General features: G+C 31.7%; 4 protein-coding genes and 2 long non-coding RNA genes across 20 annotated transcripts; 4 read left to right on the top strand and 2 right to left on the bottom strand.

The window, feature by feature from the left end:
* Nucleotides 1-3,802: 3,802 nt before the first annotated feature.
* Nucleotides 3,803-17,773, bottom strand: LOC134694002 (peroxisome proliferator-activated receptor gamma-like). The gene is made up of 8 exons (XM_063554985.1): nucleotides 17,548-17,773; nucleotides 10,593-10,813; nucleotides 8,811-8,921; nucleotides 8,205-8,349; nucleotides 7,751-7,938; nucleotides 6,480-6,686; nucleotides 5,721-5,919; nucleotides 3,803-5,337 (listed from the first exon to the last, which is right to left on the bottom strand). The coding sequence occupies exons 1-8, from the start codon at nucleotides 17,651-17,653 to the stop codon at nucleotides 5,090-5,092; spliced, it is 1,425 nt and encodes a 474-aa protein (XP_063411055.1). The 5' UTR covers nucleotides 17,654-17,773; the 3' UTR covers nucleotides 3,803-5,089.
* A 10,695-nt stretch (nucleotides 17,774-28,468) lies between these two features.
* LOC134695016 (uncharacterized) lies at nucleotides 28,469-32,464 on the top strand. Its single transcript, XR_010102672.1, has 3 exons — nucleotides 28,469-28,533; nucleotides 29,015-29,102; nucleotides 32,168-32,464. It is a non-coding gene; the product is annotated as an uncharacterized LOC134695016 (long non-coding RNA).
* A 10,608-nt stretch (nucleotides 32,465-43,072) lies between these two features.
* On the top strand, nucleotides 43,073-57,553 carry LOC134695457 (protein phosphatase 2C-like domain-containing protein 1). Of its 11 annotated transcripts, none has more exons than XM_063556712.1 (8): nucleotides 43,073-43,158; nucleotides 45,048-45,185; nucleotides 45,691-45,705; nucleotides 47,420-47,440; nucleotides 50,716-51,912; nucleotides 52,303-52,404; nucleotides 54,496-54,719; nucleotides 56,094-57,553. In XM_063556712.1, exons 1-8 carry the CDS (start codon nucleotides 43,122-43,124, stop codon nucleotides 56,592-56,594), a joined length of 2,235 nt encoding a protein of 744 aa, XP_063412782.1. In that variant the 5' UTR covers nucleotides 43,073-43,121; the 3' UTR covers nucleotides 56,595-57,553. The 11 variants fall into 11 exon arrangements, with proteins under 11 accessions (XP_063412782.1, XP_063412783.1, XP_063412784.1 ...); XM_063556713.1 differs by having other exon boundaries at nucleotides 43,078-43,158; nucleotides 45,051-45,185; XM_063556719.1 differs by lacking the exon at nucleotides 43,073-43,158 and adding an exon at nucleotides 43,239-43,322 and having other exon boundaries at nucleotides 45,051-45,185.
* A 2,328-nt stretch (nucleotides 57,554-59,881) lies between these two features.
* LOC134695456 (EF-hand domain-containing family member B-like) lies at nucleotides 59,882-69,978 on the bottom strand. The gene is made up of 9 exons (XM_063556711.1): nucleotides 69,705-69,978; nucleotides 68,825-68,887; nucleotides 68,234-68,564; nucleotides 67,330-67,654; nucleotides 66,042-66,264; nucleotides 64,982-65,177; nucleotides 64,215-64,394; nucleotides 63,223-63,404; nucleotides 59,882-62,637 (listed from the first exon to the last, which is right to left on the bottom strand). The coding sequence occupies exons 1-9, from the start codon at nucleotides 69,792-69,794 to the stop codon at nucleotides 62,458-62,460; spliced, it is 1,770 nt and encodes a 589-aa protein (XP_063412781.1). The 5' UTR covers nucleotides 69,795-69,978; the 3' UTR covers nucleotides 59,882-62,457.
* A 207-nt stretch (nucleotides 69,979-70,185) lies between these two features.
* Nucleotides 70,186-113,313, top strand: LOC134695455 (solute carrier family 15 member 1-like). Of its 5 annotated transcripts, none has more exons than XM_063556707.1 (25): nucleotides 70,224-70,359; nucleotides 72,413-72,427; nucleotides 74,218-74,275; nucleotides 75,263-75,315; nucleotides 75,984-76,068; nucleotides 76,479-76,620; nucleotides 79,921-79,998; nucleotides 81,913-82,012; nucleotides 82,544-82,634; nucleotides 83,381-83,458; nucleotides 86,453-86,535; nucleotides 87,310-87,384; nucleotides 88,263-88,352; nucleotides 88,863-88,907; nucleotides 89,990-90,025; nucleotides 90,303-90,391; nucleotides 91,580-91,661; nucleotides 92,278-92,394; nucleotides 93,033-93,191; nucleotides 94,068-94,114; nucleotides 95,984-96,115; nucleotides 97,716-97,836; nucleotides 98,327-98,458; nucleotides 109,268-109,375; nucleotides 113,132-113,313. In XM_063556707.1, exons 1-25 carry the CDS (start codon nucleotides 70,357-70,359, stop codon nucleotides 113,291-113,293), a joined length of 2,181 nt encoding a protein of 726 aa, XP_063412777.1. In that variant the 5' UTR covers nucleotides 70,224-70,356; the 3' UTR covers nucleotides 113,294-113,313. The 5 variants fall into 5 exon arrangements, with proteins under 5 accessions (XP_063412776.1, XP_063412779.1, XP_063412777.1 ...); XM_063556705.1 differs by lacking the exons at nucleotides 109,268-109,375; nucleotides 113,132-113,313 and adding exons at nucleotides 100,395-100,502; nucleotides 100,903-104,605; XM_063556709.1 differs by lacking the exons at nucleotides 72,413-72,427; nucleotides 109,268-109,375; nucleotides 113,132-113,313 and adding exons at nucleotides 100,395-100,502; nucleotides 100,903-104,605 and having other exon boundaries at nucleotides 70,206-70,359.
* Nucleotides 113,314-122,308: 8,995 nt separating this feature from the next.
* LOC134694976 (uncharacterized) lies at nucleotides 122,309-126,973 on the top strand. The gene is made up of 3 exons (XR_010102664.1): nucleotides 122,309-122,694; nucleotides 123,260-123,327; nucleotides 125,415-126,973. It is a non-coding gene; the product is annotated as an uncharacterized LOC134694976 (long non-coding RNA).
* Nucleotides 126,974-143,321: the final 16,348 nt, after the last annotated feature.

Genomic DNA, 143,321 nt, shown 5'->3' with positions numbered 1-143,321 from the left:
GGTCAATCACTTATGCATTGTAAAAATGTATGTATGTAGTATGCACTGTAGTTTGAACACCAAAAAGATCAATAAAAAATAAAAAAAAAAAAAACCAGCAGGGAAATGTTTGAAATCCATGTGCTGATAAAAAGTGCACATTTCAAGTAACTCAAAATAACAACTCATAAATGGTTAGCTGCAAGTCAAAATCTTTGTGACTAAATTGTCACCAAATGTTTTTTCATTCAATTGGCACATATATTTCCTACATTTTCTTAAGCTTTTTAAATATATGCACACATGTTGATTGCATGATTGTTGTTTGCTCTAAATAACACCCAGGACACTATATATATATATAATATTCATCATTATAAATGTATAATTTCCTATATTTGCTATAAATAGAGACTTAACAGCTTCAATCAAAATCTGTTATAAAGAAACATATTACTATTTATCTGTAGATGAACAAATGTTATCTTAGCCTGTTAATGAAAGGAAACACATGTTACAAATGTATCAAGGAACTTTTTTAAAAGGAGAGTTTAATTTTAATTATTCAATTACATGCATCAGGAGATATTTAAAAGTACTGTAAGGTCTATATAAACATTATACCAACTTCAAGGTACTAATGCCTCAAATAAAAATAACTAACCTTTAAATTTTTTTTATCAAATGCCTTTCTGCAGGTTTGGTCATTTTTTAGACAGTTTTGAAACAAGGAATAGCTAGATGTGTATGAACAAAATAAATGTCTGGCATGTTGTTAAATTCAATTGATGATGATTGAATGAAAACAGATTTGGGACCCACTATTTTTTTTTTTTATTTCAGTGTAATGGGTAAGAAAATAAAGTGATGTGTTTTGACTGCCAATGAGATAACTATCCATTAGAGTAATCATGCTGTGAGGTCTGAATCTTACATTTACAGTTCAATCATCCTTAGATGTGTCACATGAAGATTATCTTTAAGACTTTATAACTTAATCATATGTATCTTTTATGTCTGTCAAAAGAACCATTTTACAGTCTCACTGTGTGGTAAAATATGCCTTATTAATAAATACATACTAATAACTGTATTTTTCTTTCTTAACCTCTATATTTGAAAGCTATCTTATAATATAAAATATAACTACTGTATCACTAAATTCAAGTTTGTAATCACATAACCATTGAACATCATGCATATTAATCACATTATCACTGAAAATCTTGCCAAGGAATCACATACTTATTAAATATCAAGCCAATGATTCACATAATTACTGAATATCAAGCCAATGATTCACATAATTACTGAATATCAAGCCAATGATTCACATAATTACTGAATATCAAGCCAATGATTCACATAATTACTGAATATCAAGCCAATGATTCACATAATTACTGAATATCAAGCCAAGGAGAGTAGCATAATACCTCTGGATCATAAACACTAATTATATGATAACTTTAAAAGTAACAGCATCAGCCCAAACTAATTACAAAAACATTTTATCAGGAATCAACCCTAATTTTATATTTACAATAACAATTAAAATATGACTTTTCTAATATGGCACAAGTTATTTCCAAAAAATATAAAAATAAAGAAATCTACAATCAATTGCACCCCACTCTAAAATGCCCATTGTATACAAAACATGAGTTTTCTTCTAAATAAAATTGAGCAGACATAAATCATTATTGTGAAATCACTTGTATTCATGATGTGCCATTAAAAAGGATTTGTATTCATACACTGATGGACTTCCAATTAAAATCTCCCCTTTTTATTTACATGGCAATGTATTGACTTTCATTTACAAGAGTTTTCAAAATACTCTTGCTCCTAGATGTCCATGCATAAAAATTAGTTAACAATAATTTCACAAATTTATGAATACTGGTATCTACCTTATTTGTACCTCCCTTGAGGGGGGTAGGAGGGGTCCTGATCGCAAAATCCTGGACTTAAAAACACGGAATCCCGAAATCCCAGGCTTAAAAATATGAAATCCCGAGGTCCCGAAAATCAAAAAAAAGAATTCCCGGATCCCGAAAGGGTCAATCCCGAAATCATGAGCTTAAAAACACCCGATCCCCGGGTCCTGATAAAGGTCCTATCCCCCCTCTCCCTTGGTAAGTAGTGAAATATAAATTCAGTTTTATACAAACCAGTTCAAACCTGAGAGTATTTGGAAGTTATGAGTTTTCAATAGAATGATATGAATTAAAATTTGACTGTTGAAACCAGAGATGCTTTCCAGAGTGAAAATTCTACTGGTTTTTACCAAAATTATGGTTCTCATTTTCTTAACTCATAAATGACAAGACACCAGCAGTATACACTTTTTAGTAGTTCATACTGGATAATGGAGAACAACCCAGCAAAAATGAATGCCATCAATGAATAAATAACTGGTTATAACAGTACACAATGAATAACTAAACTTAAACCCTGCAAGTCTAATACTTAGACACTTTATATTTATTCTATATTTAGAATATTTTAAAGAAAAAGAAACTTATATCTGCCAAGGTCTACCAAGAGATAGTTACAGCTCATACAAGTCCTAAGGGCCAGCTGAGGTCTCATGTATGACTGTGATTTTAAAAAAATACAACAACAGTTACTTAAAACGCCTACCCATATATCAGTAAACTGCAAAAATTAATAACCAGCAACATGAAAAGCAGCACTTATATAATGATTCCCTGAATATTATAACATATATGGCACGTAATATGGCTACATTCAAATAATGTATGGTGTTCTGCTATTAAAATATTATTAGACATGGCACGTTATATGGCTACATTGCATTAATGTATGTTTTTTTCAGAGTTTTACCTGAGAATTCAAGGCAAGGATAGGAGCAATTCTATGAGTATTGTGACATTAAAACACATTTTGCAGATTAATCATACCTGTCAACGTCTGAAAAAGGAAAATGCAGGTCATAATTAAGTGGTTTAAAATAGTTTCTTTTTCAATCAAGGTTAAAAAGTTGATAAAACTGAATTTATATTTCACTACTTAATACCAAAATCTATGATGGGTTTTTAAAAAATCCTTGTCAAGATAGGAAATTCATTGGAGTGACCCACAAATTAAGGGTCAGTTGACAGGTATGAGTAATATGTTTATGCTTAGTTCTATGTATCTTACATTTGGTTGATTCAGAAAAATCATTCAAAGAGAATCGTTGAAACTAGTTCTCTGAAAAAACATACATTATGTATTTGTGGCCTACAATAACCTGTTTACAACTTGTCTGAAAAACATCAATAAAAAAGGGTCTGTTTGTATGCATTATACCTCATAACCTGTTTTGTTTTTACACCGGGTTTCTTTTGAGCTTGGATAATCTCCATTGTCAGAACTCTTAATAAATAATTTGTACAAATACATACATAAATATATCTATAATTATTTTGAGGACAACTTGATTTGGAATGATATACAAATTATGCAACTTTTACAAACATAAATAGTAATAATTAAGAAACATTCCATAAAATTAAACAAAATAACTTTCCAAACTTTTTAAAATGACATGAAGGTTTTTTTATGTCACAAAAACGAATAAAATTGAAATGAAAGACAAAATTTCAAACATGCAAATATTACTGAGGACTCGTGTCTATATGGAAAACAATTAACAATCAACTTGGTCAAGAGTTTTTTTTATGGTTGAAATTATTAATTAATGATTCATTGCCACTGGACGTTAAGCAACCATCAATCAATCAATTAATTAATGAAAATTCCTCATTACTATTCATCACATTGTATTATAAGCAGGCGCAGATCCAGAGGGGGGTTCCAACCCCCCTTCTATTTGGAAGATCAATGCATATGAATGGGGACATGCAGTTGAAACCCCCCTTTGTCCTGTGTTAGGAACCCCCCCTTTTTAAAATTGCTGTATCCGCCCCTGATAAGTATTTAAGTTGTATCTACAACTGTAACAAGGTATGTGTAAGTTTCTATGATTCACCTAAAAACAAACAAATGATATTTCATTGTTCTCTCAGTCAGACAAATTAGCTCTTATATAACAGTGATCTCGTCACCAAAAATATCTAGAACTAAAGACCAGTTCTATACTGATACGGATAAATATCTAGAGCTAATAGGCCAATTTTGATCTAATACAGAAAAAACCATCTAGAACTAAAGGCCAATTTTGATCTAATACAGAATAAATACTGTGGATTCACTATAATTCGTTGGAAACCAATTTGCATGGGTTTTGTGGATAACAAAATCAAAAGTCCTGAGGAATAACAGATTTTTATAAGCTTGGTATTCAGAGTTTAGCAAAACCATGAAAAACAATTATCATTGAACATGCAAGTTTTCCTCAATGGGCGAAAATCGACACCCCCAAAATAAAATGAGTCCACAGTATCTAAAAACAAAAGACCAACTTTAGTCTTATACAGAACAAATATCTAGAACTGCAGACCAATTTTGGTTTGATACAGAATAAATATTTAAAACTAAAGACCAATTTTGGTCCAATACAGAATAAATATTTAGATTAACTAAAGACCAATTTTGCACTAAAAATAAATTGCATTAGAGATACTGAGGTAGTCTTGTCAGTCGATCATATAGTAAAAAAACATGGTGCCATCTGCTTAATGTGAGATCAAGAGATAAGTTTTAGAAAAATAATTTGTTTCTGCTTAATATACATTGATATATATATTTGTGAATTTCTGTGTAAAATCTTATACAAGGTATAATGTGTGACTCAAAAAGAAAAGTATGATAGATAAAATTACATCATGAAAAAGAAAATAAATTGGAACAAAAAGTTAAAATGTCATTAATGATCAATTACATAAATTTCCAACAGATGAGCTATAAAAACAACATAAATGTACAACAATTCACCGGTTATAACATCATTGTGCTAGATAATGAACCCTTCCATCTCCCAATAGCACAACAACAAATTTACGCCATGTAAGTGTAAAAGGTAACATAATTTGTTGGGCTTCAGACCAATAAAATTTTAAATAAATATTTTCATTGTCACTTTGACCCTATACTTTTACAGGTCAACATTAAAAGATTGAATGCTTACTATATGATCCCTCTATATATTAAACATTTCTTTGATTAGTGGTGCAGTGTCAGACAGATCCTTTGATTTGTCGATGATGCCAATTCTGATGTTCTGTCCAAATGCCTCAACAGCTTGGCGAAGATCTGTGACCAGCATAACAAGATTGGGAAATAAGTGGCGTTGTTTTGGATGATTGTGTTTCAATTCGATTCTCAAAGCTTGAAGTAGATCTTGCTGTATTTTGTCTATTTCTATTGGACTTTGAAGAAAAGGATTTTCTGTGAAAAAAATAGTGATTCTTATTCTTAATAAAATACAAACATTATAATTATTATCAGTAGTTGAATATATCACACAGTAAATAATTATGATCTCATGAAGCCTGAAAACAAATTTCAGACTGCTCTAAATATCAGTCTTCAGTAAGTGACAGAACTGAAAAAACATCACACAGAATAGCATTGTCACTAAGATGTCTGAAAACAAACTTTAGGAAACTCTTATTAATTCGCTAGAAATTAATGCAACAAATTGTCATATATATGGCAATTATTTGTAGAGATATATTAAGTATTCGGTAAAACAAGAACTCAAAAATAGATGAACTGAAACTGTGTAACACAATATAGCATGTTCTCCTGATTTGTACATGGCTACTAACCTGAGAAACAAAGTGTGGCACAAAACAAGGAAATCTCTGACTGTAGCAGTTCAAATTTCTTTAACTTTTCATAAAACTTCCAAATCTGACCAAAAAGTTGTCTGACGATCCTACATTCTTCTAGCAGACTTTTGTTAAGGATTAAATTCATCTCCATTCCAGGAATTTTAAATTTTACATCTTCCACTAATGGACTCATCTAAAAAAAATAATGAAATTTGTATTTTTCACATAATTAATTGAGAAGGATTTAATATCATGCACAAAAAGTTATCAGTTACTATGGGTAAAGTTTCTGTACATTGTGACAAAAAAAATGTATTCTTTTTTTTAATTTGGGTAGATTGTGTTATTGACTGTGTACCTTAAATCTTTTCCGTACAATAGTATGTGATTTTCAAAATTTTGGTAAATTAGTTCAGTTAGAATGGGTCTTTAAACATTGATCATCTACTTAATCACCAAACGTAACAAATATAAGGTAGATAGAATATTCATTACAGTTATAAAAGTTTATAAAACATAACCTTTCATTTCAAATATAAGGCCAATATTTTTGGTTCAGAGTAAGGTTATAAGAGCTGTTTTTAGAGAAGTTTCTCATTATGACAAGTTTATCTGAGATTTTATTCAGTTTATCCTTTTGTTTTTAAGGCTATTCCAGAAAAAATATATTTGAGCTTCAAGGCATATTGGATCAATACAATTTTCCTAATAAAATATTTAAACCTATAATGCACCTGCATTCAGCAGACTTACCGCTACTATAGCAACAGACATGGACGCCTGCTTCATTAATGTTATCTGATCATAGGTTGATAGCTCCAAAAATCCAGGAAGTTGTTTAGCAAATCTTACAGCTCCCTCCATCAATGGCAGAACTACTTCCTGATATTTGACGTAAATCTTCCAATTCTCAAAATCTTCTTCTGATTCCAGTCGGTTTATCACAATATCTTTGCTTTCCTTCAAAAGATATTTAGTAATAAAATATTTTCTTAGGTTCTCGGTTTGATTGATTTCAATATTAGTTATTTTTTTTTTTTATTAAACATTGAAAAATTGCAATAATTTCGGAATTAAAAGTAAATAAATAGAAATAATTTCTTTCACCCTTTTGATATAAGATAAGATAAGCTAAGATAATGATTTGCATTCTATTGTACATTTGATAATAAATAAAACAATGTCTTTCTTGTTCTGCATTGCTTTTATGAACAGCACAACTGTCAACCAAACAACATACTGATTTTGATGTCTGTGTCATTTGGTCTCTTATGGAGAGTTGTCTCATTGGCAATCACATCACATCTTCTTTTTTATGATACCGGTAATACGAAATCAATTGAAAAGGGCTCAACTCATTAGATTGATGCAAAGAAACCACAACAAAAGGACCAATCTTTAAGCACTAGCACACTAGTTTCTGCCCATCGCTGTTGTAGAAATTATCTGCTATTCTGCTAGAAATTTTTGAAGATTATTTCGTATGCTATGGAGCTTACAGATTTTCTATAAACACCATTGCAGCATTTCAGAAGAACTTTAAGGTAATGCTGTTGTAACAGAAATTAATGATAGTTTGGGTAAACTAAATGTTTTATCAGATATTCACTTGTTTATCCTCATCCCCGCCATTGAATTTGAGTAGAATTTCCACGACATGTTGATGAAATGATTGTTTTATCAGATACTCACTTGTTTATCCTCATCCCCACCATTGAATTTGAGTAGAATTTCCACGACATGTTGATGAAATGATTGTTTTATCAGATACTCACTTGTTTATCCTCATCCCTGCCATTGAATTTGAGTAGAGTTTCCACGACATGTTGATGAAATGATTGTTTTATCAGATACTCACTTGTTTATCCTCATCCCCACCATTGAATTTGAGTAGAATTTCCACGACATGTTGATGAAATGATTGTTTTATCAGATACTCACTTGTTTATCCTCATCCCCGCCATTGAATTTGAGTAGAATTTCCACGACATGTTGATGAAATGATTGTTTTATCAGATACTCACTTGTTTATCCTCATCCCTGCCATTGAATTTGAGTAGAGTTTCCACGACATGTTGATGAAATGATTGTTTTATAATATCTGTTATAGATCGTAACTCTAGAATCCTCACACTGCTATTCTCTTCAAGTTCTTCTTTGTCAGCCATTAACTTTTCTCTTTCTACTTTTGGCATTCTTCCAAATCTTACAGCTGAAAAATAATATCTCAATGATATATTTTTAAAAGTCATAACTACATGAGCAAAAGGATAATTGTAATTGGCTTGAAAAATTGTAATCTGCTTAAGTAATCATAATTTGCTTGGATTATAGTAATTTGTATAGAATCTTTATATAACATTTAGCTTTTCTCTTGAAATATATAGTAAATGGCTTCTTGTCTTCTCATATTTTTACCAGATTTTCAAAGCATCAATATCAACGTGAAATACAACCATGGTTAAGATATAAACTTACCGTCCTGAGACATCCCTGCACGTAAACATCTCTGAAATCTGCAGTGCTGGCATTTATTTCTGGATCCTAATGACAGCTTACATTGTTTCAGTGCTCGACATGGCTTATACACTAAATTTTTCTTTATGGTCCTTCTAAAAAATCCCTGAAAATACATTCGATTATGTAAAAATACTTGCAATATATTTGAAAGATTTTAGCAGAGAAAACATCTTCCTCCCTAAAAAGCACTGAAATATTTGAAGAAAACCCTGTACTTATCATATATATTCTTTTGCAAAATGCAATCAAGAAGACATAAATAGAGAAACTTAGAAATCGAAATATTGAAATGGCTATCATACAAAAAGATGGTAAAACAGCCTGCTTGAAAAATGTACTTTTAATGAGAAGGGAAGTAACTCAGGTTCATAAAATTATCACATCCACATATACAATCGTGTACAAAGCTTAGATTAAAAAAATGATGGAAGCATACTTTTAAAAGCACTTTGTTACCTTTTTGCAACTATTACATATTCTGAGTTATCACAAACAGACTTTATACAAAGGACATAAAACTTCGTTCATAGAAACAAGAGGCCTACAGTCTGTTATTGTACTGACCTTACAACCTTCACATGAATGAACTCCATAATGGAACCCTGAGGCTTTATCACCACAAATTCTACACAATACAGCAAGCTCTGTTGTATATAGTTGTTTAGGAGGGGGTAACTGAAAAATAAATAAAATGAATTTGAATGTAGGTTATTCTATCTACAGTCATATATGACAATTTTTTTGGAGTGGTCTAAGAAGTTCAACTACTGTTTTACTCATGTGTCAACACTTCAACACTTATGTTGTGAGTTCAAACTCCACACATTACCTGTGCATTCAACTCTAGTCTTAATGAACTAGATGTCAGCAACTGTGTGTACTCTCAGATCTATACTTAGTGTCTTTTTGTTGTGGGGATGTATAAATACCTGACTATGTGGTATGGGTTTTACTTATTGTTGAGGGCTGTACGGTGACCTATAGTTAATTTTTGTTTCTTTTGGTCTCTTGTTGTCTCATTAGCAATCATACTTCATCTTTTTTTATAGGATTGTCAGTTTTCCTGCATAAAGTTTGATTCTTTTCTCTGGGGAGTAATTCTTGGGACTAATTCTTTTCTCTGGGGACTAATTCTTTTCTCTGGGGACAAATTCTTTTCATGGGGGATATCAAAAGTAAGCTTTCATTAGAAGTCCTCTGGGGACTAATTCTTTTCATGTGGGATATCAAAAGTAAGCTTTCATTAGAAGTCCTCTGGGGACTAATTCTTTTCATGGGGATATCAAAAGTAAGCTTTCATTAGAAGTCCTCTGGGGACTAATTCTTTTCATGAGGGATATCAAAAGTAAGCTTTCAATAGAAGTCCTCTGGGGACTAATTCTTTTCTCTGGGGACTAATTCTTTTCATGTGGGATATCAAAAGTAAGCTTTCAATAGAAGTCCTCTGGGGACTAATTCTTTTCTCTAGGGACTAAATCTTTTCATGGGGGATATCAAAAGTAAGCTTTCAATAGAAGTCCTCTAGGGACTAATTCTTTTCTCTGGGGACTAATTCTTTTCATGGGGGATATCAAAAGTAAGCTTTCAATAGAAGTCCTCTGGGGACTAATTTCTTTTCTCTGGGGACTAATTATTTTCATGGGGGATATCAAAAGTAAGCTTTCAATAGAAGTCCTCTGGGGACTAATTCTTTTCATGGGGGATATCAAAAGTAAGCTTTCAATAGAAGTCCTCTGAGGACTAATTCTTTTCATGGGGGATATCAAAAGTAAGCTTTCAAAAGAAGTCCTCTGGGGACTAATTCTTTTCATGGGCAGTGATATTGCTAACTTTTTTTAAAACTACCTCTACCCTTTTTTATTGGGAAAATATGCGTCATTTTCATCAAATTGGGAAATTTAAAATAAACCATGAATTTGACTGAAAAATAAATTTACAGACCCATTTTCAAGATACAAACCAGTGCTTTAAAATAAGACCCCATTTTGTCAGTGATGATACATAAATAGACCCTCAAATGTGCACATATAGTTATTTTAAGCAAGAAAATTGTTTAAATGAGTGTTTTTCAGTTTGAATTCATGCACAATTACTACTGAGATTGCGCTGTTTGGGGAAAAAATGTTGTCTCTTTGGGAATAATTTTAAGCCATTTTTTTTTCAAATTGGGATTCTTCTCCAGGGGGAAAAAGCCTTTATTCTCCACTAATTTAAGGCAAACAATATCACTGATGGGGGATATCAAAAGTAAGCTTTCAACAGAAGTCCTCTGGGGACTAATTCTCTTCCTGTAGGAAATCAAAATTAAGCTTTCAATATAAGTCCTCTGTAACATATTTTACTTACCCTTTTGTTGTATGGTTTTGATTTTTGCACTCGTTCATCAGAAGCTGACGACACCTGAACATCTTCTGTAGATGTTACTATGGCAACAGGTGAACCTGGTTGGTTTGGTGATGGATATGATGACAGGGAATCTCCACTTCCAGATAATGATTGTGGTTCCTGTGGTCGACCATTAAAATCCATCATTATATTCTCAAAATAATCTTGATCCATTGGAAAATCTGTAAGATACAAAGGGGCTATATTCAATACTCAAATTTAGGACAAGTTCCTATGAACTAGTGTCTCAGTCTTATTTCGTTCAGTGGTAATTTAATGGATCTTAGTGTCTTAGTCTATTTTCTTTTAGAAATTATTTCATGGCTCCTATTGTCTTTAGTCATTGATCATCTGATGAAGGAAAACACAAACAAAATTAAATATGTTTAACAACGGAGTCCTAAAATGTTCTATATCTGTAAATTAAAGATATAAATTTAGTTTCTAGAGGAACTGAACGTTTCTTCCTACAATTATAGTAGCCAAAATCATATTTCATTCTTAGCCAGTACTGTCTCTGAACTTATACTTTATGGTTTATAATTGAAAGCAAAACAATTTCTTAGATATAAGCTGAAAAACCTTCCTAAGGGAGAAGCTAAAACAATAATTCATTCTTGGAAAACACCGTAAAAATCTGCTCCATTCACAAAATTCTTCAGAAAAAGATCAATACCTTCGTCAGGTCCTCTTTTTACTACTTATACTGTGGCATGTGAATTATTTAATGAAATTTTTCCAAAAGACAGATGTAATTCCATTTCTCTGGAATCATAGGGTTTGGAATTTTTGAATCATGTGTTTTCATCATTTCAAATCAAACTATAGGCCTTTTATTAATTAATTAAATAAAATAAGAAGTGTATGAGGACACCAATGTCCTGGCTCAAGTTGTGCAATTTTCTAAGTTAAAAAAATTAGAATAACTCTAGAACAGGAAATGACTCTCAACCCTTATTAAGATTTTGTCCATGTGTATGAATTTCATCAAAATTTGGATGGGAGAAATACAAATTAGTGTGTGGAAATGAAAAAAAATATCTATTTTCAAAGTAATAATGGGACATAACTCTGGAAACGTAAGTGACTCAAGGCTGGATTTTTATGCAATCTGCAAGTTTTGGTTAATACCAGCATTGTGTATGATTATTGTAAAATTTGGATGCAACAATCTTAAATTACAGCGGAAAAACAAAAAATAGCAATTTTCCAAGTTAATAAGGGGCATAACTCTATCACAGTGGGAGACTCAGTACCCTCTGTCTCCTAGTTTTAATTATCAGCATTCTGATGAGTTTCATAAAATGAACATGATTCCAACTGAAATTAGAGTGTGAAAATGAGGTGATTATTGTTTTTACATTTAATTTAAAAGATTTCAGTTGTAAAATAAACAGGTGTTTTTTTAAATTTCTATTTGCAGTGGTAGATTTTAGTTCTTAAATTTAATTATTTAACAATTACTTTATTGTAACCTTTTTAAATTTTGACACATTTAAAAAAAAAATCTTAGATAAATTCATATTTCATAAATTTATACTTTCATAATATTGAAAATTCAAAAGTGAAGACTTTCTCCTAATAAAGTAATTAATAGCTAGGCTAGACAGAATGTCAGAGCAATTAAATCTATATCCTATATATAATGGTATACATTAGTGATTTGTTATGCAACGTTTATCAAATTTATGTGCAAGAAAGTGATGATCAAAAAGAGTTCAAAACACAGTAGGTGAGGGTAAAAATAATTGATGTTTGTGACGTGACATTGACTCAACATAAATTTATTACTATGCATGGTGCAAGAAGGTTGTACGATTATATGGGTTACATTTCCACTCCAGTGCTTCATTGTTAACTCTACCATCACCACCCTCTTTAACTCAATTCATTTCACTTATTGATTTTACATTATAATTTTTGTCTTAAATGAACTCTGTGGCGATCGATTGTACTATAATCTACTGTATATATATATCAATTCAGTTACATTTAACAAAGAAAAGATCAAAGAAAACAGTTATTTGGCTTTAATGCATTTATCATGAGAAAAGAATTGCATCAAAAAAGCCATTTTCATGGTAACATTCATTAAAGATTAACTATTTGTCTCAGCCAATGATATGATACAAATTCAAGGTCATTTCTGTCACTTCCTCCTTGTATATTGTCCCCCCTTTTCCTCCTACATTTCAATCTCTACAACGATCCCTTTATTTCTGACATATAAAGTGACTTTATTATCATTGAAGTTTTCTTTTAATCATTCCTCCCTAATACACCTATAAAGGTATTACAAGGACACATAAGCACTTATTTACTTCTTTGTCCCATTAATCAATAACTGACCTCATTTCTCATGTAAAAAAACATGTTTGAGATCTTCCCTCATGTCATCAAATATTATTTTTAGCCAGAAAGGTAAACTAGCGAACAGTTATGTTTTGTTTCATATAAGTAGAGATGTTAGGGTGACATGACACAACTAGTAGGTCATCCTGACCTAAGTGACACAGCTGATGAAAAGGAGGAATTTATTAAACCAAAAATACATATATATGTCTACGATTAAACTAATCATTAATATCTTTCAGATATTACAACAATTTCTTAACTGTAAATTTTTTATTATCTTATATATTACTGTGGACTCCTTGTAATTATTCGTTGGATACCAAGTTTTCTGGCTTTCGTGGGTACAGGTTAACCACGAAATTCAATGTTCAACAATAACAAATTTTTCCATCAGCTTATATCGGACTTTTGCAAAACCACAAAATTAAATACTCATGAACATGCAAGTTTTCCGTAATCCACAAAAATTAGTACCCACTGAAAAACAAATGAATTCACAGTACTTATAGATGTTGAGATGACCTCTTTGACCACGACAGGAATAAAGGTTATGAATAAAAGGAGATGTGGCACATATTAATATCAAACAACACATCACAACTTTATTAACTGGTTACTATGTATGGCCAGTATTTTCAAAATAAGGATATGTGGGTTGACAATTTAAAATTCTAAATTTGCACAATAACTGTTTTAGATAAAAAAAAAAAATCCTGTCATTCAACATGGTATCCTACAGTAGGCGTTAGCTCTTAAAAAACTACCATTGAACTAGGTACATTGCACTAAGCATTAACCATTTTCTTAAAGTGTGTCATTTAACATTGTGCATAGCACAAAGAAATGGCTTAATCCAAAACTGTGCCGTTCCTTATCACATGGAACACTGAACCACTAATTTGATTTTTACATAAAATACTATGAACTACATCAAATAAGTGGGTCTTTTAATTTTTTAAACACAATTAATTATTTAATTTGCTAAAGAAGAGAACAGAATTTGGAAAATAATTTGCTTCACTGCTCTATACCAGTTTTGGTTAGAATGTTCTTAAATCAGGTTTTTCTAATATTAGGTACATTGGCACTACAGGCATATCATTTAAAAAAGTCAAAGACTAAACTATTTGCCATTTTGCAAAGTCTTCTATCTAGCAGGTTAAAAATTACACCAATGATATATTCCAGTATTGTTAATATCCATCAGTACACTGAGTAAAATAAGCAAAAACAAATTGTCTTCTCCTTAATTTCATATAAAAATAACTGAACTTTTGAAATAAGTATACATATGATAGAAAGTAACACTTTCAATCAGTAGGGACCATATAATTATCTGTCTCATTGTGTTTTGTAGAGACAGCTGATTATCCAAAGTTTACATCTTGTTAAGCATGATTGTTTCTTGATCAATTGTGGCTTACCTTTGCTAGCTTCCCGTAGTAGAGAGACATCTTGATTGTGCTTTTCCAAAGCAAGTGCCATCTTTTTTTTTTTTGTACAAGTTCGTGATAATGTTGTTCTTAACACAAAAGAAGATTTGTATATAGTATTGTACTTTTAATAGGGGTCAAAAGTGGATAAGGAGGATGATATGATACGCAAATAAAAGTTCTAAGCCTACCTCATTTTGAGTCAGGTAATTTTAACCACGTGCACCCCCTAGTCTTAGTTTGTTTATTAGGGATCACCCCTGGTTTAATGAGGTTTGTGTCACCCAGTCTTCTATGTTGTGTTTTGTATTCTGTTGTTTGTCTTTTGGTTTTTTTTAACTTTTTTTGCCATGGCTTTGTTAGTTTATTTATTACTAGTGAGTCTGAATGTCCCTTTAGTTTTTTTTGCCTCCCCATTTTCTATTACAAGAGAAGTACCATTTTGGTGGGTTTTTTTTTAATTGTTGTCCTGTGTGCAGTCACATGTTAATAGAGGTTTTTGTGGATTGTTGTCCTGTGTGCAGTCACATGTTAAGAGGTTTTTGTGGATTGTTGTCATGTGTGCAGTCACATGTTAAGAGGTTTTTGTGGATTGTTGTCCTGTGTGCAGTCACATGTTAGAGGTTTTTGTGGATTGTTGTCCTGTGTGCAGTCACATGTTAGAGGTTTTTGTAGATTGTTGTTCTGTGTGCAATTACAATTTAGAGGTTTTAGTGGATTTTTGTCATGTGTGCAGTTACATGTTGGATTTTTTTGGTGGATTGTTGTCCTGTGTGACAACGTTGTTGACACTGGAATGTTTGAAACCGTGCAACAGGTTCTGTTGCTGAAACTGGCGAAGATGCCGAAACGAATGACAGTGACCGAAGACTGGTCCCCTGCCTATTGACCATAAATCCACTGGCGGAACTAACTCACAGACTGGTAAAGCGAATACAAACGAAGACTTTCAGTATGGATTTTATTTCCACTTTAATGAACGGATGATGTCAGTTCAAAAGGCTGACTCCGACTGAAGAATTAACTTCAGTCGAAACATTATAAAGATAGACAATGTTTACAGGTTGCCAAAGAATTAAGATTACATAATAATAAAGTTGACAAATTTTAGAAACATATATAAGATTAACACTTTAAAGTAACAATAGACCGTAATTGAAAAACGGATTAATGTCATTGTTATCATACATGTCCTGGACAAGAACTGATAAAATACATATTGAAAAGAATTATCTATGTACGACATTAACAGTTCAAAATAATTATGAAATGAAATAGTTGTGTAACATAAATTAACACAATCCCTTGCACGGTTTTTCTCACAGTTTTAGATTAAAATAATGGCATCATGAAATATCTTTAAGAATGCAAATCAATGAAGATTGTCTGTTGAATTAGAACGAAATTGTCTGAAAGATTAAACAGTAACTATAAATAATATAAGAAACAATTCCAAATGTCCGAAATAAGAAATACATAAAATAGTCCGACTTTTTCCACGTTCACACCTGTGTGTAGTCACAAGTTTAGAGGTTTTTGTGGATTGTTGTCATGTGTGCAGTCACATGTTAAGAGGTTTTTGTGGATTGTTGTCCTGTGTGCAGTCACATGTTAAGAGGTTTTTGTGGATTGTTGTCATGTGTGCAGTCACATGTTAAGAGGTTTTTGTGGATTGTTGTCCTGTGTGCAGTCACATGTTACAGGTTTTTGTGGATTGTTGTCCTGTGTGCAGTCACATGTTAAGAGGTTTTTGTGGATTGTTGTCCTGTGTGCAGTCACATGTTTAGAGTTTTTTGTGGATTGTTGTCATGTGTGCAGTCACATGTTAAGAGGTTTTTGTGGATTGTTGTCATGTGTGCAGTCACATGTTAAAAGGTTTTTGTGGATTGTTGTCCTGTGTGCAGTCACATGTTTAGAGGTTTTTGTGGATTGTTGTCCTGTGTGCAGTCACATGTTAAGAGTTTTTTGTGGATTGTTGTCATGTGTGCAGTCACATGTTAAGAGGTTTTTGTGGATTGTTGTCCTGTGTGCAGTCACATGTTTAGAGGTTTTTGTGGATTGTTGTCATGTGTGCAGTCACATGTTAAGAGGTTTTTGTGGATTGTTGTCCTGTGTGCAGTCACATGTTAAGAGGTTTTTGTGGATTGTTGTCATGTGTGCAGTCACATGTTTAGAGGTTTTTGTGGATTGTTGTCATGTGTGCAGTCACATGTTAAGAGGTTTTTGTGGATTGTTGTCCTGTGTGCAGTCACATGTTAAGAGGTTTTTGTGGATTGTTGTCATGTGTGCAGTCACATGTTAAGAGGTTTTTGTGGATTGTTGTCCTGTGTGCAGTCACATGTTAGAGGTTTTTGTGGATTGTTGTTTTGTGTGCAGTTACATGTTAAGAGGTTTTTGTGGATTGGTGTCAATCATGTGTGCAGTCACATGTTAAGAGGTTTTTGTGGATTGTTGTCCTGTGTGCAGTCACATGTTAGAGGTTTTTGTAGATTGTTGTTCTGTGTGCAATTACAATTTAGAGGTTTTAGTGGATTTTTGTCATGTGTGCAGTCACATGTTGGAGTTTTTTTGTAGATTTTTGTCCTGTGTGGAGTCAAATGTTGGAGGTTTTTGTTGATTGTTGTACTCTCCACTATATTTGGTACTTTCAATATACTTTGATGTCTTTAAAAAGTATATGCTGACAATAAAAACATGTCTTAATGTAATATCAATATTGAGTCATGTTTCCCATAAAGTTGTCAAAATGTATTGCAAGAAAAACCAGGTGCTATATGTTTTGCATGCTTGTCCATGTTGTCTGACCATTAAGAAGTTTTTAATGTTGTTTATTCATAAATGATAATCAAACATTTCATCATTTACAAATAAGGACTGTGTACTCTACTTATATTCCTAATAAAGTACTGATAAGAAAAGACAAGTTGTTAAAAAAACAACATGCACTGTACTGATACATCTAAACCTTTTCAGCTAGATCTATTAAACATTTCATTATAGCAAATCAACTTGCAAGTCATAGGAACAAAATATAAACAGAAAACAACATAAGTAGTAACTGAATTAATAATTCCCAAGAAATCATAAAGTTAATTCTAAAACAAATAACAGATAAATAAAAAGCTTACCTGGTGAATTTGAATTATATAAACTATTCTGACCAAAGTCCACTGGTAACATGTAGCTAACCATTATTGTAGAGTATTTCTGGTTATGGTCAAAATCATGTCGCATCCAGCTAGGTCTATGTCAGTGTGACTTAATAAAGGAACAGACTGACATTTGATATTTTTCTGAAATAGACTATAGTAAATATTTACCAAGCTCCACCTACATCTCTTTAGTTTGTTAACCTTAACAAACATTGGTGTTTACACTATTTACACTCATTATAATGTCTATACATAAGCAATGCTCATTTTAATTTCCAATCTTAGAAGATAATTATTTGTACTTTCATAAATAATTATGCTAATCTCTACCTCATTGATTTGTTATTATGTGAGTTAAATCCAAAAAAAGGGGGGTTACATATTTCCTTTTAGACAGTATCGGTAATTTATTTTCCACATGACTGCAGAAATACATAATACAATGATAAGTACTATAAATCTCAAATGAATTTGTACAATGGCAATAAGTCAATCATCTACCTTTTTTAAATTGACTTATCAGAAGTTCAGATTTCTCATTGATAGGTTATTTAGGTCAAGATAAAGAGGTCACATCAGGTGAATGTCCAGGTGATTTAAGGCCAGATCACTTTATGGGTCATTATCCTTGAGTGAATGTTCATGCCTCTAACAGCTGACTACACATTAGCTATTTATTGGACACTAAATGTTAAAACCACTGGAGTACTGTAGATAAAATATCTCAGTTTTAGAGAAAACTCTTGATTCACATTGTATTATCAATTAAAAATAACAATTAAGAAGCAAGCTAATAAATTGAGGGGTTAATTAAAATTCCAAGTATATAACCAGTACCTAGTCCTGGTGTTTTCAATTGTTACTTAACATGCTTTAGTACAAATATATTTCAAGATTATACATTATTAATTGTGGTTTTTATGCTGTTGTTTATGATAATTTGTATGTGTATAGGATTAAAGGCTCTTCCAGAGCTTATATTTTGTAGTTGATAATTATACCAAATCTAAATATAACTTTTGTGTCGTATTAAAGTGTACATTTGTGTCCCATTTTATGATTATTGTCATCTCTTTAAACAAACCTTTTACCAGATGAAACCAATTTTCAAAGAAAACAATTCAAAAATTAAATAATTTATTAATCAGATGATCAAGGCTCAATAAGCTTCATTAGTTCAGGTCTAGGGAAGTCATAAGTCATGTCTCTATAGTAGGATAAAATAAGGAAAGGTTAAAAATATGACATTACTTTTTTTAAAGAGAAATCATCAAGTTCCTGATTCTTCTTGTTCTGTGAACCTCATAACGGGTCCAAAAATCTGTTGTCCTTATTTAACATAATACAACCAACTTCCATTCTTATATGTTTTTGTCTAATTTAATCAGATAGTAGAATACACCAAGACTTACTTGCCCTATTGTACATATATTATGAGATCAATCAATATGATCATTTCTACGTTTTATTTAGTAAGTATTTATAGTTTAAATCTATTTAACTATTGATATTATCTTCATTTACCATGCTCCTGACATAATGATTCCATGACTTACAACACCTTCAGAAATTCTTCTTCTTATACTTCTCAAAATTCCAAACTTTCCCACGAAACTCAAATTCCAACAGGTTTTCCATTTTCTATTGAAGATAAAATCATAAAATGATTAAATTTTATTTTTTATGTTTATCAATGATATTTAAAGCAGAAACAGTTAGTTAATTTAGTACAACAAAGATATCTTAATATAAAAACTGCAGCATTAAAAAGAACAGAAATACCAAACAATAATAAAAAAAACCTGACCTTTTTTTCACCTCTCTTATTTCTCAAAAAAGCAGCCTCTTATCTATTATAGATAAGTATTGATAATTAAAAATAAGAATTTTTATAAAAAATAAATAAGAATAAAAATAACAAAACCTCTGCTGGACACAATTCACAAAATAACAACAATCCTCTGCTGGACACAGTTCATAAAATAACAACAATCCTCTGCTGGACACAATTCACAAAATAACAACAATCCTCTGCTGGACACAGTTCATAAAATAACAACAGACCTCTGCTGAACACAACTCCATAATAACAACAGACCTCTGCTGGACACAACTCCATAATAATAACAAACCTCTGCTGGACACAATTCACAAAATAACAACAATCCTCTGCTGGACACGGTTCATAAAATAACAACAATCCTCTGCTGAACACAACTCCATAATAACAACAGACCTCTGCTGGACACAACTCCATAATAACAACAAACATCTGCTGGACACAATTCACAAAATAACAACAATCCTCTGCTGGACACAATTCACAAAATAACAACAATCCTTTGCTGGACACAGTTCATAAAATAACAACAATCCTCTGCTGACCACAACTCCATAATAACAACAGACCTCTGCTGGACACAACTCCATAATAACAACCGACCTCTGCTGGACACAACTCCATAATAACAACAGACCTCTGCTGGACACAATTCACAAAATAACAACAAACCTCTGCTGGACACAATTCACAAAATAACAACAATCCTCTGCTGGACACAGTTCAAAAAATAACAACAAACCTCTGCTGAACACAACTCCATAATAACAACAGACCTCTGCTGGACACAATTCACAAAATAACAACAATCCTCTGCTGGACACAGTTCATAAAATAACAACAGACCTCTGCTGGACACAGTTCATAAAATAACAATAATCCTCTGCTGGACACAGTTCATAAAATAACAACAATCCTCTGCTGGACATAGTTCATAAAATAACAACAGACCTCTGCTGGACACAATTCACAAAATAACAACAAACCTCTGCTGGACACAGTTCATAAAATAACAACAATCCTCTGCTGGACACAGTTCACAAAATAACAACAATCCTCTGCTGGACACAGTTCATAAAATAACAACAATCCTCTGCTGGACACAGTTCATAAAATAACAACAATCCTCTGCTGGACACAGTTCATAAAATAACAACAATCCTCTGCTGGACACAATTCACAAAATAACAACAATCCTCTGCTGGACACAATTCACAAAATAACAACAGACCTCTGCTGAACACAACTCCATAATAACAACAGACCTCTGCTGGACACAACTCCATAATAATAACAAACCTCTGCTGGACACAATTCACAAAATAACAACAATCCTCTGCTGGACACGGTTCATAAAATAACAACAATCCTCTGCTGAACACAACTCCATAATAACAACAGACCTCTGCTGGACACAACTCCATAATAACAACAAACATCTGCTGGACACAATTCACAAAATAACAACAATCCTCTGCTGGACACAATTCACAAAATAACAACAATCCTCTGCTGGACACAGTTCATAAAATAAGAACAATCCTCTGCTGAACACAACTCCATAATAACAACAGACCTCTGCTGGACACAACTCCATAATAACAACCGACCTCTGCTGGACACAACTCCATAATAACAACAGACCTCTGCTGGACACAATTCACAAAATAACAACAAACCTCTGCTGGACACAATTCACAAAATAACAACAATCCTCTGCTGGACACAGTTCAAAAAATAACAACAAACCTCTGCTGAACACAACTCCATAATAACAACAGACCTCTGCTGGACACAATTCACAAAATAACAACAATCCTCTGCTGGACACAGTTCATAAAATAACAACAGACCTCTGCTGGACACAGTTCATAAAATAACAACAATCCTCTGCTGGACACAGTTCATAAAATAACAACAATCCTCTGCTGGACATAGTTCATAAAATAACAACAGACCTCTGCTGGACACAATTCACAAAATAACAACAAACCTCTGCTGGACACAGTTCATAAAATAACAACAATCCTCTGCTGGACACAGTTCACAAAATAACAACAATCCTCTGCTGGACACAGTTCATAAAATAACAACAGACCTCTGCTGGACACAACTCCATAAAACAACAAACTTTGCTGAACACAATTCACAAAATAACAACAAACCTCTGCTGAGCACAAAGCACACAATAACCACAGACCTCTGCTAGACACAATTCACAAAATAAAAACATACCTTTCCTGGAAACAATTCACAAATTAGCAACAGATCCCTGCTTGACATAATCAATAAAATAATAACAGACCTTTGCTTGACATAATCCATTAAATAATAACAGACCTATGCTGGACACAATTCACAAAATAATAACAGACCTGTGCTGGACACATTATAACAGTGCCTAGTAACAGTAGAACACTTATACCAATAATGTTAGGATCATATAAAAATCCAAGCTAAACTGGGTTTCAAAACCTAATGTGAGTGGAACATTAGTTTCCATGACCTACATTACAGTAGCATCCATTAAATAATTTTGGTTTCAATTTGCCCAATGCTTTCAAAAGAAACAACTAAGACAACTTAACAGATGACTCAAGTCCCCATGCCAAAAAAAAGTTAAATAGTAAAATAACAAAAATCCCAACTCTGAGGTTAATTAAAAGCATAAAGTCCCTTTTTTAAATGACAAAATCAAAAGCTCAAACACATCAAACGAATGGATAACAAATGTCATATATTCCTGGCTAGCTACAAAATGTAGAAAATAGTGGATTAAACCCAGGTTCATAGCTAGCTAAACCTCTCACTTGTTGTGATAAAATTTCTCACCTGCTTGCACTTAAAGCCAGGTATCAACAAATTTTATAATTAATAGTCCAGTCAATCTAGCATTAATTTGACCCTAACCTGAAAGTAATTGCAACAGAAGATTTTTAAGTTCTAATCTTTAGCATTATACCCCAAATATACACAGAAAAAAGTCCCACAGAATCTTACTTGAGGAAGACAAAAAAAATCACCATTTAAAATTCCTATGGAGATTTGCATTGAAAAGGGAGATAACTGTTGCAAAAAGGCAGAAATATCAATAAAAATTGATACAAAATTACAACTTTACCGCTTCTATTCATCAGAATGCATTGTTTCTTGATGTTTTAGCCTTCTTTAGGATATAACAAACAACTCTAAAGGTGTTTTCATATCTTTTATGAAGCTATAATCTAGATTTCCTAATTCATCAGTTGACCAATTATTGAATTTTTCAACATGTCAAGGTAAAGAATCTCAAATTTAATAAAAACATTTAAGCATGTATTTTTTTTTTTGTGGTTTAAAGTTTCTTTAGACAAGTAAGATGCTGAAAAAATATAATATACAGATATAAACAATACCAAATTTTCACATTATTTTTTCAAAATGGTCACAAAGCTTCAAATTTGCAATTTCTTGAACGAAAAATGCACAAAAGAAACAAAACTACCCATAAAACTACGGTTTTGTACATTTCATGAGCAGAAGATTATATAATTTAGTCAAAAACAAACTTATAACCCCATCAAAGTATCATACTTTACATAAATTTCAAGAAAATATACCTAAAAAACACCAAAAAAAGACTCAGTTAGTTTTCTCATTTGAATTGTTTTTCACTGTCTTATCGGGGCCATTTATTGCTGACTATGCAGCATGGGCTTTGCTCATTGTTGAAGGCGGTACAGTGACCTATACATGCTATAGTTGTTAATGTCTGTGTCATTTTGGTCTTTTGTGGATAAGTGTCTCATTGGCAATCCAGGCGCGGATCCAGGGGGGGTTTCGGGGGTTGGAACCCCCAACCCCACCTTTTTTTTGGACGATCAATGCATTTGAATGGGGACATGTAATTGGACCCCCCCCCCCCTTAGTCCTGGGTTAGGAACCCCCCTTTTTAAAATGGCTGGATCTGCCCCTGCAATCATACCACATCTATTTTTTATATCATTTCTGCGGAGTTATCTCCCCTTCCAATGTTAATTTCCATAGGAAATTAAAAATGTTGATTTTGAGTTTTCCTCAAGTTTGATTTTATGGGAATTTTTGTGTGTATATTTAGGGCATAATGCTATAGATAAGAATTAAAACATTTTCTGTTGCAATTAGTTTGAGGTTAAATCTTAGTTTGACTGGACTATAACTAATTTATGTATTGTTTGACAGTAATAGTTAACCTGATTTTTAATTATATAACTATTGTCTTCCTGTCTGCCTATATTGTCTGTATGATATCTATAAATAACTCACTTGAGTGATACATGTACATGATTATTCACACGTTTCTCAAAAATAAATTTGTATTTTGTTAATATCAAAATAAGATCATACATTCACTAATTGTTAGATAAACAAAACTGTCAAAAATATGTAACGAAAAAAATTAGATAAATTTGATGCATGAAAATCGTGATAAAACAGGACGATTTATTTTAAATATGATTCTCAATAATGACATAAAATCATAGATAGTTGTACATCTAATGCATAATCACTTATTTTCAACAACATAATAACACATACAAGTGGATGTTTATATCAATAAATATATTTTTTTTACATTATCTTTTGTCACGTAAAAGTAATTTTCCACCAAAGTAAATCCCTCTAAAGCTGTAAACATTGTAGTACTGGTTGACTTCCATGTTTTTATCTGACACAAAAAGAAAAGACTTCTAACCTCACTCGATCACCTACCAATAACTTTTCATGCCAACTCTTATGATGTATTCTGATTTTTTGTTCTCTACTGTTAAAAACAATAATATTTCCCTACAAATGTATAAAAATTCTTATTAAAGTGTTCCTCGGAACCCATGCAGTCTCTCGCCTACTTTTGCTGTTAATTAAGGGAGTTGGCTTCTCAGTTTCAAAGTAATTAACTTTTCAAAACACTAGTATATATTGATCCGGGATTAATAAAGGAATCCAAAGAGCAAAAAATATATAGGTCACCCTGCTTGTTTTCAAGATATTAGCCATTGAAATTTTGGCATGAAAATATTCTCTCTTGACTTTTCATAGCTTTATCATTGACAAGTTGATTAGTTCTCAAAAACTGTTAAAAAGTAATTAACATTTTATAAGACTTTTACAGATGGCTTATCATTATACATGTAAAAGATTCACAAAAGGAAACTAGAGGCTCTAAAGAGCCTGTGTCGCTCACCTTGGTCTATGTTAATATTAAACATTGTACACAGATGGATTCATGACAAAATTGTGTTTTGGTAATGGTGATGGGTTTGTAGATCTAACTTTCCTAAACATTTTTGCTGCTAACAATTATCTCTATCAATAACAGTAGTTCCTGTGGAAAATGTTAGTGAAAATCTACAAATTTTGTGAAAATTGTTAATAATTTACTATGAAGGGCAATAACTCCTTAGGGGGTCAATTGACTATTTTGGTCATGTTGACTTATTTTTAGTTCTTACTTTGCTGTACATTATTGCTGTTTACAGTTTATCTCTATCTATAATAATATTCAAGGTTAAAAAAAAACACGCAAAATTTCCTCAAAATTACCAATTCAGGGGCAGCAACCTAACAAGCCATGATCCAATTCATCTGAAAATTCCAGGGCAGATAGATCTTAACCTGATAAACAATTTTACTCCTTGTCAGATTTGCTCTAAATGCTTTGGTTTTTGAGTTATAAAGCCAAAAACTGCATTTTACCCCTATGTTCTATTTTTAGCTGTGGGGGCCATCTTGGTTGGTTGGCCGGGTCACTGGATACAAACTAGATACCCAAATGATGATTGTGGCCATGTTTGGTTAAATTTGGCATAGTAGTTTCAGAGGAGAATATTTTTGTAAAAGTTAACGCCGGACACAAGACGACGACGACGGACGACGACGACGGACGACAGACGACGGATGCAAAGTGATGAGAAAAGCTCACTTGGCCCTGTGGGCCAGGTGAGCTAAAAAAGGGGTCACCGGGCAAATATTTTCAACACATTCAAATGGATAAAACCAGAGGATTCTCAAAATCTGACAAAAAATCCAAAACATGACAAGCCAGCTTCCTCATGTTCCTCAGTCAGAAATTCAACAAAAATGAGGGAAAAAATCAATAAAACTATTCCTTTCAATACTATCTTTTGATTGTAAGAAGCTTCTGTCCAAGTTTGGTAGAAATCCAGGATAGTTAATGAATCTAATAAAGGTTTTAAAAACTTTAACTGCAGACTGTATGTAAAGTTAACTGGAAGAAAATCTAAGTCAATTTATAAGTAGATTAATACAGATAAAAAGGTACAAATTTAACAAAATTTTCTTCTAGATACTAGTTTTTGATCATAAAGAAGCTTTTGTCCAATTTTGGTAAAAAAATCTATCACTCATTGATTTATCTACCTGAGTAAAACAAATATCTGCTAAATAAGATAAAAATAACATGTTTACTATTTATAACCAGATGCTCCGCAGGCGCAGCTTTATACGACCGCCGAGGTTGAACCCTGAACGGTTGGGGCAAGTATGGACACAACATTCAAGCTGGACTTAGCTCTAAATTTGGATTGTGATTAAATAGTTGACACAGCATAGGTTTCTGACACAGAATGAATGTGGTCTAATGAACTTAAAATTTTTGAGCAATTCACTATGCATTTGAATATTAATCCTCTCAAAAAAATGTTTTAAGAAATTTTCTATCTTTTTATTTGACAATAGACAATAGACAATATTTTATTCGCACAAACACATTTACATTAAATGGTTATGGCATACAAAATTAAGACAATAAACTTACAATAGTTAAATTGATTACAATTATATTAGAGTGACAGTGGTATTCACAGCAAAGAATAAAAAATGCTATAAATATCAACAGTTAACACATTATTAATGTTCATGAACAATTGAAAAAAGAACACAAACAAAAATTAGGTTGGCAATGCATATTAAAAGAAATACAAGTTATACAGATGTTCATAATAAAAGACAATCATTAATATACTTTATGGTGATTTTTATAATGACTGGTAGACTGCTATTTAAAAGTACAGTCAAATGCTTAAGTGTTATAGTGGACTGCAATTTAATAAAATTGAAATTAAGATTTTTATTAATATTTTGTATATAGGTATCCCTTAATGATGTATAGCATGGACAGATTGAGAAGAAATGGTATTCATGCTCAATTTCTTGTCTATTAAAGGATAAGCAAATGCGTTTACTTCTTTCAATGTTGGTATAACGCCCTCTTTCTGAAATTTCAAATGAGAAAAATTGAGACCCCCCCCCCCTCAATTTCTTTTCATCCACCTTTCCTTTATTCCAAAACCGATCTCAATTCAAATTTCCAATTGAGTTTGCAACACTAATTACTCATTTAAATACATCATAAAATATTAAAATGTAAAAAAAAGTGCTTGTTAATATCACTGAATGGTAAAGATTGTTTTAATTTATCAGTTGGCAGTAAAGGTGAATATACATTATATTGTTTAAAACAATGATTTAAGTTGATTCAACTACTATTCTGGACAAAGAAAGATAACTCCAAATGATTTCTTGCTATTGCACAATATTGTGCAATCAGATATTTCTTGCTATTGCGCAATACTGTGCAATGGAAAATACTTGCTATTGCACAATTGAAGATTTCTTGCTATTGCACAATACTTAATATAATAATTTTGGATCCTGATTTGGACCAACTTGGAAAGTGGGCCCATAATCAAAAATCTAAGTGCATGTTTGGATTCAGCATATCAAAGAACCCCTAGAATTCAATTTTTGTAAAAATCAAACTGAGTTTAATTTAAGACCCTTTGCACTTTAATGTAGACCAATTTGAAAACAGGACCAAAAATTAAGAACCTACATACACAGTTTAAGATTTGGCATATCAAAGAACCCTATTTTTTCAATTTTTGATGAAATCAAACAAAGTTTAATTTTGGACCCCCATTTGGACCAACTTGAAAACTGGGCCAATAATCAAAAATCTAAGTACATTTTTCAATTCAACATATCAAAGAACCCCAAGGATTCAATTTTTGTCAAAATCAAACTAAGTTTAATTTTGGACCCTTTGGACCTTAATGTACACCAATTTGAAAACGAGACCAAAAATTAAGAATCTACAGACACAGTTAGATTCGCATATCAAAATACCCGTACATGGACAATGCATGGGTTATTCTATCTCTTTCTACAGTAATAAATTGGAGTTCACATTAATACAAATTTAATGAGGTCGAGTTATTCACTTGCAAGTTAATAATTCATTATCAATGTTTACGAGCTTAATTTGACAAAATTGAACCATTTTAGCTGATAATGGCAAATTATTATTTCACTATTTAACTCCCATTAATGATCGATTGAACAAAAATAATCATACTTTTGATTTTCTTGTAGCTAGTGCACCTTTAAATCATAAGCATTGAAACTTTAAACTTTAAAATTGGGGAACTATTTTATCGGCATTGGGATTTTTAACAAAATATGTCTGGGATATTGGGATTTTCTAATATTAAAACTGGGAAATCGGGATGATTTATTTATAAGCATCAGTGTTTTTAAGATACATGTACTAATAACCTATTTTAAAAACTATCATAATAACCATAATCTTTTGGTACTACATAACACGTGTATGCAATATTTCTGCAGATACAGATACAGATAGATTTTTTTTTAGATTCAGATTGCCCATATTACATGAAACTGGCAAAACATCCAGTGAATAAACTTATAAGCAGACTAGCTGAGGTAAAAAATTATTAATTCTTTAACAATATTCTAAATACTGTATATCTGATGAGTTAATATTCTTAATTCTAAGTAACTTAGTGAGTAGATTCAAGTCATGCACTAGTGATTATCTTCATGGACCAATGAGTTAGGTTTGTTATAACCTCTTAGGCTGAGCTCTTAGGTTTTACAAGTTTGGGGTATGACAACTCTTTCTTCTTTATAATGATTGGTTCATTAAGTCACATGTCTTTGTTTGGAGGGAAATTCTATTGTCTTGGTTAGAATTTACTTATATCTTGAACTGAGGTGCTGATATAGTTTGTACTCATATTTAATGGACATCTTTGATCTTATATATATAACAAAAAAAGGTAAGTTTTCTATTAATACATCTTATATTTCAACATATAACTGATATGATTTTATTGCATAAATGGTCAAAATGAAAGATTCTAGATATTTTACATGTCAGGAATAACTTTAATAGTTACTATAATTTTTTATGAATCAATTACATCAATGGTGGAGAAATGTGTGAAGTCATGTCAAGTTCCAATATTTCTGATATCAGGTCCATTCCCCCTGAGTTCGTTCGCCCATAGAGTCCATTCACCATGGTTTCGTTCAATATTTCTTTTCTTTTCTCTTTTTTTTTTGGGGGGGGGAGGGGTGGGGGGGTGGGGGGGGGGGGGGGTAAAAAACTGTTTTGTTATCAGTTAAAAAATATTAGCACAGTAAAAATAATCATTTTGTAAGAAAAATTACATAATTTATCTCAGTTAATATATGTCTCTGAGTGTATAAACAATTAAACTTTAAGCAGCAACAGTTATGATTATGTTTTTATTGCAGATATTGAACCAGACTAAGATTGTACATGATGTAGTTCCACAAGGGTTCCAGAGTTTTGTTTATACAGGACATTTGTACCTCATACAAGGTAGGTTTTGCATTCTGTTTATTGTCTGGACTTGAAAATTATATAAATCAATAGTACTGACACTTAATTATGTTACTATTAATTCATATATTGTCTTAATAAATATTTTTTGTTTTGTTTTTTTATAACATTGTGTCTTAATCATATTGAATCACTTGTAATCATTTGTATGTAATACTAGTTAATGTTGATTGTTCTGCTCCTTGTGGGTGCTTTGATTAGCAATAAAATATATCTGAATTTGAATTTATATTGATGGTCAATATGAAAATGTTATGATGCCACACATAACAATCACAAAATGCTTCAGTGGTTCCCTATATAATCAATCAAATTTTTCCCACAACAGGGAGCACCCCAAACTCCAGGCACTGTTTGTGGCAGCAGTCCTTTTGCGCCAATTACTGTTTTTCAGGGGTATCATTATTGCCAAATTTTATTTTCCAAATGTATCAATTGCGCAAGTATTCGGAACTCATTTGCGCCAATTTACCTGTACACATATCTAGCATAACTGTTATTGATAATATATATTTATTCTTATTTATGGCTTAAAAAGTAACATATGTTCGGAGATATTTTACCATGAAGATGAGCATCTGGAGAGAAATGACTTAAAATTCATTAGACAGTCAATGTACAGAGAGAGAATAAAACTTATTGCTTTGCTGAATATTTAATTAAGATATACCAATAGAGAAAAAAAAGGAAGCTTTATTTTGCTGATTTTGTATTATCCATATATGTTGATGACACAGTGCTTTGTTCCCTACATGCATATGGGATTTGTTATTATTAGGAATTATTATGAACTGTTATGCATTTCAACCTTCAATGTTTGTGTTTTTGGACAATAAAGTGAACTTACAAGCTACTACATACATCAAAATGGGAAGTACACATGCAGCAGCAGTCAGAAGAAAGTATGTTTCAGAAAAGGAAACATTTGCCGTGTAAACTCCCAATTTTAAATCCGAATAAAGGAGGAGGGAAGTCATTTTTCTTTTAATTGGCGCAATCCTATGTTTTATTTTTGGGCCAAATGATGTCATGTAATTTAAAAACATGTGGCGCATTAACGTAGCATTTGAGAAAAAAAGTTGTGGCGCAAAAGGACGCATTTTTGAAACCTCCCCTTTTTGATGAAGTTGAAGTCTAATCAACTTGAAACTAAGTACACATGTTCCCCATGATATGATCTTTCTAGTTTTATTACCAAATTAAAGTTTTTACCTTAATTTTACAGTCCACTGAACATAGAAAATGATAGTGCTAAGTTCAGGTTAAAGTTTTTGGTCTGTTTGTTTTTGACACACACATTCTTGTTATGTCATATCTTATTTCAATTTGATGTTAAAAAAATATCTTAAATACTTGATGATTTTTTAATTATCAACTATTTGAGATATCTTAAAGTATACAAATATTTACTTTAAAAATATGTTTTAAATGTATGATATATCTAATATGTTATTAATTTAGACCTAGTGTTCCTGCGTTGTGTCATCAGCTTCCTCCACAAATATTTACTCTGTGGTCAAAGCTAATGAAATTCTGACAACTTTTAAAAATTTTGTAAAAAAATAAAAATCTGTTTAACGGCAATTTACTTATAAATGGACTTAGTTTTTTCTGCCAGTTAACATTATGGACATTAACTCTGTGGTTTAATCTTTTAAAATTTAAATAACTTTCTTAAAATATCCTGGATGTCTACCAAACTTGGACAGAAGCTTGTTTATAATCAGACTAGTATCTAAGAAGGAAATTTTTCGTTTTTCCAAACATTATTTATAAATGGACTTAGTTTTTCTTCTAGTTAACATTACATACAGTCTGCAGTTCAGGCTTTTAACATGAATGATCTTGGATTTTTACCTAACTTAGAGAAAACAAGAATGTGTCCACAGCACATGGATGCCCCACTCGCACTATCATTTTCTATATTTACTGGACCGTGAAATTGGAATAAATTCTCTAATTTGGCATTAAAATAAGAATTATCTTATCAAAGGGAACATGTATACTAAGTTTCAAGTTGATTGGACTTCAACTTCATCAAAAACTACCTTGACAAAAAACATTAACCTGAAGTGTAACAGACGGACGAAAAAACAGACAGGTGAACCAACAGACGGAAGAACGAACAGAAGGGCGAACCAACAGACGGACGGACGAACGAACTGATGAACGAACGGAAAAACGGACACACAGACCAGAAAACATAATGCCCCTCTTCCATCGTAGGTGGGGCATAAAAATGCTTTGTTGAGCCTGGGACTAACAGCAAAAGTAGGCGAGACACTGGGTTTTCAAGAATCCTTACAAATTTTTTATTACTTTTTTGTTTTGTCTAGTTCCTATGTACGAGTGGCAGATCCAGAAATTTTCATGAATGGGGGCCTAAGAGGGGACTGCTCCTGTCAAGCTTCAGTGATTCCCTATATAATCAACAAAATTTTCCCCAGAAAAGGGGACCTCTCTAAATCTGCCTCTGTGTACACATATTTTTACCTTTTGGCCCCCCTTCCCCTCTCCCCTTATTCCCCTTTTGGATTTATCTGACATTGACACGACTTTCCCAGATTGGGGAGGGTTAGGGGCTGCACACTAACATGTTTAACCCCACCACAGTATTTATGAATGTGTCTGTCCCAAGTCAGGAGACTGTAATTCAGTGGTAGTTATTTGTAGCTGTCTCACATATTTGTTTTTTGTTCCTTATTTTGTACTTTTATTAGGGCATTAGTTTTCTCGTTTGAATTATTTTACAATGGACATTTTGGAGCCTTTTATAGCTGACCATGTGGTATGGGCTTTGCTTATTGTTGAAAGTTGTCTCATTGGCAATCACGCCACATCTTTTTTATAAAAAAATTACCTTTTTAAAATTTATCAAACTAACCTTGTCATATGAATGGCTGATTCAACTAAAACAAAAAGTATAGGAAGGTGTGGTATGAGTGCCAATGAGACAATTCTCCATCCAAATAAAAATTAAAAAAAGTAAACCATAATAAGTCAAGCATACTTTAGGGATAATAAATGTTATTTTTACTTTTCAGTATGTTGAGAGAAGTTCAGAACAAGCTATTTTGTTTGAAGAGGAGTTGTCAGCACGTCATCTTTGAATAAAGTCAATTGTATTAGAAGTGAAGCCTGAACAGAGACTTACAAGGCAAATAATTGGCTGTGGCAAACATGTGTATGCATTTAACATGTTTAAAGACTTGAAGAACTTGTACTGCCTTCTTCAGATTTCAGTAGAATTTGTTTAAGACAGTAAATTCTGAGTATGAATTGAAGAATTTTTGCTCATGAATTTTAATGAATTATGAAAATGTTTTACATCTTAAATATACAAAAACAACATACATTATTTTTTCTTTCTTGAAACTTATTACAAAATAAATTCTTATATATACTAATTCTTGAAATTTACAAGTTTATTTTTAGCCTGAACGTACAACTCAATGCAATGGTTATTCACACAGAAAACTACATTTATCTCTGTCATATTAAAAAAATGATATATGGTAGGATGCCAATGAGATAACTATCCTTAAAATAAATGCCAATGATCAAAGATAATGAATACCTTATAGTGTATCATGGATTCCATACGAAAGAGAGATTACTATTTAAACATATTCTATATAAGATATCTTATAAATTACATAATATATAATTAAAATATATATAGATATCTTATACAATTTATAATTTATAAGATATCTTATAATTAAAAGCATTTGAGATATCTCATTAACTTTATAAGATATCTCTTTAACTTTATAAGATATCTCTTTAACTTTATAAGATATCTCATTAACTTTTTAAGATATTCTATATCTATATATTAATTTATCTCAAACAGTTAAAAAGATATATTATACAGTTAGACATCTTATATAATTCATTAGATATCTTGTATAGTTCATGTGATATCATATATAGTTTATGAGATACCTCATATAGATAATGAGATATCATATTTAATTTATAAGATATCTTATATAAAATATATTTATAAGATATCTAAGAAACTAGGAGATAAAGTACATACTATATCATAAACTATATAAGATATATCTAATATCTTCTATATCATATAAGATATCTTAGAAAAACAGATTATATAAGATATCATATTTGCTATATGAGATATCTTATTTATTATATGAAAAATCATATATAATATATAAGATATCTTATTAATTATATGAGATATCTTGAAAAATAGTAAAACAGCTTACCATATAATAAAGCTGAAACAATTCATTGTTTAATAGATATAACAATATGTGGTAGGAGTGTCACCATCCAAGTCATTATTTGTAAACATAAAAGACTATTTTGAAATTTTCATATCTTTTTGGTTTTACTCTTTAGTTGAGTTGCTGTCACACTGTACTGTGTTTACTGGAATGAAACATCTTATTCAATCCTTACGAAAACAAGGATATCAAAACTAGATATCTTGTATAGAAAAGTTATTTCACTTCTTAACACAGGCAACTTGGATTCAAGGATTTTGTTATTCTTTTAAAAATTATTTTCAGTGAATGAAAATGAAAAACATGACAAACTTATGTATCAGTTAGCATTAGATACTTGTGTACACGTATGGGAAGTTAAGTCGCCTTCTGTGTTTAGGGTTCACAGATACTATACCTCTGCTCTAGGTATAGTAACGTCCCCTACCATACGTATCAAGTATCCATTCTTACTGATACAAACTGAGAGTGAGGAGGCTCAGTTCGACTGTTGTGCGGTGGCTCAGTCAAAACATCAAAACGGTACAATCTGAGAGCGAGGGGGCTCAGTCTGCATGTGAAGCTCTGTAACATGCTTTTAAGGGGAAATGGGTATTTTATTTGTTTTTATCAAATTTTATTGGGGAAATTTTACTGTTTTTATCCAAATTTTAATTGGGGGTATTTTACTGTTTTTACTGGAACAAACTGAGAGTGAGGGGGCTCAGTCTGCATGTGAAGCTCTGTAACATGCTTTTAAGGGGAAATGGGTATTTTAATTGTTTTTATCAAATTTTATTGGGGAAATTTTACTGTTTTTATCCAAATTTTAATTGGGGGTATTTTACTGTTTTTACTGGAACAAACTGAGAGTGAGGGGGCTCAGTCTGCATGTGAAGCTATGTAACATGCTTTTATGGGAAATGGGTATTTTATTTGTTTTTTATCAAATTTTATTGGGGAACTTTTACTGTTTTTATCCAAATTTTAATTGGGGGTATTTTACTGTTTTTACTGGAACAAACTGAGAGTGAGGGGGCTCAGTCTGCATGTGAAGCTCTGTAACATGCTTTTAAGGGGAAATGGGTATTTTAATTGTTTTTATCAAATTTTATTGGGGAAATTTTACTATTTTTATCCACATTTTAATTGTGGAAATTTTACTGTTTTTATCCACATTTTAATTGGGGGTATTTTGATGTTTTTACTGGAACAAACTGAGAGTGAGGGGACTCAGTCTGCATGTGAAGCTCTGTAACATGCTTTTAAGGGGAAATGGGTATTTTATTTGTTTTTATGAAATTTTATTGGGGAAATTTTACTGTTTTTATCCAAATTTTAATTGGGGGTATTTTACTGTTTTTACTGGAACAAACTGAGAGTGAGGGGGCTCAGTCTGCATGTGAAGCTATGTAACATGCTTTTAAGGGGAAATGGGTATTTTAATTGTTTTTATCAATTTTATTGGGGAAATTTTACTGTTTTTATCCAAGTTTTAATCGGGGGTATTTTACTGTTTTTACTGGAACAAACTGAGAGTGAGGGGGCTCAGTCTGCATGTGAAGCTCTGTAACATGCTTTTAAGGGGAAATGGGTATTTTATTTGTTTTTATGAAATTTTATTGGGGAAATTTTACTGTTTTTATCCAAATTTTAATTGGGGGTATTTTACTGTTTTTACTGGAACAAACTGAGAGTGAGGGGGCTCAGTCTGCATGTGAAGCTATGTAACATGCTTTTAAGGGGAAATGGGTATTTTAATTGTTTTTATCAATTTTATTGGGGAAATTTTACTGTTTTTATCCAAGTTTTAATCGGGGGTATTTTACTGTTTTTACTGGAACAAACTGAGAGTGAGGGGGCTCAGTCTGCATGTGAAGCTCTGTAACATGCTTTTAAGGGGAAATGGGTATTTTATTAGTTTTTATCAAATTTTATTGGGGAAATTTTACTGTTTTTATCCAAATTTTAAACGGGGGTATTTTACTGTTTTTACTAGAACAAACTGAGAGTGAGGGGGCTCAGTCTGCATGTGAAGCTCTGTAACATGCTTTTATGGGAAATGGGTATTTTATTTGTTTTTATGAAATTTTATTGGGGAAATTTTACTGTTTTTATCCAAATTTTAATTGGGGGTATTTTACTGTTTTTACTGGAACAAACTGAGAGTGAGGGGGCTCAGTCTGCATGTGAAGCTCTGTAACATGCTTTTAAGGGGAAATGGGTATTCTTATTGTTTTTATCAAATTTTATTGGGGAAATTTTACTGTTTTTATCCAAGTTTTAATTGGGGGTATTTTGATGTTTTTACTGGAACAAACTGAGAGTGAGGGGGCTCAGTCTGCATGTGAAGCTCTGTAACATGCTTTTAAGGGGAAATGGGTATTTTATTTGTTTTTATGAAATTTTATTGGGGAAATTTTACTGTTTTTATCCAAATTTTAATTGGGGGTATTTTACTGTTTTTACTGGAACAAACTGAGAGTGAGGGGGCTCAGTCTGCATGTGAAGCTCTGTAACATGCTTTTAAGGGGAAATGGGTATTTTAATTGTTTTTATCAAATTTTATTGGGGAAATTTTACTATTTTTATCCACATTTTAATTGTGGAAATTTTACTGTTTTTATCCACATTTTAATTGGGGGTATTTTGATGTTTTTACTGGAACAAACTGAGAGTGAGGGGGCTCAGTCTGCATGTGAAGCTCTGTAACATGCTTTTAAGGGGAAATGGGTATTTTATTTGTTTTTATGAAATTTTATTGGGGAAATTTTACTGTTTTTATCCAAATTTTAATTGGGGGTATTTTACTGTTTTTACTGGAACAAACTGAGAGTGAGGGGGCTCAGTCTGCATGTGAAGCTATGTAACATGCTTTTAAGGGGAAATGGGTATTTTAATTGTTTTTATCAATTTTATTGGGGAAATTTTACTGTTTTTATCCAAGTTTTAATCGGGGGTATTTTACTGTTTTTACTGGAACAAACTGAGAGTGAGGGGCTCAGTCTGCATGTGAAGCTCTGTAACATGCTTTTAAGGGGAAATGGGTATTTTATTTGTTTTTATGAAATTTTATTGGGGAAATTTTACTGTTTTTATCCAAATTTTAATTGGTGGTATTTTACTGTTTTTACTGGAACAAACTGAGAGTGAGGGGGCTCAGTCTGCATGTGAAGCTATGTAACATGCTTTTAAGGGGAAATGGGTATTTTAATTGTTTTTATCAATTTTATTGGGGAAATTTTACTGTTTTTATCCAAGTTTTAATCGGGGGTATTTTACTGTTTTTACTGGAACAAACTGAGAGTGAGGGGGCTCAGTCTGCATGTGAAGCTCTGTAACATGCTTTTATGGGAAATGGGTATTTTATTTGTTTTTATCAAATTTTATTGGGGAAATTTTACTGTTTTTATCCAAATTTTAATTGGGGGTATTTTACTGTTTTTACTGGAACAAACTGAGAGTGAGGGGGCTCAGTCTGCATGTGTGCTCTGTAACATGCTTTTAAGGGGAAATGGGTATTTTAATTGTTTTTATCAAATTTTATTGGGGAAATTTTACTGTTTTTATCCAAATTTTAATTGGGGGATTTTACTGTTTCTACTGGAACAAACTGAGAGTGAGGGGGCTCAGTCTGCATGTGAAGGTCTGTTATATGCTTTTAGGGGGGAATTGGTATTTTAATTGTTTTTATCAAATTTTATTGGGGAAATTTTACTGTTTTTATCCAAATTTTAATTGGGGGTATTTTACTGTTATTACTGGAACAAACTGAGAGTGAGGGGGCTCAGTCTGCATGTGAAGCTATGTAACATGCTTTTAAGGGGAAATGGGTATTTTAATTGTTTTTATCAAATTTTATTGGGGAAATTTTACTGTTTTTATCCAAGTTTTAAACGGGGGTATTTTACAGTTTTTACTAGAACAAACTGAGAGTGAGGGGGCTCAGTCTGCATGTGAAGCTCTGTAACATGCTTTTATGGGAAATGGGTATTTTATTTGTTTTTATGAAATTTTATTGGGGAAATTTTACTGTTTTTATCCAAATTTTAATTGGGGGTATTTTACTGTTTTTACTGGAACAAACTGAGAGTGAGGGGGCTCAGTCTGCATGTGAAGCTCTGTAACATGCTTTTAAGGGGAAATGGGTATTCTTATTGTTTTTATCAAATTTTATTGGGGAAATTTTACTGTTTTTATCCAAGTTTTAATTGGGTATTTTACTGTTTTTACTGGAACAAACTGAGAGTGAGGGGCTCAGTCTGCATGTGAAGCTCTGTAACATGCTTTTAAGGGGAAATGGGTATTTTAATTGTTTTTATCAAATTTTATGGGGGAAATTTTACTGTTTTCATCCAAATTTTAATTGGGGGTATTTTACTGTTTTTACTGGAACAAACTGAGAGTGAGGGGGCTCAGTCTGCATGTTAAGCTCTGTAACATGCTTTTAAGGAGAAATGGGTATTTTAATTGTTTTTATCAAATTTTATTGGGATGTTTTACTATTTTAATTGGGGATATTTTACTGTTCTTATCCAAATTTAAATTGGAGATGTTTTACTGTTTTTATCTAAATTTTAATTGGAAATATTCAGCATGTGAAAGCTCTGTAACATGCTTTTAAGGGGAAAAGGATATTTTATTTTATTTTATCAATCCATTTTGGGAATGGGGGACAAAGGGAATATTTAACTTTTAAGACTTAAAATTTAACTTGTACAAGAGACTTGTTTTATTTTTGTTTGGTTTTTTTTATTTAGTAAAAATGTTAAGCCCCCAAGTCAAATCAAAGACTTAAAAACTGGTACTCCAAAAGGAATAGATAAGTGATCTAACTGTGGGCATTTGTCTTGGTGTACTAGCACCTTAAAGTCCAGCTAACCCACAGGCCAGCTGGCTAGTACAAGCAGACAGGTTTTTTTAATACCATTTGGCATTTTTAAACTTTGGCATTTTTCATTTGGCTTTTTGCTTTATGTGTTTTGAACTATTTGGATTTTTATAACATTTGGCATTTTTCATGTACTTTTTTTTCAACACACCTAAAACACTTAAATTGAGAGTTAAATATACACTTTTGGCATTAATGATGTTTATCAATCAAGGTAGCATTCTATTTTTAAAATTTACATTACACAATTTGGCTTTCTGTAACTTTGGCTGTTAATCTTTTGTACGAATGCTATGATAACCATTTTGTGTAGAAAATAAGACTACATTTCTAAAAGTGGCTCAGGATCATATTTTTATGTTTGATATCGAGTTCTAAGTTTCCTTCTTATTTCTAAAATTTAAGTTCTTCCATATCTGATACATCATATAATATCGTATTCATCTACTAACCCAATTTTCTCATAGGGACTTAACACGAAGCAGAACTGAGGGGTATAGGTGGTAGGTGGTTAAGGGTGTTATGAATAGATGAAAAGGCGAGAAAGGGAGGGAGAAAAATAAAACGATTGAGAGGGTGAGGGTATATGATTGTGAGTGGAATTTAGAGAGGGAGGAAATCTGTGAGAGAATGTGATTTCAAGGTAAGGGTAGGATGTACTGGTCTGGAAGTTCACTTTTCTGTTTTGTCTCATGTAGTTTCTATTTTCTTCATCAATTCTATTAAGTTTAAATATTGAAATTGCTGCCGTCTAAAATTTAACAAACAATCAATCCAAAATCCAATATGATATAATCTGAAAGTGATTCATGTATGAAGGGTTGGGTTTTGATAAATCACAGAATAAAATGATTTATAAGAACAAGATTTTAGGGATTGCTGAAGTGATTTGATAAGATAGACATAGTTTGGTATCTATGGCACCTTCATCAGAATTAAAACTACAGAGGTATATTAAAGTCTGAAGAAAAAATTAGTATTTTACAATGTCACCATCAGGAGAAATTATAAATAGGTAGTGAAAGTAGATGTGAAAGATAACTTGATCAAGAATGTTAAATAATTTTTTTTTTTTTTATAAATTTGGACGACATTTTACTTGCAATTATGTATCATTTCCTACATTGGAAATAGTACAGACTTGTAGTCCCGTACCAATTCAACACTTGAAGAAGTATGTACGGTTGTCTGAGCGAAGCCAATTGGAAGCATGTACCTCTTAGTGAAGCTAATTGGGAGTGTACCCTCTGTCCTTGCGAAGCCAGTTGGAAGCAGTGCATATATATCTCTGTCTGCTAACACTAATTGGAAGTAATGTACCACTGGCAGAGCGGTCCCGATTAGAGGCATGTAACTCTGAGGGAAGCCAATTGGAAGCATGTACCTCTGCAAAATTAATTAAACACTTTTAAACAAATTTTGTTTAACATTCTTTTTAAAGTTTACTTTCATACCTACTTTCATTTTCTATTTATGATTATTCCCCCTGTTGACACTTTGAAGTGCGAATTATTACTTCACCATTTTGAACTCATCTGTAGTACTTATTCAGATGAAGGTGTCCTAGAAATTAAAACATGCAAACATCGTTAAATACTCCAACAATCGCTGACATTTATTAATTCATATGAATAAATTGTACAACGATATCAGTTAGTTTATGAACATTTGTAATAATAAATAATCATAATATCCTTGAAATAAAAGTAATTATAAGGCACCTAATAGAATTTACTAGAAACAAAGTACTTTTAAAATGTTGCACAAGTAGATTTGAACAAGCCTAAAATACTTAATATGACACCAGATAGATTTTACTATTTATAAGTTCTTGAAATAACACCATATATTTTTGGAAAAGATAAGTGACCTAACTGTGGGCATTTGTACTAGCACCTTAAAGTCCAACTAACCCACAGGCCAGCTGGCTAGTACAAGCAGACAGGTTTTTTCAATACCATTTGGCATTTTTAAGCTTTGGCATTTTTCATTTGGCTTTTTGCTTTATGTGTTTTGAACTATTTGGATTTTTATACCATTTGGCATTTTTCATGTACTTTTTTTCCATTAACACACCCAAAAACACTTAAAAGTTGAGAGTTAAATATACACTTTTGGCATTCATAATGTTTATCAATCAAGGTAGCATTCTATTTTTTAAATTTTCATTACACAATTTGGCTTTCTGTAACTTTGGCTGTTATAATCTTTTGTACAAATGCTATGATAACCATTATTATGTGTAGAAAATAAGACTACATTTCTAAAAGTGGCTCAGGATCATATTTTTATGTTTGATATCAAGTTCAAAGTTTCCTTCTCATTTCTAAAATTTAAGTTCTTCCATACCTGGTACATCATATAATATCGTATTTACCTACTAACCCAATTTTCTCATAGGGACTTAACTCAAAGCAGAACTGAGGGGTATAGGTGGTTAAGGTGGTATGGGTGTCTTCCGCCATCTTGGATTGTAAAAAACAGAGAATCTAAGGTCCAGATTTTCTATTAAGTAAGCAAAATTAAATCCAGGAATGTAGATATTTAATGTGAATTATCATTTAAAAGAACTTTTTTATAAGAATATAACTTATAAATATTAATATTTTTACAATTGTTGATAATTTTTGGTTGTTTTTAAATGTTTTCAAATTGGCATTTTAAGGGGAGGTAACTCTAAAACAGTGCATTTTCTGAAGGATTGTACATAGAATTTTTCTATTTTGTATTTTAGCCGGAAAAAACTCACGGTGACCCTATCTTTTCTTTTGATATTTTCAAAGCATTGTATGAAAGCTATCTTTTCCTCATTTATTTTACAATTCTATCATTTTGTTAAGTTTCTAATTACAAAATGGTGTACTTTCCTGTATAATCCATACAAAATGTGTCATTTTGTCACCACCTGTAGCTTGAGAAAATGCGCGGTGACCTACCATTCTTATTATATTTTTGAACATATATCAATAGATACTAAGTTTTGGCAAAGTATGAACAAATTCTATCATTTTCATTTTAGACTCCCATACCACCTTAAGGGTGTTACGAATAGATGAAAAGGCGAGACAGGGAGGGAGAAAAATAAAATGATTGAGAGGGTGAGGGTATATGATTGTGAGTGGAATTTAGAGAGGGAGGAAATCTGTGAGAGAATGTGATTTCATAGTAAGGGTAGGATGTACTGGTCTAGTGGAAGTGCATTTTTCTGTTTTGTCTCATCAATTCTATAAATATTGAAATTGCTGCCGTCTAAAATTTAACAGGTTAACAGCCTTTCTTGTTACTGTTTATGTGCTGCTAATTTATAACTACTGTAGCACTTCTCAGTTACTAGATAGAGTTGTAGCTTTTCATCAGTTTTAGCAGCAGCTAAGTGTATCCTGTCTATTTCGGAATGACACCAGAGTGACCAGGTTGTGAGACTACAGTGTTTTCTTTGATTATTGAGGAATGTTCTTTTCTTCCCATAAGCTGAAAAGTTTCTATTTTAATCATTTACAGGCTGATCAAGCATGATTATGCACAAGTTTGAGAACAGCTAGGATAGTAATATGCTCTCTAAATAAATGCATGTGGCATATTTATATATGTATGCTAAACTGTTGGTAGGTTGGGATTGATTTTTGGGGTTATGGTCCCAATAGTTTAGGAATTATATGGCCCAAAAAGCATTTTTATTGTAAATTCCAGACAATAACTTGTGGAACGTTGTATGGGTCTCTCTGAAATGCATACCCACGGGGGGTACGTTTCCTATTATTGGGTATACCAGGATGTGCCAAAAATATGGGTCATAATTTTGCAAGATTTTATATAAGGGAGCTACCATTTGATCTTTATGGGGGGGCTAGGATGAAATTTGAAAAAAATAGGCAGGACAGGAGTTTTTAGTAAAAAAAAAGTCAGGATGAGACACTTGCAAAAAAAAAAAGTCAGGACGACAATTTAGGTAAAAAAAAGTCAGGATAAACTATAAAAAAAAAAGGCAGGACCGAACAGAGTGAAAAATAAAAAGGCAGGACAGAGATTACAGCTAAAAAAAAAATGCAGGACAGCATTTTTCATCCTAGCCCCCCCATAAAAATCAAATGGTAGCTCCCTAAGAATGACCCTCATTTAATAACATCCTATATTAAAATGCATTTACGTTTGATAACTGTATATTGATTTTGGGTATGATCTACATATCATATATATATAAATATGCTAAATTGAGAATCTTACATTATAAAATATATGTGCACCAAACGATGTCAATTCACATGATTAAATAAGCTGGTATATTTATGAACTATGAGTGTATACCACAAGTTTCCATACCACAAAGGGATGGTTTGGATTGGCTTTAGAGGGTAAAGACTCAAACTAATATGATAAGTTAAGATAATGAAGTCTAGCGGGACACAAGAATTTACAAAAGAATGAGAATTGCTTACATACATAGTGTAAGCTGGATACAGGAATCTGACAAAACAGTAAGTGGGATAAGGGAATATGAAAACACAGTAAGCGGGGTCAGGGATCAGAACCCACCCCTCCCAATGAGATTCCCTTTTTATACCACCAGAGACATATAATACACATATTATATGTCTCTGATACCACAATTGGCGGGAAAAGTTATTTTGTCAATGGCTTTTCTGTGTTTGGCAATTTAAGAATAGTCAAAATTAGGCTTTCATTTCATGTGCAATGTATATGGTTTAACAAATCAATTTTCATTATATGATTCCTATCGATCTAAACCTACTAGATCATCGAAAAAAATAAAGCTGAACTCCGGAAAATAGACCGATATCGCACCGGGATGATTCAAACATTAGAAATACTTCCTTTGATTTGTTTACACTGACGACGAGAAGCTGAACACATATGACATTTTCATCACATCTTGCATCTAGATTTTTCAGTAAATAACGAAATAACTATCTTTATTAGATGAAGATTCAAACGTTTGTTGTCTTCATCTCATTTATGATAAACTTAATGACTTAATGTGAAACACAAATCTACATGCATGATTTTGTCAATCACCTGTGCCTGGGGCTGCAAATCAACTTAGACTGTCCGGAAGTGAGTTATCGGCTTCATATTAAAGTCGAAACCACATATTTCATAAATGAACATATTTTTCTGAATTTTGTTTGTAAAAATTTCTGGCAATTTGAGTCTTATAGATAGACCTTATCGCTAATTCCGCTGACCCAAGAAACTGTCCAGCTTGTACAATATTTTTCCATATACCTTATCGCTAATCCCGGCTGACCTGGCCGCTTGAACTTTTGATGCTTACAACAATCACTTTCTCATTGTGGCGTCAGATATTTTTTTTTATGATGTCAACATTTTACAGGAGCTTGTGTGATATTCAGTAATTTCAGTCAAATAGCGATAAGGTGTATGGCGCATCCAAACTAGTCTATAGTATAGGGCAGTTCTGGGATATGGCATCATATAGAAGTAGTAAACTGAGAATTAAAAATAAAATACTAGTACACTTTATTTTCTAGAAATGGATGTTCATAATAAACAGATAAGCGCTAAAATTATTCATGTGTAATTTGAATTGATAGAAATTTTAAAATGGGATACCTTTTCTGAAATTCTCCAGTCATTAAATCTTTTACAAAATTCATTGATTACTCAAAAAAGAAGGTGTATGATTGGCAATGAGACAACTCTCAACAAGATACCAAAATGACAGAAAAATGAACACTTAAAGGTCAACGGCCTTCAACTATGATCAAAGCCCATACTGCATAGGCAGCTAAAAAAGTCAGCGAAATTACAATGTAAAACAATTTAAACAAGAAAACTTACCGGCTATCTTTTTTAAGTACAAAAAATGAGCGAAAAACAAATATGTAACACATAAACAAATGACAACCACTGAAATACAGGCTCCTGACTTGAATGTTCATAAAAAAAACCACATTTTCCTTTCCTCAAGTACCAATGACTTTTGATACTTTTCTTGAAATTCTCAAGTCATTAAATCTTTAACAAAATTCTTCCTACAACACTTTACATACTTTCAACCACGATCTAAATGCCCGCCATTTGGCAGGGGGTGTTCTAGTGAGTTTGAAATAAAAACCTAGTTCGCAATGACAGAATAAAAAAAATAGCACAGAGACTAATTTCTTCTAAAAGATAAACCAACCATGTTTTTCCAGACAAAAAAAATATCAATCAGTTCATCTCCAACAGATTTATGAGCTGTAAGAGAAAATCACAACCTTGTGTAATGGATTAATATAATTATCCATTGGATGTATAGGATTGTAGACCCAATAGTGTTAACAATTGGATAGCAATAAATTTAAGCTGTGTATTAAACTATTTGTTTTGAAAATAAATTAAATGTTAACAAAATTGAGAATGGAAATGGGGAATGTGTCAAAGCGACAACAACCTGACCATAGAGCAGAGAACAGCCGAAGGCCACCAATGGGTCTTCAATGTAGCGAGAAACTCCAGCACCCGGAAGTCGTCCTTCAACTGGCCCCTAAACAAATATGTAAACTTATTCAGTGTTTATGGATGTCATACTAAACTCTGAATTTTACACAAGAAACTAAAATTAAAAAATACAGATGAAGACATATATTACTACTACACTGCTATGTTTACATTTATTATAAAGACAATTATCACAACTACACTGCTATGTTTCTATTTATTATAAAGACAATTATCACTACTACACTGCTATGTTTACATTTATTATAAAGACAATTATCACTACTATACTGCTATGTTTACATTTATTCATGTTTCCATAATTTTTTGTTTTAGTAGAAATGACATCTGAATCTGGGTCAGTAGAACATCATCAGGCCACACAAGTTGACGAGGAGGAAGAGGAAGAGGAGTCTATAGATATTTTAGATGGGCCAACACAGGGTCTACAGGGACATAATTTCAACAGATCAGGTAATCATTAAATGATGTAACTTTAAAAGGAGACAAGAGTTTTATGAAATGATATAAAAAGCAGTCATACAGATCAATTTAGGACTCACATGGTGTTATTTACATACCAAACACTAACTTCCTTGTTAGTAGGACTTTGGTTCTATCTATAAGAACTAGATGTGCTGTTTTAAGACACATATAGTCTGTTAATAAATGGAACATATGAAAACTAAATAAGGATATATTTTATTGTTAATCCTATATGACTAGTGTATTTGCTGTGTGCAATGTTCCATGCAAAATACCTTATATTTGTTAAATTGTTTGAAAATATATGGCATAGTTTTTCTTATGGTATCAATATTTTATAAACAAAAGTTTCCCAAGTTTATATTTTTATAAAAATATTATTTAAAATCGATAATTGTGATGAAAATAATGTTGATTTTTTATTTCAATAAATTATTTCATATGTTTTTAAAATTTTGTCTTAAAAATTCTTGAATTGGAACTCTTTTCTTAGCCTACAGACATCAAGGTATCATTTTAAAACTAACAACTGAATAAATTTAGGTGCTTATACTTACAAAGTATATTTATCTTACTCAGCAAATTTAATTAATGAGTATTGTGATTATTTTGTTTCTCCATGTTACTTTTTCCCTACTGTTCCAGATGGACAGCTTTTATTTTTCATTTTTCAAAAGTTATTTGCTATACTTTTAAGAAATTGGAACCAAAAATTGAAAATAAAAAGACTGCTCAACATGAAATGGCATGAACATGTATCTGAAAAAATAATATCTCTTATTTGTCAATTTGAAATAACAAAAAGTAATGTTCTGTAGTGGCTTTGAACAAAAAAACAGCATTAGTAAGGTTTAAAAATGAAATAATTTTATATTGTTAGCTATTTAGTAGAATTAACAAACAAAAGGTTTTTGTCTAGCCTGCGACTTATGTCGCAGAAAGCTCGACATAGGGATAGTGATCCGGAGGCATCGTTAGCTAACTTCTTAAAAGCTTTATATTTTAGAAGGTGAAAGACCTGAATGTTTCATAGTTTGTATATAGATGCCTCATGTTACGAAGTTTCAGTCAGACACATGTCCAATGTCCTTGACCTTATTTTTATTGTTCAGTGACTACTTAAAAAAAAGTTCAGATTTTTTGTAATGTTAAATTCTCTCTTATTATAAGTAATAAGATAACTATATTTGGTATGTGCATACCTTGCAAGGTCCTCATGCCCGTCAGACAATTTTCACTTGACCTAGACCTCATTTCATGGACCAGTGAACAAAGTTAAGTTTCAGTGGTTAAGTCCATATATATCTCAGATACTATAAGCAATAGGTCTAGTATATTCAGTGTATGGAAGGACTGTCAGGTTTACATGTCCAACTGGCAGGTGTCATCTGACCTTGACATCATTTTCATGGTGCAACTGCAATATGGTTTTAGTTAAGTTTTTGTGTTTTGGTCTGTTTTTCTTATGCTGTATGCAATAGGTCTACTTAATATGGGGTATGGAATGATTGTAAGGTGTGAATGTCTAGCTGACAGGTGTCATCTGACCTTGACCTCATATTTATGGTTCAGTGGTCAAAGATAAATTTTTGAGTTTTGGTCTTTTCTTCTTACACAATATGCAATGGGTCAACTTTTTTTGGTGTATGGAAATATTTTATGTTCTATATGTCAGTCGCACAGGTATTATTTGACATTGACCTCATTTTCACTGTTCATTGCTCAGTGTTAAGTTTTTGTGTTTTGGTCTGCTTTTCTTAAACTATAAGCAATAGGTCAACTGTTTTTGTTGTATGGAAGAATTGTTAGATGTACATGACTGCATGGCAGTAATATCAATGATTAGTAAAGAAGACGAAACATTTCAGAGTGTGCACTCTTGTTACTTTTTACCAGAACTTATTGATATTCAAAATAGAAAAAAAATGACAACAGAAATAGAATAGCAAATGATATCATAGTGGGTTTGGAGAGATCATTTGTTATATTAATCATTGAAATTTTGCTTGAAAACAATTCACTACATTTGTTTGTCCAAATATTTATTGAAGAATTTATTAGCTTCATAAATAAATTGATGTAGGGGAAATAACTCTAATAGTATCTAAGGTTGATCATGGTAGAGTTATTTCCCATGTGTAAAATTATAAAGGAATACATGTATTGATCAACACTATCTTATTATTAGTTAAACTAAACTTGTTTATCTTTACAACATGCAGCTTTGGCCATTGTATCAGGAGGTAACAATTTTGTTAATTTATAACTTAGTGGACAGAGAAAGAACATTCAAATTTTGGTAATGGTTAGAGCAATCATTTGTTTAAAGATTGTTAAATAATGCACATTTGTGATATGTACTTAGAAAAAGAACTTTATTTTATAGTGTTTATTCTTCAAATCGGTGATATATAAAGAAAAAAAATAACATTGAGATAAAAAGAATTTAACTCTTTCAAAGGACAACATCAAAGTGACCATATTTTTTCAAAGATGGAATATATGGTTTTTATCATTGTTCTTCAAAAGTGACAATGTAGTAAATGTACATGTGTTGTCATTATACAATTTTGTCTTTGATATATGATATATAAAAAGGAAAAATGCAAAATATTTTATGGTTTAAGATTTTATTTCACTTAATTTTATGGACAAACATCCAGCGGTTAAACAGCACAAGAGTAAGTTTTTTTAGATATCCATAGCAACCAATAGAAAAGGGGAGATAATTTGTTTACTGAAAAAGAATTATGTCAATGGATAGATATTTGTATTAATTGCTTTACACAAATTTTTTCTGTTTGAATTTTGTCTATGAGAAATGGCTGGAAAATATGAAATTTTAATTTGGTACTCAAAATGTATAAATGATAAAAAAAAAAAAAAAAAGAAGATTTTTTAAGAAAGAAAGAGTTGGAAGTGAAGTATTGGTACTGTTATAAAAATATTGGTTGCTGTAAAAATGGATTGACTAAAGAGGCTTACAGATGTCAAGGCTGAGCTGTTGTATAAAACAAGGTCATCTCCATTCAATATATACTGTTAATAAAAGCAGTCAGTAAATGTTTAACCATTATTGTTTAACATAGAGGTTCTGTCTTGGTATTGTAAAATAAGATGTCACAGCACAAATATATTATAAACCATTTATAATGAACTCTGAATCAGACCTTTGAAAATATAACAAATATTCTTAAATTTCTTTTATTTAAAAGAAAGGCAGCACAATGAAAGATATTTAGATATAGAGAAAACACATTGTGATAAAAGATACATTGCATCTATTGCTGAACTAAAATTAAATGAAACAACATTTGTTTGGGATTGATTTTGTCTATTACAACAGCTCAGTGTGAGAGGAATAGATGTTGTAAAGTTGAAGGTATATATATGTTTGACTAAAATGATCTATGTATTCATGAAATGCTTTTATCTAAAATTATAGTTGAAGGAAATATAATAACACACTAAGAGTAACCAAGCAACAGAATGTTAGACTCGCTTTTATAGTAGAAAGTATTTCAAATGTTTTATTCATGTTTGAAAAAAACAATTCCCTTATTCTATGTACATTTTAGTTTATTTGACCCATATCATCATAATATGAGAAGGATTTTTCACCATTTGGAGTTTTTTAAGTGGAAATTGTTTTAAAAAGCTGGAAACTATAACATTAATAAGCGATATTTTTTGAATTTGTCACATTTTTTAATAAAAATCATAAGAAGAATGTTATATGAATATCCCTGACAGAAGATGCCTAACAATGTCATACAGAACTATTACTTAACGAATCATTGTAAAATTAGTGGATTAATTAATTTAGCGTTTTAGCAAATTAAAAGTTTAAATTATTCAAAAGTATGACTGCAAGTTCTTTTCACTATGTTGCTAAATGTTTATTATGGAAAATATTGTGGTTTCACCAAAAAATAAGTTTTAAAGTGTCCATGATTTTTGTTGAATTCATTGATTAAAAAGGTGGGTCCCTCCACTCCAATGTGGTTAAAGGGAGATAACTACAGCAGATTTCTTGCTAATGTTGGTGTCAGTATCAAGTATGAACATTTACTAAATGACATTTGTTTTCATAAACATAAATAGACTGCATTAACATGAATAACTGCATGTGTTGCATGTTAGTATGTCATTGTAAACCTTTGTTGTACTTAGTCAGATCGATAAAACACACAAACAGCTATAAATATGCATGTTACATATGAGGGTGGTAAAGGGGGGTACTGAACACAGAAACACGTGAAACAAAAATCGCAAAAACGTAGCACGAAAAATAAAAATTGGGAAAAATGAAACACGAGAAATAAAATTGTAAATATAAAGAAAAAAAGTACCAGCAGTTATTACTCAGCCGATTTTGGAGATCATGTATATATATAGACATTGTTAATGGACATACAGACCATGTGGTTACCTTTTAGCGTCTGCTACTTGCATCTGATTTGAAAAAAATATTATTATGATGGACTTTATTACATGTATAGCATACATAAACAATAGAAAATCAAATGGTAACAATATACATGTACATCAATTTCTATTATATTGCACAAGTTTCAAAAGGTACTATAACTCACTGACTTTGAGTTAGTTCCAATTTACATTTTAATCAAATGCGGGAAAAGGCAAGAACGAGAAATTAGAAGCACCGACACGAAACACGGAAAATAAATAAGGGGAAATATGAAGCACGCACATCAAACCAAACACGAGAAAATGAGAAATATAACACCAAAACACGAAAACACGTGAAATAAAAAGACCGAAAACGTTGCACGAAAATAACCCTTTACCACCCTCACATATAGTTTTTATTATAAGTTTTTAAATGTTGAACTTATAATTTGCTGATTAAAATTTTATATGAGGTATATTTGTTCATTCTTTAATTTTGATTTTATACTTTTTCTGATTGAATAGTTAAATTATTGACTATGATGAAATTCAATTACATTGTTGTTGTTGATTTGATTAATTTCTGTAGGCAACAGTTAATTTGTTGATCATATTTTAATTTTATGTCTGATGCATTGTTATACAGTTGTTTTTTAAAATGCTTGACTTGAAGAGAAAAAGTCCACATTTGCTTTTCAAAAATGTTTTTTGGAAATGATGGATTATCTCCCATTATTTAATTTTAAGATTAAGAACTAAAAATATGCATCTAAAAGATTTTCAAATAAATAAATAGGTTATGCAAAATTCAAAAGCTATATCCTTCTGCATTTTACTGGGAGATGATCAATTAATTCTGCATTTCATCTATAAAGTGCTAAATGGCTCCATTTCTTTCATCTAACATTTATTAAATAGTTTTATTTTTCTTAAGACAAATAATGTGATTGTATTTACAATGAAAGTTTCATTTTTTAATTTGTCACATATGCCTTCTAATGATATGATTTATGTATTTTTCATATAAATGCAACACACATTTATTTTAAAAAGTATTAAGATAAAAATGTATATAACCTAAAATTGATATTATTTCTCCTGATAGATACACCACAGACAAATCTTCCAGATGGGGAGACAACTCCTGATATTACAATTCTATGTGAAAAATGTCAGGACTATGTCCACCTACTACATCTCCAAGAACACAGGAAGTACCATAAAGCCCTAGCAACCATGAAATATGGCAAAAAGTTGCCAAGGCCAGAAAATATAGAAATGTTGCTGAAAAGAAGAAATGTAATATTGAGAAAAATGAAGCAGTCTGCTGCTAGTTTAGGAAACCACATTGAACCTCGAGAAATTCAGAAAATAAATGAAGCTTATGAATATTTAAAAACTGACATGGATGGAACTTTAGCACAGTTACAGCAGATGAGAGAGGACCTGGATGTACATGTGAATGGTTCAGCCTTGAACTGTAGTCCAGATTGTGTTTATGCTGTTGGTTTTTGCTCCCATGGAAACAGTCGCTGGAAGAACCAGATGGAGGATACAAAAGTGTATCAAGATTCGTTTGGTGAAGATAATGATAAATGTTTCATGGCTGTCTACGACGGGTATCATGGAAGGTTTGCATCAGATGTTGCCGCGTCTGAACTCCATCACATGTTGTTAAATGAAATGAAGAAATTTGACCCCAAAACTACTTCAACCAAGGCAGAAAATATGGCTGACAATATGGAGGATATATCTAACTATAAATTTGATAGACCAACAACAAAAGAGAGTGAGAGGGAAGTACTTTATGAGGGAAGTATGAACATTGTTGATCAAATTATCAAACTTTGTGAATCAAAATATGACAATATGATGACACCAAGATCTGGGCGTTCATCTAAAGCTTTAGAATCTGAGAGGAGCAAAGAGCAGCTGATACCAATAGAAGAAGAAAAATCTGATTATGAAAAGTCACTCGGTGGGGAGAAAACTCCAATGAACAAAAAACAACCTAAACCACCAATGTCCATTAAAATGGAAGAAGCTTTTAAAAAATCCTACCAACTTTTAGATATTTTGCTGTCATATGGAAAGGATGAGTGTTCCAGGGTGAGATGGAGTGGATGTTCTGCTACCACCTTGATACTGCATGGTATGGACCCAAATAAAGTAGATAGAGATTGGGTTATCTCCCCTGTGAAAGAAGAAGATGGTGAAAATCTGGAAGAAGGTGACACATCACGTAAACCTTCAGGATATGAGGAACCAAGGACCCTTGGTCTCTTACATTTAGCTAATGCAGGTTTGTGGTTTTCTGTCACTTTTATCTGTAAGTAAAACAAAATTATGTAACAAATATGTGCATGCAGTTTGCAAATTAAATGTTGAAGTATTAATCCATATCCATTTAAATTCACTTATTTCAACCTTAATTAACTGCCAAATTTAACAACTGCAAAATTAACCCCCTAAATGGTTTAGTGTACATGATCTTTTAAAAGAATGACCTTCATTAGGTATCAGGAATTAAAAACAAAACTATTGGGAAGCTAAGTACCTAAAACATTTATGATCATCAAAACCAAACAGGCCTGAACAAAAATATTGTAAAGGTTTTGAAATATTGTTTTGTAGATTAATAAATGTAACTTTGAAATGTATAAATCATTTTGTATTTTCAACTTTATTTCAGGAAATGTCCATTGTGTTTTAGTGAGAGGGAATCAGCCTTACAGGATTACAAGAGAACATACACCAAATAATGAAAAGGAATTAAAAAGAGTCATCAAAGCAGGTTTGTACTGTAAAACAGTCTTACCTTCCTTGTGTCAACAACAGAGAAAGCATTTTTTATATTTTTTTTTAAATATATGTACATGTCTGAAAGATACTGTAAAAGCAGAAATTTTTGTGGAGGATTTAAAATTTCGTTTATTTTGTGGAAAGAATATATCCATGAAATTAAAACCCCCACAAAAATTTAACCTCCATGTGATACCATTTACATTTAAGGAAACCACGAAATTAAATCCCCATGAAATCTAAAAAAAGACAAAAACACGAAATTTTAACCCAAGGAAAATTAATGTTTCTACAGTATATAACTTGTATGAACACAAGATCATGGCAATGCTACAGTGATGAATTTGATTTCACTAACTTGCAATGATTAATGATATGTAATTAAAAATTAGGAAAGGATATGCCACAGAATTATTTTTTGGAGAAAAGATAGGATTGTATAATGAAATTAACAGTCATTTTGTCAGGGACACAAGAAAAGTATATAAAAAAGAGCAATGTACTGTAGTATCCTTCCAATTTAGTATATGAGATTGATAGCCAAAACTTCTGATGAGATTATTTACTTGTTGGTGAAAAAACATATAACACCTTACAATTACATTAGATAAAATTGAGAATGGAAATGGGGAATGTATCAAAAAGACAACAACGGGACCAAAGAAAAAACAACAGCAGAAGGTCACCAACAGGTCTTCAATGTAATGAGAAATTCCCTCACCTGGAGCCTTCTTCAGCTGGCCCCTAAACAAATATATACTAGTTCAGTGATAATGAAAACCGTACTAATTTCCAAATTGTACACAAGAAACTAAAATTAAAATAATACAAGACTAACAAAGACCAGAGGCTCCTGACTTTGGACAGGCACTAAAATGCGGCGGGGTTAAACATGTTTGTGAGATGATTCAACCCTCCCCCTATACCTCTAGCCAATGTAGAAAAGTAAATGCATAACAATACATACAATTAATAATCAATTCAAGAGAAGTCCGAGTCTGATGTCAGAAAATGTAACCAAAGAAAATAAACAAAATGACAATTATACATAAATAACAACAGACTACTAGTAGTTAACTGACATGCCACTCCAGACTTCAATTAAACTGATTGAAAGATTATGATTTCATCATATGAATATCAGGCACAATCCTCCCCGTTAGGGGTTTATTATCATACCATCATAACATATATGAAAAGTACATAACCCATGTCATGCCAACAACTGGATTTTGAATAAATGTGTTTAGTTCCGATGCAAAGACCCTATAAGTGAATCAATATTAACGCCAAAATATGATGTATATTTCATTATAATACGTTATTCTGATTAGCTACATTGCAATTTCGCGTTATTCCTTTGTCAATTTCATTACACAAAAAAAAATCATTCATGATGACACGATGTCCCACAAGAAAGTGCACAGGTGAATTAAATAAAAAACTTGATAAAAATCGTGTTTTCATGATCCTAGCTAAAAATTCTAATTATAAGATTTAGAATAGATCAGGCTATTGGTTTTCCAATTTTATTTGTTTCACATTTTGCCATACCAGGGCTTACAATAGTCATATATACAGTATCAGTTTTTCTCACTGTTGAAGGTCATAGACTGACTTATATCTGTTTACATCATTGACCTTGGACCACATGTCCATATTATTTAAATGATAAAATCTTGCAACCAAAATTCATCCAAAAAGTACAAAACTCAATAACATGACTGTTATAGTTAAAAGCTCTGTCAACCAGAAAAGGATGTTATATAAGGACACTTGCACCAGAAACAGTCTTTGATGTGGATATTTTTATTAAAGAAATACCTTCCTTTTACCCAGGTAAATCTAAACCATTCTCATGATATGATAAAAATAGATTAAAGAAATTGCCCTCTTAAGATTACGTATCAACAGCTCCAAAATAGACTAAAATTCCCCTATCGTAGGTGCATACATTCTTACAGAAGTAGGTTTTAACTTTTTCAGATCTTTGCTTTATTTTACCATTGACAGTATACAGCACTTTATCAGGGTGAAGATTGTTATATTTGTAGTTCATTGTACATGTTTATATAATTTACAGGTGGAGATATAAGTGAAAGTAAAAAAGAAAAGAGAGTAAATGGGGTTTTAAGTACCACAAGAGGACTTGGTAACCATGGTGATGTAAAACTAAAGAAATGTGTTCTAGTAGAGCCCTACACCACATCAATACCAATAGACCAGTATGCACAGTTTATTATTTTAGCTTCACATGGAGTCTGGGAAGTGTTCACTCCACAAGAGGCCACATCTCTATTGTTGAAGGTATAATGAAATCAAACTATAACCATAAAGTAATGTTTTTTGAAGAATGTTGAAGAATAGTCACTTAATTATAAATTGTCTACGTATAAATAATATTGATAAAGTGTGATGATAAGTATAAAGTCAACACTAAGTATTCAAGCTTCAACAATAAGCTGATAATAGATATAGGAAGATGTGGTGTGAGTGCCAATGAGACAACTCTCCATCCAAATAACAATTTAAAAAGTAAACCATTATAGGTTAAAGGGCCCCAAAATTACTAGTGTAAAACCATTCAAACAGGAAAACCAACGGTCTAATCTATATAAACAAAACGAGAAACGAGAAACACGTATATATTACATAAACAAACGACAACTACTGTACATCAGATTCCTAACTTAGGACAGGTGCAAACATTTGCAGCGGGATTAAACGTTTTAATGGATCCAAACCATCTCCCTTTTTCTGAAACAATAGCATAACATCACAACATAGAAAATCATACGATAAAATATCTATTGGCAGACTTAACTCAATCAAAAAACGTATGATTACACAATGAACACAAACATAATCAAAATGTTATCACTTTTGACAAGATGGTGAAAATATGTCAAGGAAAAAAAGGCATCTATAAATAATAAATTTTGAAGAAACTTAAGGACCACAATTTACTTATTTGTTCCTTGATGTTATGATTCAAATACAACTTTCTTAAATAATGTGAAAAAATGCATGTTCTTTTTGTTGAAAATAGATTTTGAAATATGAAAATGGTTTTTTTATTTAATAAAATTGAGAATGGAAATGGGGAATGTGTCAAAGAGACAACAACACGACCAAATAAAAAAAACAACAGCAGAAGGTCATCAACAGGTCTTCAATGTAGCGAGAAATTCCCGCACCTGGAGGCGTCCTTCAGCTGGCCCCTAAACAAATAAGTGATAATGAACGCCATACTAATTTCCAAATTGTAGACAAGAAACTAAAATTAAAATAATACAAGACTTACAAAGGCCAGAGGCTCCGGACTTGGGACAGGCGCAAAAATGTGGCGGGGTTAAACATGTTTGTGAGATCTCAACCCTCCCCCTATACCTATAACCAATGTAGAAAAGTAAACACATAACAATACGCACATTAAAATTCAGTTCAAGAGAAGTCCGAGTCTGATGTCAGAAGATGTAACCAAAGAAAATAAACAAAATGACAATAATACATAAATAACAACAGACTACTAGCAGTTAACTGACATGCCAACTCCAGACTTCAATTAACTGACTGAAAGATTATGATTTCATCATATGAATCTGCATTTGAATTGTTGGTAAATTAACACACAAAGGACACATAATTCTCATATCAGTATTCCTTTTTTCTCTTTTTTAGTTGTTGCCTAGCAACTTTGTTCCAGTACCGAGTAAAATTAGTACCACTCTTCAACCTTTAATGGAAGACATTAATAGTCAACATATTACAACACCACATTCAAATTTCTCACCATCTATTGCTAAGCAACATCACCATGACAACACAATAGCTGAAAAAGAGGAGGGAAGACAGTTATCACCACTCATTGATGAACGTCTTAGAAAAATTGAAACTAAGAGTCCAAACACTGAAGCAGACCTGAAAACTGAAATTGGTAGTCACATGGGTGACTCAGATGGAGAATCTGGAAATGAGGCGGATATAGAAACGTATGGTGATTACTTATCAATCCCAGCATTCTCTAGAATGTCAACTATAAATCCCAATCACACCAGGGACACATATCATCGTGAGTTTGCCAAAGTTATGGCCGAACATTTAGTACAGGCTGCCTTACAAGCAGGAGCTAGAGATAATATAACAGTTACTATTGCTTTGTTACCTGGATGTGGTTTATGATCTACAGATTTATGATGAACAGAGGTTAATCTTCTTGCTGATCATTGAACAAAGGTTCTTACTGCTGTGGAAAGGAAAATAATGTGAAACTTTATCAGTATACTCATCATAGATATCAGCCTTAAAATTGTGTATGCCAGTAGTACGTTTTGTCTACAAAAGACTTATCAGTTTTGCTCTAATCCAAAAAAATAAAAGGACAATTAGTTTTGAAAGTTGCCTTAGTGAAAGTTAAACTGGACTCTGGATGCCAAAAAAGTCAAAAGTTATCTGAGTATCTGGTATAAACTGTTAAAAAAAATTGACTTCTGTCCTGTAAGATATATGTTAGGAAAAATTTAATCAAAAACTAGGACTTAACTTTGACTGCACTTTTATATTTACCACTCTTATGGAGTTAAGTTTTTTGTCACATGATTTTCTCACATATGAGTGATGCCATCATGGAACAACTATATTTGTTTTACACATGAGTGAGAGCACAGTTGAAAGACTGTAATATTGTATTGATGCAAGAAAACTGAAAATTAGTGACTGTTCCCTGGCTTTTGGAACTGGAAGATATAAAAAATATTCCACGCTCTCAAAGACTTTTGTAATAAGTGCAAAGTTATGGATGATGAATCCCATTTCTTTTATTTTGTAAAATAAATGATGATTTAAGACATGTCCTTTTTAAGGATTAAATAACTTAATACAAAGATTTTTCTGCTAATAAACTGAAAATAATAAACTAAATCCAACCACTAGTTAGCAAGTGAAATCTTTAGGCTCCTTTATTAAACAGTCTAAGGATTGAGGACAGGGGGCGCTTAAGGTCATTTATTGTGTAATGTGTTTAATGTTTTGTTATGTTTTTATGTAAATGTAAATGTCATCATTATATTGTTGTTATTACATGTAAATGACCCTCTTATGGGTGTATGTAATTTGTGGTAATAAAGATTATGTTTATGTAATTGCAATATTTTTAATACAAGACTTTTACAAGTATCACATAAACTTAACATTTATAGCACTGTTCTTGGAAAATTAGTTCATGGTTTGATAAACCATGCAAGACTGACATGTACACCTTATAATCATTCTTAACACCAAATATAATGGTCCGTACCTGAGAAACTGGTCAAACCACAAAATCTACCATTGACCATGAACTATGAAAATGGTGTCAAGTTCATATGAACCCCTCCAGATAGACATTGGACCCTACTCTAAATATAATTAACATACTGCTTGAAATATCAGAGAAATGGAACAAACTATAAAAACTAAACATTGTCCAATGAACAATGAAAATGAGGTCAAGGTGATATGACATCTTCCAGTTGGACATGTACACCTTACAATTATAACTTGACAAGAGTGCATACGCTGAAATGTCTCGCCTTCTTTACTTATCATTGATATTATGTTGATAGTCCTAAGTATAAAGCTTTATTACAACTGTCACATAAATTTAACTTTAACCAAGACAACTAAACATTAACCAATGAACCATATAAAAATGAGGTCAATGTCAGATGGACAATGCCAGTCAGACATGTACAGCTAACAATTCTTCCATACAACAAATATAGTTGACCTATTGCTTATAGATTGAGAAAAACAGACCAAAACACAAAAACTTAACACTGAGCAATGAACCGTCAAAAGGAGGTCAAGGTGAAATACAACCTAAACGACTGACATAGATAAATATGTCCATACATCAAATATAGTTGACCTATTCCATATAGAATAAGAAAAAAAGAACCAAAACTCAAAAACTTAAATTTGACCACTGAACCATAAACATGAGGTCAAGGTCAGATGACACCTGTCAGCTAGACATTCACACCTTACAATCATTCCATACCCCAAATAAAGTAGACCTATTGGATACAGTATAAGAAAAACAGACCAAAACACAAAAACTTAACTATAACCACTGAACCATGAAAATGAGGTCAAGGTCAGATGACACCTGCTAGTTGGACATGTACACCTTACAGTCCTTCTATACACCCAATATACAAGACCTATTGCTAAATTTGACCACTGAACCATAAATATGAGGTCAAGGTCAGATGACACTTGTCAGCTTGATATTCACACCTTACAATCATTCCATACCCCAAATATAGTAGACATATTGGATACAGTATAAGAAAAACAGACCAAAACACAAAAACTTAACTATAACCACTGAACCATGAAAATGAGGTCAAGGTCAGATGACACCTGCTATTAGACATGTACAGCTTACAGTCCTTCTATACACCAAATATACAAGACCTATTGCTTATAGAATCTGTGTTATGGATTTGACCACCGAAACTTAACCTTGTTCACTGATTCATGAAATAAGGTCAAGTGAAAACTGTCTGACAGGGATGAGGACCTTGCAACGTATGCACATACCAAATATAGTTATCCTACTACTTATATAAGAGAGAATTTAATACTACAAAAATTTTTATCTTTTTTTTCAAGTAGTCACTGAACCATGAAAATTGGGTAAAGGACATTGGACATGTGACTGATGTAAAATTTGTAACATGAGGCATCTATATACAAAGTATGAAGCATCCAGGTATTCCACCTTCTAAAATATAAAGCTTTTAAGAAGCTGCTGCTGCTGCTGGATCACTATCCTTTTGTAGAGCTTTCTATAACTAAAGTTGCAGGCTCAACAAAAATAAGAAACACTTCTGAACCACATCAACAAATGACAACCACTTAACAGGCTATTATGTATATGCAACTCGTCTAAACATCAACTTAACAATGTTAGATCTGTAAATTTGGTAACAAGCTGCATTTTTTTGAACTAAATATTGCAAAAATAAGGGGGGTGATAATGTCACAAAAGTCCCAAAGGTCCTCAAGATTTGATCTAAAGTACAATTTCAATTCATTTAATTGATAACTTTACAATAGTACTTTCATATGCAAAAAAAGAGATGTGGTATGATTGCCAATGAGGCAACTCTCCACAAGAGACCAAAATGAAACAGAAATTACCAACGACAGGTCACCAGACGGCTTTCAACAATGAGCAAAGCCCATACCGCATCATCAGGCACATACATAGAGAATGTGGCAGGGTTAAAAATGTTAGCTGGATCCCAATCTTCCTCCTAACCTGGGACAGTTGAGTAACAGTACAACATAAGAAAAAACTATAAAAATCAGTTAAAAAAAGGCTTAACTCATCAGATGGCAGATGGATAAGAATACAAGTTTGGCATCCCATAAAATATGCTATCCTTAATGCAATACATTTTCTAGAGAACAAGAAGGTGTATTTTATAATTCTTTAATAGTAATCATACCATACATACATCAACAAACTTCACAATCAACAAAGAGAAATCACAGATAAACAATAACAAATGTTATCATCAGTAATGTACATGTAGAATCACAGATAAACAATAACAAATGTTATCATCAGTAATGTACATGTAGAATCACAGATAAACAATAACAAATGTTATCATCAGTAATGTACATGTAGAATTTATGTACATGAAGAATTTACAAAAATGCATGTAGAGTTGCATTTTTCATAATGCTTTATTTATAAATATTAATAAACTTAGTCAAAATATAGCTTTAAAAAAGCTGCAAATAGGATAATAAATTTATTTCCAAAATATCCAATTGTATATCATTTAGTACAGCCATAAACTTTACATCTGAATCTTTTTTTTAGAACAGAAATTCAGTACAAGATATTTAATCAGATTTTCAAACAGTGTGACTGAAAGGTTTAAAGGATGGACCTGTACTTGTACTTATAATTGATGAAATAAACTACAGTAAAAATGATATAAAAAAGTATGAACAAATATCTAAAAGTCTAACAATAAATATTAACAACAAAATTATCCTGAAAAGTACCCTACTCTCTCTATGTTTAGGATTACTACATAGAAGACACTTATAAAGGTCACTGGAGTAGACTACACTAACGTAAAACTGAAGCATATAGTCTATATATAACATCTCATTATATATATATATATATTGGAGTAAGAAATTCTAAAACAGAAATGTATAATGAAAAATACAAATCATACAATTAGAATATTTTAAATTCTACTCATATTTTAAAATCTGAAACTGTCTTATTAGTTTTAACAAGTTAATACTTATTGGTTTATATATAAAAATTTAAATACAACAGTAAACAAATTTGATAATACCTTCCATGTACTTATCTCACATATGTGAAGAAAATTCAAACCTCTTGCAATTCTGTCACCTAATAAAAATAATCTAACTGCACCTTAATATTCATAATTGTTGCTTCAATACATTTGTTAAGAATGCTGAAATTTTGTAAAGTTGGTATAAAAATATATATGTTAAAGATATATGAAAGTGCTTTTGATCTAAATCTACATTACTTTTAATCAAACATTTTCTGTATCATAAAATGCTGCGAAAATATTATAGGTCTCTGGGTAAAATTATTTTGGCACTAAATGTATAAACATTTTCCCAGTAATTTCTTTAAAATTTTCTGTCAATTTTCTGAGAAACTATTTTTAACCTCTGCCTAGAAAAACTCAAAGCCCTCAGGAGCTCATATTCAGTAAATTTGTATACAACAATAATTGGGTTAATACTATGCGGTGTCAATGCTGAGATTTAGCGCTGTGTTTGAGAGTTAATCTACTTTGAAAAAAGTGACCATACATTGTTTGATAATGCTCAAGTGTAAAGCTTAAAAATACTGTTTGTCCTACATATATTATACATAAATGGACATTATATATTAATGCTTACGCGTCTCATAAAATTGATAAAAAATACTAACAGGTGTAAGCTTCAAAATTATAAAAAAAAATCAGCTAAATCAGTGATTTTGATATTTCTATATATATATCACTATTGTGCTATGCTGTTAAAAATAGTATGAAAACATATGTGATAAAAAAAAGTTTATATTTGAGTTATTGGTCAACGATAAAATGCAATCTCTTTAAAGGAATGATGAATGGAATGTTAATAAAACTGTATACTTATCACATCTCAATAACAAATACATGTACGGCTTTGAAAATGAAAATGTGTAAAAATCATGAAAATCATACAAAAAATATTGACACCAGTTATTTTTACAAATTTTAAAATCAAAATGTGTGACCCTCAGAAGCATTAGGCTTGAGATTTATAAACAGGCATGCATTAGCCATTTTGATATTATGATTTACAATAGTAACAAGATATCATATACATGGGATATTTCTATAATACTCATTGGTGTAATGCTGTTTGAATATTGGATAATAATCAACAATTATTTGCATATTTATTTTAAAGCTTTGATTGTTATGAAATTTTTAAACTTCAAAATTCTGCATAGATTTAAAAAAAAAAATACATTTAAATTTAAGTTATTTCACAATGAAATAATACTGCACCTTGCAATCAGATTAATGCTAAGGATAAAATAGTTTTACCCTTCAACAATTCTTTAAGTTTATTTATATAATGTAAAATTATGAATGATATGTATAAATGAAAAGAAGAAAACATTTCATAACGCCACATTTAGGAACATATAAATGTATATCTATGACATCTACACATGTAGGGCAGTTTTTATACAGTAAAGATCTTATCTATAGTCATAGTGGAAAATGAAATGTTTGTACATCTAGCTGACCAATCTGAACAATGAGTTTATTTACTCCTATTGCCAAAACTCAATCGAAATCTCAAGATTATGGTATCGATCTGAAAAGTTTGCCTTTAAATTAACATATATTCCTTTTCAAATGGTAAAATTCTTCCTTATTAATCAAATACTTGCAATACATAAATAGTGTCTTTAATGCAAGTATACGTTTTAAGTCTTTGATTTAAATTAGACAGCCATTGGATGCTGTCCTGTCATAACTTGATGAGCTTGGATATCATCAATAACTCCTCTGATTGACTCCACACTCACATGACCTTTAGGATTCTGATTAGCAGCTGTGTTATAAACCTGCTCAAACATTTCACCAGTCATCTGTACACCAATATTGTGGAAAATTGATTTCAGCTGAAAAATATAAAAAACTGTTATCTATCTGTCTGCATGTTTTCTGCTATACAAAAACGAATACTTCCAGAAATATTTTTGATTGTGATTATTAAAGTAGAAAGAACATCTACAGATGAGTAAGTTTTAGTGAACAAAGTACTGTGGATTCATTTATTTTCGTGGGTACTAATATTCATGGTTTCAGGTATTTTGCATGTTCGTTAATATTTAATTTCACCGTTTTGCTGACAAGCCTTTAGGAAATTTGTGATTCATTGAACATATAACTTCATGGTTAATCTGTCCTCATGTAATCCATGATAAATTGTTAAAACATAGTATGCTGTCCTAGTATGTTTCTTGAAAAGATTTCAACATTTTTAAAATGTACTTTTTCAACAATCAGAAAAACATTATGATCTATATTAGTAACTGTCAGATCATAATTCTAGAAAAAGACATAAAAAATGAACATCATAATTCTGACCAATGGAGTAATGAGGACATGTGAAATAGTCATTATCAACACAGAAAAATATTGAACCATATCTCTCTTCCCCTTTAAAAAAAATTTTACATAATTTTTTTTCAAATACTAAATACCTCTTCTTTAGTTCTGGGTAGTAGGAAATCTTTTTCATAAACATGACGTCTGCTAAAGATAGATGGATTAACAAGGCCGTAAGCATCAGATTCATCTCCGTAGTTCTTATTATCATCCACACGTCGTATCCTAGGAGCATGTATATCTGTTCTAATGGTAGGTACACCATAGGTCCTGTAATCTGGAAAGTTAAAAATTTGCTCTCATTAATACATTAAATCTTCAACAAAAGCACTTAAAAAATTTAAAAAGCTATTTACAAATGGAAAATTTGGTGGCTTTAAGATGGTACATAACACTACAGGGAGATAACTCTGTAAAAATCAGCTGAACATTTTAATCATGTTCTATTGTTTAGGAAAAAACTAAGCTTCTCAATGATCAAATGGTTCTGTTTAACTTCTATACTTGCAATGAATTATTTCCATAAATTGTGTGGTTCAAGTTTTATTTTTTTTAATAATTTTGTTGAAGGGTCAAGGTTAACATTTTAACAAAATTATGAAAATTAAATGAGCCAAAATAATTGTATTCAAGGTGTATGGTACCAGCTTAATAATATACAATTATAAACTGGTTATGTCATTTTTTTACATAAATAAGGCCGTTAGTTTTCTCGTTTGAATTGTTTTACATTGTCTTATCGAGGACTTTTATAGCTGACTATGCGGTATGGGCTTTGCTCATTGTTGAAGGCTGTACTGTGACCTTTAGTTGTTAATGTCTGTGTCATTTTGGTCTTTTGTGGATAGTTGTCTTATTGGCAATAATACCACATCTTCTTTTTTATATGTGTACAACAGCAAGTTAATTGTTACCCAAGACATCAACGATTTCACGATGTGAAGACAGTAAATAAGTTTTTAACTGTATAAGAAAGTTTACTGTCTTGTCGTCATGGTTTTTGTAACAAAATAGACTAAATTTTCAGTCGGCACAATCCATAACTAGAAATTATAAAGTTTGCCTATTTTCATGTTGCCTAACTGACCTCTAGTAGAGATTCCTCCAACAACAGCGTTTATCATATTAGCACTTGTTCTATGATCTCCAATGGCTTTATCAATCTGTAACTTCAATCGGCGGGGAGTACTTTCTGCACTGTGTACAGATTTTCTTACTAAATCATCTGAAACTGCACTTTTACTTCTTGAAGAATTAAGTGGTGTATCTATGGGTAAAAAAGAAAATACATAATTTAAAAAAATTAACATAAAATGTCTTCAATGTAAAATACATAAACAAGTTAGCATTAAATTCAATATACACTTATGATTTAAACAATTCTTCTTATTATGGAAAGATTAATTCTAAATTGAAGTAAAATGTGGGGTTTCTTTACATTTTTGCAGATTCAACTTATTTGTAAATAAAATGAGTGACAATCAATGAATCTTTAACTCATAACTTAATAGAAGTGGTAAACTGAATAACTTATAGATTTAAGTCATTCAAACTGGATAATCTAAATGGTCAGAGGGGTTTCTCTCAACATGAGATGTTATCTATATATACATTACTGAAAAAAGGCAGAAGTTTTAAAAAATGTTTAAAAATTACCCCTAACATATTTAATGATGCTTTTATTAGTTTATACATCATTTGGTCTTCGATAAACAGTTAAGTCATTGGCTATCATACCACCATATTTTTATCTTATTATTTATAATTCTGAAATAAAAAATCTGAATTTGACGTTTGGTTGACAGTCTCATAAGTATTTTTCTTACTGTAGCAAAAATGAAAGATGTATTATACCTGGTTTGTCAGGAAGTCCTGACTTCATTTTATCTTTCCAGTTAAGGAAGTTAGAGAATTCTACATAATCTATTGCTCCATCCCTGTTGGCATCACAACTATCCAGTAATTGTTCTAATAATTCTGGTTCCAGTGGTAAATGGTACTGTATACAAACTTCACGTAAATCATTGATATCTATAACACCTTTACCATCCTGGAAAACACAAAATTATTAGTTAATAATTTAAATTTGGATGTAACGCGTCTTCTGATGTGACAGTGACATCATTAAAGTTTTTTCATGGTTTTCTACGGTTTAAAATGGAATTTATAATTAAATTATAAGAAATGACTGTAATATTTTTTGTCTATTCGAAATAACATGTAAATATTTGGTGCACACTGTTAAATAACCTGCTATGCACGTTATTCAGTGTGCACCAATTTTTTTTTATGTTATTTCTTTATAGACAGAAAAAATATTACAGTCATTCCTTAAATATTTAATCAGCACAATTATTACTTATCATAGGTAATGCAACATATTATTTGTACATGTGCTAAATTTCCTCTATTATTTGAAATCTAAATGTTTTGCAATAGTTACCATTAAAATCTGGCAAAATGAGAAAACAAATTAAATTTTATAATAAAAAAATAGCAAGAAAGAAAGTGTATGCTCTTTAAAGATAAAGACATATATTTGGAAATACAATATATATAACTGGAAAGTGCATTTTGTAATTCATCAATTGCATTTTATATGATGTGTAAATTAAGTCATGATGTATCTAATAATTTTTAAAAAAAATCTGCATGAGTAAATAATTAATGTTCTGGTTTTTATTGATAATTTTCATTACAAACATTTCTCCGAGTCTCTGTCTTTTGAATTGATAAACATGTAGTTTAATTGACTTTTGAAAAACTGATATTCAATTGTTATTCTATAATTAATTTGCCTCTCAACTATGATGCCAAAACTGATATGTTGAGCAGCCACTGAAATCGATGAAAAAAACATCTCTCTTAAAAGTAGACAGAAAAATCAAAACCAAAGTAAATATTAAATCTTTACCTTATCATAATATCTAAATGCATGCACAAGGTCGGTAAAATTATGAAAGTTTGCTTTCTTTAGATGTTGTCTAATGGCCGCTAGGACTCCCCTCTGTCTGTCCTTTCCTCTAAGGTAATTAGATGGAGCACGACCATGCATTAGGTCACCTGCACCATACTCATCAGGTTTGGCTAATATACCATAGGTGTGATCAGGACCAACTTTGAGAGTATCTTTAATTCTACAACAAACAATACAGATATAATTTCTCATAAAAATATAGTTGAATATTTCTACATAAAAAAATCTTTTAACATGAGTTCTTGAGAATATTTTTAATGAAAAAGTACATTTTTACTGAAAAATTATAACCAACATTTTTAGAATGCATTTCCAAAACAAAAGTGAGAATTTACTATTTCAATGTGACAAAAGGAAATAGTTCATAATACAAATGGAAGTTTTTAACGATCTTGACTGGCTATACAGCCCTTGCACGGTCGGCAGTTCATAATTAAAGACCCATCGAGCTAATATAGCAAGGTCATCAATATTATCGCAATGGGAGATTACTTATTAAATACTCCTTTAGCTTCGATAGTAAGATAATCAATATTATCTCAAAAGGGAGATAATTTATTATAGCAAGAACATTAATATTATCTCAAAGGGAGATAATTTATTATAGCAAGATCATCAATATCATCTCATAAGTAAATAATTTATTATAGCAAGAACATTAATATAATCTCAAAGGGAGATAATTTATTATAGCAAGATCATCAATATCATCTCATAGGTTAATAATTTATTATAGCAAGTTAAGATAATCATGCAATATTATCTCAAAGGGAGATAATTTATTGTAGCAAGATCATCAATATTATCTCATAGGTAAATAATTTATTATAGCAAGAACATTAATATTATCTCATAGGTAAATAATTTATTAGTATTAAGCAAGAACATCAATATTATCTCAAAGGGAGATAATTTATTATAGAAAGATCATCAATATTATCTCAAAGTCTCCCGTCAAATACTAAAATAGTAAATAGGAATATTAGATATAAACAATTTGAATGTGAAATGCATAACACATTTTTTTTTAAAACAACTGAATGTTCTCAAAAATTTGTATACTGATTATTTATGGTCAACCAAAATGTTAAATGAGAAAGATTTGAAATATTAAAATTTTAAAGAGACTTTCATAGTTCACACCCTACATGCCCTTCGTAGCAATAAAAAGATAAAATAAAATATTTAATGTGAAAGAATCATCAAATATCTAACAAAACCTTACGGATCATGCACTTGTCCAAGTATGGGTTGTGATCTTTCTCTGAAGTCATCCACACGTTTGGATACAATTTTAGTTGCCTTTTCTTGTTCTGTTTCGTGCATCCATTTAAGAGTTTTCTTCACTTTGATTCCTTCATTATTGTGAGGTGTTGGAATGCCAAATTTTTTGTCTGGGAAGAAACTAGGTTGAGTATATCCACGATGAAGTTTTTCTCCAACATCAAAGTTTTTGTGTGTTTCTCTGTATAATTCCATTCCAACTGCAGATTCTGCCTCAACTTCAGCATAAGTCTTGTTAGGATTTATCAAACCACCAGCACCAATATCTATTAAGAAATGCATTAAACATTATTTAATTTGATTGTCAAGCAGCAAGTATCACATTTATTTCTTAATTACTGTAAATTCAGAAATTATTGCAATTTTGTCATTTGAGACTTAAATGAGATTTTAATTTTTACAATTCTAAGAAAAATCCTATTTAATTTGTATGAAATATTTCAAAATGAGTGTTTTTTGCATTTTCTCAAAAACAAATACCTCGCGATAATTTCTGAATTTACAGTACTAGAAAATAAAAGTTTGGAAAATGAGAACTTTTTAAAAGAAAATGAATTCTTTCTCTTTAATAAGCACTCAGTTTGAACTTCAAATAAAAGATTATTTTTTTTCACCTACTGTCATGACTGTAATAAAGTTTTGATATGATTTATCATGTGTAACTAGAGGCTTTTTCTTATTGAATACATTTTTGTAACTTGATTGAAAGATTCAGTACATGTATAAACAAGTCTGATAAGAGATCCTAAGACTAAAGTGGACGTAGTGATGAAGCATAACTTTGAGAAACAGAAACAGCCAAAGATTTTAATAGGAATAATACAAACAATTTATGTCTAACATACCTAACTCTGTAGGAATTCCAAATGTAAACTGGTCCCTGTTAAGTCCTCTAGGTAAACCATGTGACTGTTCATGTGATATACCAAGAGGAGCTCTAATATGACTGGCATAGATATTTTCTTTTCTGTCTAATTTTCTTTGATTAAACAGTGTTTTAGGAGGTGGATTGGCAAGTTCTCCAGCTGTGTTTGATGATGTTGTATTGATGCCATGAGTCATTTCAGCTGCCCATTGTTGGTGAGGGTCCTGAGCTCTTCCATAAAACACCCTCATTTGGCCAGCATCAGGTCTAACAGTGGCTCGAAATCTACGAATTATGTCAGCTGAAGGGGGCTAAAAGTAAATAAATTTAAATAAATTAAATTTAGTTCCAAAAATTCCATATTTAAGCAACAAATAAATGTAGTGGCTGAGTTAAATGATTATTTTTTTCTTTTCAGATAAACCATCATTTCAGAGAATTTTTTCAAAACAAATGATGAACATTACCATTATTAAAATAATGACTACAAAAGATTCCCATAACAAATTTAAAAGTCGTAGTCTTTGAATTGATTTGTCATTGTTTTCATATTTTATAATATTTTACCTACCCTATCATTTTTAGGTTTCATACATAGTTCAGCAGTATCTCCTGATACTGTCAGCTTCCCTGCCTGAAATAAACAAGCAATACATTTGTACAATTTAGATTTCATACAAAAATCAGCGATTTCTTCAGTTTTGCTCACTGATATGAGCAACTATTTTTTTGGTGTTGTAAACTATGCAATTACATTGTACATGTATATATTTAAAATCAAGTTGAACAAGGTTTCTGTGCAGTCATGGTGGTTGTAACATTCAACAACTGCAGTGCTATTTTTGGTCACAATTTCGAATGAAAACGCATGTGTAGTGGGGTTGCTTCTCCTTAATACAGGTAGAACATATAAAGCAGTACCTCAAATGACTGAATAACACAGTTATTATCTGAATAACACTTGTAATGACCGAATAACACTTTAAATTTTAATATTAGCACATTATTGGTGACTTTTAAACATTGATTATTAAATAATAGTATATTATCGATGTATTTTATAACTCAAAAATGATGTATAGAAGGCACATAAGTTCATAAAAAACTTTCAAAATTTAGTGTGTACATCCAATATAGTCTTAATCAACTGAGGTATAGGGAATTGATTCTTTGGCTCAGTGGATTAACACACTGACTGTCACACAGGCGACCCGGTTCGAATCCTGGTGGTGACGATATAAATTTGCTGTGTAGATTCATGCTCTCCGGTTACACATGCATGGTACAAATTCATGTGACCTACGTATACAAAAACATAGGATCTGACCGTAATCTTTGTATTCTTTGTGACTTTAATTACATCTTAATTGTACATTGTTACAAATAAAGACACTTGCATGCTTATTTTGCTTAAAAGAAGAAAATTTAAATACAAATTATAGATTACTTACTGGACGAAGAGATGGTGACCAGTCCTTAAATTTGCCAGTGTATATGCCCCCATTGAGACTGGGTAGCCTAACTTGTGTTTCAGAAGACATTGTATTCAGTGGTTTTGTTTTCTTTTTGCGCGAAATTTGTATCTTTTATTCCAAGGAATGATTTTGTTACATCTATGTATCTACCAGTAGCATAAATGCCACACTATATACAAAAGGATACAACCACTTTTCTCTCAAGTCCTCTTTTGTTGACAATGCCCTGGCAACAAAGGTCACAAGGTCAATTCTACATGCTGAAGTGGTTGGAACTTATAGTTTCGAATACAATAATCGATGTAATTTTTGGAGAATTCAGTAGAACTAACAGAGGATAACATTTTATAGAGTTTTATAATGAATGGGATAATTTTATTTATCAAGAAAAACAATAAAGCTAATCCATAAGTTTTCTGATCCGTTAACGTTTCGGGTTTTAGAAAATTGTCAAACGTTCTTCTGAGTCAGATTCTTGGAAGATATGACAAGTGGCAAAAATTATAAACAATAACAGAAATTGTTGTTAAAGTAATAAATGTTAATTTGATCTGCCAATGCATGGAATCTTATGGTGCTACAGAGACACGGGCTGACAATTCACAGTTTTCAGAGGATTTGAAAACTAATGGTAAATGTGGTAGCCAATGTAGCAGCTGTGCTTATTCATGCATACTTTTTTTGTTTCGTCTGTTCATAACATTGATAATTTAGAATAGTTAAAACTGCATATAGCAATTCATAACTGAGGGGGATAGGACCTTTATCCGGACTCCGTGATCGGGCCTTTTTAAGCTCAGGATTTCGGGATTGACCCTTTCGTGATCCTGGAATCCTTTTTTACGGATTTTGGGACTTTAGGATTTACTTTATTTAAATTCGGGACCTCGGGATTTCGTTTTTTTAAGTCCGGGATTTCGGGATCAGGACCCCTCCTATCCCCCCTCATAACTACTTAGAGAAATCGAATGGAAAGAAAAAAAAAATTGCAATTTTTTCAAAAAGGCCAGGAAATTAATATGCGGGAGGCATAACCTGTGAAAGGGGACGAATGTATGACTTATTTTTTTTTAATTCAGACTAATATTTTAACTTCAAAATCTGTTAAAAAAAGAAGCAGAAATACTGTTAAGTTTGATTTTGGTTCTGTTGTTAGGGAATTTAGTTATGAAGTTATTTTAGTTATGGCATATAATATTCCATGCAAAAAAGAAACTGGAGCGTCTTTTTACCTCATAACACCGCAGAATACCACAGAACTACATAAATAACAATAAAACTACTGAAAATTACTTTATAAACTGCAAATCTATTCTATTAATTCAGAATTATATTATTTCTGTGGTGCGCAATGACATAAACAATCATGGGCATTTCCAGGATATTTGAAAGACAGGGCATAGAATAGACTTTTTGCCAAGCAGAGTGAGGCGAAATTTTTTTTGGCTTAAAAAGCATAGAATAATTGTGAAATGCACTTACATTGTATGTAACAATTCCTGACTTGGAGCATGTATATTTTATAATAGAGTGTCGGGTTTTGATATTTTGTATGCAGAATTCTCTCCAATAATTTTCTATGGTATATTTAAATGATTTGATGGATCTAACCAGCAGTTGACCAATAACGAGGAATTACAAATTTTAGGATATAAGGGCGGTTACTTTACATTTGAATAGTCCTAGGCCAGCAATCATTGGTTTGAACGTTGTTTCCAATTTAGTTGATATGTGTGCCAATTAGACAACTCTCCATCCAAGTCACAATTTATAAAAGTAAACCATTACAGGCCAAAGTATGGGGAACCTTGGTTCTTACCGAACAGCAAGACAGAAAGGGCCCCAAAAATTACTAACTGTAAAACCATTCAAATGGGAAAACCAACAGTCTAATCTATCATGTCTATATAAAATACGAGAAAAGAGAAACTCTTATGAACCACATCAACAAACAACTACTGAACATCAGATTCCTCACTTACAATGTAGGACAGGTTCAACAAACGTTTCAATGGTACCAAACATTCACCCTTATCTAAAACAATAGTTCAACATTGTATATATATATCACCCTGTTCTAGATAGTCAAATCTGACCCCTTCCAATGCAAGGTACCGAAAAAACCATTAGCCAAGCTTAAATAAATCTATCGTTAGATTTATACGCTAAACAAATTACTTTAATCACTTCAATAAAGTTTGTTTTTTTGTTAATAACAACTTTAATTAAATGTCATATTAACTATTTTTATTATTTATTGTTACAACTCTTAACAGAAAATTGATATTAAAAAAAAGGGGAAAAAAACAACTGATAAACAATTGAACTTATTAAATAATTATTAAATGCATCTAAACATTTTCAAAAATGAATTAAGAATTGCTAAAAAAGACATGTATACAAATATCAATTATCTTTTAAAATCTTTGGTTTTTTAGATAGTTAAGAATTTCTATATGATTGGCCATTCAGTTTGGGGTACATGTATATAGCGATAGTGAGTCAAACCTCAATAGAAAAATTTAATTTAATTGAATAATAAATTTGAAATCACAAAAAGAATGAACAATAACACAATAATAGTGTCTGCAATATTAATATTTTTAAGTTCTGTGGTACAATAAATTAATCCATTCAGACGTCATTTTCTGTGTTTTTTAAATAAATGTTTATGATTTTTACAGATGCGGTGGTTCTTTGTGAGCTATTTTGTTTGAATTCTCATCAGGGTGCTTGTGAATTAGTATTTACGTTGTACGCATGGCTTAGAATTGAAAAGATTCTCTGATATTTTGATAATTATGTCAATTTTATAGGTCAAATGTTTTTAAACATAATGCATGTTTTTATATTTTTAAGGTTGATTTTTGTATTTTTTACCCATTAATGAATTGTTTGTAAACACTATTTTTACAACTTTATTTGTTTGCTTGACCTTAAAATTAAGAATGTGCTTAGACTATGACATAACCCACTTTTTGAATTTTTACCATGGTCACTTTTATGCATGTACAATGTAGATAAGTATAGCTGAAATTTGACTGTATACTTATACATGTATTAGTCAAATTGAGGTTAGCGAAAAAAACTATTTAAATTCTTACTAGTAGGAAGTCTCAACATATTTTGACTTACAATATGTATTTGGATCTGAGCTATCTGTATTATTGAGTACTTGGATAACTATATTTGGTATACAATGGTACATGTATATGGGAACCTTGCAAAGTTAACATGCCAGTCAGATATAGGGTTCACCTGATCATGGTCTCATAATCAACATGATCAATATTATGTTTTTTATGGTTTGGTCTATATGCAGTACATGTTCACATATACTTTGGATACTATGAGGAAAATGTCAATTATATTTGGTGCATGTAATGATTGTATGGTGTACACATCTGTCCTGTAGGGTTTATCTGACCTTGACCTCATTTTTGGAAAGATTGGAACTTGTTCTAAATTTTTCCTTAGGTACTACTGGCCTCCATTACAACAGGACAGATTACAAGCTTATTTTACTGCATGTATTCACACTGAAATATAGTTCCCTATGGCTAAAGTTCTCATGTTTGTGCATATAATACACATATAAACTGTGATGTGCAGGCTTTTTTTAAGCATTTTGATTACATAATTGAGTATTGATACAATTTTTGGTCCACAGCTCAGAAACTATTAGGTGTACTTATAGTGGTGTGTATGCCTAAAGTGCTAGAGGTTGTGGGTTGGCAACCAGATTGGTCAAACCAAAGATTTGAAAATTGGTATTCTCTGCTTCTTCACTAAGCTGGTGGAATGAAGGAATACGAGCAAAGACTGATCAACTTGGAGTCAGAATAATGTCTCTGTGAAATATCTTCCTGTGGATTGTTACTTTGAGGGAATCATAAAAAGTCCTCAGAATAAATAAGCCAACTATATTTGGGCTATGGAATATATTGATTGTTTAAGATAAAAATGTATATACATTTGTATGTGACTTATTTGTCCATCTTGCAGAGGTCATTGCTGTGTTTAAGGTGGTAGAAAGTTTCATTAGAGGTTTAGCTAGCTAGCTAATCTACCGTTCCCTACATAAAGAAAAGTCTGTGCCAAGTCAGGAATAAGACATTTGTTTTCTATCGGTTTGATATGTTTAAGTTTATGATTTTGCCATTGGATAAGGGACTTTCTTATTTGAATTAATATTCCTTGGATTTCAGTTTTTTTGGGGTTATTTTAGCTTTTAGCTGCAAGTGTATACTGTCAAATTTTATTCATGAAAATAGGAAATTGCTGATTCTCATACTTAATGTTCAGAATTTTTTTTAAAACTAAATTTATAGTATTTAAAATGAGAATTCTGCAGTGAAAGAATAGTTTAAAATTGTACAAATTGCTATTAAACTGTTAATGGTGTCAACTTCGTTCTTTTAATGATAAACAAATCTAATAATGCAAGACTTGAATTCAGAAATATATGGAGTTACATCTTCTATTCTAGATCATGACATCATGGAGTTCTGATGAGGAGGAAGAATATACTCTATTCTCTAAAGAAGGTCTGATTTCATCCTTAACAATATAATATTGTTCTTGTTTTCTTTTAAGTTGTCACTTTTGTTTTGTAATCCTCATATAGAGGGTTTTTACCCCATGTTACCACATTAGTCTTGTATTCCCTTAATGCTAGCTCTAACTCTACAAGCGTAAGTTGAGAGTTTTATAAACACGCCATTTTACATTTAAATTAACCCATGCTTTATGTTGTTGTTATGGGATTTTATGTAGTATTTTGACAATTTGTTTTGCATGATTATTGTTGTAGATTTATTAATGTGTAAAAGTATCTGTGCATGTGTTTATGGAAATGATTGTATGTGCAGATCAAATATTATGTACCATTTATGAGTACAGCATCTATGTACTATGGACATATTCTTGTTTGCTATATTTTTATTAGAAATAATGAGTAACTTTATTATTATAATTGTATATATAGTTTGCCATTTTTATGCATGCATTATCAGGACTATGTATAATTTTTAACAATTCAAAGTACAGGCAGAACTTTGTATATTTGATATTCAGCATTCTAGATTATGCATGACAGTTAGCTAGATTTTTAATCTAGCAGTATATTGTAGCAGTATAAAAATATTGAGAAATTGTCATATTACTGTCTGGAACCTCAGTGGACTTATAAAGTACCCACTGTTAACAGTGTATTAAATGTAGTTGCAATTTTTTTCATACCCTTTTAAGATTTATTTCTTCCTGTTTAATTCCTCAAATAGCAAGTAGAAGAAATGGGTCATGAAAGTTAAGTAATGTTTTGGTCCAGCTGAAAAAAGTGAAATTAGTATAAACAATGAACTTGTCTATATAACTCCTTAAATTTGGAAATGGATAATAAACAGAAGAACAAATGACAGGTTGAGAGTCAGCTTGAGAGCAGTGTTTGACTCAATAATGTTTGATTTTAAAATACAATGTATTAAGATTGTTAAGAATGACCAAAATAGAAATATTTGTTACTTCTTTTTCAGATGATAACTTACTGAACAATCAAAATGGTGGTAGTGGAACAGCAAAGCCAAGGGTATGTTCTAATTTAAATTTTTCAGGTTTTTTTCTTATTTTCAAGAACAGAAATGATTTTTTGTCTTTACCAAATGTTTAGAAATACCATTGAAAAATCAATGTAATAGATTTGCATGCCAATTCTTAAGGCACGAAGGACACAGTTACACATGTTTCAAATATTCCTAATGGTTTTTTTTAAATTATGAAAAATGATTTAAATGGAAAGACAGAAAACAATTTCAACTGGGACTGTTACATTGCCTGCATGTCATAGATTGTGATAAGGTCAAATAAAAATGTGCCATTAACAGATACTCAGTCAATGACAGTTAGTATGCAAACTTGTATTAGCATTTGCATATCTTCAAATTCATGTCCATTGATATGTAACTGTGTGTATGGACTGGAAATATTTTGCATAGTTATAGACATGTTAAAATATTGCCAATTTATTTTCAACATTTGCATCAAACTATTAAAATTCTCTGTTTTTAAAGTTTCATATCAAATTATAATTTTTGAAACAACAAACCGTTTATCAATGATATCTTATAAGTTTACAACAACTGCATAATGATGCAACCTTTGTATCTTTTTTTTTGTGTGTGTTTTAGATTGGTATTAGATTTTCGTACATGTATGTATTGGTTATTAAGTATGAGTCAAAATATTATTCTCTTTCAGGAATCAAATGGAGGTTATCCTAAAAGTGTTTTCTTCATCCTGGGGACAGAGTTTTGTGAAAGATTTTCTTACTATGGCATGCGAGGTATGATTTACCGTATTCAAATTAAGTAACTAGCAATTACTACCAACTGTATTTTAAGTCAGATTTTGTATCAGAATCTGTTGGATAAAAATCTGCCTTCATAAATCCTCCTCTCTTTCCTACCTAAGCAAATTAAAGTGCTTACAGTACTGCCCATGTTAAATTGAAATAGTCTGGGTCCATTTTAATATTTTACCAAATTGATATATTCCAATGGCATACTGAATTTTGAACTGATGTGGATTGAATAAGACACACACTATGCCTTTTACTTTGGCTGTGAGCATTTATGTTGAGGGGCAAGCTGGAAAGGCTTTAAATTGTGTATTGCTTTCTATGATGTATAAGATTTTAGATAAAAAAAAGGTCATTATGAAAGTGATGTAACATTAATTTTTATTTATTTTCAGCCATTTTGATTCTGTACTTGACAAAATGGTTAAAGTTTGATGCAGATAATGCGACTGGTGTATATCATGGATTTGTATTCCTCTGTTACTTTAGTCCTCTGTTTGGAGCAATCATTGCTGATGGTTATCTGGGAAGATACAGGTAAGCTTTGTATTCCTCTGTTACTTTAGTCCTCTGTTTGGAGCAATCATTGCTGATGGTTATCTAGGTAGATACAGGTAAGCTTTGTATTCCTCTGTTACTTTAGTCCTCTGTTTGAAGCAATCATTGCTGATGGTTATCTGGGTAGATACAGGTAAGCTTTGTCTTCCTCTGTTACTTAAGTCCTCTGTTTGGAGCAATCATTGCTGATGGTTATCTGGGAAGATACAGGTAAGCTTTGTATTCCTCTGTTACTTTAGTCCTCTGTTTGGAGCAATCATTGCTGATGGTTATCTGGGTAGATACAAGTAAGCTTTGTCTTCCTCTGTTACTTTAGTCCTCTGTTTGGAGCAATCATTGCTGATGGTTATCTGGGAAGATACAGGTAAGCCTTGTATTCCTCTGTTACTTTAGTCCTCTGTTTGGAGCAATCATTGCTGATGGTTATCTGGGTAGATACAGGTAAGCCTTGTATTCCTCTGTTACTTTAGTCCTCTGTTTGGAGCAATCATTGCTGATGGTTATCTGGGTAGATACAGGTAAGATTTGTATTCCTCTGTTACTTTAGTCCTCTGTTTGGAGCAATCATTGCTGATGGTTATCTAGGTAGATACAGGTAAGCTTTGTATTCCTCTGTCACTTTAGTCCTCTGTTTGGAGCAATCATTGCTGATGGTTATCTGGGTAGATACAGGTAAGCTTTGTCTTCCTCTGTTACTTTAGTCCTCTGTTTGGAGCAATCATTGCTGATGGTTATCTGGGAAGATACAGGTAAGCTTTGTATTCCTCTGTTACTTTAGTCCTCTATTTGGAGCAATCATTGCTGATGGTTATCTGGGTAGATACAGGTAAGCTTTGTATTCCTCTGTTACTTTAGTCCTCTGTTTGGAGCAATCATTGCTGATGGTTATCTGGGTAGATACAGGTAAGATTTGTATTCCTCTGTTACTTTAGTCCTCTGTTTGGAGCAATCATTGCTGATGGTTATCTGGGAAGATACAGGTAAGCTTTGTATTCCTCTGTTACTTTAGTCCTCTGTTTGGAGCAATCATTGCTGATGGTTATCTAGGTAGATACAGGTAAGCTTTGTATTCCTCTGTCACTTTAGTCCTCTGTTTGGAGCAATCATTGCTGATGGTTATCTGGGTAGATACAGGTAAGCTTTGTCTTCCTCTGTTACTTTAGTCCTCTGTTTGGAGCAATCATTGCTGATGGTTATCTGGGAAGATACAGGTAAGCTTTGTATTCCTCTGTTACTTTAGTCCTCTATTTGGAGCAATCATTGCTGATGGTTATCTGGGTAGATACAGGTAAGCTTTGTATTCCTCTGTTACTTTAGTCCTCTGTTTGGAGCAATCATTGCTGATGGTTATCTGGGAAGATACAGGTAAGATTTGTATTCCTCTGTTAATTTATTCCTCTATTTGAAGTGATCATTGCTGATGGTTATCTGGGTAGATACAGGTAAGCTTTGTCTGCCTCTGTTACTTTAGTCGTCTGTTTCGAGCAATCATTGCTGATGGTTATCTGGGTAGATACAGGTAAGCTTTGTCTTCCTCTGTTACTTTAGTCCTCTGTTTCGAGCAATCATTGCTGATGGTTATCTGGGTAGATACAGGTAAGCTTTGTCTGCCTCTGTTAATTTATTCCTCTATTTGAAGTGATCATTGCTGATGGTTATCTGGGTAGATACAGGTAAGCTTTGTCTTCCTCTGTTAATTTAGTCCTCTATTTGGAGTGATCATTGCCGATGGTTACTTGGCTAGATACAGATAAGATCATGTGACAAAAAGTGATGTACTCAGTGTAATATTATAATGAAGTTCCAGAAATAGTTATTTATAACCCATATTTATCTATAACCTTTTCTTGTCATAAAAATTCAGGAATAAACATGTTTTTTTATACGCTCGGGACGGGACGTATTATGGTATACCGTTGTCCGTCCATCCGTCCGTCTGTCGTCCACACTTCTAATAACTCAAAAACACTATCACTAATATCCATGAAACTTTGGTGAATTGTTTATATCAATTTTTTTTAATTTCAGATTTTAAGTTTTGGATTTATGGGGCTTTATTTATAAAAAAAAGGGGGATTTTTAACACTTCGGACAATAACTCCAAAAGGCTTTCACCAATGTCCATGAAACTTTGGTGAATTGTTTATATCTATTGATGTAAGCTCCCTTTCAGTTTTTATAGATTTCAGATTTTAAGTTTGGGATTAATGGGTCTTTATTCATAAAAAAAGGGTTTTTTTTAACACTTCGGACAATAACTCAAAAAGGCTTTCACCAATGTCCATGAAACTTTGGTGAATTGTTTATATCTATTGATGTAACAAATAATACTTAATAAAATCTGATGAAAACATAAAATTTGTAAAATCTTTAGTTCAATTTAAAACATTAAATTTCTTGTAAAAAATAGGTTCCATGAATGTCATACGTTTGTACTATTATTGAATGGTTGCAAGGATGAAAGCACATTAGCAGTCCCTGAGATACTAACTGTTCCCTGAGGCATATATCATTTTATGATAACATACTTTCATTATCTTCTTCCTCATTTAGATCATAACTTTCAGTAGAGTCACTTTCACCATCTTCACTTTCCCTGTTATCTTCTTGCTGCTCCTCATTGTCATTGTAGTCTTTTTTGCCATTTTTATACACCTGTCGTCTTTCAGACGGGAGGTATTATGGTATACTGTTGTCCGTCCGTCTGTCCGACCGTCGTCCACACTTCAGACAGTAACTCACATAAGCTCCCTTTCCATTTTATAAATATAAAAGGTACTTGGTACTCAGAAAGTGTGTTGTGAACAAGATAGAATGTATGGATGAAAAATTAAGACAACAAACTTAGTTAAATTTGAGGTAGCCTTAATAGTGCCAATTTTTTTGTGCATTTTTATTTATTATTTGACAGGGCTCACACTATTTCTAGTTGATCATATAAATTCATGAAAAGACAAGTTAAAAGAGCAATGGGCGTATCATGAGCTAAAGCGCAGCCCTTTATTTCCTTCTATATTGCTTATGCAATGCTTGGAGAAAAAATTGTCATGAAGCATTATATTTTGATACTGAATTATTTTTTTAATCAAATTTGTATTATAATTAAAAAGATGATTTGCAAGAATATGGGTGTCCAAATTTTTTCAAGAATTAATCAAAATAGAAAACAGAAAAAACACTTAAAAGCTTTACCTTTTTATAGCGGGGTTGAGAAGATTTTTTTAGTATTATTTATGGTATTTATTGGAAATTTTATAATGTCTGACATTAATTTTTCAGGACAATCCTATATCTGAGTATTATTTATGGTATAGGAAATGTTATAATGTCTGCAACAGCAGTACCACCACCAGAATGGTAAATATGTTATTGTATCTTTGATGAATATTATAATATTTTTGACCTTTGAATTAAATTAAGAGTAGGAAACAATGAATATGCCCCTGATCCAAAAGAGGGAGTATACTGTTTTACATCTGTCAGTACTTCCCTCTGTGCTTCCCATAATCAAGTCATAACTAATCAAAAGATTATATTATTATATAGCATAATAGCTATATATAAAAAAAGAAGATGTGGTATGATTGCCAATTAGACAACTGTCCACAAGAGACCAAAATGACACAGACATTGACAACTATAGGTCACCGTACAGCCTATAGCCTTTTTTTCAGATTCATGGCTCATCAACTACCTGTTTACTGAATCATCTAACACACTGTAGGCATGTATGAATTTCAACATATTTTTGTCGAGCCTGCAACTTTTGTTGCAGAAAGCTCGACATAGGGATAGTGATCCGGCGGCGGCTACGGCGGCGGCGGTGTTAGCTCACTTCTTAAAAGCTTTATATTTTAGAAGGTAGAAGACCTGTATGCTTCATACTTTGTATATAGATGCCTCATGTTACGAAGTTTCTGTCAGTCACATGTCCAATGTCCTTGACCTCATTTTCATGGTTCAGTGACTACTTGAAAAAAAAGTTAAGATTTTTTGTAATGTTAAATTCTCTCTTATTATAAGGAATTGGATAACCATATTTGGTATGTGCGTACCTTGCAAGGTCCTCATGCTTGTCAGACAGTTTTCACTTGACCTCGACCTCATTTCATGGATCAGTGAACAAGGTTAAGTTTTGGTGGTCACGTCCATATCTCAGATAATATAAGCAATAGGTCTAGCATATTAGGTGTATGGAAGGACTGTAAGGTGTACATGTCCAACTGGCAGGTGTCATCTGACCTTGACCTCATTTTCATGGTTCAGTGGTTATAGTTAGTTTTTGTGTTTTGGTCGGTTTTTCTTATACTATATGCAATAGGTCTACTATAATTGGTGTATGGAATGATTATAAGGTGTACATGTCTAGCTGACAGGTGTCATCTGACCTTGACCTCATTTTCATGGTTCAGTGGTTATAGTTAAGTTTTTGTGTTTTGGTCTGTATTTGTCTAATACTTTATGCATTAGGTCAACTATATTTGGTGTATGGACATATTTTATAATCTTTATGTCGGTTACGCTGGTTTTATTTGACTTTGACCTCATTTTCACTGTCCATTGCTAAGTTTTAAGTGTTTGTGTGTTTTGGTCTGTTTTTCTTTATTTATAAGCAATAAGTCAACTATATTTGTTGTATTGAAGAATTATTAGCTGTCCATGTCTGCCTGGCATGGTTCATCTGACCTTGACCTCATTTTCATGGTTGATTGCTCAATGTTTCCTTTTCTTGGTTAATGTTGAGTTTATGTGACAGTTGTAAAAAAGCTTTGTATTTAGGTCTATCAAGATAGTATCAAGGATTAGTAAAGAAGGCGAGACATTTCAGTGTGTGCACTCTTGTTTCAGGAACTAAAAAACTTTCTTTATTTTGAATGTAGTCTTTGCATGGAATCTGTGCTATGCATTTTCAGATTCATTATTCATCAACTTCCTGTTTCCCAAAAAATTGTATTCCATCACAAAATGTCCATCTTGGAGCTACAACTACAAGTCAAGGCTATCTAATATTTGGTAGCAATCTTTAACATGTTTACATCGTAATGTTTTGTTTCATTCATCACTAATCTTTCTAAAGCTGATAACCTAATAATCAAAGATCTCTAGAAATTGAAAGTTTGATGGACAAGACCCTTATATTCATTTTATAAAGTTTAAATACTATGGAAATTTCAGTGTTACATACAATCTATTATATAAAAAAGAAAATTTTGTAAAAACAGCTACAGTTCTGTATGAAACCTATGTTGATCCTCTTATTTCACTATGTAGGATTGGGCCAATGATTGCATTAATCCTGATCGGAATTGGTACTGGAGGAATAAAACCTTGTGTAGCAGCCTTTGGTGCTGACCAGTTCAGACCAGAACAAGTAAGGAATTTCCCTTATTATTATATAACTCTATTTATCCTATCATCTCTTTAGGTACCAGTCTTTGTAAGAATCAGGCAATTTAGAAGAATTTCAAACTTGGCCAAACAAACACACCTACCTAACCATCCTATTTTAAAGTTACCCTAATATTAAATTAGAAATGGTAGAATAAACTCCTTCCATGCCGTAATTTATGGGTGTTGTCTTCTTTATTGTTTTATTTTACTTTTATAGTGAAAGACAACTGTGAATACCATTCTGTATCCACCCACTATTACCCAACTGCATGATAACCACTTCAGGTGTTGGTTCACCTTGTTCAAATATAAAAACAAGTATTAAACTGAACTAAAATCAAAATAAATTTAATGAGAATGTTAATATAAAAAAGAAGATGTGGTATGATTGCCAATGAGACAACTATCCACAAAATACCACAAACATTTACAACTATAGGTTACTGTATGCCTTTCAACAATTAAAAGTGCTTTCTACGAATACATTAACTGTTTAATTTGTATATTTTAGGAAAAGCAACGTGAAACCTTCTTCTCAGTGTTTTATTTTATGATAAACTTAGGAAGTATGTTTTCAATTATACTGACTCCAATCCTCAGAGGTGAGTATTTACAGGAAATTTCTACTTAGTTATTTTAGTTTAAGAGTTATGTTTAATGTAATATAAAAAAGAAGATGTGGTATGATTGCCAATGAGACAACTATTCAATTAAGAACAAAATGACACAGACATTAACAACTATAGGTCACCGTACGGCCTTCAACAATGAGCAAAGCCCATACCGCATAGTCAGCTATAAAAGGCCCTGATGATAGTTATCAAAGGTACCAGGATTATAATTTAGTACGCCAGACGCGCGTTTCGTCTACATAAGACTCATCAGTGACGCTCATATCAAAATATTTATAAAGCCAAACAAATACAAAGTTGAAGAGCATTGAGGATCCAAAATTCCAAAAAGTTGTGCCAAATACGGCTAAGGTAAGACTGATAAGACTTTGAAAAGAGTAAGTATAATTGAAGTAGGCACTCCGCTTTGTATGAGACAACACACATTATGAATATGATCAGAGTTTTGAACAGTTCACTGAAAAAAAAATATTTATAAAATTTGTGCTACTGTGATTAATTTATATTAGACCTCTTAGATGTATGGAACATTGTAGATACACAAGATTTCCCAAAGTAATTTGCAATTTTTTTACTTAATACATAACATCATTTTGTTTGTTTGTTTGGTCTATTGAAAAAATATTAAATCAGCCTGAATAAACAGCTTTGGTCAGCTTGAAAACTATAAATTAAATCTTATTTGATCTTATCTTTTATTGTATTGTTTCCTACAGCTGATGTGCATTGTTTTGGAGCAGAATGTTACCCATTAGCTTTTGGTATTCCAGCTATTCTGATGATTTCTTCTGCTGGTAAGTCCCAAGACATGAAAAAACGATGCTAAATTGCTCTTAAACCTGTCACATTTAGTAATTATTATAAACATGTAAAAGATAATTATATTTGTCTCTACAATTCTCAATGTAAATACTCAAGTATATTTCCTGTACTGGAGTTTTGTGACTGCTTACTCCAATTCTGTGATGGGAAATAATCACTGATTGTTCTTTTTATTGTTCCAATGGGTGAGGGAGTCGAACAGATTTAAAATCTGTAAAACATGTAGTTTAATTTGCATTTAACAATACCACATCTTCTTATTTTTATATTCAAAATAAAATGTTGAATTGAAAGTGAATTATGCAATAAAATCTCTAGGCCACTGGCATTCTAAGCAGTTTGTCAACAGAAATTGCCAGCCTGTCGACACTGAAGATGTGGATAGAAATCCTGGTCATAGGGAGGTGTTATTGACACTGATTTTATCGGAAGGTCATATTTCCAACAATAAAAATAAACAATAGACCAAATCAAATCAAATCAAATAAATTTATTGCTGTAAATTCCTATACAGAAATGATACCAGCCGACATTTACAAAATACAAATACAAAAATAAACAAACCAAAAAAAAAATAATATATTTACATTGTGTGGAGGTGTTATTCATACAATATTATTAATTCAAGCTACATATGTAAAACAATCAGCTTTAATACTATAAAAACTCTTAACAACTTTATGTTTGCTTTAAATGAATGTTCAAATCATACACATATCACTTATTCCATCTACACTTACAGTACTAATGTCTGTATCATTACTTTTCAAAATGAAACTAAACTTATCTTGTTCACACATATTAACTAAAGATGGAACTATATCACTTAACCCTTTCCTCCATAATGACGCCTTTTGACGCCACCCCCCTTACTCCATAATGACGCCTGTGTAGTACCTCAGTTGAAACACTTTGACGACAAAGTGTCTGCAGTTGACTTAATAAAATTTGTATCCAATATTAAAAGGCATATCATAGGAATATCTGACTTAAATTTATTTGATGAAATAGTTGTTTTTTGCAATCCCTTAATACTTTAAAGTATATGTTCAGCATTTTATTAAAAAAATCCTATGCGAATCAAGTATGCAAAAAAAAAAATTCAATGGAGGAAAGGGTTAAACTACAAAAGACTACATTTCTATCAAGTTCTAACGCATTACATTGAATGAGGAAATGGAACTTTTTTTCATGATATATCCAATGAATGGAATTAAACACCAATCAACAAACAAACAAATCATGTAAAATTAACTTGACAAAAAACTATTTTCAACCTTTTTTAAGAAGTTATTTTGGCTACTTTATCAGTGAAAATGATCAGGATACACCAATGAGACAGCAATCCAATAACAAAAATAATAAACGGACATCTAGACTACCAGATGCAGTCTGATATATGTTAAGTTCTAAGTTTTCTGTAGTCAATAAACAATGTGGATGAGTTAAACTGAAACAATCAACGATTTGTCATCAACACCAAATTTTTCAAATAACAAGATACCTGCATGTCATAAATAGTTACAGTTGGATGTATTGTCAGGTTACAGCTTGATAGTAAAGTTTGCCTGGTAAATGTGATTAAAGTTTTACTCAAGTCTCATTTATCTACTTAATCATCATTAATAACTTTGGTTTATGATAAAATCATCATGAATAACTTTGGTTTATGATAAAATCATCATGAATAACTTTGGTTTATGATAAAATCATCATGAATAACTTTGGTTTTATTGTCGAGCCTTCGACTTTAGTCGAAAAAGCGAGACTAAGCGATCCTACATTCTGTCGGCGGCGTCCACAAATATTCACTCTGTGGTTAAAGTTTTTGAAATTTTAATAACTTTCTTAAACTATCCTTGATTTCTACCAAACTTGGACAGAAGCTTGTTTATGATCATAAGATAGTATCCAGAATTAAATTTTGTAAAAATAAAATTCCATTTTTTCTGTTTTTTTACTTTTAAATGGACTTAGTTTTTTCTGCGGGGAAACATTACATTCACTCTGTGGTTAAAGTTTTTAGAATTTTAATAACTTTCTTAAACTATCCTTGGTTTGTACCAAACTTGGACAGAAGCTTGTTAATGATCATAAGATAGTATCCAGAAACAAATTTTGTAAAAAAATAAATCCATTTTTTCTGTATTTTACTTTTAAATGGACTAAGTTTTTTCTGCAGGGAAACATTACATTCACCTTGTGGTAAAAGTTTTTAAAATTTAAATTCCTTTCTTAAACTATCCTGGGTTTGTACCAAACTTGGACAGAAGCTTATTTATGATCAAAAGATAGTATCCAGAAGCAAATTTTGTATAAAGATAACTCAATTGTTTCTGTATTTTACTTTTAAATTGACTTAGATTTTCTTCAGTGAACATTACATACAGTCTGCAGTTAAGGTTTTCAAAACATTTATTAGATTCATTAAATATCCTAGATTTTTACCAAACTTGGAAAGAACCTTCTTACAATCATAGGATAGTATCAAGAGGAATATTTTTATTGATTTTTTTGCCTAATTTTTGTTGAGCCTGCGATTTACAGCAAAAGTAGGCGAGACACTGGGTTCCGCGGAACCCTTACAAATTTTTTATCATAAAATCATCATGAATAACTTTGGTTTATGATAAAATCATCATGAATAATTTTGGTTTATGATAAAATCATCATGAATAACTTTGGTTTATGATAAAATCATCATGAATAACTTTTGTTTATGATACTGTGGATTCATTTATTTTCGTGGGTTCCAATTTTTGTGGTTTGAAGAAAACTTGCATATTCATGGAAATTTAGTTTTGTGGTTTTGGCAAAGTCTGCATACATTCCTTTAGGAAATTTGTAATTTGTTGAACATTTAAATTCGTGGTTCCCCTGTCCCCACGAAATCCACGAAAATTGGTATCCAACGAATATTAATGAATCCACAGTAACAAATATGTCTTTTACTTGTCTGTTTTCAGTGATATTTATAGCAGGTGGGAGATCATATAAAAAGATTCCCCCCACTGGTAACCTCATTGGAAGGGTATTTAAATGTATTTTTGTAAGTACAATGTAATACAATGCATGGTAGCAATTCAGCTGCTCATTTTAATTGATAATTCATGTTTTATCTCACTTCTAAACTTATAAATTTATGGCACAGTCAGTTATGCTCTTGTGTTAGTTGAGAAATTGATTCTTTATTTTGTTACTTTATTGTGGTGTTAAAGTGTTGACCAAAGAACCTTTTGCATGAACTATGGAAGCACTTCATGTTCGTGTATGCTTTAATTAAGTTTCAGCTCAATAAGTAGGAAGTTCATTGATTGAACTGATACATGACTAGTATTTTTGGTCCACAATAATGAAAGGTAAAAGTTTTTGTTTAGAATTTTATATGTAGTGTCCAAAATTTTCATAGAAGTTCTAATAAGTCAAACAAATTATTTTATTATTTTCGTTTTAATTACAAAATGTAACATAAAATTATGATTCCTCCTAGGAAACCAACAGGCTTAAGATAAACAGCTTGACCTAAGTTTCTAACAATGGTTACATCAGATATCTATACAATAAATGGATAATTTGTTATATCATTGTATATTTCAATGTTTATCTTTGTTGTTTGAGATTGATATGTTACAGTAATTGATGTTCATAAATGTTTTATCTTTTAACAATAAAATAATAAATATGCAGTTGTTGTCAAATATTGGAGTACTAAATCATAAACTTGATTCTAAATTTTAGAAATCTAAACATTCTTATACTTCTGTTATGTATGCTATCAAAGGATGTTTCATATATTTACATTTTTTTTCTTTTATAATTGTAGTATGGTATAAAAGGGAAGATATCGCATCCTGATAAAAGACCTCATTGGTTAGATCATTCTGTTGGACTTTTTGAGGTAATAAGACTTGGTAGCAGGCAATTGATATTTACACATATGAACACATATTTGATATATTAGAAATCAGTTTCTACAAAGTTATGCTAACTGCTTTAAATTATTTTAGAAGCCTTGTAGACCGAAGGTTTTTTATTAGTTAATTTACAATCTAATTACCCTGTAAACACTGTGGTTGTGAGGGCAATATCCACTCATGGCAAGGTGTATTTGACTCTGATTTAAGTAGACTAGGTTTGCCAGTTTTCCTGCCCAAGTCTCTGGTTCTTTAGGTACTTTGGCTTCCTCCACAAAAAAACTTGCTATCATGTAATAGCCATGAGTGCTGAAAGTGGTATAAATACAACAAAACAAAACAAAAATTTATCTGAAAGGTTTCAACAGACAAAGAAATGAATAATGAATGATTGAAATAAATTTAGAAAACAAATTTAAAACTAGCAAAATGTTGTAGTTGTTTTTTGTTTTTTGTATTGACAAATGAAAGTAGGTTCTGAATACTAAGATTTGAAGACTTGATCACATTGATTGGCCTAAATACCCCATGTTATGATAGTCAGTAAGATCAATTTCAACACATTGCACTAGGGACCTTATACACAATATATGTCTGTTGGTTCGTCCTTTAGTCCATATGTCAATCCATCTTTCAGTGCATCCTTTGTCCCATGAATATTTTTGGTCACATCTTTCTCAGGAACTACATTACAAGGATTTCTGAAATTTGATTTCAGGGTTTATTTGAGTCAGCTTAACTGTGTGATTTGTCAATCACTCAAAGACTTTCTGTTTACCTTATTCTTTTAGCAGACAGGGGTATCATTTAGTAAGCAGTAGCTCACAGATTCACTTGTTAAATATTTTCATTGCATTTCCAGGCTGATTTTGTGGAAGAAGTAAAACGTCTGTTAAAAGTGTTAATCATATGTGTACCGTTGCCATTATACTGGGCTCTTGGTGATCAACAGGTTAGTATAGCTTGATGACTTACATGTACATTATCAAAGCTCGGGAAATGTTTGTAATCATGTGTCAATGTTTTAAGCATTTTAAATACTAGGGGTTCATCTGTTTTCATGGGTACTAACTTTCATGTATACATGGATTTTTGTGATTTTGACAAATTTTACATACAGCACTAAAAGTAATTTGTATTCTATAATTAAAAGTCAAAATCTATATAAATAGAAGATGTAGTATGATTGCCACTGAGACACCTCTTCACAAGAGACCAAATGTCACAGAAATTGATAGATAAAGGTCACTGTACGGCCTTCAACAAAGAGCACAGCTTATACCGCATAGTCAGCTGTCAATGAGACAACTCTCTACAAAGACCAAATGACATAGAAATTAACAACTACAAGTCGCTGTACAGCCTTCAATAATGAACAAAGTCCATACTGCATTGTCAGCTATCACATTTTAAAATATATATGAACAGAAATTTTTATGATTTATTTTTTATTTTTCTATAGGGATCAAGATGGACTTTACAAGCAGAACAGTTAGATGGCAGCATGGTATGTTACTGTAAATAAATGTAACTGGTTCAATGAGTAACCTCTGTACCATTAAAATATTCTTATTGGAACAAAAAAGATTTAATAGATATGGTATTAGTTTTTGTCTGAATGCATACATTTGTTAAATGGAAAGCTAACACACCTTGGAAAAATAGACTCAGACTTATTCACACAGTCAATTATACGCACAATCACTTCAGGATATAATGCAGATCCCTTCCAAGTTTAATAGTTCAACAGGTCATAGCGTTGGTGCAAAAACAAACAAGTATCTTGGTTGAATAACATACAATTTTGTACACAACTTTTGGGAGTTCAGAAGAGGAGTATCTCTGTAACTTTCAAACATTGATGCTGAAACTATGGATGAATAAGACAAAATACAAACTTTTAAACATTGATGCTGAAACTATGGATGAAAAAGACAAAATACAAACTTTTAAACATTGATGCTGAAACTATGGATGAATACGACATAATACAAACTTTTAAACATTGATGTTGAAACTATGGATGAATACGACATAATACAAACTTTTACACATTGATGATGAAACTATGGATGAATACGACATAATACAAACTTTTAAACATTGATGTTGAAACTATGGATGAATAAGACAAAATACAAACTTTTAAACATTGATGCTGAAACTATGGATGAAAAAGACAAAATACAAACTTTTAAACATTGATGCTGAAACTATGGATGAATACGACATAATACAAACTTTTAAACATTGATGTTGAAACTATGGATGAATACGACATAATACAAACTTTTACACATTGATGATGAAACTATGGATGAATACGACATAATACAAACTTTTAAACATTGATGCTGAAACTATGGATGAATAAGACATAATACAAACTTTTAAACATTGATGCTGAAACTATGGATGAATACGACATAATACAAACTTTTACACATTGATGATGAAACTATGGATGAATACGACATAATACAAACTTTTAAACATTGATGCTGAAACTATGGATGAATATGACATAATACAAACTTTTAAACATAAAACTGCTGTTGAATTAATGTTTGAATGTCTTGTCCTTTGCAGGGTCCTCTTGGAAGAATCAAGCCAGACCAATTGCAGGTAAGATATAAATACTAGGATATTAATATGTGCATTTACAAAGGTTTTTACAAAGAAAAAAAGAAAAAGTATTAGTAATTTGTATAAAGATTTGGAACCATGATTTTGAAAAAGAGGGGACCCCAAACTAGACAACATTAAGATCAGAAAATGTAACATGTCTATACATAAACTATGTGTAGCTCCAAAAGGCTTTTAAACCAAACTGTGTATAGCACCCTTACTCTTCCAAATAATCAGTATATATTGTAATGAATTGTAAATTATTTCTTTGTAGGCACTGAATCCTATCCTGATCTTAGGACTTATACCACTGTTTGAAAAATTGATATATCCATGTTTGGATAAATGTAAAGTTCCTAATAGGTGAGTATGAAGATAACTTTACCCCTCCTTACAGGTGTGTCAAGATTTTAAAAAGATGAGTAAGATAAATTATGGATTTAACAAATGTGTGGGTTAAAAGAAGATATACAAATGTGTGGGTTAAAAGAAGATATACAAATGTGTGGGTTAAAAGAAGATATATAAATGTGTGGGTTAAAAGAATATATACAAATGTGCGGGTTAAAAGAAGATATACAAATGTGTGGGTTAAAAGAAGATATACAAATGTGTGGGCTAAAAGAAGATATACAAATGATTACTAGTAAACACCAACTTACAGAGAGGAGTGTTAACTACAAGTACCTTCTGCAAATTTCATTACATATTACTCAGCTTCTGTACTGACAAATGATTCTAGAACTTCTTGACAATGACTTCCAGTTGTGATGATACTTTAGTTTTTTATAATACTCTCTAAAAGAAAAACAAAGAACATGTAGTATGCATCCATGTCAAACAATTAGTATATGCACAGTTAAAAAACACACAAAAAGCAAAGGAACAGTGTTTTTATTGCTGTCATTCATCTCTAGGTCACAATGGTGCCTTAAACTTGGAGAAAAAAAAATCTTACCTCACTTCACTCTAAGCACTGAAGCTGATGGGGTTACCTGTTGTATTTTGCAAGACATTCGATTCATTTTTATGCCCCATTTATTGGCATTAAGTTTTCTTGTCTATGCGCGGTCCGTCTGTCCATCAGTCTGTTAGAGTCAGGTTAAAGTTTTCTTTAAAGTTTTTGGTCAAGGTAGTTTTTGATGAAGTTAAAGTACAATCAACTTGAAACTTAGTTAACCTGTTCCCTATTATATGATCTTTCTAATATTAATACCAAATTAGAGATTTTATCCAATTTTCACGGTCCACTAAACATAGAAAATGATAATGCGCATGGGGCATCCATGTACTTTCTTGACACATTCTTGTTTTTCTTGACACATTCTTGTTTTAATTTCTGTAAAGTAATTATTCAATTTTTTTTTTATTACAGCCCAAAACTGTTTATTTAAAATTGCATGATAGATCATAATCATAAACTTATTTATTTATTTGTATTAATAGAAATATTCAGCAAAAATTGATAAAAGTTTTATACATTTTAGACAAACTTCAGGATTTATGGTGTGCCCATGATTTAAATCTACCCTTGTATTTTGTATTTTTCAGGCCTCTACAGAGAATGGTTGCAGGAATGTTTTTGTCAGTAATAGCTTTTGTTATGGCAGGCTTTGTGCAACTTAAAATAAATGTGAGTAAATCAATCTAACAAGGACAGTTACCACTTCGAACATGTCATAACATAGATATAGGATCACATCTGTTAGTTTTAAGTGGTAAATTTGGAATTAAACTAATATGTTGATCTTTAATGAAACATGGTGGTTATTTTGTTGTTCCTTTAATAATCTGTTCTACATGCAATTGCAAATGCTACATGTAAGTTGACATAGAGATTGCTGTAAAGGCAAATAAGACACAAGAAAACAATAAGTATACAATGAAAAGAATATAAAGACTTTCTTCTGAATTTATTTTGAATGTCGTCTGGTGATTTGCTATTGGCATTTAACAGCAAAAATTCAAAAGAAATATAAATGAATATTGAACATGTAATTAGACTTGAATCAACGTTGCCATTGTGTCTGATGAACAACTATGATGTCCTTTGCTTGTTAGATGTTATTTATAGCTAATAATCTTGATTTGAATCTTAACATTTTACATATTTGATTTCTCAATCTTTTGAACTTTAGTATGAATGATGAAGGCAGAACTTAAAACATCAGTTTCACATAGAAAAGATTAACTCAATGTTATTTTATAACACAGACTACACAACTAAAGACTTATTTATTTATTTTCAGAGTCAGTTTGAATCTCCTTTAACTACAACAGAAACAGGTATAACTCATTACAACGTGTTACCATGCTCTGCATTCATTTCCTCATCTCACTACAGTCAAAGTATACACAGTCTTCAGGTATATATATATATATATGTATACTTTGTGACGTTACGTACTTAACTACCGTCTCATAGTTACAATTATTCGCCTTTCACCTGAAGATTGTTGTAAAACATGAAAGTACTTGTGAATATTAAATAATATATGCACTATCCGGAAATGTTGGACTTTTTTATTTAGATATATTTAACTATACTCAAGACTTTTAACAATTCGATATATATATATATATATGTATTAAAAATTAAATACACAAAAAGAGTTTTAAAATGCTGCTTTTAAAACTCTTTTTGTGTATTTAATTTTTAATATATAATTCTGTACACCACTTGAAAAGAAACTTTTTTTGTATATATATGTATATATATCTTTTCTTAAGAGTATTTATTGTTTTGTGATGGTGAATTTTATAAAGATTGAGTTAAATGTGTCAAAGCTTGACTCTATGATATATAGATAATAGATGTCAGATAGAAGCTTAAGCTGATTGTTAAAAAAAATTATCAAGAATCCTATTTTTTAAAACAAATAACTTGGATACTATAACTTCTTTATTTTATGTTAAGATCTTAACTTTGTTTTGTTGAGGAATGATTTACTGATTTGCTTTTTACAATGCAATTATTATAACACTACTATTATTTTTTCCCCAGTTAGGTGAATTTCAGAAATTCTCACCTGGCAACATCACTTGGAATGTATCAGCAGATTGTTCTACAGAAAATATCTCTAAAACATTCAATTTCAAAGGAAGTCACTCGTATAGACTTGTTATTCTTCAACACAATAGTTCAGTGCTGGATCTCATTAAGGTTGGTATACTTTGTTTCAGCTTTCAACAAGTGTCATTTTTATGCCCACACTGTCACCAAAGGGTTTATTGAGTTTTACTCATGTCTGTCCATATGTATTTACACAAAATGTACCAAAATTGATCCAAAAACTGGTTTCCGTTGTATAACTTTAGTTTGCCTCAACGAAATGTTATGAAACTTATATACTATGCTTATTCCCACAAAAAACAGATAAAGTAAATGTAAATTTACTATTAAAAAGTTTTTAAGTTATAGGACCTATTGAAATTCTCAATGGCTTTCATTGAGTAAATAAATGTGTACATGCCATATTAAAACTTTTTATTACATTGGTTGCAATGAATTACATTGATTTCCCAGTTAAATAAAAACCGATAATTTCACATGTGAAATAAACGTGGTTATTTCACTCTCTGATGTCATACAACAATAGGCGTTGTCAAGACATCGATAACGTCGGGTCAAAACATCCGTAGGAAAAACATAAAGTTCCTTACATTTTCGACATTAATTTCATAAAAAAGAGCCATTTGCCAATGTAATAAAAGAATAACTAATCAAAGAATTCAAATATCGAAAAATATTCAACTCGTGACTGAACAACACTGATAATTAACTCATGCGCTACGCACAATCATGAATTAATGTGTTGTTCGGTCAATCGTTGAATATTTTTCTCTATTTGAATTCTTCGATTAGTTATTCCATAATTATTGCCAGCTTGGAAATATTCAATTTATATATTAGATGAGTAAGACTAAATAAATCATACATAGAGAGGGTATGTAGGGTGTACCCCACAAATCCCACAAATCTCAAGAAATGAATCCTATGTTAATCAAATTTTACAATATTATTTCCATTTTAATTTAGATAGAGGACCAAAGAAAGAAGTCAGGAGAAGGAAATTCTTTAATAAGGTAAATCCAGTAATCTTTGGAAAATTTCAATAAATATCTTATTAATCTTTGGAAGATTCAAATATCAGTCCCTGTATATCTTAGCGTCCATGTTTAAATGTTCCATAAACCATGATTAACTGAAAATGACAACTTAACAATGTTTTTGGAAAAAATGTCATGATGTAGCCTCTGTTTTAACCTTTGTGGTATATTCTTTTTAATTTATAAAGGAGAAGGAGAATCAATACACAAAATTGAAACAGTGGGAAATTCAACATAAATTGGTAGAATAAGATTAACAAAGGATAAATAAAACACAAAGACTGCATTGTAGGCATTTACTTTCAACAAAAACGTTATTTAGAGAGTTGTAATACAACCGAAATTTTTTTTTTTTTAAATTGATCATATATTGGTATCACATCGTCATCAGTGTCGTCCGAAGACATATTGATTCGGGATAATAACTTTTGAATAAGTATAAAGAAATCAACAAAATTTTAACACCAATGTTTATACCCACAAAAGGAAGCTTGGGATTGATTTCAGGGTAAATGGTCCAAAAGGTTTAGGAATTAGGGGACCAAAGGGGCCAAAAACAACATTTATCTAGTTTGAGGACAAAAGTTGTGTATTAGTATTTCAATTGTTTTGAAATTGTACCACAATGTTTAATACCTTAAGTAGAAGGTTGGGATTTATTTTAAGGGGTTAATGGGCAAACAGTCTAGAAATTGAGGGCCAAAAAGGGACCAAAACAAGCATTTTTCCAGTTTCAAAACAATAACTTGTGTGTAACTTTATGGATCTCTCTTACCTTGTACCACAATTTACCATATAACACAAGGAAGGCTGGGCTACAGTTTGGGGTTAATTTTCTCAAATATGTAGGAATAGGGGCCAAAAAAGGACCAAAAAGAGGCATTTTTCTAGTTTACAGACAATAACTTATGTTTAAGTGTATGGATCTCTATAGATTTTTACATGAAGATTCAATACCACTAAGATTTGGATTAAATTTTTTTTTTGGGGGGGGGGGGGGGGGGGGGGGGGGTAGTTGTTTTCAAATTTTGCTCTCAAATTCCAAATTTTTGAAAATCTTTAATTGCACAATATTGCGTAATAGATTTGTTGTAAGATCTTGACATTTGTTTTGTGTCAGAAACACATATTATGTCAAAATTTGATAGCAATCCAAAAAATAGAGCTGTGTCAAGCTTGAATGTTGTGTCCATACTTGCACCAACTGTTCAGGGGTAGCTTCTGCAGTGTATAAAGCTGTGCCCTGCGGAGCACCTGTTTTTTTCTCATGAAATTCACATCTGACCAAATTTCTCTGACTTGGATTTATCCACTCTTCACTGGATCTTGCTTATTAGTCAGGTTAACAAGTTCAATATTTTATAACCACTGCATTCTGTATGTGCCTGTCCCAAGTCAGGAACATATATTTTAGTGGTTGTCATTTGTTCAAGTCTACCATATTTGTTTTATAATTATTTTTTTTGTTATAAATCATGACATTAAATTTGTCAGTGGAATTGTTTCTTATTTTCATGGTATTTTATAGCTGACTATAAGGTATGGCTTTTTGTCATTGTTGAAGGACATATAGTTGCTGATATTACTTAAATCCACTTCATTTGAACATTAGTAATAATACCACATCTCCATATTATATCAGTGGTCTGGTAACAAGTTGTAGCATGTTGAGCTTGGTCAAGGGAGGGTGCTTGTTCTAACCTTGGCTAGGTCAAAACAAAGACTTTATAATTGGTATTTGTTGCTTCTTCCAAGTATACAGAATTCAGGAGTAATAGCAAAGACTGATTGACTTTTGTATAACTATTGATGATAAACTTCTTGAAACTGCACATTTTTTTTCAGTGTTATGAATATGGATAATTCTATAGAGAGTGTGAAACTGGTACCAACTACTTATACTGGTACTGTTACAGAGAAAACAGGGATCACATTTGATATCAAAAACCACACCCACCTTTCTTTAGAACCTGAAAGGTAAGATGATATTTCTTAAGTATTTGTAAATAATAAACTGTTATTTTTAAACATTGGCAGGGTTTACCCTGGGTAGTGTCTCTGTTTTGTGAAAAATAATATTTCTTTAATCTCCTGTTGTGTGAATCATTAAGGATTAAGAAGGATAAATTTAACATAAATCATTATTTTGTTGTGTATAAGTAATAACACCAAACATTGTCATCACAGTTACTGTGGATTCACTTATATTTGTTGATACCAATTTTTCGTGGATATTTGATTTTGTGGTTTTGCAAAAATTTCATTGTAAGCCTATTTAAAATTTATATTTTGTTGAACTTTTAAATTTGTGGTCTGTATTTACCAACGAAATCAATGCAAAATTGGTATAAAACGAATAATAATGAATCCACAGTACTGGAAATGGAAAATCAAGGAGAAATTAAAAAAAACCAATAGCTTCCAAACATAGATGAAATAATCATGCTTATGTCGCAAAATAACATCAGTAATTTTTATATGACCCCAAATATTTTTTTGGGATCGTATAATGGTATGATGTTGTCGTCGTCGTTTGAAGACACATTGGTTTCAGGATAATAACTTTACCGGTAGTTTAAGCGAATAGATCTTCATGAAATTTTTTCAGAAGGTTCAATACCGCAAAAAGGAAGGTTGGGATTGATTTTGGGGATGATGGTCCTAACCGAATAGGAGTTAGGGGCCCATAACAAGCATTTTACTAGTTTCAGGATAATAAATTGTGTAGAAGTATTTCAATTGCTCTGAAATCATATCGCAATGTTTAATACCACAAGTAGAAGGTTTGGATTCATTTTAGGGATTATGGGGCCAAAGTTTAGGAATTAATGGCCAAAAAGGGGTCAAAACAAGCATTTTTCTAGTTTCAAGACAATAACTTACTGTGGATTCATTTATTTTCGTGGGTACCAATTTTCGTGGATTATGGAAAACTTGCAAGTTCGTGGGTATTTAATTTCGTGGTTTTGCGGAAGTCTAGTTACAAGCCTATAGAAAATTTGTTATTCGTTGAACATTTTATTTCGTGGTTCACCAGTACCCACGAAAGCCACGAAAATTGGTATCCCACGAATAATAATGAATCCACAGTATGTTTAATTGTATGGATATCTCTGAAATTGTACCCACAATGTACCATATAACAAAGGGGAGACTGGGATTAAGTTTTTGGTTAATTGCTCAAAATATGTAGGAATTAGGGGCCAAAAAAGGGCCAAAAAGAAGCATGTTTCTAGTTTCCAAACAATCATGACAATAACTTGTGTTTCAGTACATGGATCTCTCTGAAATTGTACTACAAGGTTCAATACTGCAATGGAAAGCATAGTTGAGTTTAAGGGTTAAAAGCTTGAATATTGTGACCAAATTTGGCCCAACTGTTCAGGATTCACTGGGGTTGTATAAAGCTGCGCCCTGCGGAGCACCTGGTTGACATTGTTACTAAATAATTACAAAATATATTCCTTTGTAAGAGTCAATTCATGATTTAGGCTTAGTGCTTAGAAATGATGTATAGCTCAGTTTGCCGTAACAGAAGTTAACTATCTGTTTACCTAATAAACTTTAATTTTAACAGTTATTCGGTTTATAAGTTACCAAAGAATGGTGATAATGCAACAGATTGGAGTTTGGTGTCCAGTGTCAAGTTGGGTATAGGTGGAATATATACACTTCTGTTATATACTGAAAATGGCAAAGTAAGTACTGGTATAGGTGGAATATATACTCTTCTGTTATATACTGAAAATGGCAAAGTAAGTACTGGTATATCACAGTTTTTATCACATAGAAATGGCTCTTCAAATTTATTCTTGGATATAAAAACATTGGGATTTGTCATATGCAGCCTCTCTTTAGGAATTCTGGTGGAAGATAAATTTTCATCATTTGTTTAAACACCTAGAAGTCAAAAGTCATATGTGTTTAAAAAATTCCATCAGCTGTGTAAAAAAACTAAACTGGGTTTATTATATCTGTTCAACCCATATTGTTGTGAACACATGCAAACAACCAAAAAATGTTAACTTGATGACAAAAACTATACACCATAACCAATTGTTGATAATCTGCAAAATTAATAAATTCTCAGGTGTTTTTATTTTTAAGATAAAAGTCTCTTAGATTATTTTCAGTTGTATTACTGTTATTTATACAACAAGTATTATTGTTTTATGTTCTTTATTTCAGACAAACCTGATGTTATTTACCAGTGTAGAACAGAACTCCTTGTCCATGTTTGTGATGGTACCACAGTATATAGTTATAACTGTGGGGGAAATACTTTTCTCAATTACTGGTCTCTCGTTTGGATATTCACAGGTGATTATTATTTTATAAAACATTTGGCATTCAATATTATACATTTATTTCCCGTGCCTGAGGGAGATATAAAGATTTGTTCACCCAAAAATAAGGGTAATCAGATCTTCATATCTACCAAAGCCAAGGGAAATGAATGTGTTATTCCACTGCCTATGCATTGTTTACTTATTTACAATAACTGTAGGTTACCTCGCATGGTGTAGTCCTGACATTTCAGATGGGAATATGAAGATTTGTTCAATGACTTGGGATGGTCTCAACCAATCAAATATTGATTGAGCTACCAACATGTATATGCAGTGGAATAATATAAGTCAAATAGTTTACTAGTGACCTAATATGTTATATACATGCATAGGGTCAAAAATTTCCAAAAGCCCATTGTTTAACAAATATATCTTGCAGACTATCTTAACATGTGTCATTTAGGAACCTTTTGATTGGTGGCCTATCAAGATGAACAAGTCTTCAATACATTGGACCTGCATCTCTTGGTCTATATAAAAATAAATGCCAACAAGAATGATTTATCACCTTTCATGTGTTTTCTGCATTTATTTCAATCATTTATCATCAATTTCTTTGTTGTCCATGTTTTCAGATTTTTCCTCAACGTCATGTTTTTTTTCTTTAAGAGATATATACCAATACTAATGTGTCTCAAATTAAACCATGCCTACTAACCCCATATTAAATATACACGGTCTCCATACGGTCGCTTTTAACCAATGATATTCCTAGAAATATATATGAGGTAAGATAATTTTGGTTACATTTTTTCCAACTTTTGTATTGAGGAATGATATGTTATTTGGTTAGGAACTAATCATGATGAGTTGTATATTTAAACAAAGTTTATTTCTGTTGTGCAGTAACTTCCTGCTTGAAGATGCCTTGAGTTTAAGCTATACCTGATGTGCATAGATTTTTTGTTAGCTTGGTTGATATTTAAAATTTGTCTTGTATGCCATTTATAAATTTACAAGACAAGACACTTGGTGTTTGATGATACTTAAAGATTACATTATTATTATCAACTGAGTCAGAATTTTATTAATTAATGTCTACAGTGTTCTCCCCAGATATTTCATTTAGCATCCTGGTAAACAGGGGAAATTGAAATACCATCTTGTTTCCAAAAATTATAGCATCACATCCATAACATAATCTATAAGAAAAACACTTCAGATAGCATCACATTTAAGATTATAGCATCACATTACCATGATGCTAAAAGGCCCTTGGGAGAACACTGGTCTAAATATTTATTGTGATTTTTCTTGATTTGTGCCACTTTTCTTAAACTTCAGTAGAAGATACTGTATACAGCAATATTTATAACTAATGACATCATTAATTTGTCTGCCTTCTATGTATCAGATCAATATTATTTTTATATTGATATAAGAAGATGTGGTATGAGAGCCAAATAGACAACTTTCCATCCAAGTCACAATTTATAAAAATTGACCATTATAGGTCATAATACGATCTTCAACACAGAGCCAAGGCTCACACTGAACAACAAGTTATAAAGGGCATACAAAAAATAATAGTGTAAAACCTTACAAATGGGTAAACCAACTGTCTAATCTATATTAAAAAACAAGAAACGTGAAACACTTATGAACCACATAAACAGACAACAACCACTGAACATCAGTATAAGGACAGGTGCACTATGATTATATTAATGTTTATCTAAGAATTTTGAATCACATAAAAATGATTTGATATGGAGTAGATGTGTTTGAATCAGTAGGTCAACAGCATCCAAAATAAATATATACATGTATCTATATCACCTTTGATGCTGAATAACCACAGAAACCACTTTTTTCTAGAAATAGATTCTGTTTAAATTATCAAGAAAACACTTATACTCTGTTGAAACTGCTTAATTGTTTTAATGTAGTTTTTCTTTTGTTTACAGGCACCAAAGTCCATGAAATCCTTTATTCAGGCAGCCTTTCTAATGACCTCTGCCTTTGGCAATTTGATTGTTGCAATAATATCTGAAAGCCGAATATTTTCTAATCAGGTAAGATATAAAAAGGAAGATGTGGTATGAAGATAATACTTGTACAATTTTTCATTACAACTGTATAACTGAAAATAGAGAAATACTTTTGGCAGAGTTAATCCTTGATTTAACAATTCTAGAAAAATGATATTTTTGTAATCATTTAATGACATCAAGTTCTGATTTTAAATTTTGATTTTAATGGTAATATGAAATTTATAAAGGTTGCCTCACATCAGTCTCAGGCTCTATCGGCCAATAATATATTTTTCATACACAAAACAAAGTTTTGAGGATTTAAAGAATAAATTTCCTTTCCTAATCAACGGTGCCTTTCATGATATTTGTTTATTTTATTTTGTTAATGAGATATTTTTATTGTATTATGTTTCTGACATTAGATTATTGTATTTTACAGGCTGTGGAGTTTTTCTTCTATGCAGTGATTATGTTAATAGACATTATGATATTCATGGTGATTGCTTATTTCTATGAGTATGTCAGGGTAACAGAAGAAGCTACCATACATACAGAAGATACGTCAGGACTTATAGACAATTTAGAAATGGAAGATAATTATAAAAATAAGTAATGCAATAATCTGACAACTTGTTATAAGAATAATTCCTTTGTTTATGTCTTCTGTCTCTCTCAAAGAGTAGTATGATAAACATATTTTTATTAAAAAATAAAATCATAAATCAAAGTTTATGTTTTAGATTATTCTTTTCTGATGTTGATAAAGTTATCTGATATTGTACTGTGTTTTTATATATAGACTACTGCAAATTGCAATTAATTTTTTCTTTGTTTAAAATTTATGTGTGTTCATAACTTTAGATTTGGTGCTAAGCCAGGCGAATTGTAAAATTAATACTAACCAATGCCAAACATAGTTATACTGTTTATTTGTTACCAATGTATTTGTGGATGACAGGTTTTAATTGTGAGATTATTTACTGTTTTATTACTGTTAATTTAGAAATAATTGCAATTTTTTTATTATTGCAAAGAATGTGACAGGGTCCAATTATCTAAACTTGCAATTAGAAATTATTTATATTTGTTTTATAAGTTAATATTTTATTCTAATTTAACATTGTATATGACTACATCAACCTGATGTTTACATGTTGTGATTTACCGTTACACAATATATCTTTCTTTTTTTGTGTCATTTGGGTTTTTGTCTTATTGACATATATCCCATATCTTGTGATGAATAATGTTAGCATTGGATGATCTGATAAAATACATCCTGTTTTTTATAAATTTGGTGGCCAAAAACGAGAAGAGAATAACAATGCATAATAAAAAAATATTAACAGTTGGACTCCAAACAATTTAATCGCCTCTAATTAGGTCAAGACATTGGTTACGTGATAAAAGTTCAGAGTCTATGATGACAAAATGGCAATAATAATGCACGCAATAATTATATACCGGTAGTAGTTATTATTTGATGACTTGTTTGTGACTTCATCAACATGATTTTACTTATTCTGATTAATCATCTTTTTGTTATTGTGTCATTTGGGTTTTTGTTTTATTGACTATATCCCACATCTTGTAATGAATGATGTTAGCACTGGATTATCCGATGAGATTTATCATTTGACATGAAATAATGGGACAAAGAAATTACTGAATAGAGAATGGAAATGCATTTCAGCTTGATCCACATTGCAAAATAGTAACTGATAAACATACAAAATACTTTTAAATCATTCTATTTCAGTATTTTGTAATCTCTATTTAGATAATGTTATGTTAAACCTCAATGCAATGGCATGGATTTGCACAGTTTTCCATACTGTTTTGTGGTAAAAATGACTTATGTTTATCTTTATAGCTTGTTAAGAATGGGATAAAAGACAAACAACAAACATACCAGTACATTATAACATATACTGTAAATGCAGAAATTATTGCAAGGTTTTTATTATTGCTAATAATGCGACAGAGTTGTAAACGCAATAATTACAACTCGCATTTGGTTATGTTTTCTCTGAATTAAGCAAGATTTTTCTCAAAATCGTAAAAATTAAATTCGCATTTAAGTTTAAAATGACAAAATCCAATAATAAATTCACGCAATAATTTCTGAATTTACAGTAGCATGTTTTGATAACCAAATCTCCCACCAAATAAATCAAAATATGGAAGTTAATGTGTCTTCCAATGTGTGGTTACTAAGGACCTACAATGTATTTAGTTATATAGATCTGGTCTCCTGTCATTTGCTTTGATCACATATTTAGTTTAAATCTACAAAATGGAATAGAGTTTGTTATTTTTATATTTTATTTGTATATGTAAAATATGGTGTAGGGATCAGTAAATATATAAGTATTAGTTTGTAATTTTTCTACACGATAGATTAAACTTTCAAAGGAAACCATGAAAATCTAAAGAATTAAAAACTGTTGAATGTATGTCAACAAAATCAATCCTCAATTTTCATCAAAATTGAAAAAATAGGGAATTAAAATTTATGTTATACCTGTAATTCATAATTGTATGAAAGAGTTTATTTCCCTTGAAATTTTGCATTACTTCAACTACAATATGCAGAAATGAATCTAAATGATTTCAAAACTACTTGAATGTTAATGAATCTGAATAAGAAGAATTTTCTTTTATGGTTCAAAGGAATTTATAATTTTTTATTTACCCTTTTGAGAAAATAGATACATTTGTAGGTTGTAAATGGTTTGTTATTTTTCTGTTATTTTTTTTCATTTCATCCCTGATTTTTTTGTTCAAGTTTGCAAATTTTATGTCAGATATAGTTAATATAGTATACCTCATTGTAAAGCTTGAATGTGTTTTTTTAAAGATATTTTTTTTGATAATGCTACTTTATAATGTCTACATTGTAATGCCTACAATGTCTGGGTTTACATAAGGTTTAGATTATACAGATACTTCAAAGGCGGATCCAGGGGGGGAAAAGTTCGGATCCAGGGGAGGAAAAGTTCTGGATCCACCACTGTGACAATTTATACATTATTAAAATGACAGGGTATAAGATAGAATTTATTGGTGCATAATATAATATCAAAAGCTGAATTCCTTTGTTTTTATTTGTTGGTCTTTTTACGTGATACATGTACTTGTATTTTTATGAAAAGCACAGCAAGAAGAAAAATTCTTTTTTTAGCCATTTGTATAAAATCTTTTTTTATTGTACAAAATTATTCACATTTTTCATGGTTCTTTTTATTTTCACATGCTGATTTTGTTCTTGTAATCTTGAAATTCTACCAATAAGATGATCAGATGATGAAAGAATCCAAAGGATAAGATAAAATGTATCCTATTATTTAATTAAACATTACATTTAGTGATTACTTGTGAAAATAAGAGAATGGATAACTGAAATATTTACATATTTTAAGAAAGCTATATCATTTCCAGAAAACTATTAATACAGATAGTTTTAAAATTTACATTTAAATCTAGGATATATATATATTTTTTTTAATAACCAGTAATTAATTGATTAATACTTTTTTTCAGTTACAAATGCTTATAGAATGTGATCTTTTATTGTAGATTTTGAGCAAAATCTAAACATTCCTAAAGAGGAATGGTTTTACCATGAGTACTGCATATGCAGATATTAAATTTATGAGATCTGATAGCTTTTGTCTGATAAACTCATCATAGATTCCAGGACTAAATTTTGTATATCTGCCAGACATGTGTTTCGTCTACAAAAGACTCATCAGTGATGCTCGAATCAAATAGTTGAATAGGCTAAATAAAGTAAGAGTAATTCTATTTTTTTTCATATATAAAAGTTAGTTGATATTATATTTGTTATGTGTTAAGTTTTTTAAATGATTTCATGTTATTATTTCAATATTTTTCTATATTGAGTATGCTATTCCAAGCTTGTTATCATGGTGGAAATTTACAGTACATATTTTATTTATATTTAGTTTAGTTACGGAATTTTTCCAGGTAATCTGGTTCCTCCTAAGAAAATTATGTGTTTTTACTTTTTTTTTCATCATGAGTTTTTTTTGTTGAGATCTTGAAATCCTACAAAAGATGAAATCAGTACCAGGCTGCTGTCAATATTTGATCTTCATTATTAAAAACTTCTAAGTGAAGCTGTGTTGTTATTCATTTAAAATAAAAGTAAAAGTTGGGTATAGGCAAATGAGACAGCAACCCAACAACAATATTAACCAAAAATCCTTAAGACGTCTTCAATAACATGTAGGTTTTCAATACAATATACCACGATCTTAATCCTTCCAAGTCTATCAATTAATATACCTTTTTATGATAAATCATCATTAAACTTGTTAAAAGAATAATATTATATCTTGCATTCACTTTTATCAGACTTATGGCTTGACCTCTATAGGTTTATCAGTTGTTGAATACAATATGGTTTCCTCTAGGAAACTTCCGTTTCAGAATTCAAATGTCAACCTGAAATGCTGTCAAAACAGTGATGACTTAATTAGGGACTTTCTGACTGATTTTTCCTCAGAGTTCTGTACTTTTGTGATTTTAACTTTTTAATTGTGTATTCAATGAAAGCATAATCTATTTGATTAATAGGGTCAAACTGAGGTTATTGATCAAGGTCTGACTTATTAACATGATGGACTGAATGGTTTTGTCAATATTTATCTAACTCTATAGGACAACCATCTTTCACCTTCCAAACAAGGCCATGTTCTTATTTTAATAGAGCAAGGGTATACAATTACAATGTCATGTATTTTGATCAATGCCCGAGATCAAAATGGATGTTTTTTGTTGGTTTGACACCTCCAGGACATAAAATAAATTCAATCGGTTTACATGTTTCTTGTCATTTTTAGCTCATAAGTCTAATAAAACTTTTCTGCTTCTGTCATTGTCTGTTAAATTATACAAAAAACTTCTTATCTGAAACTACTGGACCACCTTTATCATACTTTACCACCATCATCAATCTAGGATATCTGTGTTTATTTACAAAGCCAGCCAACCAAGATGGCTGACGTGGCTAAATATAGGACATAGGGTTAAAATGCAAATTTTGTCTATTATTTTGAAAATCGTTAAGAAGACATGCATTTTTCTGTTATAGTTGTTAGAATGTCACTCTCTACAGGAGTGATTGGCCTAACAAGAAATATTTTCTGGGTACAGATTGCATGAAATGCAATAAACCCTATGGTTCTGACTTGATATTTAAATCTTCGAGGTTTCATCACTACATTTCAGATATTCAAAATATAGTGCATTGATCAATATTTACATCCTATAATTAACAATTCAAGAAATTTATCAATGAAACATATGCTCAGATTTTCAAGTTACAAAATGATGTTTGTCAGTGGTTGTTGTTTGTTAATGTAATACATATTTGGATTTTGTTCCTTTTTTGTACATGAATTAGGCCATTAGTTTTTTAGTTTGAGGTTTTTTTACATTGTCATTTCTGTGCATTTTAAAGTTGACTATGCGGTACGGGATTTGCCGTATAGTGACCTATAGTTGTTAATTTCTGTGTCATTCGGTCTCTTGTGGAGAGATGTCTTAATGGCAATCATACCACATCTTCTTTTTTAGATTTATACCTATCAAGAAAACTACATAACTTGTGCAAGGTGCAAAAATTTAATATTACTGTTCTTAAAATATAGATCTTCCTTTGTCCACTATTGTAGTTGAATCAACTGCAAACATTACTTTATACAATATTAAATTTATTTTTACTTCCCACTGATAAACATTAAAGCAATCGTTACCCTTCAGTGCCTACAGGGGTGCACACACACTAATGAATGGAAAGAGATAAACATCAAGCATTCTGAGGCTGTGTATATTGTATGGCAATACATAGTCCCCTACAGGTTAAAAAATCATTTTATTATAGTTACAATAATAGAGCATGCAAACAAAGAGTTTAAATGCCTTGCATGCAAACTTTGTTTGGTTGTTTGTTCAGGCATCGTTATTAAGATTGACAACTAAATTCAATGGAGAGGCGGAGTAACAGTTTGTTTACTATATAAAAAAAGAGTTGATTGGACAATGGATATTATATTGGAAACAATTTTGAAATTCATTGACCAATCAAACCTTTGTGTAAAGTAAATAGACTGTCATTGTAATTAAGATTGACACCTACCCGTTGAATTTAGTTGTCAATCTTAATTAAAATGCTTGAGCAAACGGCAACCGGCCTTTTGCGCCAATTACTGTTTTTCAGGGGTATCATTTGCGCCAAATTTTATTTTCCAAATGAATCAATTGCGCCAATATTCGGAACTCATTTGCGCCAATTTACCTGTACACATATCTATCATAAATATTTAATGATTGATATATATTTTTTCTTATTTTTGGCTTTAAAAGTATCATATGTTTGGAGATATTTAACCATGCATATGAGCATCTGAAGAAATTTATATCATAGAATAAGACAAAATAAATCTTCACTTAAGTTTTGAATGCATTATTACATTAGACAGTCAATGTGCAGAGAGGGAATACAACTTATTGCTTTGCTGAATATTTAATAAAGATACGCGAATAGAGAGTACAAAAGAAGCTTTTGCTAATTATGTTTAAGACACCATGATATGTTGATGATACAGTGCCTTGTTTCTACCATGCGTATGGGCTTTTTATTATTATTCACCCTTCAATGTTTGTGTTTTGGGGCAATAAAGTGAAGTAACAAGCTACTAAATACATTAAATAGAGGAGTACCCATGCAGCAGCAGTAAGAAGAAGATCTTGTTTCAGAAAAGGACACATTTGTCGTGTAAACTGCCGGTTCCAAGTACGAATAAAGAAGAAGGGAAGTCATTTTTCTTCTAATTGGCGGAATCGTATGTTTTATTTTTGGCGCAAATGATACCATGTAGTTTTAAATCAGGTGGCGCAAACGTAGCATCGGAGAAAACAAGTTGTGGCGCAAAAGGACGCATTTTTGGCGCAAACGGATCTCTCCCGAGCAAACAACCAAACAAAGCTGGAAAACAAGGCATTTAAACAATTGTTTGCATGCTTTAATATTTTAACTGTAAAACAAAATTCTATCTTGATCTACAACTTGTCATGGTTTAAAATATTTTACGAATATCAAGTCAATATCTTCAAGCATTTAAAAAAAAGTATGGAAAACTGATTATTTTGATGAACACAAATCAAACTTGATCTGTAACTTGTGATAAAACTATATGCCAATTATCAAATCAATATCTTTCAATGATGACAAAAAAGAGAGCGTAAAACTATGTTTTAGTTAATTTTCCAAGTCAAGGACCATAAATCTGCACAAAATCATCAGACTGGAACACAATTTCAACTTGATCTGTAACATGTCAAGATAAAGTAATACGCCAAATATCAAATCAAATCAATATCTTAAAGCATGAACAAAAAAGTGTGAAAAACATATTTGCCAGACTGACGGTTTGTCAAGAATTCTATTATTGTCTCAATGTTGGAGAGTGTCCGTTGTTGATTATGCACATAAGACCATGGTGAGCGACACATGATCGTAAGAGCATCTAGTGTAACTACGAAATAGTCAGTACTGTGACATTTTGGTTCGTAAAATCAGTAGGGAAATGTGCCTTTGACCTAAGACTAGCTTCTGTATTTCGGAATTATTATTATTTGGTCTGAAACTTTATCATTCTTGTTAGTTAATAATTTAATATTACAGTATTCCAACTGAGTCTGGAATTTCACCAGACTGGCAGTGTCTAATATTCGTTATGAGACTTCTGGATTTGTGATTTCATTTGCCACTTTTTTAAACTTTCTTTGAAGATAAGGTCAAATTAACAATACTTAAGTCAGAAAGCTTTTAGTTTTTGTTGATTGCTGTTGTTCATAAATGTTTCTTGTTTATTAAGTGATGTCATTCCAGCGATATTTTTCAACATTGTCATTAAGCGGTAGGTTTGGCTAGCAACTAAACCATTATTTATCTTAAAATGTCCTGTATCGAGTCAGGAATATGGCAGTTGTTATCAAATAGTTCGTTTATATGCGTGTTGGTGTTTGTTTCTGTTGTTCCTTTGTTTTACTCTTACAGTTGTGTGTTCCCACGGTTTTTTGGGTTGTAACCCAGATATAATTTCTCTCAATCGATTTATGACTTGTGAACACCGGTACACTATTGTTGTCTTTATTATATATATTAGACCTTTGGTTTTCCTTTTTGAATTGTTTTACACTAGTCATGTTTGGGCCCATTATAACTTGCTGTTCGATGTTAGCCAAGGTCGTAATTTAATAGCATCTGGTGCAAGAAAATTGGTACCGTTAATTTTATTAATACCTTTTACACATTGTTTCTTTGATGTAGAGTTATCTCATTTCCTTTTTATGACAAACTACTAGTACATCATTAATTAGTTTACCTACAGTGTATGAGATAATTGCGCTCTCTAGTTTATCTACATTGTATGAGATAATTGCGCTCTCTAGTTTACCTACAGTGTATGAGATAATTGCGCTCTCTAGTTTACCTACAGTGTATGAGATAATTGCCTCTCTCTATTTGATTATATTAACATTTCATCTTTAAGACTAGAATGCAATGTGATTTAGAGAAGTGATAAATGAATCAATGAACCAAAAGCATCCAAAATAGATATCTAAATATATCTAAAGTGTCTATGAGGCCGAGTTACCACAGAAACAACACAACCTTTCTATATAGTTTCTTTAAATTTTGAAAGCAACTTCTATACTCTGCCTAAACTGGCCGTGGGTCATTTTTAGTGTAGTTTTTCTTTTGTTTACAGGCACCGAAATCCATGAAAGCTTTTATCCAGGCAGCTTTTCTAATGAACCAAGCCTTTGGTAATTTGATAGTTGCAATAATAACTGAAATGCAATTATTTTCTAATCAGGTGAGATAGTACTCTTACAATTGCACTGTTTCACAAAAATATTTATACATCAAACCCAAAACTGAAAATTAAAAGCTCTGATTCCTTTCAAGGATTTGGCTATACTTTTTGGACCTTTTGGATTATAACTCTTCATCTTTATATATTTTACCAGAAGTTACGAGGAAGGCTAAACAAACGTATGTGTTGTCATAGATCAGACATTAACCTCAATGCTAACGACATTATATACCAGCATTTCATTTAGCCCGATCATTCCATCGTTTCTATGACAGTTCGCATTATCGAAAAGATATACCATAGCTCTAACAATCCTAATCTTTCAACGACTCTCCGTAGACAAAAAGAAGACTACTGGATTAGACTGGGAACTGCAACACCGTATGGCTGCAATGACAAAATTGATGGTATAGGTATTCTATCTAGTCCTTCGTGTAACTCGGTGAATGTGATGAATATTTTCAACTCGACTCCTCGACGTAGACGCAGTCATGGTCATCGTCATTATACATCACCTTCTCTGCATGATGTCTCTATTAATGACTTGCTGCCATTCATACAAAAGCCGTTAGGTATTCATCACATTCGCACGAAACTTTATTCATTACCCCTTTCAAAATTTCATTCTCTGTTCAATTTATGTTTGGAATCCACTGTTACAAACCCTCATTCAAACCAATACAAACTTCAAGCTATAATTTCGGATATTGCAAGTCACAGACTTTTCAAGCCAGTTCGCTTTGGAAAAGATGAAAAAGAGAAAAGATCTTTTCTAAATCTTTCCTTTGCCAACAAAGGTCTCGATGGCGTCAACCTAGGCAATATCCTTCATCATAAATTAGTTCAATCGAAAATACCTCCTTATTTCAAAGACCAGTATGTACCAATAATTTCTTATACCTATACCAAACCTATTGCAACTAAAATTTTCAATTACAAACGCGTTTTGCAGGATCTCGATATTGAAAACTTCAAGTCTAAACCTCCTGATTGCACTTGTGCTAGTTCCCAATTCACATATAATCCTGCTGGCCACGTTATTACCGGTGACCTTAACATTGTTAATAACACTTCTCTACGAAATGTGTTATCGAAAGGTCCGAAATATCGTGAGCCTAAATCCATCAATTGGAAATACAACTTTAAAATTTTGATGGATTCAGTCAAGGATTATGCCAGGCAATGGGCTAAGCACGAAAAGGAAGACGTAGACACTCTATCCGGATGGATTAAGGCAGTGAGGTCGTTAATACAAATCGGAATTGAGAAACTGAATGGGTCCATCAATGCCCATGATACGTCAATCTTCAAAGATCCATATGTTGCTAAACACCTATCCGACCTGGATGATAAATATGTTGTTGTCCCCGCAGACAAAGCCCCAAATAACATCGTTTTTGTCTGTAAACGTCATTACATTAATTGCTTGATAAACGAATTAGGTATAGACAATTCACTTGGAAACTCAACATATACCCTCACGACACTTACCAAAGAGGAAATCCTGGATACTAGTAATCATAGGTCTGTTCTTTGTTCCTTTGATATTTCAACCAAAGATGAAGAACTGGATTTTCCATCACTGTATTGGATACCTAAACTACATAAGTGTCCTTACAAACAACAGTATATTGCTGGGTCCTCCAAGTGCTCCACGAAACCTCTTTCTAAATTATTAACATCTAATTTTTTATCAGCAATCAAAGACGGGCTTCAAAGTTATTGTGAAACTGCCTATTCTAGAGGTGGCGTGAATCATATGTGGATACTTAAAAATTCCAAAGATCTTTTAGAGTACATACAATCTAACTCTCTTTCATCTTGTAACAGTATTAAAACATTTGAATTTTCGACTCTTTACACAAGAATTCCACATTCCAAACTAAAAGACAAATTGAAAGAGTTGGTATTACTTTGGTTCATAAAAAGAATGGCCAACGTAGATACAAGTATCTTGTCTTAGGGAGGGATAAATCCTACTTTGTAAAGAATCACTCTGATTCAAACAAAAAATTCTCTGAAACCGATATTATCAAGATGCTTGATTTCTTGATTGACAACATATTTGTTACGTTCGAAGTACGTGTTTTTCAACAGACTGTCGGCATCCCAATGGGAACAAACTGTGCCCCTCTACTTGCCAACTTGTTTCTTTATTATTATGAGGCTGACTTCATGCAGGAACTTCTTAGGAAGAAAGATAAGAAGTTAGCAATATCCTTTAACTCTACTTTCCACTATAAAGATGACGTTCTTTCACCAAACAATTGAAAACTTGTTGACTATGTGGAACGCATTTATCCCATCGAATTGGAGATAAAGGATACTACAGATACAGTTAAGTCGGCTTCATATCTTGACTTACATCTAGACATTGACAATGAGGGTAGGTTGAAAACAAAACTTTACGACAAAAGGGATGATTTCAGCTTTCCAATTGTGAACTTTCCATTTCTAAGTAGCAACATTCCAGCAGCACCTGCATACGGGTATATATCTCCCAATTGATACGATATTCCCGTGCTTGCATTTCCTATCATGATCTTCTGGATAGAGGGTTACTGCTCACAAGGAAGCTATTAAACCAAGAGTTCCAAATGGTTGAAATCATCCCTTCGTATATTTTACGGACGCCATCACGAGTTGGTTGACCGTTATGGAATAACCGTTTCACAAATGACTATTTACCGGATTTGTAATCACACAAGCAACACGACAGGTGCCACATGTGGAGCAGGATCTGCTTACCCTTCCGGAGCACCTGAGATCACCCCTAGTTTTTGGTGGGGTTCGTGTTGTTTATTTTTTAGTTTTCTATGTTGTGTCATGTGTACTATTGTTTTTTCTGTTTGTCTTTTTCATTTTTAGCCATGGCGTTGTCAGTTTGTTTTAGATTTATGAGTTTGACTGTCCCTTTGGTATCTTTCGTCCCTTTTTTATGATAAACTTTGGATTTCAAATATTTTGGCCACGAGCATCACTGAAAATACATGTATTGTCGAAATGCGCATCTGGTGCAAGAAAATTGGTACCATTAATTTTATTAAGCTTCAGGTGCCCATTTTTCAAAAGTGTTATATTTGTCCTTAGTTTTATATGAGATCTAGATCTTATTTTTAGTTTTGATTTCATGGTGATATGAAATTATGGTTCCCACACATATGTCACAGGCTTTACACGCCAATAAAAAATGTAGCATAACAAAACTTTTAGGATATAAACAATGAAGCATAAAAAAAAATTAGGATATGAAAGATGTAGCATAACCAAGTCATGTTGCACGTCATTGTATCTGTTGTTTCGTTTTTTCCCTCTTTTAATTGATGGGTTTCCCTTTTGTTATCTCTCAATCGATTTATGACTTTTGAACAGCGGTATACTTCTTCTGCCTTCATTCAGGATATGAAAAAGGAAGCATAACAAAACTTTATGGATATGAAAAATGTAGCATAATAAAATTTGAAAATATGAAAAAGCCGGGCAACATAACAACATATTAGAATATGAAAAGGTAGCATATCAAAACTTGGAGAATATGAAAAATGTAGCAAAAAAAACTTTTAGAATTTGAAAAATGTAGCATAACAAACTTGAACAGCGGTTAAATTTAGTATATGAAAAATTACATTTCCTTTCACATTCATTGGTGACTATAATGACGTCATCAGTTTATTGTTTCATTGGTGACTATAATGACGTCATCAGTTTATTGTTTCATTGGTGACTATAATGACATCAGTTTATTGTATTTTGTAGGCTGTTGAGTTTTTCTTCTTTGCAGTGATTATGTTAGTAGACATTCTTTTATTTATGGTCATTGCTAATTTCTATGAGTATGTGAGGGTAACAGAAGAAGCTACTAAACATGCTGAAGATACGTCAGGACTTATAGACAATTTAGAAATGGAAGATAATTAAAAGAATAAGTAATGCAATGATCCGACAACTTATAATAAAAATATTTTTTTGGAATATGTTTTCTGTCCCTTTTTACTACAACTGTATAAGAATACACTTATAAGTTTTAAACTTAAGAAAAGACTGTTTTGGCTTACTCTTTTTATGTGTTTATGAGGTATCTGGGATTTTTGTTTTTTTTTCATATGTGCTACTGCAATTGTTTACACTGTTTGATTTTTAGCGTGTGTTTAACTTTGGTTCCAAAAATACTATACTGCCAAACATAAGAACGAATTGATGTATATATTGTTATCAATGAATTTCAAAGCTTGTGCGTGGCAGAGTTCGATGAAGAGATTCATTTATAGTTTTTATTAGTTATTTATTTTATAACAGAGTACAAATCTTTTATTGTTTAAATCTACCTTATGTTTACATGTTTCATTTTACCATACAGAGGTCTTTTTGTTTTATTGTCCGTGTATTCTTTCTTATTGATATATGTGATGAGTATTGTGATTAATATATCAGGCTTATTTTAGATAGCTAGCCTCCCAAAAAAGTATTTGGATGAGTTTAATGAGTATGGAGTAACAGAGCATGATAATCATTCAAATATTAACACATGGAGCACAGCAAATTCAGAAAGTATTGCGAGGTTTTTATTAACACTAATAATGCGACCTGGTGATTATTGCAATGATAAGAACTTATATCCTAATATCACTGATATATATATCTATGTAGACAAGAAGGTGTGGTGTGAGTGCAAACGAGACAACGCTTCATTCAAGTCACAATTTGTAAAATTTAACCATTATAGATCAACATGGAGCCTTGGCTGACTCTGAAAAGCAAGCTATGACGAAAAAGGGCCCACAAATGACTAGTATAAAACTAAACAGGAAAACCAACAGTCTAATTCAAATGAAAAACGAGAAACAATTCGATTTTCAAGAAATCGCTATAGTTATCTTGGATGTTTGTCTATTTTTCAAAAATATAATGAAAATAAATGCACACAATAATTTCTTAATTTACAGTATAAATAGGGCAACAACCTTATATAAATAGGGCAACAACCTTTGGTAATTATTCAGAATGATGACCAAAACCCTTTTTTTCGACCCTGAACAACAAATGACTCCTAAACATTTCAACGGTATATGGACCGACATGGCAACAAAAAGACCGTTATAATAGCATCAAGGGGAGGGGGTCCGAGGGCGATGTATAAGGCATAACAAATCAAAAGTGCGCTTGTTAGATGGACCCTTACTAGACATTTCCTAAAATCCTTTAGTCGTGTAATGCTGGAAAGATGCAAATTCACATGAGGAAACAAAACCAACAGCAATGAAGATAGATATAGGACGATGTGGTATGAGTGCCAATGAGGCAACACTCTATCCAAGTAACGATTAAAAGTAAAGCATTATAGGTCAAGGTATGGCCGTTAACACGGAGCCTTGGCTCACACCGAACAGCAAGTTACAAAGGCCCACAATAATTACTAGTGTAAAACCATTCAAACGGGAAGACCAACGGTCTTATCTATATACAAACGAGAAACGAGAAACACTCATGAACCACATGAACAGACGAAAACCACTGAACATCAGATTCCTGACTGACTTAGGACAGGTGCAAATAGTTGCAGTGGGATTTAACGTTTTAATGGTACTAACCCGGCTTTCTTTTCGGAAAAACATGTTATTGCCATTTTAAACCATCTGAATGAACCATGACTTATCCCTTTGAAGTGGTGTCCCATCCTCCATGTCTTATAAATATCTCTTCTGGAATGCATGCTGCAATAGATATTCATTTTTTTAGCTCATAGCTTGCGCACTTTCTCGACCTTCTTTAGCACCATCACTCAAACTTACCTCAGAGATGGTATGGAATTGGTTCATTGTATTGATGTTAAGAAAAGTAAAACATTCGGTGACCTTGCAGCTGACAATAACAAAAATATGTTCCAATACTTTTCTATAGCGCACACAGTAGCAGATATTTTTGACGCTACCACACGAACACCTCTATAAAGTCTGCTGAAAGGAAACTACGAACAAAGACCACAGCTTCCACCAAAGTGTATCAGATTACTAGTATTTAAGGGAGAATAATGCCTGATTGTAGGAAGTTTCTTTCTGTTAAAGAACACAATCAGACTCTCCTTAATTTCTTTGGTAGTTTTATTCGTTAAAACTTTGACAAATCCCATATGATTCTACTTGATTGTGACCTTTACTTAGCCAGAACGTTTGTAAGTCCCGAAATTGTCAAATATATTTAAATCAACACTTTTAATGACTGTCGAAACTTGTGAAGAACCCAAGAGGAGGACGATTCGTGTACGGTACTCAATGGCTAAAACTTTGTCAAGAAGTTTAAAGAATTGGAAAATGCGGAAGAAGAATCATACGAACGAATGTGGTTGTTTTGTGCTTTCACTACTACAAACATATGACACATACAAACGAGCTATGGGCGCAGATCGGGATCATAAGCAGAGTGACGGGTGGGAGAATATTTTTTTCTCATATATCAACTAAGTGACTTTCCCCAACCATTTGTAAACTATTGCCTCCTGTACATGCACTTACCGAATGCCATGCACAGCTTCGTCTCTGTTTTGAGTAGGTTAACAAACTGTCTACAAGCACGACTATTTCAGTGGTTTTGCAGAGCTTCGTTGATATTGACAGAGATGAAGCCTTTGTTTGGGTTTGAAAGTTTATTTCAAAGCTTTATTATCAGAAAACCGTCTTTAAATCATTCCATCATGATATATTTACAATTATGCGTCAAACTGACAATGCTGAGTAAACGTTTTTCGGATAACATGTTTCTTCCTAAGCCTATGAATATTATATTTTTATTCTTTCTCTATCATAATGGGAACATTTGTGAATCAATCTTTATTTTCATGTATAATTTGAAATATTTATTTCAGCATTTCTATAAAAAAAAATCCCGTCAAATATTTACTTGACGCTTTTTTCGTGGTAGTAGCTACAGAATATCTGACGTTGAGTCATAATTAACCATTTCTAAGCTTCATATTTGTTTTTGGTATGTGGATTTTATTAGAAAGGAGCAAAGGCTGGCGTCAAGATTATAATTTGAATAATGTGAAAATGAGAAAACTGTTCGGCTAAAGACGTCAATCGCTTTTTGTCATAAATTACCCGACAAAAACAAAAGATATGGTATATATCAAGGTAGCGACTGGCGTCTGACTAAATAGATGAATGGGGCTGAATATAAAAAAAATACTACTTTTTGGTGAATATTCTCAAAGTAATGACCATAGAAAAGTTCTCGCTCGGACACATACTCCATAATCTAGTATAATATAAGAGCATAAACCTTAAGCATAGTACACAGATGTCATAATTTAGCACTAACATTTCTATATTCAGTGGACCGTGAAGTTGTGGTCAAAACTCTAATTTGGAATTAAAATTAGAAAGATAATATAACATGTTATAGTATTTTATAGCAAATATTTGCGTTACATCAAAAATATTGGAAGAAAAATTTTAAAAAAAGTTGGCCACACAACTTTATTTTTTAGCTCACCTGGCCCGAAGGGCCAAGTGAGCTTTTCCCATCACTTTGCGTCCGGCATCCGGCGTCGTCCGTCGTCCGGCGTCCGTCGTCCGGCGTCCGTCGTCGTTGTTAACTTTTACAAAAATCTTCTCCTCTGAAACTACTGGGCCAAATTGAACCAAACTTGGCCACAATCATCATTGGGGTATCTAGTTTAAAAAATGTGTGGCGTGACCCGGTCAACCAACCAAGATGGCCGCCACGGCTAAAAATAGAACATAGGGGTAAAATGCAGTTTTTGGCTTATAACTCAAAAACCAAAGCATTTAGAGGAAATCTGACACGAGGTAAAAATGTTTATCAGGTCAAGATCTATCTGCCCTGAAATTTTCAGATGAATCAGTCAACCCGTTGTTGGGTTGCTGCCCCTGAATTGGTAATTTTGTGGAAATTTTGCTGTTTTTGGTTATTATCTTGAATATTATTATAGATAGAGATAAACTGTAAACAGCAATAATGTTTAGCAAAGTAGGATTTACAAATAAGTCAACATGACCGAAATGGTCAGTTGACCCCTTTAGGAGTTATTGCCCTTTATAGTCAATTTTTAACCATTTTTCGTAAATCTTAGTTATCTTTTACAAAAATCTTCTCCTCTGAAACTACTGGGCCAAATTGAACCAAACTTGGCCACAATCATCATTGGGGTATCTAGTTTAAAAAATGTGTGGCATGACCCGCCAAACCAACCAAGATGGCCGCCATGGCTAAAAATAGAACATAGGGGTAAAATGCAGTTTTTGGCTTATAACTCAAAAATCAAAGCATTTAGAGCAAATCTGACGAAGTTAAATTATTAATCAGGTCAAGATCTATCTGTTCTGAAATTTTCAGATGAATCGGTCAACCCGTTGTTGGGTTGCTGCCCCTGAATTGGTAATTTTAAGGAAATTTTGCTGTTTTTGGTTATTATCTTGAATATTATAATAGATAGATACGAACTGTAAACAGCAATAATGTTCAGCAAAGTAAGATTTACAAATAAGTCAACATGACCAAAATGGTCAGTTGACCCCTTTAGGAGTTATTGCCCTTTAAAGTCAATTTTTAACCATTTTTTGTAAATTTTATATATCTTTACAAAAATCGTCTCCTCTGAAACTACTTGGCCAAATTAATCCAAACTTGGCAACAATCATCTTTGGGGTATCTAGTTTTAAAAATGTGTCCAGTGACCGGACCATCAAATCAAGATGGCCGCCACAGCTAAAATAGAACATATGGGTAAAAGGCAGTTTTTGGCTTATACCTCAAAAACCAAAGCATTTAGAGCAAATCTGACAGGTGGTAAAACTGTTTATCAGATCAAGATCTATCTGCCCTGTAATTTTCAGATGAATCTGACAACCCATTGTTGGGTTGCTGCCCCTGAATTGGTAATTTTAAGGAAATTTTGCTGTTTTTGGTTATTATCTTGAATATTATTATAGATTCAGATAAATTGTAAACAGCAATTATGTTCAGAAAAGTAAGATTTACAAATAAGTCAACATGACCGAAATGGTCAATTGACCCCCTAAGGAGTTATTGTCCTTTATAGTAAATTTTTAACAATTTTCATAAAATTTGTAAATTTTTATTAACATTTTCCACTGAAACTAATTGGCCAAGTTCTTTATAGATAGAGATAAATGTAAGCAGCAAGACTGTTTAGTAAAGTAAGATTTACAAACACTTCACCATCACCAAAACACAATTTTGTCATGAATCCATCTGCTTCCTTTGTTTGATATTCACATATACCAAGGTGAGCGACACAGGCTCTTTGGAGCCTCTAGTTAATGTTTTCTACCTATGTTTGCGTTTAATGCAAACCTTTGCGAATTAACGCAATTATTTGCTAATACGTACGTTACCTTAAAACATTTGCCCATGATAGACAAGATCAGTGGCGGATCCAGAAATTTTAATTTTTGTAAGAGTGGAGCTCGGACCCATTGACTACCAGTTATGCTTCAGTGGTTCCCTATATAACCAATCAAATTTACCCACAAAAATGGTGGTGGTTTTAGGGGAGGGGGGTCGCCCACTAAATCCTTCAGTGTGATCATCTTCCAGACAAACATTGTGACGAGTTCTTGTGAAGTTTAAGAATATTCATAAATATCGAATAATCACGGGGGGTTTACGTCTGATTTGTTTACTAAAATTGAGTTAGAGAAAAGCACAATAAGGAAAAATGTCACGAACAGAGCACACTTTTACAGTCATCACTGTCATGTCTACCGGACGTATCTCAATTTCATAAAAAAAAAATATAATTGTAAACTTCATTTAATTATATATAGGTCATCCAACATAACAAAAATCTGCTATATTGGCCGGCAAATTGAATTTTTGTTTTATTGATCTTCCTTATAATATTTCCAGAAGAGGTCCAGATTACTTTGTTTTACTCTTGACCAGAATACATTCAGGAGTGTACAGAAGAGAATACATTCAGGAGTGTACAGAAGAGACCAAACATGCCCCCATGTGAGCTGTGTGAACAGTTCAAGGTCAAATTTTAAATAATCGTTTTAACGAATTTAAAGAGAAATAAAATGATTTTTAAGAAATAAAAAAAAAATCTTTTTGTATTTTTTATTATTCAAGTTGGTTAAAATCAAAGATAATAATCAATTAAAAAAATTGCGTGCGAACTTTTTCTTCTCTGGATCTTTACACCCTTTATAGAACAAGACAAGACAAGTTTATTGATACACTCTCAGGATACACTCAGGCACATTGTGAAGGATGTTATTATTTCTATTGCTTCAAGATAAAAGATTTAGTGACAACTACATAGTTACAGTGAGGTTTTTTTTTTTTTAGATAAGAGAACATTTACCATTGCAACATCCAATGTATTGACAATATATTGTTTATTTATACATGTATGTAAATTCAGCTGAAAGGTTTAAAGACTGACATTGCACTCTGAGTATAGACAAACGTGTGTATCTGGAATCATTCGATTGCATGGTTCAGAAACAGGAGGATTTGTTTTTGATCGGTTATTTATTTTTGTAAACTGAGAAGACAGATTATTCATTTTCTGCACTATTGAAGCAAGATTTTTCATTTTCATTAAAGCAAGGGACTGATTATTTATTTTCACAACTATATTTATGTTATTCGAAAACATACAATTTTTTAAATATTTGTTAATTATGAATAATACATGTATAGTCAAGTCATTATGTACCATTTAATCAGAAAAGATCATAATTCCCTGCAGAAATTTTAAGATTCAAGATTGCATTCATAAGGGAGCTACCATTTGATTTTTATGGGGGGGCTAGGATGAAAAATTTTGTCCTGCCTTTTTTTTTAGTCGTAATCTCTGTCCTGCCTTTTTATTTTTCAGTCTATTCGGTCCTGCCTTTTTTTTTTCTTAGTTATCCTGACTTTTTTTACAACAATTGTCATCCTGCCTTTTTTTTTTTGCCAAGTAACTCATCCTGCCTTTTTTTTTTACTCAAAATCCTGTCCTGCCTTTTTTTTCAAATTTCATCCTAGCCCCCCCATAAAAATCAAATGGTAGCTCCCTCCTCAGACACATACTTGTGTACAAGAGGACAATATAATATACAACATTTTAAGATAATACATAGCGATACAGGACAAACGAAACACAAATACATAGTAATAAGTATATTATAAAATACAATTGGTTTAATTAAATGAAGTATTTTATAATTTTGTTCACGAAATGAATCTTTTATATATATTCCCAAGCAATAAACCTGTATTGCATACATATATAGTATTAAAGTTAATTTAGTTTACTTAGCCTGTTTGAAAACTGAATCAAAAGTAGTGTCAAACTTATTTTGCCGAGCGGAGTGAGGCAAAAAAAAATTTGAAGGGTTTTGGAACTGCTGAAGGCCCAAGAAGCTATAGACCTGCTAAGTTATTTATTTTCAATACATTGCAAATCAGGTTATTTATTTTCAAACTACCACAGAACAAACCATTTATTTTTGTGATTATCAAGGCTGAGTTATTTATTTTCAAAATCCTCCTGCCCCACAAATTCATTGTGTAATAGTGAACGAAAAGAAAAATTAATGTCTGTCGAACATTGACATTCGTAATTTATTATGGAAGAGAACAATTTGTTATCAAACAAATTTGAATTAAATGCTAATTACAAAAAAGATGTTCATATACAGATCCATGGGGGGCCAGGCCAGAGGCGGATTTAGGGGGGAGGGGGCCCGGGCCCCCCCCCCCCTTTTTGGGAAAAATTTGGTTGCTTATATAGGGAATCACTGAAGTGTGACTGGAGCGGGCCCCCTCTTAGGTCAGTCAGTGGGCCCCCACTTATGAAAAATTCTGGATCCGCCACTGCAGGCCCCCTCTTTTGTGGGAAAGTTTTAGTTGATTATATAGGGAATCACTGAAGCATGACTGGAACAGGCCCCCTCTTAGGTCAGTCAGCGGGGCCCCCCTTATGAAAAGTTCTGGATCCGCCACTGATGTGGTATGATTGCCAATGAGACAACTGTCCACAAGAATCCAAAATGACAGACATTAACAACTATATGTCACCGTACGGCCTTCAACAATGAGCAAAGCCCATACTGCATAGTCAGCTAAGGTAGCACTCCAGAGTTAAAAAATGAAATTAAAAAAGAGCCCCAAAATGTTTTGTCATCTCCTATTCCTGGATTTCTATTACATTTACCTAACTGTTTGTAGGTAAGGTGAAATTTTCCCCCTCCTGCTTCAATGTTTATTATATGTTCTGTGTTCTACTAGCTGTTACGATGAAAATGGTACCTTAGTTTTTAAAATTGGTTCAGTTTTGGGGTAAATTTCTAAAATGTTCCCTTTATCTTATTTAAAATCTTAAAATTACCTTAAAGGAGGACAAATTGCACAATTTTTAGGTATTTTAAAGTACTTATAAGTCAATTTTTGCTGTAAATAGCATACCTAACCTTGGTTTAGAGGCTCTCAAGCAGGGTATAAATTTCTTGCCATACTGGCATCATTAAATGTAATTAATTATAATATAAAATCTTGCTAAAATGTTTATTTGACTTATTCGCATACAAAAATATAAAGCGATACATTCTGAGGATATCATATAAAGCGCAATCTTTGGTTACAAGGGCAAAGCTAATGGAGTACAAATGTATGACCGCAACATGTCCAAGTGTCTAAATGTGTATATTTGGTTGCGAAAGAGAGTAAACAATAAAATAATCATAAATTGCATTCCTAGCAGATTTTTTACCTTCAAAACTAAAACAAGAACATAACAGACTAAAGATTTGTGGTATTTTTTATCTTAAAAAGTGCATTTCTGTACTTTCTGATGTGCCGTAAGGTAGCACTCCACAGTTAGAAAATAAAATTAAAAATGAAATAAAAAAATTGTACATGTGCATATGTATGTAATTGTGGTAGAGTGAAATTTAGCATATTTTTGTAAATGTTAATTTGTATATATTGATTAGATATATTGGAATAAAATGATGGTCATACTATTGCTATTATTAGTTACAAATTGAATGGTATTTAATTTGTCTAGTCTGATTACTGTTAAACTGACCAGTGTACCTGTTTGTCTATGTTACCTTGATTTCTATATTTAGAATCTTAATTAAGGCTATATTTTTTATGGATAGTGATTTTGGTCACATGTTCTTTTTGGAGGGAAAATTCTATTGTTCTGGTCACTCTTATTTCAACTGTCATACTGAGCAGATATATTTCAGTTTTTGAGTTTGCAAATTGTCTTATATGAAATATGTTATAGTTATTGCTGAATCTTTTGGGAATCCACTTACATTATTACTACTTTACAGGTCAGTTGTATATACTTTTCTCACATAGTTTTTACAGAGTATGCAATATTTGGTTAGATTGATTGGATTGAATGGAGAAATGAGGAATGAAAAAATGAATCGATCTGTAGTATGAATATGACCTTTATGAATAATAAATACAATTAATTAACCATATCATGCTTTAAATCATTAAAGATTGATAAATGATTAAAATATTAAATAATTTATACTAAATAATAGATTATAATAGAGCATCGAAGTGAAATTATATTAAATAGAAAGAAAGAGTTTCTTGTGTATAAATAAGAAGTAAATTAAATAGTTAAATATTCATTTTAAACCTTTATTATGTTTTAGTATCTAAGGGAACAGCTGAAGGACGCCTCCGCCGGGGTGCGGGAATTTCTCGCTACATTGAAGACCTGTTGGTGACCTTCTGCTGTTGTTTTTTATTTGGTCGGGTTGTTGTCTCTTTGACACATTCCCCATTTCCATTCTCAATTTTATTTCTTATTTTTGGTATGTGTTCATATTATAGACATGGAACACAGTAGTTATTTTTTAAATTTATATTTATCTTCAGGTTAATATTTGATGTACATGTAGCCAATACACATATGAAGTCTTGTGACCTTCAAACTAGCACTTGAGGTAAGCAAAGAGTTGTATTATGCTGTTTTATAATTTGGTTAGTTATTTGCTTATTTTGCTTACTTTGCATTGCTGAGTTGCTGCATGTAGATATGTTAATGTTTTACCGTAAGTTTTGCTTAGTTTATTAATATAAAAAAATTATTTATGGAATTCATGTAGAATATATTATTTACATGGTAACAGAATATTTATTGCAATTAAGTTTATGAGATGCATAAACTAATACATGTAAGACGCAAGTTTATGTTGAGTCTTTGAGATAGAATTATAGATTTGAAAGAGAATATTATTTTATTTAGGATGTTATACAGTGCAATGTACTTGTTCAGAAACTTGTCAGAGTTATCTATCTTTGCACCTGTATTTATAGTATTTTAAAATTATGTTTTGTAGGGTCTTTATACGAGACAACTGATTACTTAGACCTTTAATAAAGAATCTTTACATATTACACCCGAGTCTTTATGATGCCCATTTCCACCCGGTTTCATATACATATCTGTCTCTCATGATTCATCTAACCTTGACCTCATTTTCAAGGTTCATTGATCAATGCTTAGTTTTCCTTTATAAGTTTGTTTCTTAGATATGCAATTTGAATGACTAGTACATTTAAAGCATATTTGGTGTATGGAATGATTGTGGGTGTAGATGTATAGTTTGGCTATATCTGACTTTGATTATGTTAAGTTTATATGATAGTTGTAATACAGCTTTATATTTAGAAATATTATTAATTCGTATATTTTAACAAATTTGATTAGTCAAGGGATAGTCACATATTAAACTATATTTTCGTAGGTAGAGAGAAAACGGCGGATAGCAAAAAGCATATTGACCGGCAAAAAGCATATCGCACGGTTATTTTTAGAATATCTAAAAACCGATGTACTTTTTGACGTCATGTAATGAATTTAAGGATAGTGTTTCACATTTTCAAACACATGATATCTGTGATCGATTATTTGACAAAAAAAATCTTCAAATACATAAGATGTCAAAAAAAAAAGTATATGAAATAACTACTAATATGCTGTTTTGGCAAGGAGACAATGTAATATCAATAAAATTCCAAAAAACCTAAATGACAAATTTGATACAAATATGGGCGATAATTAATAATATAACAAATATAGCCTTTGTATGAGGTCAATACAGAATATATCGACCCAAAGAAGTATATCGACCTCGGACTTCGTCCTCAGTCAATATACTTCTTTCAGGTCAATATATCCTTGTATAGACCTCATACAAAGGCTTTATTTGTATACTATCATCATAATATCAATGGAAAATATAGAAGGCGAGACTGTTTCACCATGTGCACTTTTGTTTCTACAAGGATAGCCATAATTTTGGCTCATAAAAGTATGTCGGTTTAAGAAGGATCAATGTTGAAATACTGAAGTTATCCAACTAGGCAGGTAATACTGCATATACCACTTCTCTTGATTTTCATATTATTTTTTTTCTTATTAGGCATGTCTAGAACAATAATTTAAGTGACTCATGATCACAGCTCAAATTTGAACACGTACCTTTTACAAGTTTTGATTATGACCATTACATATAAGTTTAACAATTTTTTAGCATTAACTTGGCCTGACTGTACTAGAAACCAGCATAAAGTACCTTTGAAATAAAACAATTCATGTGTTATTTCCCTTACTGACTTTGGTAGTATAAAGGCTCTATACAATATAGCTTAATTTGTTAGTTTCAATATATCTGTAATTATGTTGAGATAATTTCAAACTTGACATATATACTTTTAACTCTGTTTAAATTGAGTTTTTATAAGATGTGTTTAAGACATTATTAACATGGATAGGCATAAACATATTGTTTACTTAATATATGATATTTATAATCAGATGCTTATATACTAAGTTGGATATGGCACCTATTATACAAATACAAGTACAAATATTTTTATTGGCACAAACTCATTAACAATAAATGGTTAAGACCTATGGCATTACATACAACTATAATAATTGACATGGTAGAATGAAAGGTATAATTATATCGGTATAGTTTACAAATCTGAAGTTTTCAATAATTGAATTTTTTTCATATTGTAGATGATGTTTTTGGGACAGAGGGGAACTAATAATAATGGAGGGGACAGCTGTAGATGAAACTTTTGAGGTAGAAGAACACATGTTGTAATGAGAAAACAGTTCTGCTGAGAGTTTTGTGATGTAGAGGTTTGAGCTTCTCTAAATTTGACTAAAAGATATTGATAATGAGTTTGGTTAAATTAGACATTTTAAAAAGAATAATGTTTTAAGGGCTGATGATCCATTTCCTTTATTATCTAAATATACATGTTCACAGAAATGAAGTCTGCAGATGACTTATTACAGTTGGAACAACATCCAGAATCCTGTGAAGAGTGGACTCTCTTAGAGTTACTTTACTGCTAAAAAGTCCCTAATTAAAACAGAATTGAGAATGGAAATAGGGAATGTGCCAAAGAGACAACAACCCGACCATAGAGCAGACAACAGCATAAGTTCACCAACAGGTCTTCAATTATGCAACAAGAAATTCCCGAACCGGAGGCATCCTTCAGCTGGCCTCGAAACAAATATATACTAGTTTAGTGATAATGAATGCCATACTAAACTCCAAATTGTACACAAGAAACTAAAAGTTAAAAAGATAGAAGACTAACAAAGGTCAGAGGCTCCTGACTTGGGACAGGCGCAAAAATGCGGCAGGGTTAAACATGTTTGTGGAGATCCCCCCCCCCCCTATACCTCTATCCAATGCAGAAAAGTAAACGCATAACAATAAGCACATTAAAATTCAGTTCAAGAGAAGTCCGAGTCTGATGTCAGAAGATGTAACCAAAGAAAATAAACAAAATGACAATAATACATAAATAACATCAGACTGCTAGTAGTTAAGTGACATGCATAATTATTCATTTAAGTTTCTTTTTAAGTATAGCCACCAAAATTTAGGTGAAATTGTGCTGAAATATGGAAATATATTAGAATTTCCCCAAAAAACTCTAGCCTTTATATTACACATCATTTGTTGGCGCGGCTGTTTACTACATGTATTTAAGAAAAAAATAAATTTAAAAAGAAAAATGAGGTGAACAGAAGAAAAAAATATGATACTGCTGAAAACTTGTGTGGTATAGAGATTTGAGTTTCTCTAAATTTGAGTTAAAATGCATTGATTATAAGAATTGTCAAATAAGACCTTTATAATATGTTTTATAAGGCTAAAGATCTACTTCTTTTATTTTTTAATACACATGCTTCCAGAAATGAAGTCTGCAGATGACTTATTGCTGAACCACATCCTAAATTTTAGATCATGAATCATGGGAAGAATTGACTTTTAACTTTATCTTTTAAAACCCTTATTGTTCAGTAGATTCTTTTTAAACAGCCATTGAAATTAAGGTGAAAATTTTGAAAAAATATAAAATTTAGAATTTCCCAAGAATATCTAGCCTTTATATTGCACATCTTTGTTGGTGCAGCAGTATATTTAAAAGAAAAGCAAGAGAAAAACATAATGGGAAAAACAATTATACTGCTGAAAATTTAAGTTTTTATGAAAGATGATTTTTGAGTTTTGGTGTTTTAACGCCCCTTTTAAGCAACTAATTTAAGCTATTTTGTGGCGATCAGTTTTTATTGGTGAAGGAAGCGGAGTTAGCTCGGAGAAAACCTAAGACCTTTGCTAGGAAAACTGACAATCCTAGTCCATTAAGATTGGAGTCCAATGCACCTGCACGAGAGGGTTTAAACTCACAACCTCAGTGTTGACTGGCTAGTGATTACAGTAGTAACTACATATATGTAGACCACTTGGCCACCTAGACCCCTATAAAATTTGAATATAAAGATCTCTTTAGTATTAGGGATCATGTACAGTACAAGTCACTCATGGGAAGTATCAAAAGAAGTTCTGAAAAATTCCCAGTCCAAAAAAAAAATGTGGCTGGGATTAAAACTTGGTTTAGTTTTATAGTTGGAAGATTTATTGTTCTGACATGTGAGCAGACAAATATTAAATGGTGGACGCTTTCACTGTAAATTAGAAGAAGCCATTAATGGTGTTTATACACTTGGCTAAATAAGTCCATGAAATGCTTTTCAATGGTATTAATTGAAGGGAGAGGAATACATTAGGATTCACAAATTTCTAGATCTTTGTTTCAAACGGGTTCCTTTTCTCATTTTGATTTTGATACAGAACATATATATTTTTCATCATGATTATAATCATGATAATTGGTAACTGAAAAACAGTACAATGATGATTTCGTGCACTAATATAAAGGTGACCACATGTACAGGTGACCACTGAAATATACAGAACAAATGCTTAAGATCGGGATTGTATCCAAGAGACCGTTAGAGATAGTTGACCTCTTAAATAAGAGTGGTGACCTTAAGGCAGGTTTGACTGTAAATGATTATATTTTTTCACATCTAGAATTTTGGTTAACAATAAATCATGTAAAGAATGACTTTCTTTCAACTTGATCATTAACAATCCTTGTTTCAGAAGTATCTTTTTAAGCAGCAACTGTTTTTTTAAAGGAATCATAGCTACATGCATGAGATGCAAAGAGTGGAATAATTAGCAAGGAGACATGAAATTCATTTACAGGTATAATTGGATTGCTGCTACACATTGAAAGTTCACAATTGGGGAAATTGAAGTCTCTTTTGTCAAATTATAGCTCTCAGCTGGTCCTTGCTGATGGCTTCTAGGCGACGGCAAGAATGAAGTACAGCGCCATATCTGTTGTATCCTTCTTCTGGTTCAGTGGGTTAGTTGGGATCAACTTTTTTTAGTTACCTTTGAAGAGATCACCTACATTGTGGAATGTGAAATTAAGGGATAATGCTTGATTCTTTTTATCCTTGATTAGTGCCTGTATGAAGTCTGCCTTAAAAGGGGCAGGGTTCCCATAGCAATGTCAACATTTTTTATTTTAGTTCTTTTTTAAATTTTTTTAATAGTTTTCTTAATAAAACTTTTTTCTGTTTTGTCCTTTTTTCAGATTTATCAAACTTCTCCCTCTTCAACATTATTTCATTATTTAATTATTTAACTTTTCTTATTCTGAATCAGTATTAAGGTCTGCAGCAATGCTTTTTGAAATTTAAATTGTTATTTTCCTGTAAATTTACAGTTTATTAAGTATGAGATAATGATATCTCTTTTGGCTTTTTAATGATCATGTCAATTGGCTAAACAAAGTTTTAGTCTCTGGCAATCTTAATGAAGGTTATTCCACTAACCAGTTGGCTACACTGAAAATTGTAACATCCATTCATTTAAGTTTATGAAATATTTTAATTTCATTAAAAATTATACTTATGTCCCTCCATATCTAGTACTTCATTTAAAAATCTCTTCATTCTATGAAGTATCAACACTAACCTGGGGGGTTTACTAACATGATACTTCCTAAATAGGTTGTTAGGTATTTAAGTGGCATGATAGAGTGGCACAAGGGAGAGAGAGATTGGTGTATGACATTCTAGTAAGGGTTTGGGGTACTAATCAGATGGAGGGATATGGTTGCTTTTTATTCATTAAGTATGTGTGCAGAATTGAATTTATTGGGTTGAGACTGACTGTTGTTAGTAAATGACTTTCTAAAGACAAAATGCCATTAATTAAGTCTTACATATTATTATAACTTCAGATAAATTCCTAATACCTAAAATTCAGAATAGGACAGTTAAATAAGGATTTTTTTTGGGGGTGATGAAATGTAAAATTTGAAAAATGTTCTTTCTTTAGACCTATTCATGTTTACAATTTTTTTATTTCATTTCTTCTCTTCAATTTCGATTGACCATTATGATATTCAAATTTCAATTTGATGGGAACAGATAAATGGCAACCTTCTTTTTAAAATCAATTTAATTTCATATTTTTGTAACACAGTTGACATTTCTATAGGAACTAATTACTGTAAACCAACTTATTTTATGGACATTTTATTCGTGTTGCGCCATTTCTATCAATTTTCGCAGCGGTTTTTTTTTTTTCGTGTATCACCCTTTCTATCATATTTCACATAGGATTTTTTCCTGTGTATATACAAAAAAAGAAGATGTAGTTTGATTGCCAATGAGACTTTACACTCCACAAGAGTCTAAACGATACAGAAACTAACAGCTATAGGTCACTGTACGGCCTTCAACAATGAGCAAAGGAGATAAAGATGTGTTATGATTGCCAATGAAACACTCTCCACAAGAGACTATATAACATAGAAATTAACAGCTATAGGTCACTGTAGGGCCTTCAACAATGAGCAAAGCAGAAAAAGATGTAGTTTGATTGCCAATGAGACTTTACACTCCACAAGAGTCTAAACGATACAGAAACTAACAGCTATAGGTCACTGTACGGCCTTCAACAATGAGCAAAGGAGATAAAGATGTGTTATGATTGCCAATGAAACACTCTCCACAAGAGACTATATAACATAGAAATTAACAGCTATAGGTCACTGTAGGGCCTTCAACAATGAGCAAAGCAGAAAAAGATGTGTAATGATTGCCAATGAAACAACTCTCCACAAGAGACTAAATAACATAGAAATTAACAGCTATAGGTCACTGTACGGCCTTTAACAATGAGCAAAGCAGAAAAAGATCTGTTATGATTGCCAATGAAACAACTCTCCACAAGAGACTAAATAACATAGAAATTAACAGCTATAGGTCACTGTATGGCCTTCAACAATGAGCAAAGCAGAAAAAGATGTGTAATGATTGCCAATGAAACAACTCTCCACAAGAGACTAAATAACATAGAAATTAACAGCTATAGGTCACTGTACGGCCTTCAACAATGAGCAAAGCAGAAAAAGATCTGTTATGATTGCCAATGAAACAAATCTCCACAAGAGACTAAATAACATAGAAATTAACAGCTACAGGTCACTGTATGGCCTTCAACAATGAGCAAAGCAGAAAAAGATGTGTTATGATTGCCAATGAAACAACTCTCCACAAGAGACTAAATGACACAAAAATTCACAGCTACATGTCACTGTACAGCCTTCCACAATGAGCAAAGCAGATACCTCTTTAAAAGGCTCAGAAATCACAAATGAAAAAGAATCCCATATCGCTGTTTTTTTTCACATATTTTGCATGGATGTGTTTCGTGACTATCTTATTTTTCGGGTTACTTCATTCTATTTTGAAATATTATTTCTTATTTCTTTTCGCTTGAAGTCTCGTTAATAAATTGTCTGAAAAATGAGTTGGTTCACAGTATGCTCCTCTTCTAGTCTTGGTTTCCACTCCCTCCCCCTTGTAGCAGTTTCAATAATACTTTATTCCCCACCCCACCCCACCTGAGTCAAAGGCAGGGTCTTAAATTGCATATGATATGATTGCCAATAAGACAAATCTTCATCTGAAGACCAAATGTCACAGATTGATGCCGCTGGGGTCTGTAACAAATATGGAGATGTGATATGATTGCCAATAAGACAAACTCTTCATCTGAAGACCAAATGTCACAGATTGATGCAGCTGGGGTCTGTAACAAATATTGAGATGTGATATGATTGCCAATAAGACAAAGTCTTCATCAAGACCAAATGACAGAAATTGATGCAGGGTCTTTGACAATGGAGCAATGACCTAATATTTTAACACGTAGCAAAAATGGTGATGTGATATGATTGCCAATAAGACATTTATTAAACTCTTCATCACGACCAAATGACAGAGATTGATGCAGGGTCTTTAACACTGGAGCAATGACCTTATATTTCAACACGTGACAAATATGGAGATGTGATATGATTGCCAATAAGACATTTATTAAACTCTTCATCAAGACCAAATGACAGAGATTGATGCAGGGTCTTTGACAATGGAGCAATGACCTAATATTTCAACGTGTAGCAAATATGGTGATGTGATATGATTGCCAATAAGACATTTATTAAACTCTTCATCACGACCAAATGACAGAGATTGATGCAGGGTCTTTGACAATGGAGCAATGACCTTATTTTTCAACAATGCAAATATGGAGATGTGATATGATTGCTAATAAGACAAACTTTTCATCAAGACCAAATGTCAAGAGATTGATGCAGGGTCTTTAACAATGGAGCAATGACCTAATATTTCATATACAAATCCCATTTACATATAAACATCAGATGTGGTATGATTGCCATTGGTACAAGTATGTTGCTGGTTTTAGATATCCACCCTATCATTCATCTTTACATATGAAGTAGACTTGATTCAGAGGCTTGTTGGGGATAACAGAGGAACTTGCATTGTACTTTTACCTCACATTCCTCAATTTAGGGATTTCTTTTTTCAAAATTCAAAATTACTTTTTAATTTTTTTAATTTTTGGTTTTCATTTATATAAAGATACTTTTTTATTTTTTTTATTTTTGGTTTTCATTTATATAAAGATACTTTTTTATTTTTTTTATTTTTGTTTTCATTTATATAAAGATAATTCAAAGTTTGTTGACATTATTGATTCCCTCTGTAATTCCTACATGTATATATATATATATATATAAAAAAACAGCTAGTTGTAAGGAGCATCCGATATAGGAAGACTGGCTCATATCTTGACCTTAGCCTGGGGTTGTTGGTGAGGTCAGTTGGGAATTATAAAAAATTACAACAAAGGAGACTTCTTTTTTTCTGATTGTGAACCTTCTATTATTATGTAGCAACAATCCAGGTATACTTGTATATATGGATTTTGTATCTCCATGTTGATTATTTCACTCCTTGCATGTGCTGTACTTGTTTCCTTAATAACATGTTTGCTGTTTTTAAAGGATATCACTGAACCAAGGGTTCCTAATGATAAGTTGTAAACAGAATAATTACAAGAAAATGTGGTAAGATTGCCATTAAGACAACTCTCCACAAGAGACCAAAATTAATAAAGACAACAGTAGTATACCGCTCTTAAAAAATTGTAAATTGATTGAGAGAAAAGTAAACAAAGTTGGGTAACAAACTAAAACCGAGGGAATCACATCAACTATTAGAGCAAAACAACAGAAACACTGAAGTGCAACAATAATAAACTGTAATGGAACATAGATAGAAACGACTAATATGACATAATAATAAAAAACAGTTACTGTACGATCTTCAACAATAAGCAAAAGCCATATGGAATAGTCAGCTAAAAAAGGCCCAAAAATGACAAATACAAAACAATTCAAATAGGGTTTAAACTAGTTTGATGGTGCCAAAGCTCCCTTTCCCTTTCACGTCTGATTTCTTTTATCTAGAGCTCTTAAAAAAAAACCAAAAAAATATTATGAAAACAAAATTGTAAAAATATAAATTAAAAAAATATGAAAAAATAAAATATAAAAAAAATATGAAAAATTTTGTAAAAATAAATAAAAAAATGATGAAAAATTAAATAACAAAAAATGACATGAAAACAAAATTGTACAAAAATAAATAAAAATAAAACAAAAAATGATATGAAAACAAAAAATGAAATGAAATAAAATACCAAAAAAATATGAAAACAAAGCTGTGAATAGAATTCTAGATAATACACATGGAGCGTGGTGTAAAAATTAGGATTATTTTGAATATTATTTATGCCCTGCTCTACGTTCATTCCAAAATTGGTCGCCATTCTCATAACTTAAGCTTAGCTTGAATTTAGAAACCAGTACACAATGCCGAATACTACAAATAGGAAGATGTGGTATGAGTGCCAGTGAGACAACTAACCATCCATGTTACAATTTATAAAAGTAAACCATTATAGGTCAAGGTACGGCCTTAAACACAGCATTGGCTCACACCAAAACACAGATGAAGTTTAAATTTGGTTAGCAACACTTTTACTTTTTTGGAATTGCGCCACTTAATATGAAATTAAAAGTATCATTTGTGTCCCATGGACACATAATCTATTATTAATTCTTTAATAATATTTGATAAAAAAACATCTGATACTTTAATTATCTAGATGGAGCTTTGTAAAGAAAAAAAAAACAACCTAAAAAAAGATAAAATGACAAAAAAATATGATAACAAAATTGTAAAAACATTTCTAGATAATAAACAAAGGGTGGTGTATAAAGTGGCCATATTTTAAGTTTTGTAATTTTTATCCAAAAATGTGACTATTTTCAACACTGAAAAAGTGGAAGTGTACTTATAAATCCTTATAGATAGTTCATAGACAATAACAACTCATAAAAAAAGATGCTTCTAAGACTAAAATATCAATCAGTACACATCCACACCAATAAATTTAGTGTAGAGACGTCATTGACAATTGGAGAAAACAATGACCTTGTGCAAGTTCATTTCTTTGTATGATTGATTCATGATTAACCAAAATTCTAGAAATAAAAAAATATTCAAGTATGAGGGAGGGTAGGAAGGGTACTGATCCAGAAATCTCAGGCTTTAAAACACGAAACCCCGAAATCCTGGGCTTAAAAACATGAAATCCCTAGGTCCCGAAATTCAAAAAAAAGAATTCCCGGATCCCGAAAGCGTCAATCCTGAAATCCTGAGCTTAAAAAAACCCGATCCCGGTGTCTGATAAAGGTCTTATCCCCCCTTAAGTATTGTAAAATATTTAGAAACAGCTTTAAAGTTTAAAGACAAAATTTTTGATTTTTTTTTTTAATTTCTCTATATTACTGATAATAGACTCTCTCTTTTTATTTATTGTGTCTGTTTAGTTAACGCATCATTGTAAATATAACGGAATTTGAGGAGACTATTATCAAAGTGAGAGGGTTAGCGCTATAGAACCAGGTTCAATCCACCATTTACAACATTTGAAAATGCCTGTACCAAGTCAGGTATATGACAGTTCTTGTCCATTCATTTTTTTCGATGCATTTTGTATTTTAATTTTTCCATGTCATTATGGACTTTCCAAATTGATTTTCCTCTGAGTTCAGTATTTTTCTGATTTTACTTTTTAAATTCAATATGTCACTGACAGCAGCAATAGAAGGCAAAACACTGAGGTTCGTGCTACCCCTTATGAAATTTAATCTTTGACATGAAATCAAACCGACTAAGTCAAATGGTCTTTTACCATTGCATGTTTTTTGTTTTTGTTTTTTTTTAATATTTATGTGTGCATTATGTGATATGATTATGTGATATGAACATCTGCAGACTTCAGAGGACATCTCAAGATTTAATTTGATGGACTGGTTTTTGTCCAAAATCCATACAAATGTTTTATTTGTTTGGGAAGTCAAGAAATTGTACACTGTTTGTTTTTTTGGACTTTTTATAAATTGTATATATGTTTTGGAATAGTTAAAAACAAATATGAGAATTTGGATCAAATTCTTGAACTGGAATCTGACAACTAAATGTTCCATTAAAACCCTATGATTCACTCATTATTCGTAAAATTTACGTTGGCATATAGCACTAATCCAGCTGTTTAAGGGCATATCCAACAGTTTATTTCTGACGGTGAGATTTTTTTCCCTTTAAGATATTTTATTCTTCAATTGACAGAGAATCACATTTTGCCAAAAAAAATATATGTTGTTGATTTCGTTTTTGCAAAAAATGCTGCTGAAAATTGATCATTTTTGCAATTTTTGAGTAAAAAACGTTTTTTATTTAAAAAATATAAATACGATTTTTTAATCAACATATACTTATATAATTGGGTTCAAATTGTAGCAAAATAATCCAAGATGGTAAGAAAAATCTAACTTTACCATTTAAAGCATTAATTCTTACTCAAGTAAAGCCAAACACGTCATGGTGGACCCAAACAACGGCAAGAAATGAACATTTGAAATGCACATTTTTGATTTTTTTTTAATATTTCTAACGGTGTTGATTTGACCAAAGTAAGATTTTTTATTCTTTGAAAAAAATGGAACGTCATAACGTTTTGAATAATATTTGTCACCATACTCGTTTTTGAAGAAAATTGAGAAATATGATATTGGGTTACTCAATCCCTCCTGCAAGCCTCCAAAATTGCGCCAAAAAATAAGATGTTTTCCGAAAATAACGTTATATTTCCCCGCTAATTTTTCAAAGGCAGACACTGTGGCAGACAAATGTATTTACACTGTGACTTTGTTTTGAAGTTGTCTTGATAGCACTCATATTGCATCTTATTTATAATGAACCAGTACAGGGACTAAACTTGGGAATTTCAAGCTAGGAGCCCAGACCAGATATTTTATAATTAGTTTCTATATGTTAAACTGAAATTTAACTGAAAGTTTAGGGGCCCAGCTCAAAATCTAGGAGCCATGGGCGACTGGGCCCCCTTTAAGTTTTGTCCCTGCAGTATCTGGACGAGATATCAATTCCTTTAGTTTTACTATTGTGTTCGTCAAAATTGTGAAACCTGGGTGTAAAACATACAAACCCGTGGAATTACAAACTATTAAAATAGTCCCTCTGGTATTGTTCATCCCTCTTTTAAAAACAAAAGTATTACACGTTAGAAAACCGTTTCTGTGTCACGGTCTATAATACAAAGCAGTGTTTATTTTTCATATATATATTTCCATTACATTTTTTTGTTCTGAATATTCATTTAGTATGCCACTTGACATCCGTCATCCATAATCATTATTTATTTTACCATTACTTTACAATGAAGCGTTTTGCTTATACTGATTTATATTACACTGTCTATAATTTCATATATCGAAATTAACAAAAAGCACGTGAATTTTGCAACCAAACACTTGTCTAAAAACTCACTGACTCCGTATTATTTATTAATTTTGCAGTTTCTGGCTTTTTATATTTTATATGCTTCTAGCTATAACAAAATTCTGTATGTTGACTCTTGGGGTTTTGAATTGTATGTGGCGTTGGGTTGCTGTCGTTTTAATGTATACCTTTAAAACCTTTTTTCAAAACAAAAGGATTGATTTGGCTATGGAAATATTCACATCTCTGGACTTCTCCCGTCCGACACAGAACATCGAATAAAATCTCTAAACAACAAAAAAGGTTACATGAATTTTCAAATAAGTCACATTGCTGATTTTCACACATCTGTTGCGCCTTTTGCAGTTGTAGATGAAAAAAAACTTTATTTAACAAAAGAGATCAGTAAAACAATAAATTGAGAATAAACGGGAGGACCGAAAAACAAGCCTGACTGCCGTTGTTTTACGCTTCAATATATGAGTTATTGCATATACACAATGAAGATTATTTTCTGTTCTACTGCCCTCCATCTAGTTTGGCTGCAAAAAATGTAACCACTGATGTTGAAAACTGTTTTATTATTGATTATTCAAACAAATGAATTCAAAGAAAAAAATGCAAAAAGAGAGTCTAAAATTTTAGTTTAAAAATAAAATATAAATTAAAGTAATACCAAAACAGAAAAACTGTTTGAGACAATTATCAGTTGAGAACTAATGATTGTGCATCACTATATGAAACTGATAAATTGATAGCTACCATGCTCTATTGGCAAATATATCACGCATATTTACAACGCGGCGAAAGTGGATCTGAAGTAAATCATTGATACATTATCATGATAAAGAGTTTGCTAGCGGTAAAACGTTTGTCATACTAGAATAAAGTTGAATAAGATCAAAATTTTGAGTTAAGCTATCAGCCCCCAACCCCCTTCTCCAATTTTGAATTATGGTATTTCTATGGCTGTTTTTTCTTTCTTCCCTATCCTATTATGGACCCGCTGATTTTGTAAGGGCATGTCTTATTAGTCAAGACATACATGAAGACCTACACCGTTTTGTTCTTTTTGCTAAATTATATTTGTTTCCTCTTACAGCTTTAACACCAAAATTGTCAGATATTTTCTACTTGTATGTCAGTGTATATATTACAATGTTTTCCCATTTCTTTTTTTCTTTATTCTTATTACAGTGTCATCTTTTGTTTTACATTGTTTACCAGTTTCAAGGTTGTATTCATTTAAAGAGCTACTGTACATTAATAGCACTTCAAAGCAAAGCTAGATGCATGATGAATGTTAGTTTACACCTTATTTTAATATTTTTCTCAAGAAACCTTTTTTTTCATCTTTCTCAAGTAAAATCTAACTGAGTTTTCTTCTCTGAATGACAAAATCTCAGAAAAGTTTGGTAAAGAATTAATTATAATTTGCATTCTAATGCAATAATAAATCATTAAGCATTTGTTCTTGTTGTTTCCTACTGCATGTTTTAAAGATAATTTCAATAAAACTGAAACTTAAGTGAGTATGGTCTATAATGATCAAGATAATTGCAGTTCTTTTATGATAGACGAAGAGGACAAAAATATCTTTAAAAGAAATGAGTTTTATTTTCTGTTAATATTCTGCATGAGTTTTTTGCAGAATCCCGCCGTGCACAACTTGCCTCAACTCTTTTGTGTCAGTAGGACATAACTTTCTGTCCAAGATTATCCTCCTCTTGGTTAGCATTCAAAATTTCCCTACTTTCATCATCAGGTCACTTTAACGAACCTACAAATTGATTTGAGGGTGGGATTATTCTGATATTTTTAATAACCATCCGCCTTATAGTCTTCTAATGTTATCATATTTAAAACATACAAAAATTGAAATGGCAGTTTAAAAAGTATAGGTCCTTTTTTAGGGACAGTGCAACTCTGCATGTTAAAGAACCCTTTCCACAACTCCTTTGAGGTGTCAGTATGACATGATGTTCCAAGACTAACTTTCTGTCCAACATTATCCTCCTCCTCATTGGCAGTCAAAAATTCCCCTTCCTTCATCATCAGGTCACTTTAAAGAACCTACAAATTGATTTGTTATGATATCAAGAAATGTGAGACAACTATCCTACAGAGACCAAATGATGTTAATGTAAAATAGATTACTGTATGGGCTTCAACAATGAGAAAATCCACTAACATTAAAATTTTGCAATATTCTGATTTAAAATGACTTTTTTATACCTCTAACCTTTAACATCTGATATTTTTATTATCTAGAGCTCTGAAAAAAAAAATGAAAAAAAATATATAAAAAAGAAAATACCAAAAAATAATATGAAAACAAAATAGAAAACAGAGTTCTAGATAATAAACATTGAGGGTGGGATTATTTTGATATTTTTATGACCCTGCCTTCTAGACTTCCAAAGTTATCATATTTAAAAGAAACAAAAATTGAAATGGCAGTTTAAAAAGTATAGGTCCTTTTTTAGGGACAGTGCAACTCTGCATGTTAAAGAACCCTTTCCACAACTCCTTTGAGGTGTCAGTATGACATGATGTTCCAAGACTAACTTTCTGTCCAACATTATCCTCCTCCTCATTGGCAGTCAAAAATTCCCCTTCCTTCATCATCAGGTCACTTTAAAGAACCTACAAATTGATTTGTTATGATATCAAGAGATGTGAGACAACTATCCTACAGAGACCAAATGATGTTAATGTAAAATAAAGTACTGTATGGGCCTCAACAATGAGAAAATCCACTAACATTAAAATTTTGCAATATTCTAATTTAGAATGTCTTTTCTATACCTCCAACCTTTAATTTCTGATATTTTTATTATCTAGAGCTCTGTAAAGAAAATGAAAAAAATATATAAAAAAGAAAATACCAAAAAAATAATATGAAAACAAAATAGAAAACAGAGTTCTAGATAATAAACATTGAGGGTGGGATTATTTTGATATTTTTATGACCCTGCCTTCTAGACTTCCAAAGTTATCCTATTTAAAACAAACAAAAATTGGAATTGCAGTTTAAAAAGTATAGGTACTTTTTGTAGGGACAGTGCAACTTTGCACGTTAAAGAACTCTTGCCACTTTAAGACAACTCTTTTGAGGTGTCAGTAGGACATGGCTTGTGGCAAGGCTAACTTTCTGTCCAACATTATCCTCCTCTCGGCTGGCAGTCAAAGTTTCCCCTCCCTTTATCATTGGCCCACTTAAGAGAACCTTCAAATTGATTTGTTATGATGATATCAAGAGATGTGAGACAACTATCCTTCAGAGACCAAATGTTGTTAATGTAAAAAAGGTTGCTGTATGGGCTTCAACAATGATAAAATCCACTAACATTAAATATTGCTTTAAAATTTAGCAATATTCTAATTTAGAATGACTTTTTTATACCTCCAACCTTTAACATCTGATATTTTTCTTATCTAGAGCTCTGTAAAAAAGAAGAAAAAAATATAAAAAAGAAAATACCAAAAAATAATATGAAAACAGAGTTCTAGATAATAAACATTGACGGTGGGATTATTCTGATATTTTTAATAACCCTCTGCCTTATAGTCTTCTAACATTATCATATTTAAAACATACAAAAATTGAAACGGCCAGTTTAAAAAGTATAGGTCCTTTTGTAGGGACAGTGCAACTCTGCATGTTAAAGAACCCTTTCCACAACTCTTTTGAGGTGTCAGTATGACATGATGTTGCAAGACTAACTTTCTGTCCAACATTATCCTCCTCCTCATTGGCAGTCAAAAATTCCCCTTCCTTCATCATCAGGTAACTTTAAAGAACCTACAAATTGATTTGTTATGATATCAAGAGATGTGAGACAACTATCCTACAGAGACCAAATGATATTAATGTAAAATAGAGTACTGTATGGGCTTCAACAATGTGAAAATCCACTAAAATTAAAATTTTGCAATATTCTGATTTAAAATGACTTTTTTTTATACCTCTCCAACCTTTAACATCTGATATTTTTATTATCTAGAGTTCTGTAAAAAAAAAAATGAAAAAAAATATATAAAAAAGAAAATACCAAAAAATGATATGAAAACAAAATAGAAAACAGAGTTCTAGATAATAAACATTGACGGTGGGATTATTTTGATATTTTGATGACCCCGCCTTTAAGTCTTCTAAAGTTATCATATTTAAAAAAAACAAAAATTGGAATGGCAGTTTAAAAAGTATAGGTCCTTTTTGTAAGGACAGTGCAACTTTGCACGTTAAAGAACCCTTGCCACATTAAGACAACTCTTTGAGGTGTCAGTAGGACATGGCTTGTGGCAAGGCTAACTTTCTGTCCAAGATTATCCTCCTCTCGGCTGGCAGTCAAAATTTCCCCTCCCTTCATCATTGGCCCACTTGAGAGAACCTACAAAATGATTTGTTATGATGATATCAAGAGATGTGAGACAACAATCCTTCAGAGACCAAATGATGTTAATGTAAAAAAGATTTCTGTTTTGGCTTCAACAATGAGAAAATCCACTAACATTAAATATTGCTTTAAAATTTAGCAATATTCTAATTTAGAATGACTTTTTTATACCTCCAACCTTTAACATCTGATATTTTTATTATCTAGAGCTCTGTAAAAAATAAGAAAAAAATATAAAAAAGAAAATACCAAAAAATAATATGAAAACAAAATAGAAAACAGAGTTCTAGATAATAAACATTGAGGGTGGGATTATTCTGATATTTTTAATAACCCTCCGCCTTATAGTCTTCTAACGTTATCATATTTAAAACATACAAAAATTGAAATGGCAGTTTAAAAAGTATAGGTCCTTTTGTAGGGACAGTGCAACTCTGCACGTTAAAGAACCCTTTCCACAACTCTTTTGAGGTGTCAGTATGACATGATGTTCCAAGACTAACTTTCTGTTCAACATTATCCTCCTCCTCATTGGCAGTCAAAAATTCCCCTTCCTTCATCATCAGGTTACTTTTAAGAACCTACAAATTGATTTGTTATGATATCAAGAGATGTGAGACAACTATCCTACAGAGACCAAATGATGTTAATGTAAAATAGATTACTGTATGGGCTTCAACAATGAGAAAATCCACTAACATTAAAATTTTGCAATATTCTGATTTAGAAAGACTTTTTTATACCTCCAACCTTTAACATCTGATATTTTTATAAGACCGCAAATTTTGAAAAAATTTTCGTCGTATATTGCTATCACGTTGGCGTCGTCGTCGTCGTCGTCGTCGTCGTCGTCCGAATACTTTTAGTTTTCCCACTCTAACTTTAGTAAAAGTGAATAGAAATCTATGAAATTTTAACACAAGGTTTATGACCATAAAAGGAAGGCTGGTATTGATTTTGGGAGTTTTGGTCCCAACATTTTAGGAATTAGGGGCCAAAAAGGGCCCAAATAAGCATTTTCTTGGTTTTCGCACTATAACTTTAGTTTAAGTTAATAGAAATCTATAAAAATTTGACACAAGGTTTATAACCACAAAATAAAGGTTGGGATTGATTTTGGGAGTTTCGGTCCCAACAGTTTAGGAATTAGGGGCCAAAAAGGGACCCAAATAAGCATTTTTCTTGGTTTTCGCATCATAGCGTTAGTATAAGTAAATAGAAATCTATGAAATTTAAACACAAGGTTTATGACAATAAAAGGAAGGTTGGTATTGATTTTGGAAGTTTTGGTCCCAACAGTTAAGGAAAAAGGGGCCCCAAAGGGTCCAAAATTAAACTTTGTTTGATTTCATCAAAATTGAATAATTGGGGTTCTTTAATATGCCGAATCTAACTGTGTATGTAGATTCTTAATTTTTGGTCCCGTTTTCAAATTGGTCTACATTAAGGTCCAAAGGGTCCAAAATTAAACTTAGTTTGATTTTAACAAAAATTGAAACCTTGGGGTTCTTTGATATGCTGAATCTAAAAATGTACTTAGATTTTTGATTATTGGCCCAGTTTTCAAGTTGGCCCAAATCGGGGTCCAAAATTAAACATTGTTTGATTTCATCAAAAATTGAATAATTGGGGTTCTTTGATATGCCAAATCTAACTGTGTATGTAGATTCTTAATTTTTGGTCCCGTTTTCAAATTGGTCTAAATTAAAGTGCAAAGGGTCCAAAATTAAACTAAGTTTGATTTTAACAAAAATTAAATTCTTGGGCCTCTTTGATATGCTGAATCTAAACATGTACTTAGATTTTTGATTATGGGCCCAGTTTTCAAGTTGGTCCAAATCAGGATCTAAAATTATTATATTAAGTATTGTGGAATAGCAAGTCTTTTCAATTGCACAGTATTGTGCAATGGCAAGAAATATCTAATTTCACAATATTGTGAAATAGCAAATTTTTTTTTAATTAAGAGTTATCTTTCTTTGTCCAGTATAGTAAGCAAGAAATATCTGCAATAATTTTTTTTAATTGGAGTTATCTTTCTTTGTCCAGAATCAACTTAAATCTTTGTTATATACAATATACAATGTATATTCACTTTTTACTACCAACTGATAAATTTAAATAATCTTTACCATTCAGTGATAACAAGCAGTTTTTTTACATCATGTATTTAAATGAGTAGTAATTGTTGCAAACTCCATTAGAATATTTTAATTGAAATTAGTTTTGGAATAAGGGAAAGGGGGATGTGAATAAAAAATTGGGTTAAATTTTTCTCATTTGAAATTTCATAAATAAAAAGAAAATTTCTTCAAACATTTTTTTGAGAGGATTAATATTCAACAGCATAGTGAATTGCTCTAAGAGAAAACAAAAATTTTAAGTTCATTTGAATACATTCATTCTGTGTCAGAAACCTATGCTGTGTCAACTATTTAATCACAATCCAAATTTAGAGCGGAATCCAGCTTGAATGTTGTGTCCATACTTGCCCCAACCGTTCAGGGTTCAACCTCTGCGGTCGTATAAAGCTACGCCCTGCGGAGCATCTGGTTATTATCTAGAGCTCTGAAAAAAAATGAAAAAAAATATATAAAAAAGAAAATACCAAAAAATAATATGAAAACAAAATAGAAAACAGAGTTCTAGATAATAAACATTGAGGGTGGGATTATTTTGATATTTTTATGACCCTGCCTTCTAGACTTCCAAAGTTATCATATTTAAAAGAAACAAAAATTGGAATGGCAGTTTAAAAAGTATAGGTCCTTTTTGTAGGGACAGTGCAACTCTGCACATTAAAAAACCCTCGCCACAACTCTTTTGAGGTGTCAGTAGGTCATGGCTTGTGGCAAGGCTAACTTTCTGTCCAAGATTATCCTCCTCTCGGCTG

Source organism: Mytilus trossulus, chromosome 13 (assembly GCF_036588685.1).
Source record: "Mytilus trossulus isolate FHL-02 chromosome 13, PNRI_Mtr1.1.1.hap1, whole genome shotgun sequence".
Lineage (NCBI taxonomy): Eukaryota > Metazoa > Mollusca > Bivalvia > Mytilida > Mytilidae > Mytilus > Mytilus trossulus.
The sequence above is the reverse complement of the archived record's forward strand: the minus strand, read 5'-3'. Positions and strand labels throughout refer to the sequence as shown.

Bases quoted from the DNA above. Each gene is read 5' to 3' on its own strand.
- LOC134695455 (XM_063556705.1), top strand. The intron at 76,069-76,478 runs GTATGATTTACC...ATTTATTTTCAG, and splicing joins TTCTTACTATGGCATGCGAG to CCATTTTGATTCTGTACTTG. The intron at 88,908-89,989 runs GTATGTTACTGT...TGTCCTTTGCAG, and splicing joins AACAGTTAGATGGCAGCATG to GGTCCTCTTGGAAGAATCAA.
- LOC134695456 (XM_063556711.1), bottom strand. From the start codon at position 69,794: ATGTCTTCTGAAACACAAGTTAGGCTACCCAGTCTCAATGGGGGCATA. The intron at 66,265-67,329 runs GTAAGGTTTTGT...TGTTTGTTGTAG, and splicing joins CTTGGACAAGTGCATGATCC to AATTAAAGATACTCTCAAAG. The intron at 65,178-66,041 runs GTAAAGATTTAA...TGTGTTTTCCAG, and splicing joins CATTTAGATATTATGATAAG to GATGGTAAAGGTGTTATAGA.
- LOC134695457 (XM_063556712.1), top strand. From the start codon at position 43,122: ATGACATTTTCATCACATCTTGCATCTAGATTTTTCA. The intron at 47,441-50,715 runs GTAACAATTTTG...TTCTCCTGATAG, and splicing joins TTTGGCCATTGTATCAGGAG to ATACACCACAGACAAATCTT. The intron at 51,913-52,302 runs GTTTGTGGTTTT...ACTTTATTTCAG, and splicing joins CTTACATTTAGCTAATGCAG to GAAATGTCCATTGTGTTTTA.
- LOC134694002 (XM_063554985.1), bottom strand. From the start codon at position 17,653: ATGCGACATGATTTTGACCATAACCAGAAATACTCTACAATAATGGTT. The intron at 6,687-7,750 runs GTGAGTATCTGA...TATCTTTTGAAG, and splicing joins GCAGGGATGAGGATAAACAA to GAAAGCAAAGATATTGTGAT. The intron at 5,920-6,479 runs GTAAGTCTGCTG...TATTTTTTTTAG, and splicing joins TGTCTGTTGCTATAGTAGCG to ATGAGTCCATTAGTGGAAGA.